Source organism: Chenopodium album, chromosome 6 (genome assembly GCF_948465745.1).
Source record: "Chenopodium album chromosome 6, dcCheAlbu1.1, whole genome shotgun sequence".
Taxonomy (NCBI): domain Eukaryota; kingdom Viridiplantae; phylum Streptophyta; class Magnoliopsida; order Caryophyllales; family Amaranthaceae; genus Chenopodium; species Chenopodium album.
Genome location: NC_137839.1, coordinates 22,980,954 through 23,125,132, shown reverse-complemented (window position 1 = coordinate 23,125,132; position 144,179 = coordinate 22,980,954). Strand labels below are relative to the sequence as shown.

General features: G+C 36.8%; 1 protein-coding gene and 1 non-coding gene across 4 annotated transcripts; both read left to right on the top strand.

Annotated features, from left to right (window-relative positions):
* The first annotated feature begins 51,032 nt into the window (after nt 1–51,032).
* LOC145634751 (nudix hydrolase 3-like) lies at nt 51,033–134,987 on the top strand. Of its 3 annotated transcripts, none has more exons than XR_014113527.1 (22): nt 51,033–51,277; nt 52,311–52,490; nt 52,715–52,792; nt 57,541–57,637; nt 59,320–59,453; nt 59,945–60,026; nt 61,517–61,603; nt 63,841–63,947; nt 67,636–67,807; nt 68,858–69,093; nt 69,188–69,269; nt 69,791–69,856; nt 72,505–72,582; nt 75,927–76,022; nt 76,373–76,479; nt 76,611–76,779; nt 79,224–79,307; nt 80,973–81,067; nt 81,142–81,232; nt 81,326–81,472; nt 81,916–82,120; nt 134,916–134,987. XR_014113527.1 is itself a non-coding variant. In XM_081686137.1 (21 exons), the coding sequence occupies exons 1-21, from the start codon at nt 51,195–51,197 to the stop codon at nt 81,976–81,978; spliced, it is 2,334 nt and encodes a 777-aa protein (XP_081542263.1). In that variant the 5' UTR covers nt 51,033–51,194; the 3' UTR covers nt 81,979–82,378. The 3 variants fall into 3 exon arrangements, 1 of the variants encoding a protein (XP_081542263.1); XR_014113528.1 differs by lacking the exon at nt 134,916–134,987 and adding an exon at nt 85,155–85,177; XM_081686137.1 differs by lacking the exon at nt 134,916–134,987 and having other exon boundaries at nt 81,916–82,378.
* On the top strand, nt 107,942–108,048 carry LOC145637597 (small nucleolar RNA R71). Its single transcript, XR_014114364.1, has one exon. It is a non-coding gene; the product is annotated as a small nucleolar RNA R71 (small nucleolar RNA).
* Nucleotides 134,988–144,179: the final 9,192 nt, after the last annotated feature.

The window sequence follows — 144,179 nt, the reverse complement described above, 5'->3', positions numbered from 1 at the left end:
ATATGCAATTGTGTATTAGACTTTGCAAGTTTTATTTTTCATATATTTTTTTGTTTTGAATTTTGCAAGTTTATTTTCATTTTTTCTTCTTTTTTTTGCTTTTTTTTTTTATATTTGCTTTTTGAATGTTATACAATTACACATCTTCCAATCCCAGGGTTGAGTGAATGTGGGTTGAAAAAATGAAGGTCAAACGTTAGACGAGGCTCAAAGTGGTTGATGAAGAAATGAATATGTGATTGAATGGTTAACAGGGAATGACAGGGTTGCAAAGGTGCCTGAAATCATTGGTGTACCTTGTGTTTAGTAAGACAATTTTTTTTTTTTTTTTTTTTTTTTTTTTTTTTTTTTTTGCTAATCACATGATCGCATGTAAGAAAGAGATGCTCGTTTATGAAGAAGGTAAGAAATGTGACACATAGACACATGGATAAGGAGAACCTATGCTAGACTTTTTAGGGGAAAGGTTTGAAATGGAAGAAAAAAAAGCATGAAATCTTGTATGGAAACTTGTCTTGTGCTTCGTCTTCATGGCTGCTTATGAATTACTTGTTACCGCCAAGAGGGACAAGAAGTTTGTTATTGCTGATGCTTTGATTGGAAGAAAAGAAGGAAGGAATGACGTTCCCCTTATTCTTCCAACTCTTAACTAGTGATTTTAAACTCAAGTATTGTGTAAGGATGAACTCACTTAATGCATTCACTCTAATACTCAGATTGGAAAGGAAGAGTGTAAGAAACAATTTTGAAATCTGATGGGAAAAACTCCACTCATTCCTATTACGACGGAGAACGACGCATGCATGGTCCTAATATACGATCATAAACAATATAGTGCATTACTCAAAAACAAAGTGTGTGCAATGACTCAACATGTGTGATTAGGTGAGTTTATTAAGACTCGTGGTATGATCGCATGGCTAGACATGAGGACGTTGTGAAAAACAAAGGACCCAATGAGCAAATAGCACGGAAGACTAAAAGACAAGCTAACTTGATTAATTTTGTCCAATTTTAATGTTTATGCTATTTACTAGGTGAAAACGGTCCATTGGAAATCGTTAGTCATAAATAAGATCAACCACAATCAAAGACAAAGAACACATGTTAAGGTTAGCACAAAAATCGATCACAAGAAACTAGGAAGATGACTAGGAATCTAGAAGAGTTAAGACTCATGGGTATAAAAAATAAATAAATAAAAATCTATAATACTATGTTATTTGAGTTGACACAGATTAAAGGACTTGGCTAATAATATCTTGACACGAAAAGATATAAAAAAAATTTTAAAAATAAAACAAAAGAAAGTTGACGCTAAAAAGACACCTAAACCGGACAGGCTGTAGTATATCGGTTATAAATTTTTATCTGTGACTCTGATTGAGACGAAACCAACGCCAAATGAAATATAAAACCTGGGGCTACAGATCCATAGGTATCACGACACGTAACTCTTTCTAGAACTCCAGCTACGACCAAAACAAGTTGACTCTTGTGCAGTATACGGGAATTAAAATCCGGGTGACTCAAAAATTTTAAAAAAAAATCTATGGCTCGACTCTAACAATAAAAAAAGGGGTTTGATAAGAGAAAAAAATAATTAAAATAATTTCAATAAAAAAATGCACACATAAGCATATAGTCATGCATGATGCAATGAAGTTCGCAACCTAAAGTCAAGTTCTATGTTCGACTATGGTCAAACTTTTGGGTGTCAAAGGGTACTATGGTTAAGAGTTTGGACGCGTTAGCAAGGAAGCCTCCCTTGAGAGTGTATGCCAACGGGCGACTCCGCGATTTCGTGGTGAAATCGAACTCGACTCCATGGTTTGGGTGGATTTAAAAACTCGGATGAACCCTTATTGCCATGAGCGTTTTCGGGTTGATAGAGCTTAAATCCCCCGGGCTAGCCACATACGTAGAACACGTACTATTGTGGCAAAATAGGAGACCTAAAATGCATATGCATATGTGACAATGCCAATTAAATCGCATGAATACAATTCAAGAATCTTTCAAGTCTCATCCACTCATCTTAATTAAATACCGATCACTCAAATCGATAAATAACCAATAATCCTCCCCAGTGGAGTCGCCAAAATGTAGGCGTTGTTCGAAGTGAGCCTACATAAAAGCATGTCTGAATATGCTTGGCACTCATAGGAAGTGGGAATTGACATTATGATTAGGGACAACGATTAGGGACAAAGAAAAGTAGGGAGCCGCCAACAAGTTTTTAAGGAACTTTTAAACCGTTCACGGATCATAAAAGGCAACCACGATAAAGGGACAACGATAGGAAACAACGAATGACCCGTGAAGGTTACACCCCATTCATAATCCATGAGATTACTAACTTCATATGGTTTGGAACCACGAAAGGAGGATCGGGGATGATGGTACGAAATGAGTCATGGAGTCACATTCGCCCGTATTGGCCTCTACACGATTCTTATAGTGAAAAATGATTCCTGCGATCTCAAAGGCATACAAACAAAATATTCAATTTGCTCCAACTATTATTAAGCTAAATTGGTTTAATATTAATGCACACATAATTCTAAAATATTAGTGATCACTTGATTAAACAACAAGATTAAAAATTAAAGGAACCTAAACCGGTTGTCCAAATTATCTTATTAGGCGTTAATTTCAATTACATATTCCCTTTAAACATGCAATATGGTGATCATAATAACAATAGAATAAATATTAATATTGGAAGCAATTCAACAATAATAGCGTTAGTCAAATCAAATATAAAATTAACCTAATCATGATACTAGCAATATTAAAATAAAATAAGAGTAATTAAATTAATTAATTACTCACATTTCGCGCGTTCCTTTAAATTGTTACATCGTGAATAAACTGTTAGTAACTTCAATAAAAATATAACTCAAATGGAAATTAAATTAAATAAATGTAGATTTGATTTGGTCCAAACCCTCAATTAATTATACCTTTCACGCCTTGGTTTAAGTATATAACTTTGGATATTGTATGAACTCCTTGGAGTGCTTAAAGGAAGGAATAGTGAAAGAATGGGGAGGTTAGTGTTTAGGCTAAAGAGGGAGAAGAGAATTATTTTGTGATCAAGCTTGTTGATCATTGGAAAAGGGGAGATCTGACCTCTATTTATAGAGAAAAAAAAGAAGGGTCGAAGAATTAAGATAAGATCCAAATTATATCGGAATAAAACTCGATAGACTGCAGTTTTTACGATTTTTGTTTTTATCATATCTTTTGATCCAGAAATTGTAATAAGATGAATAAGATATAGTCGGAAAGCTCTTGAAGTCTAATTTCTAACCCAATTAAAATCAGATTAAAATATTTTATTTACAAAAAGATATGGCTGAAATAGTGAGACGGTGTCAGTTTTGGATAGAGTTTGACATTTTATTCATATCTTTTTCGTTATAGCTCAGAATTGATATTATAATATATCATAGGAAATATAATTTCAAGGGATATTCAACCATATAAAATTTTGATAAAAAATATGAGGCACAAAAATAATATCTTTCTATCTTTGAACGTCTTTCAATTCGGATAGAAATAGGATTATAAAAAAGAAAAGTTTTATTCAATTTCAAACTCTTTAATCTTATAATTTCAAAACGGATAATTAGGATCTTTTAGAAACTTATAGAAGCTTCTAAATAATCCTAATTGGTTTAGGAATGAGATTAAATAATTTGGACCCTCCACGTGATCATTGGGTCGTAGGTAAGGTGGGCTTAGGTTCGGTTTGGGCTCAGTTTAATATTTTGGTTGTAACTTATTCGTTATAACTCGGATTTGGGCTTATAATATATTGTTGGAAAGCTATTTTCAAGCCCCATCCAATTATTTAATCATTGGACCCAGATTTTGGACCAAAATAAAATTAATGAAACGTTTTATAAAAAGGACACGAAATGAATGATTTTAAAGGATACGAAATGAATTATTTTAGGTTTAAAGGCACGAAAAGAGGAAAATAAGTGAAGGTTTGGGGAAATGGGCTAGGAATTGGGTTGGTTTATGAAAATATGGATTTTAATATGGATTTAAGCGCTCCAAAGATTAAATACTAAACCCGACCAATAATGGCGCTGAAAGGTTGTTCATCATCGAGTTTGGTTTTGGGGAGACGTTTTTAGGTGTCTAAACACCCCCTCCTTCTATCTCTTCCCCTAGGATAGTTAGTGATCAAGTCCCTGAGGACATATCCCTCTTTGATGTAATGATCTCATAATTTAATAATATGTCTTCTTCTCCTTACTCCTTGTGTTCTTCTTTAATCCAAGATGATGAGCATTGCTTAACTAACAATGAAAATTTCAAAGAACTTATTAAAGCAATGGAGACACTTGAAAAGAAAACACCGATAATTGAAGAAACTGAGACGGTTGATATCTCAAATGATTCAACCAATAAAAGAGAAGTTAAAATCGGACTAACACTTAATGAACAAGAAAGAACCGATTTAATTAACTTGCTTAAAGAATTCATCAATGTATTCGCTTAGTCATATGAAGACATGCTTGGCATTAATAGAGAAATAGCTCAACATACTATACCATTAATTCCAGGAATGAAACCTGTAAAACAAAAGTTACGTCGAATGAAACCCAACGTAGCTTTTAAAATAAAAGAAGAAGTTCAAAAACAAATAACCACAGGTTTCATCAAGGTATCCAAATACCCCAAATGGGTCGCCAACGTCGTCCCAGTTCCGAAAAAGGATGGAAGGGTAAGAATGTATGTCGACTATCGAGATCTAAATAAGGCATGATAAGTGTATAATATACCATATTTTTAGTCCCTAATATTAGTCTTATAATCGTTTTCTTTTATTTATTTTAAGAAATTAGTCAATTTAATATTTATAGTTCTTATTTTATGTTAGTATTTTATTTTATAGCAATTATTATAATAATTGATACTTAATAATACTTTGTTTGTTTTTAATAGGAAAGAAAGTGGAGTATGAAGTGGATTTGGCTAATGTAGAGCATCAAAGGAGGCCCAAATTGTGTGGTTATCTAATTCATATTCACGTGCTCTTTCATCATCAAATAAAAGAAGCAAAACAAAAAGAAAAAAAAATAAGGAAATTTCGTCAACAACTACCAATTATAGCCTCTGTTTTGAAAACAACTACCTTTTAAATTTTTTTTTAAAACAACTACCACAAAATTTTAAAAGTTTGAATAGTACTACCACATTAGTATTTCCGGCTAGAATCTCCGGTGATAGGGGCCCACTTTTCACCTTTCCCTCCAATACGAGTTTCTCTCTCCTCTCTATATAACTGTTTATATAGGTGAAAAGTGGGCCCCTATCACCGGAGATTCTAGCCGGAAATACTAATGTGGTAGTGCTAATTTAACTTTTAAATTTTTTGTGGTAGTTGTTTTAAATTTTTTTTTTAAAAGGTAGTTATTTTCAAAATAGAGGCTATAATTGGTAGTTGTTGACAAAATTTCCAAAAAATAATAAGAAGATAAGAAGGAGTTAGGCGTGAAGTCAGTAGAAGACCCAAATCACAATTAAAAGATAATCATCCAAATCCCATTAATCTCGCAATTCTATCTAAATCCTCCGATGAGTAATGCGATGAAGATATCATATTCACAAGATAGAGTTTAGGCCAAGAAAAATTTGCAAATTCAGTTCATGCAATTGGTTATAAATTCATCTCGTATTTTTCCAATTAAAACACATAACTTAGCCAACAATTATACAAAGAGCGAGATCGTTCGAGTGAGTTTGTAATTGGGCAATTGGTGAAGAGAAGATAGCCATTGGAGGGCAGCTTAGTCTCGCATCCAAGGTAGTACGAGAACGAAGGTGAATCGCGGGGTCGAAGCCGGGTTTACTCGGGTGTTCTTGGGAGTATATTTCATAAGTCTTCTTCTTAACTTAATTGTTCCATATTACTGATTTATTTGATGTTCTTTCCTAATTTGATGAGATACTTTTATTGATTTATTGGTATTATAATTGAATCTTGATAGTACTATATTTTTTTATTTAATGGGTATTTGAAATTTGCTTGTTCTTGATTAATAAATTTGCAATTCGATATTGATTGTTATCTTTCATGTTGTTAGTTGTAAATTATTGCTATCTATATGGTTCGGCTTAGTTTGAATCGTATAGGAGAGTAGTTTCTAATTTTAAATCGAGTCTGCGATTACGGTTTGGTTTAAATTAGAAAGCAATTTCAATCTAATTAATCTGACATTTAAGTGGTTAGATTAGTTAGGACTAATGAGGTCTCCTAGATATTAATGCTGCCAAGACTAATTCATGCAAATTGCAACATATTTGTGTTAATTAGATTGGTTTAGAGTCGATTTTGGCTTTGTTCGCAACTGGTTTCAAATAAGGGAGATAGGGAGTCTTTGCACTAAAGTCTCTACAGTTAGTCTAGCAATTAAGTTGATTAATCGTGCAAGGCTGGTTAGTTATAATTTCTAATAAGTTAATTCGAGTAAAGTTATGAATAGGGTTGGTTAAGTCTGTAGTCAATTGTATATAGTAGTTTAGATCCTATTTTTCATAGTAGTATTAGTTGACTATTATCATTTAAACCCCCCCAATCTCATGTACATAGTGTGAAAAATACTCTTTTATGTATATAGTTTACGTTTCGAGTTTATTTTAAGTTTATAGAGTTAATCAATCTCCTCGTGGGTTCGACCCTTACTTACCCTTTTTACTAGTTGTTAATATTTTTGAGGTTTAAGTTAAGGTAAATTATTAATTAATTTTATACGGGAAACGACACGTATCAAGGCAAGTCCAAAGGATGACTTCCCTTTACCACACATCGATATTCTGGTGGATAACACAGCAAATCATGCACTTATCTCGTTTATGGATGGATACGCGGGCAATAATCAGATTCTCATGGCGAAAAAAAACATGGAGAAAAAACCTTCATAACACCATGGGGTACTTATTGCTACACGGTAATGCCGTTCGGGTTGAAAAACGCGGGTGCTACTTACCAACGAGCAGCGACTGCCTTGCTCCATGACATGATGCATAAAGAAGTTGAAGTATAAGTGGACGATATGATTGTAAAATCAAAAGATCGCGCAGGCCATCAAATAGCCTTAAGAAAAATCTTCGAAAGGCTAAGAAGATACAACATGAGGTTGAATCCATCTAAGTGTGCTTTTGGAGTCACCTCAGGCAAGCTTTTGGGTTATGTCATAAGCTCTAGAGGAATAGAGATAGACCCAACCAAGATCAAGGCAATCATGTCAATGCCACCACCTAAAACCGAGAAGCAAATTCGAGGATTTATTGGTCGTTTGCAATACATAAGCAAGTTCATATCAAAATTGACAACAATATGTGAACTTATCTTCAAAAAGCTTAAAAAGAATGTACCAGTGATATGGGATGAAGAGTGTCAAAAAGTCTTTGAAAAGATCAAAGCCTATCTCGTAAATCCTCCCGTATTAGCACCAGCACTTTCGGGAATACCTCTTAGGCTGTACTTAACAGTCACCAAAGAGACAATGGGAGCCATGCTAGCGCAAGAAGTAGAAGGAAAAGAAAATGCGATCTACTATCTAAGCAAAAAGATGCTCGAGTATGAAACACGCTATACACCACTTGAGAAATTGTGCCTCGCATTGGTGTGGGCCACAACCAAGTTAAGACATTACATGCTCGTGCATACAGTCTTTGTAGTTTCCCGATTAGATCCACTCAAGTATTTATTCGAGAAATCTACACTCAATGGACGCATATTAAGATGGATAGTCAACTTAGCCCAGTTCGATTTAAGGTTCATGCCACAAAAAGCTATCAAAGTATCTGTGGTGTCGGATTTTCTAGCAGACTTTCCAATAGAAGACTCGACGCCAATACACGACAATGAATTTCCAGACGAAGACTTGATGGTCACTGAAGATGATACTTGGACCTTGTACTTCGACGGAGCCTCAAACCAAAAGGGATGTGGCGTTGGAGTATTACTAGTATTACCTAAAGAAGAGCATGTTCCAATCTCCATAAAGCTTGATTTCGACGTTACCAACAATGCTGCTGAATATGAAGCGTGTGTGGTGACAGGGTAAAGTCATATCCCCTAATAAAAAATAATTACCTAAATCTCTAACTAAAGTAGATAGGGAAGTAGGGTCGAACTCCATAGGGAAACAGGTCTTTTTAATTCTAATTAATTATTATAATCTAAATTATCTAAGTAACCAATATTTTTATGAATAAAATCTAAACTACGAAGAATAAGGTCGAAAGAAATAAAGTAGGGAGAAAATCAAATATTAAAAGGCCTAGGGCATGGGTTCACTAATAAACAATATTCCAGGGCAAATCATAATAAGCAATCATCAAGCATTGGTTAATCAGATTATAAAGGGCTTTTGCTACGTATTATAATCACAGAGTTAATTTACCGGTATTAAATCTCATCTGTCGAATCTCGACTTAACCATTTATAAATTAATCCGCCTATTGAAACTAAGCCTAAACATCAATTCTCATCTGTCGAATCTCGAATTAATATTGCTAAACTCATACAATTAAATCTGGCCAAACCTAATTGCATAGCATTTAATCAATCAATAGGAAACCAACCAAGCATTGATAATTAACAAACACAAAATTACCCCTTCATATCATTTATTAGATCCCCATAAACCCTAGAAATTAAACTACTCGCAAATCATCATGATTAAACTAATCAAGAAAATAAATAAAAGCATAATCAAGAAAACAAATAAAATAGCTGAAATTAAAAGGGAAGAAATTGTTACCAAAAATAAATCTGGAATTAAAGGAAGAATTAAGAAAAAAAGTTTAGAGAGAATTTAAGAGAGAGAAAAATACTAAGTAGAGAGAGAAAGTCTAAGAAAGAAGGTAATCTAATAATTCCGTACAAAATCGTATTTAAACGTTTTCTAAAACAAGAATTAAAACTAAACTTAATCAGGTCTTCCAGAAACACGCGCCCGATCGGGCTAAGGGCCGCCCGATCGGGCGCGCCTTTTTCTTCGCGTTCTTACCCAGCAGCATCGCCCGATCGTGCTAGATGCTCGCACGATCGGGCGCGCCTCAGCACTCTCAGCTTACTAATCTTGCCGCGCCCGATCGGGCTAGAGGTTGCCCGATCGGGTCTTTGCTCCTCTTGAGGCTTGGACTTCGATTGGGCTAGATTTCTCGGCCCAATCTGGGTTTCCTCTCGGGTCTCGAATACTTGGTCCAAATGCCTCGGGATCCCAAAAGTGGTCGCGTCCTTCTAGCTTCCGTAGTCGATCCATAAAGCCCGGGAAAATGCTCCAAGAGTGCAATTTCCTGTAAAATACAACTAGAACTACGAAAACACTAGAACACACAAATTAGTAATAAAAGTGGTCCGAAAAAGCCAAAAACACTACTAATAACAACCAAGGGACGGGGGTAAAACACTATATAAAATGGACATATCAAACTCCCCCAAGCCAAACCTTTGCTTGTCCCTAAGAAAAGAGCTCATCAATGAACATATAAAACATACTTCACCCCAAACATCAAATCAAAAACCAACGATTCAAGGCAAATCTAATAAACATGCTTCAACATCAATCAATCTTATTCATCTAATCACCCTTCCTCCCCAACAATTGTCAAGTAGAGCAAACCACAAGAGCATATAGAATTCAAGACTAGTGCTCACACACTCAACTCTCATTTATGTGGCGAGTAAAGGATGTACTCGATCGCTCTCCAACCAACCCCTTTAATGTGAACAATGCCCTCCCAACTCACACTCTCGTGTGTATAAAATAACAATGAACGCTCATCCTACTAGTCGACTCGAAATATGCCAAGTCATAACTTGCGTTGATAAGCAAGACTTTCACATTTACATAACTTCTATGCACAAGGTCGGAAGGTCTTTTAAGCTTGTAATGTAAGGCTAGGGTAAAGGTAGGATATATTTGGGATCATGTGAGAGAAAAGCTATGCATTAAGGGAGCCAAAACCTAATAAACCCATGATCAAAATAATGATGATCATACATCTCCATACACATAACCAACTCCAACAAAAACCACCAAATACAACTATAATCATCATAAACAATCCCAACACTTACAACAATCACTCATAAAAATATGATAATGTAGAACTTTGAGTGAAAAACAAACTTTGAACTCATTCTTTTTTTTCTTTTTTTTTTCAAACTTGAAATTTTTACCTTTTTTTTTTCTTTAGAACAACCTTCAAATAGAACATTTGAGCATTAATTTTTTCTTTTGCTCTTTTTTTTTTCTTTTTAACTCATAATGGAAATTTCAACTTTGAAACACAATATCAATATTTTCCAATCAAAAATCAAAGAACAACAACTCTTCTTTTATTCCCACATTGTGCAAATGATATGCACACCACAACTCCCTCACCTCACCAACTAATAGCTCCCCCAAGCCAAGCTTGGGACTAGTAACCAATGGGGCTCAATTAGGCTTGTAATGTGGCTAAATAATCAATAAAAGGGCACAAGCAACAACATGGGTAACAAGAAGGGAACAAATGTATCTAAATACTCTGAAGGCTACCTAAAAGAATGAACGGCTTCGTCCTCCTCATGTGCATAATAATAAGTCATGAAACACTACTCATAGTTGCAAATCAATACTCAAATTCATTGACATACCAGGAATTATGGAACTATCACACATTTCCTAACCAAATCAACTAGTCGAGCACTATATTCACAAGTAGTTGGGAGAAATTGACTCATGTTTAGGAATCCAAGCAATTAAACTTCAAATCATGACCAACAAATCCACAATGCTCATTATCAATAACCAAGAATCAAAACAAATTTTTCTCAAGTACGGGGCACAGGGAAGTATGATTCATAATTCATTGGAACGTATTTTTGAATTTTTTTTATTTTTCAATTTTTTTTTTTTTTTTTTTGTATTTTTCGTATATATAAGAAAGCAATAAAAACTACACTAGGAAAGCAATAAAAACTATACTAGAAAGCAAATAAAAAGAGAAAAGGAAGAGAATTACCAAGTGAAAGAACACCCCCCCAAGCCAAATCAAGCAATGCCCTCATTGACTTGGGAGAGTAGCCTACTCCTCATCCTTATCCATCCTCGAATAGCCCCCGTCGTGGCTAGAACCGGCTCCTCCATGGCTAGAGCCACCACCTCCATACCCCGAACCACCTGCAAAGTAGTTAGGGTCCACATTCCCCCCAAGCCCGCCAAAAGGTACATCGGTCCCATAACCATGGACCGATGAGTAGTCAACGTAGGTACCAAAGGCACTTGGGTTTGTATATCCACCCTGCGGATATTGGAACCAATCAGGGACAAGTGAATCAGAAGGAATAGCCCCCCGACGGGTGTAGTCATCATACATGGGGTATAAACCCCTCCCTAGGTTCCTCTCCACATTACCTACCCTTCTATCTAGAGACCCTACTCTAGCATCCAAATCCCGAACCAAACCCTCAACTCTCCCTTGCCCCGTCTCAATCCTATCTAATTGGCTCCTAAAAGCTGAGAAGTCATAAGGGGTGTTAGGGTCTATGTTGTAGTTGGTAGAGGAAGTGGGGATATCGTATGTAAAGGGTTGAGGTGGTAGATAATGTGGTGAATGGTGAGGAGGTAAGAGGTCAATGGGAGAGTGATGAGGTTGAGGTGAAGGGTGAGGTGGTTGCACCTCACCTTGACCGTTAAGCTCAAAAGTGTAAGAAGGCTTCCCCTTCTCAAATTTGGTCAAGGTGGGGTGGGGTAAAGTGAAAGCATTATCCCTCCTACCCGATTCCCGTTGAATCACCCACCAAGTATCCCCTCCCATGACATTAACCCAATTAAGGCTACCTAGATAGGGTAGGTCCATAATAGTTGGGCTGGCTACCTTACCGTCATTGTTAGGGACAAAGCTAAGGTGTTTGACCGCTATATATGTAACTAGGCCGCCAAAGTAAATGGGTACCCTAGACCTACCCGCCTCGGCTGCATTGGCCACCCGTTGGAAGTGGTTGGCCATTTTATGGACTATATTGAGCTTTTCACTCCTAGGGATCATGTATGACCTTAGTAATTCAAGCTCATCCCGCCTAACATTGGCGGGTTCATGCCTTCCAAAAATGGTAAGGCCAACAAACCGTTGCCAAATCTTTGGCACGGGATGTTGTATCCAAGTACCTTTAGCATGTTGGAGGTTCAAGTTAGGATCCCCCGTAAGGGATTGATAGACAACGGCAATGTTGTCTTGGGGTGGTTCAAGAGGCCTATATGATTTCAACTCAAAAATTTTACCAAACTCTTTCAAAGTCAATCTAATATCATTATTGAATAACCGAAATTGAACATGAGAAATTAAGGCATTTGATTTTATGACATTAAAACTAGAAACGAATTCTAAGGTTAAATAATCATAAGTATCGTAATGCATGTTAAAGAAACCGCTCATGCCAATTCCTTTGAATAATTTTTCTACATGTTTATCAATTCCTAGTCTAATAAGGGTAGGGTGATGAATGAAACGAGTGGGAATTACCTGCCTCGTGATGAGGTTAAGCATCCTCTGTTTTTGCTCTTGGGTGGTGATGACCACCCTCTCCCATCCCGAAATTTGCAAGTCCGGGTCAATTCTCGCCTCTTGGTTCCTTGAGCCTTCTCCCCTCACCGTTCTTGACCTCTTGAAAGCCATTGATGGTGGAAAAAATAGGAATTGAGTGGTTTCTCTCTCTTAGGGTTTAGAAAAAGTTGAGAGAAAATGGTAGAAATTGGGTTTAGATTGTAGAGAAAGGTGAAAGGATTAGAAATATGTAAAAATTTTTGAGTTTTGATAGAAGGATTGGAGAGGATCTTGAAGAATAAGTGAGTTTGAAGGTGTAAGAATGGAGGTTTTAGAGAGAGAAAGTAAAGGAGAAAAAGATGAAGTACGAAGGAAATGAGGAATGAAAGAAGAAGAAAAATATAAGGGACGGCCAAAAAAATAGACGCGCCCGATCGGGCAAGCCTTGCCCGATCGGGCGGATAATTTGAATTCCAGAATTGGAGTTGCGCGCCCGATCGGGCGAGTTCCGCCCGATCGGGCGCGAACACAAACGAAAAATTCGCCCTATAGTTTGCCCGATCGGGCGAGCTTCGCTCGACATATCTTTTCCTTCACTCGATATGCGCCCGATCAGGCAACCTCGCCCGATTTTGGCGAAATTTGCTCGAGTTTGTGACTAAACTTGCGCGCCCGATCGGGCAAAGAAAAGGCTCGATTCCAGCTCTCTTCTTGCGCCCGATCGGGCAGCCACGCCCGATCGGGCGAGAGAAGGCATGAATTTTAACCTCCCTTTCGCGCCCGATCGGGCGAGCTTCGCCCGATCAGGCCCGTACCCAGTCGTTTCCTTTGCTTTTCTTCGTCTTCAAATTCTTCTAAGTCTTTTGACCTCTTAAACCTATACTTGTACAAAAACACTTATAAACGGTAAAATTTCACTCTCCTCGCCTCTCTAAAGTAAAAAAAAAAATAAAATAAAATAAAACTAGTCTAGAAAGCAAGAAATACGGGTTGCCTCCCGCAAAGCGCTGGTTTATCTAGGTCTCGCACGACCCTCTTACCACAGTGAAACTCAGAGTGAATCGGAACTACTTAGGTGGAGTATATCAACCGCACCGATTGTAGCCCCCTCATGATATTGCTTGAGTCTTTGGCCATTAACCTTGAACTCGTTACCATGTTTGTCGAAAACTTCCACATAACCGAGTTTGTTGGCCCTTTTTACGATAAAAGGACCCGACCAACTTGACCTTAACTTTCCTGGGAAAAGTTTAAGTCGTGAGTTGAATAGTAACACTTTATCACCCTCTTTGAATTCTCTCGGAAGGATCATCTTGTCGTGCCACTTCTTCGTCTTCTCTTTGTAGACTCGAGCACTATCATAGGTTGTCAACCTAAACTCATCGAGTTGATTAAGTTGAAGTAGCCTCTTTTCACCCGCTAGTTTGGCATCTAGATTGAGCTCCTTAATAGCCCAATATGCCTTATATTCCAGTTCAACTGGGAGATGACATGCTTTTCCATACACGAGTCTATATGGAGTAGTACCTATAGGGGTCTTGAATGCAGTTCTGTAAGCCCAAAGAGTGTCGTCCAACTTGTCACTCCAATCTTTCCTTGATTTTGACACCACCTTCTCTAGAATGACCTTGATCTCGCGGTTGGAAACCTCGACTTGGCCACTAGTTTGGGGGTGGTAGGCTAAACCTGTCCTATGGTAGACACCATACTTTTTGAGGAGGGTGTCCAACTTCCGTTCATGAAAGTGAGATCCTCCGTCACTTATTATAGCTCTAGGTACGCCAAATCTTGGAAAGATGGTCTTCTTAAAAAGTTTGTGGACGACCTTGGAGTCATTGGTAGGAGTGGCGATGGCCTCAACCCACTTGGATACATAATCTACGGCGACAAGAATATAACGGTTCCCTTTTGAAGAAGGGAACGGTCCCATGTAATCAACACCCCAAACGTCAAAAATCTCAACTTCTAAAATTCCTGTTTGGGGCATCTCATGCCTCCGCGATATGTTTCTAGTCCTCTGGCAAGAGTCACAAGCCTGCACAAACATGTTAGCATCTTTATACATTATAGGCCAATAGAAACCTAACGCATTAATCTTGGCCACCGTTTTAGTGGGGCCATGATGTCCTCCATATGGTGAGGTGTGGCAACTGGTAAGCACACCGTGGACTTCCCATTTGGGAACACACCTGCGAAATAATCCATCTGCACACTCACGAAACAAAAAAGGATCATTCCAAAAATAATGCTTAACATCAGCAAGGAATTTCTTTCTTTGTTGGTAGGATAAGTCAAGGGGTAGAGTACCACCCACTAAATAATTGGCGAAGTCTGCATACCATGGGTGTTGCTCCACAACTGCATATAGGTTGTCATCAGGGAAAGAATCATCTATAGGTAGAGAATCCTTACCCTCATCATACCTGATACGGGACAAGTGGTCTGCCACTACGTTCTCTGCTCCCTTTTTATCTTTGATTTTGATGTTGAAATCTTGGGGCAAGAGAACCCACCGGAGTAGCCTTGGCTTTGATTCCGCCTTAGCCATCAAATATTTCAAAGCTGCATGATTAGTAAAAACAATAACTTTAGAACCAACAAGATATGATCTAAATTTTTCTAAAGCATAAATAACAGCAAGAAACTCCTTTTCCGTGGTGGCATAGTTAACTTGGGCTTCATCCAAGGTTTTGCTAGCATAATAAATAGCATGCAAAACCTTGTCCTTCCTCTGTCCGAGCACGGCTCCTAGTGCAAAGTCACTTGCATCACACATGATCTCGAAAGGAAGGTTCCAATCGGGAGCACATATGATGGGTGCCGATATCAAAGCCTGCTTAATCCTGTTAAAAGCCTCAAGACACTCGTCAGTAAAAATAAATGGGGCATCCTTGAGAAAAAGCTGTGTCAGTGGTTTAGCAATTTTAGAAAAATCTTTGATAAAGCGGCGATAAAACCCCGCATGACCCAAGAAACTTCTAACTCCCTTAACATTAACTGGGGGAGGTAATTGCTCAATCACTGATATTTTAGCCTTGTCTACTTGTATGCCCTTATCAGATACAATATGACCTAGGACTACTCCCTCAGTCACCATAAAGTGACATTTTTCCCAATTAAGGACTAGGTTGCACTCTTCACATCTTTTCAAAATTTTAGCGAGATTAATTAAACATGAATCAAATGAAGAACCATATACGCTAAAATCATCCATAAAGACCTCCATAATAGACTCTATGAAATCAGAAAAAATGATCATCATACAACGTTGAAAGGTAGCGGGTGCATTACATAAACCAAAGGGCATTCTACAATATGCAAAAGTGCCATAAGGGCATGTAAAGGTAGTCTTTTCCTGATCTTCAGGTTGAATCGGAATTTGGAAAAATCCCGAATACCCATCCAAATAGCAAAAGAATTTGTGATTGGATAACCTCTCAAGCATTTGATCTATAAAGGGAAGGGGGAAGTGATCCTTTTTAGTGGCGATATTTAATCTACAATAGTCTATGCACATACGCCACCCTGTTACAGTTCTAGTGGGAATTAATTCATTTTTTTCGTTTGTTATTACAGTCATCCCACCCTTCTTTGGCACTACCTGCACAGGACTTACCCACTTGGAGTCAGAAATAGGATAAATAATACCTGCATCAAGTAATTTCATCACCTCTTTATTGACTACTTCCTGCATGTTGGGATTTAATCTTCGTTGGGGTTGAATGCAGGGCTTGTAATTTTCCTCTAGATGTATCCTGTGCATACAAAAGTCAGGGCTAATACCCTTGAGATCATCAATACTGTACCCTATAGCCTTCTTATGGGTTTTGAGAACCCTTAGAAGTTGGGAAGATTGTAGGTCAGTGAGTGCAGTACTGATGATCACGGGGTGTAGTTCCTGTTCATCCAGAAAAAACATATTTTAAATGAGAAGGGAGAGGTTTTAGCTCAGGTTTCTTGACCTCTGCAGGTTTTGATTCCTGAACTAAATTTACTACCTTCCTCGTTTCCTTGGGGCTTAACTCTTTTAAGGAAAGAGCCTTTTCAATATCCTGTACCTCATTACCCCAAACGCTTGCATTGTCGCTAGATAAATTCCCGCAGAGAACTTCCTCTAAGGGATCCTTCGCAAGAACCTGTGGCAAGCTATCATCACAAATATCATCCATTATATCAATTATATCAATGTAGCAACAATTTTCCTCTAACATAGGCCCTTTGAAAACCTTCCCTAAATTGAAAGTAACATTATCGTCACCTACAGAAAGGGTTAGTTTACCATTTTTAACATCAATAATCGCTCCTGCAGTATGGAGGAAAGGCCTACCTAATATAATGGGTATTTGTGTGTCCTTTGCCAGTTTTTTGAAATTGTCAATATAATCGAATAATCAGATTCAAAAGATCTTTCCGTCTTACACAGTCCCTTTTTTCCAGTTTTTTAAGGAAAATAAGGGACTGGCAGCTGCTATATTTGGTCGGCCATGAAATCCATCACTATACTGAGCAGATCACGGGCATTATGCGAAGGCGTTTGGAACTGGGTTATGGACTCACAGAGGACGAACTTAAATTTTTGGGGGAAGGGGAGAGGTGAGGAGGGCCCCGTGCGAAAGACTGGGATGGGAAACAAAACGGAATGTACCGGATTTTTAGCACGTACAACCATCAAACCAGAGACCAAAGCAGGGCTTGACAAAACAGGCGAATACCACATATAATCAAGAAAAGAGTACCTATAATCATGTTTAAAACAACAAAATCAACAGGAGTGAAAAATTTACCAACTCTGATAGGGACGTCCTCTAAAATACCTAAGGGGTATTTTACCGAACGATCTGCCATTTGCAGAGATATATTAGTAATTTTTAATTCTCCCATATTTAATTTAGCGCAGACAGACGATGGCATGACACTGACACTAGCACCCAAATCACACAAAGCTTTATCAATAAAAATATTCCCAATGTGACAAGGGATAGAAAAACTACCGGGATCCTTTAATTTAGGGGGGGATTTGTTTTGCAATAAAGCGCTACATTCCTCCATGAAAGCTACAGTTTCTACTTCATCAAAGGCCCTTTTCCTAATCAGAATGTCTTTCATAAATTTAGCATAAGCAGGAACTTGAGTGATTAAATCAGTGAAAGGAACTGTTACCTGCAGGTTTTTCACAACCTCTAAAAACTTACTGAATTGTTTATCAAACTTACTCTTTAGTTGTCTATTAGGGAATGGAAGTTTGATAACCGGGCTCTGCACATCTCCTCCCTTATCCTGCGATTTACCCTGCACAGAAACATTAGTAGGGTTAGTATCTATTTGTAGCCCTACAGGGCTAGCAGGATTAGCATTTGGTATAGAGGAATCTAGATCAGGAACTGGTCTATCTTCCTTTGGCATAGGAGGTCCATCATAATGTGAACCACTCCTTAGAGTGATTGCATTAGCATGATCTGTAGGATGGATAGGTTGTGATGGTAGAGCTCCCTGCTGACAGGATTGTAGGGTAGATGAAAGTTGTGCAATTTGACTGTCAATGATTTTATTATGGGCTAGGATAGAATCAATTTGCGCATCCCTACTCTCCATATGCTTTTGCATGTTGGCAAGCATTGCTCTAATTTTTGTCAAGGCAGGGTCGGAAGATGATGAGGGTGACGCTTGGCTTTTCTGGCCGGAATTAGGATGATAATATTTTTGCTGTGGTGGGGTTTGCTGTTGTGGTTGTTGTGGAGGTGGAGGATTTTGTACATTGGTGCTCCGGTATGAAAGATAAGGATGATTTTTATAACCGGCATTGTAGGAATTGGAATAAGGGCTATTTTGCCTATAGGTTTGAAAGGCATTAACTTGTTCCATAGAGCTCCTACAATCTTGCTCCCAATGACCTACAATTCCACAATTTTAACAAAAAGCTTCATGGTTAGCAACAGCAGAAACATTGGTTTAGACACTTTCCAAAAGGTCTATTCCGTGGCTACTAGGATTGAAGATGATCTTGCTAAAGAAAAATCAAATAAGCCTCATCATCATCAACCCAAAAATAACTACAAGAAGGGGAATGATGGATCATCATCCTTTATTGATGTATTTGCGACCTCCACGCAATACCACAACACAAATCAATATAATGATCCTAGGAAAAGATGGACCAAAAAAAGAAAATTTACTCCATTTCCTGTAAGCTATAAAGAATTGTTAGAAAAATTAAATGGAAAAGGCTTACTTGCACCAACAGGACCAACACCACCTACTCCACCAGAAAGAAGGTTTCCTAATTGGGATGGTAATGCTTATTGTGCTTATCATAGAGGCAATGGACATGACCAACACCACCAACTCCACCAGAAATAAGATTTGGTAGACGATGGGAGAATTCCCACGCCTAAACCAAACAATAATGCGTCCCCCTTGGGGGTGTTTCACATTAATGAGGACCATATGGGAAGCGATATGTTCAATCCATTGAACTACATCACACCTACAGGAAAACCACTACCCACAATACTCATAGGGGCAACTAATGAAGTATGTGGGCTATGGGACGACGACGTTCAAGACTTATATATCTCTAAGTATGCCGCCGTCCCACCTCCATCTTGTTTACAAAATGAAACAAATGGAGCGCTTGATTGGGACCATTTCTTGGGGAAGTCACAAGACTTATCAAATCTCTCCTTAGATGAAAAATGGCATCAAGCTCAACTCATGGAACATCTTGAAATGGAGGCACGCTCAAAGCCTCTAGAAGAAAGTTGGTTCATAAGTCCTACAACTAATCCAAACGAGATAGATCATTTAACTCATTCTGGACGAATTTACCAGGCACCACCACCAAATGGATCTTCGACCACGCAAAATCAAGGTCAAGTACAAAATAAACCTCCTCTTGAGGTGGAAGATCCCTTGGTCAAACAACTTCGCCAATCCAAGGCGAATGTTAGCATTTGGGAACTCCTAAGTACTTCTAAAGAACATAGGAATTCCCTTATGAACGCTCTAACGGCTTTGTCTGTAAGCACGGACACAACCCCTCAAGATCTCGTTAGCTTGCTTACTAGCGAGAAATCTGACAAGTCAATCATTTTCACTAATGATGATTTTCCTTCAAAAGACACTACTCACAACAATGCATTATACTTAACTGTGGGGTGCAAGGGATATAACATCCCTCTAACTTTGGTAGACAGTGGGTCAGCTGTAAACGTATGCCCATTGCGAACTGCAAAATATTTAGGCCTTAATCCAGAAAAAGTTTTTCAATCAACAACAGAAAGCATTAGGGCCTATGATAACTCGAGAAGATCGGTTTGTGGAATTGTTAAGCTACCAATTACCACAGGCCCAATACAAAAGATGGTTGAATTCAATGTTATGGACATAAAATCTACATTCAACCTTCTACTTGGACGTCCTTGGATACATGAGCTTGGTGTAATACCATCCTCACTTCATCAAATGATTAGGTTGAACTATCAAGGGCTACCTATGACTATACATGCTTCTCCACTAAAAATAGCAATAAACGATCAATCACTCCTAGAAATAAACCATGACAATGATGAAGAGGACATGTGGGGATTCGCCGCGGAGCCAATCTGCACAATAGAAATGGAAGAAGACTTGGAAGAACCTTTCAAGCTTGATCCATATTCCACCTAGATAGTAAACAACATCTTATTTAAGAGTAGTTACTTTCCTGGGATGCCTTTGGGAATAGGAATGAAGAAATCTTTCTTACTTCCTATCCCAAAGAAAAGCTTCTCCTTTGGATTGGAATACAAACCAACTAAAGAAGAATTGAAGTCTCACGATGCAAAAACAAAGGCACAAAGAGATGAAAACAACAAGGGGATAGTCACTTTACTCCCATCCTATCAACAAACCCTTAATGGAAAATTCATTAGGGAGGGAGAAGACTACCCATGCTATGACTTTCTAGAACCATTGGTTTTGGAAGGAATCAAGAAGCCTGGATTCGAAATATTTCACGATTGCTACTTCTTGGATGACGATTTTAGTATCGTTAAATCAAAGTACCCAACTCCTGGGTGCTATGATAGGCAAGCATTCAACTTGCTATTTGGACTAGAGCAAAATCATGTCGCTACAATGACCAATCAAAATGCCATCCAGGATGAAACTTTTGACCCAACTTCATTGATCACCCCTTCTAATGAAACCTTGGAGCATGGATGGAGGAAATCTTTCAAATGGACCAATCACAAAGGCGATAGGCTGGAAATCGTCACAGGCGAAGGGAAGATGTTTGAAGAATCGGACGACGAATCTATATAGACTCTAGGGAAGCTGAAAATTTAGGCCTTGTGGCCATTACTGAGTCTTTATTTTCTAGTTCTAAGGATGAAGATCCCAAAAAGGATTCTTCTCTTAATGTACTTTCTTTTAATTCTAATAATATGAGCTCTATTTCCGAGTATATGCCTTCTTTTGAATCTTTTGAATGCTATAATAATCAATCTAATGAAGATGATAACATTAATAAGTTGGTTGACCTAATGAATGAACGAGAACAATAGAACCCTATCATTGAAGAAAATGAAACAATCAATATAGGAACTAATGAAAACAAAAGAGAAGTCAAAATTGGCTTAACTCTAAATCCGAAAGAGCGATCGACCCTCATATCGACGCTCAAAGAATTCGAAGACGTGTTTGCTTGGTCATACAAGGACATGCCTGGAATAGATAAGGAAATCGTGGAACATACCATTCCCTTGAACCCTACCTCTAAAAAACTTCGACGAATGAAACCTGACGTCGCACTAAAAATAAAAGAAGAAGTACAAAAACAATTGGACGCAGGTTTCATTCGCGTATGCAATTACCCAGAATGGGTAGCGAACATCGTCCCAGTCCCTAAAAAGGATGGATGAGTTCGCATGTGTGTCTACTTTAGGGACCTTAATAAGGTTAGCCCTAAAGACGATTTTCCTCTACCACATATTGATATATTGGTAGATAACACGGCTGAACATGCGATGTTATCCTTTATGGATGGATACGCAGGTTACAACCAAATTTTAATGGAAAAAGAAGACGAAGAAAAGACATGTTTTATTACCCCTTGGGGGACGTATTGCTATACAGTCATACCATTTGGTTTAAAAAATGCAGGAGCTACGTACCAAAGAACGGCTACGACTCTCTTGCATGATATGATGCATAAAGAAATAGAAGTGTATGTGGATGATATGATCGTGAATTCCAAAGATAGAATGGGACATATAAAAGCTTTATGCAAATTTTTCACTCGCATAAAAGATTATAACATGCGATTAAATCCACAAAAATGCCCCTTCGGGGTAACTTCTGGCAAGTTACTCGGATAAGTAGTAAGCATCTGCAGTATTGAGATTGATCCCTCTAAAATAAAGGCAATTGTTGACATGCCTCCCCCTCAAACAGAAAAAGAAATTAGGGGTTCCTTGGCAAATTGCAATACATTAGTCGATTTATTCACAAATTGACTATGTCTTGTGAGCCAATATTCAAAAAATTGAAAAAAGAAGAAAAACATGAATGGGACGATCAATGCCAAAAGGCCTTTGAGAAAATCAAAGATTATCTCAAAAGTCCACCAATTTTAGCACCACCAATACCCAAACTACCTCTTAGGCTATACATAACAGTTACAGACACGGCCATAGGAGCCATGTTAGCACAAGAGGTAGAAAAAGTCAAGCGTGCAATATATTACATAAGTAAAAAATTCATCCAATATGAAACAAAATATAGCAATCTAGAAAAGACGAGTCTAGCATTAGTGTGGGCAACTAAAAAATTACGACATTATATGCTACCACACACCACTCATGTGATTTCTCAACAAAATCCGATAAAGTATTTGTTTGAACAACCACCTATTCAAGGAAGAATATCCAAATCGTTGGTGATGTTGGCTGAATTTGAGTTAAAATATATTCCAAAAAAATCAATGAAAGGAAAAGTAATTTCCGACTTTATGGCTCAACATCCAATTCAAACAAGTCATGCAAAAACTACTCATCTTCCGGATGAAGAGATTCTCATGACACAAGATGACAAATGGGTAATGTACTTTGACGGTGCATCCAACCAAAAAGGATGTGGCGTAGGAGTGTTACTCATAAGTCCAGAGGGAGCACATACTCCAATCTCTGTAAAATTAGACATTGAGGTTACTAATAATGCCGCGGAATGTGAAGCGTGCATTATTGGATTAGAAGCAGCAGCTAGCACAGGTGTGAAAAAATTAGAGGTATATGGAGATTCCAGTTTGATTATAAATCACATACTGAAAAAATGAAAAATAAAGAACTCCACAATGATATTATACCAAGCACACCTAGAGCAACTCATCGAGCATTTTGAACATATTGACTTCAAATATCACCCTAGGGATGATAATCAATTTGCCGATGCGCTAGCAAAATTAGCCTTAATGATCAACATTCCAGATCACTTAAATATGATGCCATTATGCGTTGATAGAAGAGAAGAACCATCATATTGCAACGCAATAGAGGAAATAAATGACATCGAAGGAAGCAATCCTTGGTATGATCATATCCTCCAATATATTACTCATGGCACATATCCCAAAAATACTTCATCGAAAGACTAACGAGCCTTACGAACACTTGCGGCTCAATACAGTCTATTAAATGGTCAATTATGGAAAAAAGGACCTAATGGTCAAAGTTTGTTGTGTATAGACCAACCCGAAATCACACGCCTTATGGAGAATACTCACAAAGGTATTTGTGGACCTCACATGAATGGTAAAATGCTCGCAAAAAAAATTTCACGACAAGGGTATTATTGGTCCACTATGGAACATGATTGCATACAATATGTCAAGAAATGTCCAGAGTGCCAAATGTTTGTTAATTTACAACACCTTCCACCATCTGAACTATATAATCTCACTTCCCCTTGGCCCTTTTCAACTTGGGGAATTAACATAATTGGAAAGGTCTCTCCAACAGGAGCAGGAGGGCACGAGTACGTATCAGTAGCCATCGACTACTTCACTAAATGGATTGAGGCTGCTTCTTACGTTAATATCACTTCTAAACATGTCGCAAAGTTTCTCGAACGAAACATATTTTGTAGATATGGAGTTCCATACGAACTAATTAGTGATCAGGGATCACAATTCAAAGCTGAAGTTGAGACCCTCTTAACTCGTTATAAAGTAAAACATCATCGCTCATCCCCATACAGACCTCAAATGAATGGAGCAGTAGAATCGGCAAATAAAAATATAATAGTCATCATTATGAAAATGGCAGAAAATTATAAAGACTGGCGGAATAAACTACACTTTGCACTATGGGGTTATATATAGTCTATATGAACATCAATAGGGGTAACTCCATACTCCTTAGTTTTCGGAATGGACGCAGTTCAACCAGTCGAACTGGAAATACCATCCCTACGCATCGTACTCGAAAGTAAGCTGCCGGAAGCTGAATGGGTAAGAGCGAGGTATGAAGAGCTCTTATTGCTCGATGAACGACAATTAAGAGCTTTGCATCATGTATAAGTCTACCAAAGGTGCATTGCGCGTCATTTTATTAAAAGGGTAAAACCTAGAAACATAAAAGAAGGTGACTTTGTACTAAAGGAGGTTAGGGGTCCACCTACTGATCCAAGAGGAAAATTTAAACCTAATTGGATCGGTCCCTACCGCGTGATTGAAATCCTATCAGGAGGAGCCGTCAGATTAATGGACATTGGAGGAGATGAAATTCGCCAATTAATAAACATTGATCGACTTAAAAAATATTACATATGAAATCCGGATTACTCGTTCATTCATACAACCAACTTTAAATTAGCATTCAACTAAAAGATTCTAAGTGTTATGCATTTTATCGAGCAACACGATAAAATACATAACACTTGGGGGGTAATTCAAGAATAATAAATCATTCTAAGTGTTCAGATTTTCTTCGAACTTCACGAAAAAGAACTTCACACTTGGGGGGGTAAATAGCACAAAAATTAAAAAATAAAAAAAAAATTTTGAAACACTCGTAGTACAGGTGTTGCGCGCAACTAGAATAGTTGCGCGGGGATACCATGCACAACTGATTAAGTTGCACGCGACATGCCCGCGCAACCTCGATGTTGCGCGCGCCACCTGACAGTCAAATTACGAACCCGAACTTTTTTGTTTGAACGAAGTTGTAACTTCTACTTACAATGAAAGAAGGGCGTTTCATAAACATAAACATACACTCGGAAAATTAAAAAAAAATAAACTTTGATTTAATTCTCTATTAAACAAAGTTTGATTAATTTTTTCATTTAACTTTTACCTAAGGAGTTAAAGAAAAAAATAATATATATATATATAAATATATATATATATATATATATATATATATATATATATATATATATATATATATATATATATATATAGAAAAAAGAACTACGCAGTGACCTGATTTCGTGATGCGAATACGTAGGCAATCTATAAGATTCGGTCATATCAAAATATTGAAATATAAAGCTCATTTTATTTCATTCAAAAAAATAAATAGAAAGAACATTGTTGAACTAAATTGTAAAGAAAAAAAAGAGGCATAGTAGTGATTACACTTTATTCAAAAAAAAAACATAATAAAATTATGTAACATTCTAAGGCTTCACTATATCCTCGATTGTCACGGATAATGGAGGAGTAGTTTCCATCGCAGTATTTTCAGAAACCTTAGAACTCTCCCCTACATTCTTCTTCTTGACCCATACATTGTTCTTCAATTTGGGAATAGGAGCCTTTTCAACCCTTTTTCCTTTTTCTGAAGCTTTTGTTAGAGTCCTTTTTCGGGTTTGTTTCCAAGGTTCCTTGATTATCACGCCTTTTTGTGAGGGTTTGGAAGGATCTTTCCTTTTGGATTCCTTTGAACACGCCTTAGGAGATGAGAAGTCCAATTTTCTTCTCACTCCTTTGTTTTGACCACTAGGAGGAGTAGTGGTGGTCAAATGCATTAGAGGCTTAGGTGGATTGCGAGTGGTGGCAATTTGATATTGAGAACGGGCTTTGTTTAACTCGGCCTTGTCCACCGCATTCATCCAAGCCTTATAAAAGGAAGATAATACAATGCTCGCAGTAGGATTTTGTACTGCCCATCTTGGAAGACTCGACCAATACTCTATCCAACGAAAAATTCGCTCGGGTCTAAAAGACACATCCTTGGGTGTGTCATAATCTTGAGGGGGTATAATATGTTTCATCCCATATTGTCTCATTACCCTGCAAGGAAAGATGTAAGTAGCACTAGATAGGCCTAAAAGTCTAATGTAAGGGAAATTGTGACTACTCCCAACCATACTATTTATGTTCCACCAAGGAATCACGAAGCGTATGTTAGGAACCCCGTGACAAAAGAACGACGTCCACTTCTCTTCATTCTTATGCTTGTAAAGGATTCGACGTCCAGGGAATGTTCGCACTCCGTTGGCCTCAATGTTTTGTGGCTATCGACTATTCGCAAATGCTCCATGAGCCAAATCTAAAAAAAAAGGTAAAAAAAATCAGTTTGCGATTTTACACGAGCAGGTAGAGCGCGCATCTTGAGAAGTTACGCACGCCATCCACGCGCAGCATAGGAGATTGCGCTGGCAGTGCCAGCGCAACTCCTTAACATGCGCTCAAAATACAGGAAAAAAAAAACTTACGTGTAAAAGGAGTGGACTCCCCGTGAAGCCATTTTCGTTAGGATCTCCTCTAAGGCGATTAAAGCATAGAATGGTTTCCGCCAAAGCCAAAGGAGCGGGTGAATGACATCCCACTATTTGCTCAACTACAGACACCATGGAATAGTCTCCATATTCTTTGCCTATCCTAAGTAAACAGTTGACAACAAGACAATAACATAAAGCACGAATTTTAAAGCGTTTTTTAGCCATGTTGTCACGAGGGGCGACGAAATGTTCAATAAAGTCAATTAAATTGACGCCTTCATCAGTTCCAATATTAGTCATGTCATTGTCAGTCAAGCCGAAAAATCTTTGGAATACAGGTTTGGGATCTGACAATGGAGGCGAATAAGTCACGGGGAGAGTATTTGTAGGGAAGCCTAGCAAGGCCTCAAACTCACAAGGAAGGGGAATAATTTCGTCCCCTTTAATTAAGAAAAGATGGTGGTTGGAATCCCAATGGTTAACCGCGGCATGAAGGAAGTCAAAATTAATCACTAATTGCATATAGTTAAATAGAGGATCTAGGTGATAAATTTTGAAAGCTAGTTTTTCCTTGTTTGAAAGGGAGGTGACCCATTGCTTCAATCATTGTTCAAAGGTTTTTACCATTGTTCAATATTAAAAAAAAAATAAAAATAAAAAAAAAAAAAAAAAAAAAAAAAAAGAGAGAGAGAAGAAGATGAAAATAAGAATTTAGAGAGATTATTTCTTTTAGTTCTTATAAAATTACTAAGCGAATGAATGCGAGATGATCAGAAACCTATACGAAGCCATACTTAAATAGACCCAAGAGGGGCAAATTTTTGGCAATTTTCGCCCAAAGGAAAGTTAAGAAACAGGTGGCGTGCGCAACTCATGAAGTTGCGCGCGACATCGGCGCGCAACTAAATCACATGCGCGCAACAGCCGCGCGCAACTCCTTCAGATGCGCGCGACAGCCGCGCGCAACTCCTTCAGATGCGCGCGTCTCCTCTGTCGCGACATGTGGTTTAGGATTATTTCCGTATTTTAACTTACATAATAACGGAATCTTAACGAAATCTTAAGACTAATAATATGCTTGCCTTTTGCTAACTCTTGTGTTCTTTATTTCCTTTTCTTTTTTTTTTATTTTATTTTTGTTTTTTCTTGTTTTTCTTTTCTTTTTTCCTTTTTCTCTCTTTATTTCCTTTTCCTTTCTTTCTTTTGTTACTTTCGAGGGGGGTAAGTCGGGAACCCTTTCCCTCCCTCGGAAAATTTTTTTTGTACACATGGAAACAAAAAAATAATAATATGACATATACAAAAAAAAAAAAAAATGTGTGTCATATGTACAACAAAAACAAGAAATCTATGTACAATGTTTCCTAAAAAATAACAATAATAAAATGTGTACAAATGGGCTCAGGGTGCTCTGCGACTGCTAGACGGCTGCTGTACATCGTGTAAAATCCCAAACCGAAGATTAATACATGTAATGTAATAACTTCGTCAAGAAAATATATAAATAAAACTTACCGCAATCATCCGATGATCACGGCATGACAAAGTCACGAGGGCTCTCCGATAAGCAGCTCGGAAAGCACGTAAGGTCCTCACCATGCCGTTCACAGTCTTCCGCAAAACCTGTTCCAAAAAAAAATACAAGGACAGTTAATAGATAAATGTATATGAAACAAAAATAGAAGTATTTTAAGTACATATACAAAAGGACATACCGACTCAACCGTCTCAAAACAAACGGTATCCCCTCATCATCCTCCGCTGCTGGAAGGATCTCACGAATTACCGATCCAACGACATCGGTATCTTCGCTGAAGGAGGCACCCAACTACCTTGTCAGGACCTACTAAAATCTCCTCAGCATTGACGAATGGAGGCGAGTCCATGCTATGATAAACGAGGTTTCTCTATTAGTTTACTTTCTAAACTAAGCTAATAAACGTGTTCTAGATCCATTTCGGCAGCATAACAGCTATCGATAGGATGAAACACGAAAATCGAATGCCACCCATGCTTGGGGGCTACGATCCTGCAATTAAACTCACTAAATGGGGGCTTTCAAACACCCACAAAAGCCATCCTATACCAGTTTCAACTAAGTATTCAAGAGATTATATTTCAAAATCTCAAGGAATCAATTATTTTCAGGCGAATAATAGTAACAACAAAACGCAATTATCGTCTACCAAACAATCTTGAAGTTCGAATATGGCAAAAACAAACTAAGTATATACTTCGCGCCATTTTTCAATTTCAAAATTTACAAAATATGAATTATGAAATTAATGTTAGTTCTAATACTATAATCTACTTCATAATCAACAAGTATAACCAAAATGAGCAAGAAAAAAAAACAAATTCAAGCAAAAAAAGGGCAAGAACGAACTTAAGCGAAGAAATGCTCATACAAGGTTCAATACTTAACCATTTTTTCATGAAATTTGTTGCAAAACACTCCTTAAGCAAGCATGAAAACATGGAACAAACAATTTCAAGAATAATGGACGAAATCGAAAAATCCCAAATTCGAAAATTGGGGTTTAACGATTCGAAAATCGTTCGAATTCAGCCAAAAAAGAGCAAAAAATGGCAAAAGACTTACATTGGATTATGGAAAAAATGAATTAAGAACGAAATTTGCTTCCTTTAGCTTCGAAAATCACGAAAATCCGAGCTCTATAAAGAGAGAAAGGGCCGAAAATGGAGGAAGGAAAGAGAGAGAAAGCGAAATGAAAAATCGCTTCTGCAATTTTCTTTTTGCTGAACTGAATGTCGCGCGCAACTTCATAAGTTGCGCGTGACACATGAGCGCAACTCAGAAAGATGCGTGTGCGTGGCCATCGCGACCTACTGAGTTGCGCGCGGATACTGGTCACTAAAATGACCGGTATCCGGATTTTGATCCGTTTGATCAATTTTCAACGGTTTTTGCTCGTTATTAGACGTAATAGCGCGCGAATTATCAAAATCCTTTTTAAATTGCTTTGCATTTGTAGTTTATTTTCATCTTTGATAGATTTTTGCATCATTTTTGCATGCACCGCGTGCTTTGTGCCTTCCCCAAGCATACATTTTGAACGTTTTTCGTAAGCGTGCCTTAAGACATTCCGTGGTGGTGCTTTACGTAAAAGCACCAATAGACAGGTTTGTCATTTTAATGTACTGACAATATAAGTGTCCGGGTTTTCTTATTTTTCACGTACGAAGCAAAAGGAAGGCGTTTTCATGCACCGTAAAAATGCAAATGGCGTAGCGTACAGCGTAAAATTGTACGGCGTAGGTGTTGCGTAAAATTGCACCACAGCCCAAGCTTTGCGAGATCTACCTCTTGGAACTAAAAGGTAGACTATTTACTATAGGCGTTAGCTCACGAGTCAACAGGCGCGCCGAACCTTCAGGAACGGGCACTTCGTGAAGGGAAGCAAATACGGCAGTTAGTGAGCTTACTAACTTATCGGACAGTTAGGGTGTTCGTCCACCCCCTGTATAAAGAGCGACGGAATAATGTCGCACCCATGTAGTCACATGCCCCCTGTCCTGAGACACGTGTACTCATCTTGTGGACAAAACTACTAAGAGAGTTCCTGACTTTCTTCTCTCTCACTGGATTTGGATATATGCCTCCAGTCCTGAGACATGTATTTCTATCTTGTGGACATCCGGCTCGAATATCGGACCCGGCTCGAATACCGGAGCCCCTTTTCGATTCGCATATCGAAAACCCCTTTTCATTCTTTTTACTTTGTTAAAGTCAGGCTAAAGTTTCAATGATGTATCGAGGGACTTTAGACCAACAATGACATGATTGGGAGGAAATCATCCCCTTTTATTCTTTTAAAACCGATCTCTTCTCATGACTTGACATCACCCAGAACACCTTTACTTGTAAAAGCGTTCAACAATTGCAAAGGATCAATCTAGATTCTTTAGCGCATTAAGACTAGGGGAAACTTTTTCTAGCCTTAATAGCTATTTGTTTCAAACACTTAGCGAACCAAGGACTGTTTCGACATCCTTAAACCTTAATGAAAGATTCTCTAACCTTGGAGAACTTTGCAGAATGAGTCTCGGATTTTTCCTTGACTACTTTGATCATCGTCTATTCTAGACTCGATCAAACTGGGGGCTAACTGGAGACATCTACTTTTAGCCTCCTGTCCTGACAGGAAGTGCAATGACGATAAATAAAACCATCTTCGTGTTGGATCAAAGTAAAGAATGCTTATGGATAACTGGTTAAGCCACAAAACACAAAAGACTAGCCCAGATAAAAGAACAAAGGCCAACACAAGGTCCAAAGTAACTAAACCCGATCATAATAAGGTTTAAGCCCGTGCTTAAAAGCCAATAATGACGGATTTAGGAGCGTCTAGGTTAAAATAAAAGTTGCCGCGAAAAATATCGCGCGCATCTCACAAAGTCGCGCTCAGCAATCGCGCGCAACTTATTAAGTTGCGCGCGGCAAGCCGCGCAACTTTCAGAGATGCGCTCGCGTAAGATTCAGAATATTAAAATATAAGAAAATCGAATCTTACCATAGGGTTGCGCGCAAGACAAATAGTTACGCACGTATACCGCACGCAACCTACTCAGTTGCGCGCGACACCTGCTGTGGCAGAATGCTCGAAACCCTAAACCTAATCATTCCCTATAAATAAGACCCTAATCCGAGGCTTCAACACAGAAAAATTAACCTAAACTCTAGCAGAATACTTGTGAACTTGTGCATCCAAACCCTCTTGTCCTAAACACTCAACCTTTTCGATATTTTGTTACTACTGTGGAGGTTCCCCAAATCCATAAGTGTTCTAAACGGAGATCTAGCAAAGAGAAGTGGTGAATTCCCGAGCACTTAGTTAAATCACCATTATTTTTATTGTTTAAAAGAACTATAATTAATTAATTAGTGTTGTTTGATCGCCTTAAAATAATAAATTAATTGATTTCACATAGTATTCTTTCGTTAATCAAGATTAGAATTGAATAAAATAATTGTTGGTTGATCACCTAAGTCAAGGCAAATATTGTTTATTTTATTGTTCTTTTCACGAATTTGATTAAATAAGAATAACGACCTTATGATGTAATTCCTATGTGAATTAATGTGTGTAAATAAAATCAATTAACATAGTTTTTAGGTATCACGTTGCATATATTGTTTGGCAATGAAATTGTGCAAAGGAAGAGCTAGTAGAGGCCGCACTAGGGCTAGGATCGCGATTCCCCTCTAAAGGGAACATTATCTTAGTACCCTCGCTCCCTAACTCATTTCTGGTTTTCTAGACTAATTTGGGCATGGGTAAACTTATGATTCATGCTAAATATCCCTTGAACTCTACTTGGGAGAAAGGCATGAACGAGGTTTATGGGTTTTTCCTAAAACTCATTGGCGACTCCTACTTGTTTCTTACAAAAAAGCATATATGCTAGAATCATCTCTAATTCAAAGGTCTCCCAAACAGTCCGGAATTCAAATCCTAATACACCCTAACAAGTGTAAAGTCCTAGGCTTTAAAGGGTCATGGGCATCTAAGGAGAAGGATCCCCTACTGCCTCTCCCTAGACTACCGGCGCAGCATGCGCACCCTTAGATGAAGAGCCTGAGCCCTCTACTGCCTCGGTGCAGGCAGCCTCAGAACGACCGCCTCGACCGCCAGAACCAGTGCGGTGACGTCTCAAGCTAGACCTCGCCGGCTCCCTCTGCACCTCAGGTCTCGTACGGGTACGAGAAGGATTGGGCCGACCCTGCAAAAGAAACTAAAATCAGAAACACGCAAAATAGAAGCAGTGATGCAAAAACATAAGAAGGGAAGCTACCTCCTGAACGGCGTCGTCTCGACGACATGTAGCCACGTTCCTCATCCGAACGAGCTGACTCCGGAAGGCATCTATGCACCGTGCCATCGCCATGACCACCTCGCGTGAGAACTGTCAAGAAAATAAAGTTAGTAAATATGTATAACATATATGGACAAAAGTTGCGAATAACTAAGGTTACCCGAGTCTGATGGCGAGGGATCGACCGCTCCACAAAGCGCTCACCCTCAGGAGCTGGAGGAATTATCTCCTCAATCGGCCTGTATGTCCCTTGATAATGAATAGACATACGGGGTGGCACGAACTCAGTAGATTCAGCCTGACAAAAACAAATCGAAGTCAGTAAAGCATTACTTGGGGGCTACTTAACGAAAAGTAAAAGTTGAACATCATACCGCCACCTCCTCAGCCAGTAGATGGACTGAAGCTAACAACGGCAGTAGCTCCTCCTCATAGCACCGCCCAGGGATCGTATAAGATCGCCAAGGGGTACCAGCTCTCTTTGACATGCTCACCAACCTCACGGCGTTGAACATGTGATGCGGTGGAGGAGCGAGAACGACAAAGGTGTCCGAAGAATGCTGAATAGAAACCCTCTCTCCAAGATACACGATCGCTCCATATGTCCCTAAGAAATAGCAATGCTCAGCAGTATACTGCGCGGCTAGTCCAGGGACAACCAAGCCGACCCACGGCCGGTACAACACGTCAGGCCCTTGCAAAGAATGTTAATCTATCGAAGGAAGTGCAAAGTATCCAAATATACAAAGAATCATACCGAGATAATCCAATCTCGAACGTAAGCAGTGGACATCCCAGCACGGCAGCTTCCCCAGGAAGCACTCATTGGAAACCCGCGCGGCGATGGTCTCGCCGGCGCAACCGAGGGAAAGTACTGGTAGAACTAGATCTACAAAAGGCAAAAATCATCATCAAGTGCTAATCAAAGCTTAGAGCTAAACTTTATGGGAGATAAAGTATACCTCTACGACCCTCCAAAAGCCGGATAGAGCAACGTTCCCCGTGAAGGACCGGTGTCGACACGAGTCTCATAACGCTCGGATGAAGTCAGCATAGGCCAAGATGGCCAATCATAAGTCCCGATCCGGTGTAGACCACGGACTGCAGGCAGGTAGTAAAGCAGCACTCTAATACCCTTGTTAGGGGAGAACATCCCTGACAGCAAGATAAGTACGAAGATGCGCACCCGCTGCTCTCGGGTGGTCGCATCGTCATCAAAAGTCGCTGCAAGAGTTGCAATACTGTGGTAATACTGTGGTAATTATTGTGACAAATTGGACAAGAATTGCTAGCAAAAACGTCAAGAACAAGCCACATTGTCTTCCCGACCTTAAGAGGTCCAACAATGGTAATTTGTTCGTTTCTTCACCAAATTGAGTCAAACAAGTCTCAAATTACTCCCAAGGCAATATATACATAATCAAGCAATTTCATGGAATAAAATTTGACAAACAAAGAGAATTAAGCAATTTAAATCTCGATTTTTCAAGAAATTCGTGAACAAATACATGCGAAATTCAATAAAATCGGGTGAGTTTGGAAAAAACTTACATAGATCGGGAAAATGGATGGAATAAGCTTTGATTTGCAACAAATTTGAGCGAATTCGGTTGAGAAACGAGCAAGAACGAGCCAAATGAAATTTTGAGCGAATTCTCGAGCAAAACACGAGCAACAGCAGCGGAAATGAAGAAGAGAAGGGTATTATGGAAAACCCGACACTAGCGCCAAGCGACAGACCTTAGCGCCGGTCGATAAGGCTTAGCGCCTGGCGCTACAGCTAAATATGCGGCGCTAGAGTTATTTAAGTGGCGCTAGACTATCCAGCCACTCAGTGCGGTTATTACAACCTCTTGCAATAAATTTTGGGTTCCTTGGTATGCCAGTTAGCCCCTCTAAGCAATTTGACATGATTTTAGTAATCGGTTTGATTACAATTACATGAAGTGATCGACCTGATGAATGATCGTCTCACTTAGCTTAAAGCGCCTAAGCATTGGCTCATCGCAAAGCACCGACATGCTGGTTCATTCAGCAAAATACACCGACATATAGGTTCAAAAGCAACAGAAGCGCCGACGTATAGGCATAGCGGAAGCAAAGTTCAAGCAAGCTTTTAAAGATCGACAAGTGTGGGTCTTCGGTAATTTTCCTTGGAATATTATCGCAACAAATGAAGATAACTTCAAGCGAGGATATCTTCGGCAGCATTCCTTAGCTTGCGGAGAGTTTTCACAAACAACTGAAGGTGATTTCAAGCGAATTTGTCTTCGATCGTGTTCCCTGGCTTGGTGAAGATGGTCACAAAGTGCTAGAAGGTCGTTTCAAGCGAAGCAATCTTCGATGGGGTTCTCTAGCTTGAAGAAGTATATCATAGCGGAATTGGAGGCAGTTACAAGCGTAGCAGTCTTCAAGCGGCATTCTCTAGCTTGCAGGAGGTCGTCAAAAATACAGAAATACAGCAATACGGCAATAAATTGGTTACTGAAAAGACGTGTGCTCGATGGTGCAAGTTACGGGTTTCTTAACTCTTTTATCTGTTTAACTAACGCTAGTTTGTAGGTATCGGCGTTACAAGAATGTTTTAAAATCGCAGAACGTTCTGAATAATTCTCCGTCCCTATCGATACTTTGACTTTTGTTTTTCGAAACTTGCGTTTCTCCAAACTCAGTCAAAGTGGGGGCTTCTATAGACACCCATTTGTGTCTCCCCAAAACCAAACCCGGTGATGAGTAATTTTCACGTCGAATCGTAATCGAATGAAGTGAAAGTGTGGAAAGTTTAGTGTTGCGGATAGTTTTAATTTCTTTTCTTTTCTCTCTGTTTTTGAAAACCTATTTTAAGAAAACAGCCAATCCAATTTGGTTGGTCCATTATATGGGTCCAATAAGGATGTAGTTGGATGGGGATTGCAAAAATATTTCCAACGATATATTATAAGCCCAATTACGATGAATAATGAGGAAGTTATGGCTAAATTACTAAACTGAGCCCGGTTTGAGCCCTATATGCGGCCCAGTGATCTAGAGGAGGGCCTAATATGGATTTATCATTCCTAAGGCAATTAGGAATGGTTTTAGTCTTCTAGATTCTTCAAGAAGGTTCTTTTCATTCCTAATTCAATTAGCATTGATAAATTGACTTTTGTTGACTTTTTGGAATTTTAATCAGAATAAAAGAGCATTTTTGAGGAAAATACGATTTTATCCTCCTGTACGGTTAAATTTTATCTAAATTTAGAAAATGCGTAAAAAAAAAACCTGGTTAGCGCCTGGCGCTAGCGTTAGCGTCCGACGCTAATGTCAGCGTCTGGCGCTAACTTCGTTTTTTCACGTCAGAATTCTGGTTTATTTTCTATCTTTTTGGCTGATTTTCTCTATAAATAGCCTCCTAAAAACTCCGTTTTCAATCATCAATTCTAATCAATTCTCATCAAAGATCATCAACTCTCTAATTCTTTTCTCTCTCAAAGGTAAAGCTTTCTTTTTCTCTCTTTTCTAAATCAATTTTCATACAAAATTCCGCATTCACAAGACATAGACACACCTAGCATTATTCGAAGTTGCCTTCTCCCTAGACGTGAAAGGTTTTAATTTCTGAGGGTTTGGTCCCAGATCTCTATTATTTAATTTAATTGTTGTTTATATTTTCCTTGAAGTTACTAACGCGTGTATTTTGTTATTAGAAAGAGGTACGAGGCATCCAAGTAAGTGCTTTAATTGATTCATTGATATTATGATGTAGAAATCATGTTTAGGATGTTATTTTGATTCCTAGTATCATGTTATGATGCTTTTCTTAATTTGATGTTTAGGGTGACAACAATAAATTCCTAGTATCATGTTTAGGGTAAAAAATATAATATCAATTATGATTTTTATGATGCCTTTTATTGTCTTTCGTAATATTTATGATTGTTAGTATCATGTTAGGGTTAAAGCTATGATTTTTATTGCTTAGTGACATGCTAAGGTTTGTTATTAATCTTGTTAGTATCATGTCTAGGATCTTCCTATTATTATACTTTAACATGATTATTTTAATTATTTTTATTATAATTGTTATTATGATTATTATTATGTTGCTTGATTTTTATTATTATTGCTTGATCACGCCTTTTATGCATGTTTAAAAGGAATTTGTACTTGTAATCACGCTTAATAAAATAATTATTAATCTTGTTTAGAGTTAAATTTAATTATGATTCAAGTGATCGCCAATAATATTTTTATTTGTGCATTAATATTCAACCAACATAGATAAACAGGTTTAGGGTTAATCCTATTGATTGCATGTTAGTCAGAAAGCGCACATGAATACGATCAGAATAAAGTAGAGACCTATTATTAGGGCGGGTTCAATCTCTTTTAGGTTGGATTTATACCTTCATCCCCTAACTACCAATCATGGTTCAAGATCTATTGGAGTTGGCGATCTCTTGAATCGTTAAGGGGTGTAACCTTCACCTCGTGAACGGTTTACAAGTTCCTAAAACTTGTTGGCGACTCTTTGCTCTATCTTCTTTCCCTTTGGACGCCACCGTACTTTAGTGTATGATCACAGTGGGGTTCAAGCTAGGGATAATGCTTGAAATATTCCCTACACTCGCGCTCCTTAATTGAAGAGTTAGAACAATACAAACATCAACATTACTCGGAACAGGGGGCCTGCAAACAGGGGACCTCTTAACAGGGGACCTTTCCTTTGGCGCATTCCTCAAAGTAGGTATGCTTATGTTGTTGCGAGCTTTCAGCATCTTCTCCATATTCTCAAACATAGGCTTCATCATTTCCAAAACCTAGCGTAAACAAAAAAAACAATGAGTTTTATATAACCATAGCCACAAAATATAGCAACACTCCTAATCCTTTACCTCATTTGCAAGCCTAATTTCTAACGGTTGGAATGAGTCCCTTCCAACCAAAGGAAGTTGTTCCCATAAGCAACATCAAAAGTCTACAAGTTGCAATATGAACAATTAATACATTAGTTCATCAGAATAAAAAGAAACCAAAATATTGTATCACACATAATACACATTTACCTTCAGTTTCCCATTGTATAGTGACGAGAGCAAATCAGCATGAATAGCAGCAGTGAGTTTCTTCTAAGTCCACACCTCTGATCTTGACATATGCCTTCAACTCAAAGGAGGCAATGCAAGGTGTTCCAAGTAAAAGATTTGAAGGAGTAGAATACACAACAACATTCACATAAAAATAAGCGATTAAAATTGCAAAAGGAAGAACACCTCAATATGCATAGAAAAATAATACGGATTAGCTTTCAAAAAGGTTCAATAAGACATCAGACCTAAAGGAATAAAACAAATCCACCACCACTAGCTGAATACCCTTTGTTGTGAAGCCTCTTCCTAAAATCTCTGACACAAGTCATCAACCAACTGTGTGCAGATGAACACCAATAATCAAAATCCGTTGCAGCAGCCCCTTGGAAAACAGCGGGCAATAATGCAGTTGCCATGCTTTGATCATTCGTAATGGGACATTGATATGTCCATTTTATATAGTGTTTTACCCCCGTTCCTTGGTCATAATTGCTAGTATTTTTGGCTCTTTAGAGCCACTTTTATTACTAATTGGTGTTTCTAATGTTTTTGTAGTTTTGGTTGACTTTTGTAGGGATTTGCACTTTTAGAGCATTTTCTAGGGATATTATGAAGTGACTACGAGCATTAGAGGAGCACGACCACTTTTTATAGCCCAGGGCCGGTTAGAGTCATCGAACCGGTGATTAAGGGCTTAGCATTTGAGATTCCGAGGCATTTGGACCGAGTATTCAAGACCAGGAGAGGAAATCCGGATTGGGCCGAAGAATCGGAGCCCAATCAAATTCCAAACTTGCCTAAGTGTCCAGGCCCGACCAAAATAAGCTCCCGCCTGGAGGGGTGCCTGACCGGACGGGGTTTATGAAGAAAAAGAGTTTGCGCCCGAGTTTGCGCCCGGCCGTGCGCGAGAGACGCTTATAATGGAAAAAAAGGCGGGCCCGATCGGGCGCGAGATTTCTGAAGAGTTTTATTTAGCAGAGATTCTTAGTTTTAATTAGGAGTAATTATTTTTGTATAAATACGATTTAATGCTTTTTGTTTTGTTAACTTCTTCTCTTAGACTTTCTCTCTCTACTTAGTCTTAGATTATTTTCTCTCTCTACAACTTTGTTCTCTATTTTGATCTTAATTCAACTCCTTAATTCTGATTACTTTGGTAATGATTTCTTCTACTTTAATCTCAGTTATTTATTTTATTTCTTTCATCATGTATTGTTTAATTGCTTTGATTAGTTTAGTTTTAATTATGTCTGAGTAGTTTTCTTTCTAGCGTTTATGGGGATCCATAAATAATATGAAGGGGTAATTTATTGTTGTTGATTATCAATGCTTGATTAATTTCCTATTGATTGATTTAATGCTCTGCAACTAGATTAGCGCTGGTCTTTTATGTATGAGTTACGCAATATTAATTCGAGATTCGAGAGATGAGAATTGATATTTAGGCTTAGTTTCAATCGGCAGATTAATTTATAAATGGTTAAGTCGAGATTCGAGAGATGAGATTTAATACCGGTAGATTAATTTTGTGATTGTAATACGTAGCGAAAGCCCTTTATGATCTGATTAATTGATGCATTGATGATTGATTATTATGTTTTACCCTAGAATGTTATTTATTGGTGAACCTATGCCCTAGGCCTTTATTCATTGATTTCTCTTTACTCTCAATCTCCGTAGTTTAGTTTCCTTCCCATATTATTAATTTGTTACTTAATAATTTAGATTGCTTTAATTGATCAGGAATAGAAAGACCAGTTTCCCTATGGATTCAACCCTACTTCCCTATCTGCATTATTTAGAGGATTTAGGAATTACTTTTGATTGGGTGATACGACTTTAGCCTGTCAGACATATCAGCAGTCCCAACATCATTAGCAAGAAGGCCTTTATAGACTCATCCTTCTCATGGTATGTTATAATCGGCATCAAAGGCAGCTCATTGACTGCCTGCTAAATCTTAATATGACAGACATCGTCTTTTATAATCTCCCATAATGCTAGCTCAACAATACGATCAACCTTGCTTGCATAGCTGCATTCTAAATTTTAACAAGCACGTGGTTTGGACCCCGAGGAAGCCCAAATATGCACCTCCACTATTGAGGGCATAACGGTAGTTCCCTTTTATCTCCTCTAGTTAGCACATTCTTCTCATGATCAATCCTTGCCATAAGCTAGTAACAAAACCCGCCATCGATCTTTATTAAAGGCAGCTTCAACAACCCTCCAAACCCATTTTCCTCCAACAACTTTATTTTGTTCTCATCTATTTTCATCGCCTTCATAACATCAAAAAATGCACCTACACGACAGTTGAAATTCGTTGGCTGAAATAAAATAACAAAATATACCTTAAGTCAACAAATACACATGAAGAAAATACAATCCACAAAAGACCTTTAATCGACAAACTATACCTTCCAACTGTAATTCCTCAACTATGTGGCTTCATCACACCTCTTTTTTTTTTCCCCTCAACCAAAGTTAGCCCCAATTGTCCAACAACAAACTATAGTTAAAAAAAATAAATAAATAAATAAAAAAAAAAAAAAAACCTCAATATCATTTACCATTCTGCATACGGAAACTCATTAAACAAAGTCTAATGAAAGATAAAGAACAAACTCCTTGAAATTAAATTGTTTCTTTACCGGTTTCAAAAAAAAAAATTGTTTCTTTACCTCTACATTATCTTCTTGTTCAATTACTACCAGTCGTTGTGCTCTTCTCATAATCCTCGGCCGTGTCTGTGGGGATCTGCTCAGTTTTGGCGGGGGAACAACTTTACACTTCTTATTAGTGTGGTGAGTAACAAGGTACTCTGACTCCACCTCATAATCACCAGCATTTATATCAGCTTCGACATAGTCTTTTTCTTCATCCACCACATAGTCAACATCATTAGAATCGTCCGCTCTACTGATCAGTCCGTCAAAGTTATAATATTATCCATGCATCCTCAACAACCGGAGCTTTCATTTTATTTTTAATTGTTGTTGGCCTGTTTGCTAGATGAAGCAGCTGGAGCATTCCAAGTTCTCATTATCTATTTAAGGCTACATTGCAAACAGTACAACACAAAAACAATCAATAAATTCATTATGCAAATCATTATCAGAGAACAAATGTGCTCAAACTCTTTAAAAGGTATTTTAAAATCATTATGAACATAACCCCCCCCCCCCCAATTACTTCTGCATCCTATTGAGGAGTCATTGAACTGCTCCGATACCATGACTACATTAGAACAACACACGCAAAAAAAAATATCAATAATTTATTGGACACACAACCAACACCACCTAACAAGTTCACATATACCCAAACTGTCAAATTCTCAAACAAATAAACACCCATACATCTAAATGGCTTCATATCAAATACCACCAACCAATTCGATGGTATCAGCTTATTAATGGTATCAATAAGAAGGTACCAACAAGCAACATTATGGTATTAGATCAGCAATATAATGGTTGAACAACAGTCTCTAATACCACTATTGAAGTTGAAATATTATGGTATCAGCTAATGCTCACAGATTCTATTTCTACAACAACTTAAGATAGATGAGAAAACATCATCAATATACAACCAACAACATTCAAAACAATTATACACATAAAAACCCCTCTTCAAATTGCAGTCAAAATTCCCCATCAAATAATTACACTTATTTGACATAGAATTTAAGCACTTCACATATTTAACAAATAATTACCCAAAAATAAATTGAATTTAACATATAATTAACCAATTTAAACCAAGATAATAAGACGGAATTCACGAAACAACAAAATTAATTCAAGAAAACAGTAATTTTAACCAATCATGCTCGAAAGAGGGCATCATAGCAAATCAAGTATTAAGTCAAAACACAAGCACAAGTTGTGAGGAAATCTTAGATTACTTAGGAACTTAATTAGAACAAGCATACACTGTTCACCAAACACCCTTCTACTATCATATACTATTATAATACTTCAATGCAAACACATGATATACAGAATTCAGAGACAAACAATAAATTTGGAAAATGCAAAGGATAGTAGGCGAAATTTGAAAATAATTGCCTAGTATAAACCCTTAATTTGACAAATAGTTGAGTGATTAAAACCCTAAAAGTTGGGAATTCGAGATTCAACAAATAAATTTGAGATATTTTCGAGATTCAACAAATGATAAAACACACACAAATTTTGTTAAAAAATTAAAACAATACACTGAAACTTACATCCTCGTCAGTCACTAGCGGCACCTTCCTTCCAACGTTGCCGACCAAAATCCGGCAAACACCACCAGTAGTTGAGTCGCAACTGTTACGAGTCTCAATTACAAGTTAAGGATGCGAAATTGTCTTCAAATATATTCAAACTTTCTCTCTCTTAGGGTTTTAATTTGCTTTGATCTCTCTATGTTATCAAATGGCTCTCTCTCTCCTTAAATACCAACTTCAACCCCTTTCAATTTTTTTTTGAATTTGCATAAGGTACAAAACGTGGGACCAATGTCTTTTCACCTTCTCTCTACATAATGTTTTAATCAATAAGTGTATTTCCTTTTTTACCCCTTAATTAGACTCAACTTAGTAAAGGATGAGAAATTCTCGTTTTGATGAGGAGTGATGACACTTTTGTAGGCGTAGTTTGTAATTATGAAAAAAGATCAATGATCTGAATGCACAAGGACATCCACTTGAAAATTATAAAATTTTGTATAGATTTGACAAATCAATGGATTCTGAAATATAAACATATGGAAGGTCATCACATGTAATAAATAGATAGATTCTTAAAAGTCCTCAAATTGACCCTGAAAGTATTAATACTTGTTGACTTGAATGAACAATACAAGAGGGGGGGTGAATTGTATTGAGGAGGAACTGGGGTAATTTTTGCGGAATTCTAAAAGAAACTTAAACAAAAACTTTAAAGTGCAAGAGAGATTTTACGTGGAAAACTTCTTGGCCCTAATCAAGAAGAAAAACCACGACCACAAGGGATTTTAAACTCAATTCTTAATAATAATAGGGCAAACAACCTATTACAAATTAAGACTCTAAACTCAAGTTCCTCTACGAACTTAAGTTCCCCCTCAACTGATCCCTTAATCAGTTGAGCTCTCAAATCTCTCTCTTTCTCCTTGCTTCGCTCAAAGCAATCTACACACTCTAGAGTTTACCCAAACTCTTCCACAATACAACTCGAATTAAAACTCTAAGATGCTGAGTACAAGGACACTCAAGGACTTAAGTGGATTTTTGACTCTTTTAGAAAAGCTAAGAATTGTAATGCTCAAGTGTCTTTTTCAAAACAGAAAACTAATCCTATTTATACTAGAGGAGATCAGTTGAAAAACTCCCACGTCTGCCTTGACTCCCACTTTACCACAACTCCCATGAAACTAGGAAATGCAGTTCGTGGAGGCTTGGGCAACAAGCTGAAGTATACTTGAGGAAGTAGTTTACTGTTTCCTTAATTTTCTCAACCTCCTTGACCAAGTAAAAGATCCGTTTAAAAAGAGTTTTCAAAGGAGATTTTACCAAGTCAGATTTTTCAAAATATTTGGATAGAATTTAAACAAGAAAATCTTTAAGAAAATAGAATAGTTTTAAAAGATAATTTTCCGAAAATAAAATAGAATCTTTTTAAACAAGGAAAATAAAATCTTTATAAACTGAAATTAAATCCACTTAAAATCCTATCAATAATCAAAGTACTTAACAAATATACAAGAAGCCTAAAATAAATAATAAAGATACAATAGACTTCTTGGAACTCAGTGAAGCTTCGACTCTGGAGCTTCAGTTCCTCACTCAAGGAACTTCAGTTCCTCACTCAAGGAACTAGGTTTCTGATTGTCTTCTATGCTCGTCCATAGCTCAATCTTAAGACTTGTTCCATGCTCCATTCTGACTCTAGAACTTCGTTGCCAATAGGAACCTGTCAAACACATCAAAGCTAATAGACAAAGGTTAAAGCCCTTATGGGTTTGCTTAGGTTCCTTGAGTCATCATCAAAACTTAAGATCAACAATACTCTAGAAAAGTATTCAAATAGAGTCATCAAATAAATGTAGTAAGAAGCATTAAAACTAGCGGTATCTATCTATCTATAGATGACTATCTATAATTAATACTAAAATAATTACCGCTAACATCACCACTGGACATGTGTCACCTTCTTACAAAAAATTTTCCCTCCTAAACTATTTGTGACATATATCATTCTCTCTTATTTTTTCGTTTTATTTTTTTCCATTTCAAAATAAAGCTAATGTTTGAAAAATATGGATTAATTATACATTTTTCGAAAATCTTTTATGACTAAATGGCGAATTACACAATTTATTAGTGATAGTAGAGTTTGGATTATTTTTTCCTCTTTATTAATTCTTCAAATTTCTATAATGAATAAAAAAGGAATGCTAACATTTTCAAAAAATTATTATACTATGAAGTTAATTAGAATATTTTCTAGCTTAATCAATCTAACTAAATGGATCGATCACGATTTATTATGTTTTGCTTAAAATATTTATATTGCACACACACACACACACACATATATATATAAATATAAAAAAACACACACACGTATTAAAGTAATCACCAGAATTATATTCTAAAGTACACATGTTGCTTCTATAACAAAAAATTTCCCTTCAAAAACTTTTTTTTAGCTGTTGGAAAAAAAATATTAAAAAGAGATCTAGAGCCTTACTCCCTTAACAAACCACCAGCAAAATAGAACAAAAACATGAAATTTTAATAATTTTTATTTTAAAATCTTAGACTATTGAATATTCCCTCGGTACCTCCGTCCATTTATTTGACTCTCATTTCTCTTTATTATGTGAGTAATAAATATTATAAATGAGACTCTAATAAAAGGACAGAGGGAGTAGTTATTAAGATAAACGAGATAAAATTATAAAAAAAAAAATTAAAAAGTTGAAGATGTAGAGCTATAGATTCATAATAATAAAGATTGCGATTAGTATATTTAGATCCACTATTTTTTTTCTTAATTAAGATTAAGACATCTGATATATAAAGAAAAAAAATCAATAATATATTAATATCTCCTATCATATTTTCATCCATTAATCTTTAAAATGATTTCTTTTTTCCCCAAAAAAAATGTTAGTAATTTTTTTTTAAAAAAAAACGTTAGTAATTCATTAAAATATATTAAAAGGCGTTCCTAAAAACGTTGATGTGCCACGTAGTGTAATACCCCGTATTTTTTATGTATTTTTATAAAGTATTTAAGTATTAATAAAATGTATTGTCAAGGGCTCAAGTATTTTAATTAAATATTTTACAGGGTTAAAGTATTTTAAATATAAAGTTTTATAAAAGTAAAATATGTTTTGCGCCAAACGTTTATTAATTATTGGGCAATGTAAATTATTCCTACATACTCTTATTGGAATAACTCATTCAAAACCTATAACTTAAGCCCTATCTCATAACTTAAGCCTTATCCCATAACTCAAGCCCACATTTTTATAAGCCCAAATTTAACCCTACACTCTCTACTCTATAAATACCCCATGAATCCCCAAAAAATTTCCCACACAAAAAGGTTAGTCTTATTTTCTCTCTCCTTTGTTTTATTAATTTGTGTAATTATAATTATTGATTTATGGGTTTTTATTTTATTGTTTGAAATTAATTTAATTAGTATCAAATTGTATTTTGATGATTGAACTTTATAATTTTCAGATTTTGTAAATATTATAACCTAGGGTTTTTAATTATTGAAAATCATGATTTTAGGGTTTTTATGAATAATTGATTTAGGGCTTTTATAGTAAAAATGTTTTGAAATTTTGGTGATTATAACTACTTATTAGTTTAACTTAATTCCATATTATTTTGAACACGTAAATTTATGTTTTAATTATTAGATTTCCGTTCGTTAATATTAATCCCGTTTTAATCCCGATCAGGTTTTAAACTCCTTCGATTTTGATAAAAAAAAGTAGTGTTTGATTTTTACGATTTTTACGATAAAAAAAAGTAGTGTTTGATTAAAAAAAAAAAAAGTAGTGTTTGATAAAAAAAAACCCTCTCGTGGCCAAATTCAGCCTCTAAATACGATTTTTGAGCAGTTTTTGATTTTTAACGAAGTTTTTTTTTATGCTTTAAATTTTATCTTTGAGTTTAAAAGGGGTAAGAGATAATTTAATGTTTCTATGGATAATTTAAGTATAAAGATGTATTTTGATGAAGTTGTAAAGGATTTTTTATTAGTTTAAAATGTTGGAATTTTATTTAAAGTAGTATAATTGTGATTTTTAATAAAAGGGTGTGATTATCCATTAAAAAGGAGTTTAATTAGGGGTTTTTAAATAATTTTCAGATTATTATAAGTTATTTAAAGTGAGTTTAAGTTGCTGGAAATTGTGTATACTAGGGTAATTAATATAGTATTATTGTCCCTTTATGTAGGAGACTTGGTTCGAGAATTGTTGTAGAGTACTCGGTTATTTTAAGAGCTTATTTGAGGTACGTACGCGTACTTAGCATATTTTGATGATGTAGAATCATGTTAGGTTTGATTTCAATCAATTACAAGTAGTATCATGCTAAGGTTTATGTATGGAATTGTGAATTTATGGTGTTTGTGATTAAATTGTGAAGCATGAACTATTTGTGTTGGTTATGGATTGGAAAATTATATTTTGGGCATGTTGTGTTTGAACCACATTTTTATTTATGGCATGTTTGAAGGCATGATTAATTAAACTACATGTTTAATTATGTTTGGAATATTGAAAAGGAATTTTATTATGGTTCAAATAATTTTTATTGATGCTTTAAGCATGAGGAAGGAGCTATATAAGTGTCTATGTACACAAGGAGTAAATTGTATGTTGGTGCCTTTGTGCACTTAAGGTGTTTTTAACACCGAGGGATAGGATTTTTGGCGCATTATGCGTTTAAGGTGTCTTTGACAATGAGGTAGAATTAAAAAGGGTTCAACAATAAATAATATGTGGTCACTAATTATTCAAGAATTAAATTGGTATGTTTGTTTGATTGAATAATTATTGTTGATTGACTTATTATGCTTTGAGAGTCATCACCAAGTCTAATAATATGTAAATAACGTAAAGTGAAAGAGATTACGCACCAAAACTCTTGGAACGTATATACCTTGAGTATGAACAATGGGGGGAGTTATGGGGTTTTATATTTAACCATAACTTCTAATGAAGTACAGGACGCATTATTTACTATTATGCGCAGGAATTCCGCCACCTTTGAGTGGTTTTGTCGCTGGCACGGTTAGCTCCCGTGTCAGTTAACCTCAAATTTATTTGGGGGAGGTTAGGAGGTGGAAACTCGTTCGATGCGTAATCAACGCAAAATGAATTAATTAGTGTCTAGTCATTGTGTCTTGTTGATTGGTGTGTATGCTTGTGAACAGGTGCAATGAGGTAAGTGTGTGTTGATAGGTGAAAGCATGTTAGTGTGGCTAATTTACGCTTATGTACTCAGCTTTGCTGATTGTGTGTGTTTGTGTATTTGGCCATGTCTTTACCTTGGCCCTATGATGACCCATTTCTAATGGAGAGTAGTGGAAACAAGTAGAGATAAACTTTTCAGGTATTGAAGCATGATCATGATGGGGCATAAGAGAAGAGTGAATCTTACTAGTTTTCATTAGGTTACAAGGTGTTTTATGCTTTATTTATTTATGACTTATTTTATGTGGACTAACACAAAGGTTTGGTTTTGGAACGGTTTTTGAATAAGGGCCTTTAATGGTTCCAAGTTGTAGTTTGATTTTATTTGACTTTGGTTTTGACTTTACTTTCGTTGGTTGACTTTTCAAGTTGACTTGTTTTGAACGGTTTTGAAGTTAGTCTTCCATTGTGTGTCTTTGATGGTTGCCTTAGCCGTTTTCACGGTGGCGGTAATATCTTAGATATTCCTATTTAAAATTTTTAACCGGGGCAAAACATGTATTTTGAAAGAAAGGAATTTCTAGGGTGTTACACGTAGTCCCTATTTTGTTGTGCCACGCCATCTTCCCAACATCTCATGATGCCACATCACCTAAGCAACTAACATTAGTTAGTATAAAACATAAGGATAAGGAGGTTCAAACCCTCAACCTCCTATAATACATATAACTTTTTAACCATCTATGTCAATATCAACTATGGTATTTATATGGAAAAAAATTCATATCAGTGAAAACCACAAGGTTTAACTTAAAAAAAAAAAAAAAAAAAAAAAAAAAAAAAAAAAAAAAAAAACTATTTTAAAAAAAAATAACTCAATTTTGGTTTGACAATGACAATGACAATTGAAGTTTTGAAGAGCCTTTTAAAAAAATTATCAATTATCAATCTACCTATACTATATACTAAAGTAATCATCAAAATGTCCCAAGATTACACGTGTCAACTTCTCATAAAATATTTTCCCGCTAAAAACTTAGGGAGTATTTTTTTTTTTTTTTTTTTTTTTTTTTTTTGTGTGTATGTTCTAAAAATACTTGAAGTTATTCTTATCTCATTATTTAAGCTCCCATATTCAATTTTGAATCTTTGACTGAACAAAAGACGAAAGAACAATTTCCCATAATATTGTTGAAATAAAAATCAATTCCCATAATACATTGATTTATAAATAAATTCCCTACATAGTGTCCACGTAGGATTGTTTTTTTTTTTTTTTTTTTTTTTTTTGCTTTTGGTTCAACTTAAAACCGCCAATTGTAATAGTGGTTGTAGTTTAAAAGCCGCTATCATTAGCAATTTTAAAAAAGAGACCGCCTCTAACAATAACAGGTCTCTTTGCGTCCTTGGTTAATTCACAAGGCTTAGTGTGCAGGAAGATTATTTCAAAGAGACCGCCTTTCAATAAGACAGGTCCCTTTGCGTCCTTGTTAATTCTTAGTCTACAGCAAGAAAAAAGAGTACTGACAATAACACTTATAAGTTTAAAGAGACCGCCTTTAAATAAAAACATGTCTCTTTGACTTTATTTTAAAAAAATTGCAAAACCGCTAATACCGTTAGCGGTTTTAAGTTGAACTGAAAACCAATCCTACGTGGACACTAATTTGGGAATTTGTTTTTAAAACTAAGCATCAATGGTTGGTTCGTACACCCGGGTGTATCATGTGCATGGTACACCTGGATTAAAACAGAAAGAACATAGCTTATAAATGTAAAGAACATTATTAAATTATAAAAGAACACATCATTGAAATATAAAGAACATGGTAAGTATGAAAAACTAATTTTAAAAAAATGTAATAGATAGTTACTAATTGATTTTTACCACGCATTCTATGTTAAATCATTTCAAAATATTGAGTTTTCCAGAATTTCTTTATCTAAGATTATATTCTACCAAAAATTATTCAAGATTTCATTTTCAAATTTCAAAAATTCAAAATTTAAAATTTAAAACTTCATTTTCAATGTACTTTATTTCAATTTTTTAAAAAAAAATATATACAAAAATTAATCATATTTTTCACCGTACCAAAAAAAACATAAAGGATAAAACAAGAGAGCACAATGATAAAAAAAAAAAAAAAGAAGACATAATACCCGAAATAATACGAGGTTTAAAGCAAATGCATTTTAAGAAGAACATACTATCTAAGTTAAAGAACATTATTTGTATTAATGAAACCCATCAAAGAACATTTTTAATCTACATAAATTAAAGTACAATGTTTATAATGTAAAGAACGTATAGTTCATATAAAAAGATCATATTGATCAGATTCAATGAACATATTACATTTCAATAATAAAAGAATATGTATCAAGAAATGATAAAAGAACATTTATCATAATACAAAGATCATCATCTTCAACCTCAGAAAATAGCACGAAAACAGTGTTTTTTTTTTTTTAAAAAAAAAAAAAAAAAAAAAAAAACTTTTTCTCTCATCAATGAATTAATCAATTACATCATTAAGAGATTACATTGGAACGATAAAATCAACTCTATTATAACATTGAATCACTTAGAATTCTCTATATAAATTCAATTTCTCTCTCTTAACAAAATAAATGAACTTCTATTCATCAAAAGTATTCTATTAATATACAAAATATAAATAATAAATCAATTCATGAATCAAGGAATATAAATAACAAATCAATACCTTAAATCAAAGAGGGAATCGTTTTGATATATATATATATTTTTTTTACTCATGTACTTTAATTTGTATGCAATGTTCTTTCTGCGATTTTTAATAACCTTGTATTATAACCGAGTGTACCATGCTCATGGTACATCTGGGTGTATGGTGAATGGGAATTCATTTCTATTTCAACAATATTAAGGGAAATCGTTCCGAAAGGTGTGTTAATTTTGATATTTATTAAATCATGTATCATACATCTTTAAAAAAAAATCATCAAACAAAATTAATTTTCTATATTATACATAATGATAATTCAATTACTGTGTATATTAAATGAAAAATTCGAGCATGGCTCGGGCATTAACTAGTAACTATATACTAACAAACACACTAGCAATGACACGTGTCATCTCCTGGTGTGTCCTTAGTTTTTTTTTTTGAAAAAAATTCAATTTCAAAAATAAATCTTTTTACATATATTTATAAGGTAATAATTACATACAAAGTATAATTGAAGATTTGATGTATCTTTCTAAAATAAATATATTGACAACTATAAACTTAAGCAAAAAATATGGAAAATAATATTCTTAATATCATTTGTTATGGACTATTTTTTTTAAGAAAGATATAAATTATGTACAACATACGTTTATTACAACAAGATTATATAATTTTTTTCTTGATTTTTTTTTAATTATGTAATAGAAGCTACAAGCTTAAACAATGAAATGCGAATATCAAATCAACAAATGATACTGTTGTTATTTCCTTGAATAATTTATAATTAGAATTTCAATAAATTAGCACTCCATGAAAACTTCAATAATACTTGCTCACATGTCGCTAATTAGTAGTGTTATTTTTTCTTGCCATTTTTGTTGTTTTTTAGGATTCAATTGATATGAATGTATGTAACATACGAAAGCATATAATTTTAATTTTAAATATAGTTATTGAAAATTACCGTGCATGACACGGGACCTAACTAGTACGTCTACAATAGTAGCAACCCGGAACAACGTCCGGGGTCACTTACTAGTTACTCACTCTGTGTTTTTTTTAAGTGTTACAGTTTGACAAGCACATAGTTTTAGGTAATTTAATTGACTTAAATAAAATAAGAGGTAAATGAGGTAGTTGGAGTATTAAAAAATTATAAAAGAAAGATAGTAGGGTTAATAATTTATTAAAAAGTACTCCCTTCGTTTTTAAATACTTCTCCATTTCTATTTTTTGCACTATTCATTTATCATATTTTGACTAATGTTTGTGATCTATACATAAGAAAAAATATAGTCGTATGGCTACTTGTTGGAATCATCTCAATGAATAGATTATTAATTTCAATTGTTAGAAGTTATACCTATTGATAATTAAAGAGATTAATGATCAAAGATTAGCATCGACATGCGTGTCCAAGAGAAATGGAGCAAATATTTTAAAAACGGAGGGAGTAATGAATGTGAGAGGAAAAATATAATGAAAACGTAATAGTGGATTTGGGTGGGGATCATGAGACGAGAGATATAATATTTTAATGTAACTTTTTACTAAAAAAAAGAAGTGTAACACTTAAAAAAACACGGCCGAAAATGAGAGGTGTAACACTTAAAAAAAACACGGGGGGAGTAATGAAAATTAAAACACGAGGTCACGAGTAGTACTGTAGCTTTTATCTCTCCCTTATAAAGAAACGAGAGAACATATTCGTGTTTTCCTTAAAAAAACAAAAAAGAAAAAAAAAAAGAGAACATATTCGTGTGATTGATTGATTGATTGAATCAGTAACAGTTGGCTGTTTGGGAATTTCTTTCTTCGAAAAGCACGTTATACTTTTTTACTCTCACTGACCACTTTCTGAAACTCATCACCAGAAGCCATGGATGAACCTCCTGCTCAACCCCAAGAGTATCTCGATGTTCTCACCAAAACTGGCCAAAACACCAGAGTTCGCAAACTCAGGTTTATTTTTCTCGAATTCGATTGACGCCTATTTAATTTCCAATCATTCGTTTCTAATTCAATTTTACTGAATTCTTGTGGTGCTGCATTTTCATTATCACATTATTTATATTGTATTCTTGGCTTTGATTAATAATATTCTATCCAAATTGTTTTAGAATTTGATTTCAGGAAGGTTTTGCAATGAAATATATTGGTGATATGGTAGTTTTATAATCAGGAACTAATCGAAGGTTTTGGGTATCACCGCCAAGACTTTACCAACTAAACGAACTCGTAATCAGCATCCATGATCAACAAAATGACAAAAACTAAAATAGTTTGAAAATAGTGTACTCCATAATGAATTTTAGTGTTGGCTCATTATGTTTAGTTACTTTGGCAATGGCATTACTGTAAACAATTATACCGTCTTCTTTACTAATGTAAACTAATTTAAATCACTGACATTGCCATTTCTCTTTTGCTGTGTGCTTGTATCTAAACATCCGAGACTACAGGTCTATTCTGTTTACCTCACTTTCACCTTAATTTCACTTATTTCAGGTCTAATAAGTTTAGATTCATTTGAGTTTAGATAAGTTTAGTTCAGGTTAAAATAAGCCTTGATAAGGCTTGCCCAAGTTCAAATTACAAATAAAATAAGTTTTAATAAGGTTTAATAAGTTCAGATAAGTTTATATAAGTAAAAATCTGGCGAATAGAACACACCCTACCTGTGTTTGTATATAGCTTGTTATATATGTGTATATATTTTGTGTGTGTTTTTGTTCCAGTAAGTCATTCGTTTGTACTGAATGATTCACTGTCATAATGCTGCTTGGTTCTAATGGTTTTGTTCTATGATGTGATGACTTGGGTTTAGATCATCTTAGATTATGTTTGCTGAAGTTTTCTTAGCATTTTTATTGCTGAAGAGAACATACCCGCCTTAATGTTACTTTTCTGAGAACGATTGACCCCTATTAATGAACAATGTATTAATCTGTTGGTGGATGTTGCCTCGATGGTTAATTTTTTATTACTTGTGTAGGGGGGATGTTCATAGAGATGGGGATTATCATCGAGCTGTTCACGTGTGGATTTATTCTGAAAGCACAAATGAGCTGCTGCTTCAGAAACGTGCTGACTGTAAAGATTCATGGCCGGGCCAGTGGGATATCTCCAGCGCAGGTCATATATCTGCTGGTGACTCTTCCCTCATAACAGCAAGGTAAAATATGTCAACTGATTTCTACAGTTTCGATAAATAGTGATTTCCATTTCATTTTAAATTTTAGATTCAAAGTGTCAGTCATGTAATTTGTCTTTATTGGTATTTTGACTGGCCACTTCTGTTAGTTATCATATCTTATTTAAATTTCTAGTTGTAAATGGATAATTTGGTGGCCATCTCATTACAATTCATGTGTTAACATTTACTCAAAATTCTTGCAGGAGGGAACTTCAGGAAGAGCTAGGTGTCAATCTTCCAGAGGATGCATTTGAATTGTTATTCGTTTTTCTTCAAGAGTGGTTTGTACTCAACCTTTCTTCTAGTCATGTTGATGGTGATTGCTTTTGTGTCATTGCGGCTATTAAATGAAATTGATATACTTAAAACATGATGTCTAATGGCAGTTTGCAGTGTCTATAGGGTGGTATATGTGGTGGAAAGTTGCTATTCCTTCATTTTTATAGGCTAATGCTCTCCACATTCGAGAAATGGTTTATGAATTTTTGAATGTTTGAGTAAATATATTTGATTGGGTTAGCCGTTTACGTTTGGATGAGTTATCATAAAATTAGCTGTAGCTGCCTAGGAGATAAATTTATCTTATTCAGATCTATTTATTATTTAAAATAAAACTGCTAAAGTTTACCAAACATATTTGTCCACAGTAAATATTGAACCTCTCAATAGTGAGAACTAATTCACAACCATTGTATGTTGCAAGATCCACTGGTTCACATATATGTAATAGTAATTGCATGTGTCTTTACTCTACAAGTTGCATTCTTTTCCCCTTAAACTTATCTTTCCCTCTTCTATATGATTTAATTGAATAATACAACCTCGATCCTTGAATTTTCATCTACTCACAGTTTTAGAGAACTTTTTTGTAACTATTAATGCCCAATAGACTAATAGTTCTATTACAGCCTAAAGGTTTGTAACTTCAAACTTTAGGGTTCATTACTTAACACCAAAAGTTTTGATACTATAAATAAGTGAATGTCCAATTTTTAAGGAATCGGCTCATTAATGATATTTGTGGTACTACCCATAAACTTCTTAACTATGATTTGTGTTGAGTATAGATTCCTTAATGAACCTCTTTCATAGCATTAAGTTTTTCTGCGGTGTGACATAAATGATGCATATCGGAAAGATACATTGAAGAGCCATTTAAATTAATACCTCTGTTAACGGTTATGTGCAACTTTGAGCATTGACACGGACTCCAATGCAAAAATCATAATTGTGATTAATGAATTAAAAGGGTATGTAATTAAGGTTAAGAGAGAGAAAGAAGATCTAACACCAAGACCAACCAACCACCCACCATCACCACACACATCGTCTTCACCACCTACACCCATACGAAAACCCACCATCTCCACAAAAACCACCCCATAAAACCCACCTATACAAAACCCACCACCCCCACGAAACCAAGGTACCACCTCGACGAAACCAAGCCACCAGCCCCACGAAACTCTCCTCCACGAAACCCAAGCACCACCACGATGAAATCCCACCCCCACAAAGCCCACGTAATCTATCCCACCATCCTCACGAAAACCCCCACAAATCGACGGAAACCACCGTGAAATTACCACCAATTCGACAAACCCAACGCGAATTGAATTTCTTGAAAGTTGAAGAAAGAGAAGGAAGATCTCGAATCCAATGAAACCCATTACTAATTTTTTGAAAGTTGAAGAGAGAGAAAAAAGATCTAAAAAAGATGAAGAGATATAATGAGATTGAAAGAGGAGAGAGAAAATTTGGGGAAAGATGAAGAAAAATGAAGATGAATGACGATGGGTTCTTGTTACTTCAACTGAAGATGAAGAGTAGATAATCGGAATGGGTTGATTGGATGGGGTGAATTAAATGGGTGATAATTATTGAGTAATTAAATCTGATTATAGTTTGTAAATTGTGTTTTAATTTTTTAAATGAGGGTAAAATGGTCTTTTGAGCATTGTTTTTTCTACTAAAAAAGAAAGAAATTTTTTTTGTTGCACATAATGTTTAGTGGCAAAAAATAGTAAAAGTTGCACTTAACCATTAAAGACGGTAATATATCTTTTTGTTAATATAATTTATCTTTCGGCTTTTTCACGAAATACCATTGAGTTTTAATAATTTATTAAATACCACCAACTTTTTCAAAATCACCGAATACCATTCAGTTTATACACATTATCACAAAATGCCTATTTTCTTAACAGGCGTGCCGTTTGTGTAATTTTACAAATTCACCATATACCACTCTGAAATAATTTGTTTCACCATATACACACTAATAAAACTTATTTCACCGTATACCCAAATCTAATAATGACTAGTTTAGCCTTTGCCATTTCTAACGGCTAGTTTATGAATAAAAACAGCTTATTTTATGTTCACAAGAAAAACTTATTTAAATGCTATAAATACAATGATTAAAAACATAATTACTCCTACTTTAATTGCACTATGTATTAGTTTTTTGTTGTTGTACTAGTCTTCTCTTTAGTTGCTTCAACTCTTCCATCAACATAGTGTGGTTGTGCTTTACACCCTATATGAAGCTGCTTTTATACATAAACTAGCCCTTAGAAATGGCAACGACTAGGTTTTTTTTTTTTTTTGGTTAAAAAATAAAAAATAGTCGTTATTAGATTTTGGTATATGGTAAAATAAGTTTTATTACTCTGTATATGGTTAGATTAAATTTGTCAGGATGGTTTAACGGCAGGCTAACATCTGTTAAGAAAATAGACATTTTGTGATAATATGTATAAATTGAATGGTATTTGGTGAATATGAAAAAAGTTGGTGGTATTTGGTGAATTTTGCTAAAACTCAGTGGTATTTCATGAAAAAATTGTTTATCCTTTTGGTGGTTCTTATAGATAATATTAAGTTGTTACCCCATCCTTGGGACGTTGGGTGAACAAGTAGTTTAAGAAAATTACTAGAGTGTCAATTTAAAACATTTGTTTATTATATGAAGGATTCTCCTTTTGTATTTTTATATTGTAAGAAATCAAAAAGTGGAAAGGTAAGGGTAGTGAAGAGAGAGAATTTAGGATTTAATTGAGTTATGGGGTTTGTGGTCTCAAAGAGAGTATAGAAAAATATTTTTTTGTTTGTGGTCCCATTCCATTTTTAATAACGTGTCAAATATTTTGGGACTGGTCAAGTATTATGGGACGGAGGGAGTATTTATTTTAATTTTGATAGATAGAGATTAGTTTATCTTTTATTTTCTGAATGTTTTATAGTTTATTTTGCTTATATAAAGGGATTTAGGTTGTAACATTTTCGGCAGACATTTGAGTTTTGTTTATTATATGAAAATGTGAGCTTAGCTTGTGTTTATGGCTTGTTAAACCTTGTCGTTATGCTAAACTTTGATTCTTAAACCAAGCCTTCAAGTATAAACTTTGAGAGTTTTATCCTTGTTTCATTAAAATTCATTAACTCGTATTTCCTCGAGAAAAGCGAATTCATAAAACCATAATCGTATAATAAACATATCAAAATCCAAGAAAGGTTTAAAGATAAGTATTTTATTCAAGAGACTCAAAATAGTTGCGTAAATACGCATCAATAAACTTAGGTCCATCGGTGATCGGCGCAAAGAATTAATCTTACTTATGAACCTCTATAATAGTATGGATAAAATGCATTCACATTCACCGTTAAACCTCCTTTTTTCCATTGAAGGGATTAATACGTAGGTTCACTACTAAAGTTTTTCTCTTTAGCACATACATATAAGCATTAAGTTCATGATGAACCTCTTTGATGAGAGAAAATCAAAGATCATCAATGGTGTTAGGTATAGAGAAAACTAAGGGTTTTCAATAGCATTGTTGAAAAGAAGGAGAAGGAGATACAATGATAAGTGTAGTAGTGTGATCGCTGGCAGTGATGGATTGTCAAGATTAATTTAAATCAATAATTAATAAAAGAGGTTCTCACCATAAGCGTGGTTCATGTAAACCAAAATCTCTATGTTTCCTGGAATAATATTGCAATGTTTTTTTATTGTCAAAACTCAAAAAATTTTGTTTGAAAGGTTTTGTAATACCATATTCCTTGTGGACATCAGTTTGGAGGTTTAAGGCTATGAGTAAAGTATTTTTATTACCCCTTTGTGCAAACCGGAAGATAGATAAATGTACTCAAAAGAAGTATAGGGTTTACTAGTTCATGCAATATTCTGGAACATGATGAAGACTCGGTCAACCTCATCTTACTTTTTCATCTTTGGGTGCTTTCTTTGCAGCTCTCCAGTTTCAGTTGATCTACTTGTCACTACTGATACTAGTTCAATGAATCAATGGCACACCAAATTCTTCTCTTAAAACACCATGTCATTTATCTCTCTGCTTTCTTATCTAAGTTAGGAATGACTTTTATATGAATTCATAAATCATTATAAATAACTGGTTCAAAGTGTGAATTTATTTATTCAGTTTTATTTTTATTATATTTTCCATGTTAAAAATGGGAGGGGAGCTTAATTGATGGTTTGGACATTCTGTCATTAATCTGTTATTCTGTAATTTGCTCACTTGCTTGTATAAATAAGAGAGAGAGAGAGAGAGAGAGGGGGGGGGGGGGGGGGTTGTCTCAGAAGATTAGGCTTGTGAAGGATGTATTATGGAGAGAAGCCTTTCTATGGCTGTACTTCTCCTCAATAACAGGAATGTAGGATTTTTGATCAAGGATGCTTTGAAAATCTTCTCCTAATTGGTTGTTACATGCACGATGCACCATCCATCTTTGCAGCTTTTCGAGTGTTTCTATTGTTATGTTAAGGACTGAATTAGTAAACTTAGTTTTAGTTTGATTAAATTGTTATTCCCCTTGATGGTGTCTTTATGTGGATCCATTGTATTCCCTTTCTTGCTGTAGTTCTATCCTCCTCTTTTGTTTTAACAGAAGAGAATTGTCGAGCAGTTTGATCCTATACATGATGTGTTGATTTGCTCAATTTTTCACATCTGAAGGCTATTGGTTTATTTATTTGTTTACCAAGTTTGCTTTTTTAATGCAGCATCATAAATGATGGAAATTATATCAATAATGAGTATAATGATGTTTATTTGGCGACCACCATAGCTCCTATCCCTTTGGAGGCATTTTCTCTTCAGGTAAAGTTGCACTAGGCATTCATAATGTGTCACCTTGCTTAAATATGACTTTTTTTTTTTTTTTTTTTTTTTTAAAAGTTAAAAATTTATGAGGAAGAAAATAGGGGTTACATTGATTGAGAAAAAAGATGAGGGAGAATCGCTTAAGGTGGTTTGGCCATGTCAGAAGAAGACCAAGTAAGGCTCTGGTAAGGAGGTTTGAAGAGTTGCAAAGTGTTGGGATAGCGAGGGGTAGGGGAAGACCTAAAAAAACTTGGAAGAGGGTGATTAAGAGTGATATGAGTGCTTTGGGATCAAGGAAAATATGGTGTTGGATAGGCGGTGTGAAGGGAGAAAATTCACATAAATGACGTGTCATGATTATATATATAATTTTGTTTATTTTATCTTAGTATTTTACCCAATTCGTGTTTTATGAATTTTATTGATTTCCTTTGCTAATGTTTTCTCAAACCTTTATGTTTTTTAGTCACACGTTTTTACCACTTATGTAAAACTTTCTTAAATTTTATTCTTGGTTTCTCTTTTAGAATTCTCTTAAGTTTTACTTGGATGTTCTTTATTTTTCTCACTTACACCTTTTCAAACTCTTTTTACTGATTATCTTGTTAAGTTCCTTTTTCTATATTGGATAGTTCCTTATGATGATTCATGTTAGCCAACCCTAAATCATTTTAGGACTGAGGCTATTTTGTATTCTGTAAAAGTATTAGTCCTTTTCTCTTGAGCTGACCTTTTCAAATAATAGTCAATGTTCTTGAATTTTGACTAATAATAATATTAAGCTATCTATACATTAAATGTGCAATGATATTCGTTTAATCTGTCTTTATAAGAAATTATTGGACACCTTTTTTTTTTATAAATTTACGAACGTTTAAAAACAATTGCAAAGATCACAAAGTCAATATTAGAACACCATTCTACGATGAAGGGGTATTTAGTGGGACTATATATTACTTTACATGATCGGTTTTTGGTGTTCAACTTTTTACCATAGACTTTTGTTTCTAGGAAAGTTTGAATAAGGTTAGTAGATACTAGGGAAAGGTGAATAAGGTAAAAGAAATGGAGTGAAAAGATAGGCATGTGTAAGAAAAAGCAGATGAAGTAAGAAAGAGAGTGGAAATGTGTAAATTTAATGGAGTTAAGGAGGGTAAGATGGTAAAAGATAAAACAAAGTGGAAATGGGTAAAAAAAATCCTCAGAATCGAAAGCGGGTAAAAAAAAAAAAAAAAAAAACCAAAGTGTTTAATTATACTTCTCACCAGTGTTTCGAGGAGAGATGAAGAAATGGTGAAAAAAGAGAGGAAAAGGAAAGAGAAAAGAACACAATTCTGATAAATATGGTCAATGACTGGATTTTGATGGGTGGTACCTCGTTGCCACCAAAATATGATAAAAAAGTATTCTTAAGGCTGTTTCTGACAAATTTTGTATTATATATCTTGCCTTTAAAGCTCAATACTCACTACAGAATCATTTTAAAATAGTGTACTTGTTATTAATACCAGTAAACTATAAAGTTTATAAGATTTAATATCAGGAATGATTACTTGAGAAAACGGTTTCCAAGTGATCACTCACTGATACATTTATAGGAATGCTACTACTAACTTTGTTTAATTTATTGTCAGCTACATGATGCTTTGTAACTGATATTGGCTAACAACTTTTCTCAGGAATCAGAAGTATCAGCTGTCAAATACATTTCTTGTGATGAATACAAAAGTTTGCTGGCGAAGGATGATCCTGACTATGTCCCTTATGATGTAAATGGTCAATATGGGGAGCTCTTTAACTATATTGCACTAAGGTATTTGACTTTCTTTCTGCTTAACCTGCTTATTACATGCTTCATATTACTTAACAATTCAAAGTGTGTAATTTTTCTCTTGTTTGGATTATTCTCATCGATCGTGCTTTATATATATTTTGCTGCTAGGAAATTTTCCTTCTAGAAATTAAGTGCAAGATGTGGTGCTGAGATTTTTTATTCACCCTCACCACCATTGAAATTTCTCTTGTTCACTGGCACAACCAAAAAGTTTGATTTAGTTGCTTGTCTATTATCACTAGCTTTTAGATATCATTCACTAGAAAGAAAGGAACCATTATAGGAGTTCAATAATAACAATGCTTGTCTCTGCTTTTCATGGTCTTTTATGATTTCCTTTTTCTTGCTATGGCTATGTGCCTATGTGCAGATGATTCCATTAAAGCAAGTAAATACTAAATAGTATGAGCATTTTGATATTATATTCTTCTTGATATGATTGTCAATTCTAATTTTATCCGACCCTGAAGGTACAAAGAGAATGTGGAAGAACGGAGTTCAGCTCTTCAAAGGCAACTCAATCGTTATGCGCCTATTCCCCTTAGTGCAGAGGTTGTTTATTTTCTTGATAATCTGATTGCATATTTAGTCATGAAATTATCGTGATGGTTTCACTCTTTGGTTCCCTAAATATGAGCTTTATATGCACAATTATGCTACTCCCTCTGAAGTTTGAGTCGCTTTTAATTTTGAGCATAGTTTCGATCCACTTCTACTAAATTCCAAATTTGGATAACCCCGTGTACAACCTTACCCCTCTTACCCCACTCTATTTACATCTTACTCTCGCTTACTTTATTCTTCTTTTTCTTACACCACCCACCTTTTTACCCCTTTTCTCTTACTTTATTCACTTTTTTCTTACACCAACTTACTTTTCCCATAAATTCCTAGTAGCAAGAGTATAGTAAGAAAGTCGAACTTTCAGAAATGGAGGCATTACAAATAATTGTCTTGAAAAATTACAATGGAGAGTAGTGTATCTTGTGTTTGTAAGGGTTCATCTCTATGTAACTCATGGGTGATTTTCTATTTATATGGCTTCTCAGCTTATTAATTAGTAACTGTTTGTACTCCTTTCTAGTTTCTATTTGGCCCCGGATCACCCATGACGGGTTGCACGCACACTCCACTCCACATTAGTATGATATTGTCCGCTTTGGCCTAGCCCTCACAGATTTGTTTTTGGCCACCTTCCCAAAAGGCCTCATACTAATGGAGTGTGCACTAACTTATAAGGAGCTTTTCACTTCCTTATTCCTTCAATGTGGGACTTGAGATGAACAACCCCAACAGTTTCTTCTTTAATCTGTCATGAATTCTTCATTGTCTTTAAAATTTATGTTTAAAAAAGATAGGGTTTTTCTAAGCTATGCCCCCAAGTTCTTCGGTTTCTAAGCTGCACCCATGCATTTTCAAAGTTATAAGTTGTGCCCTCCACCTCACGATATTATATCAACAATACCCTTTGACAACCATATTCGTTAACGAAAGTTAAGTTATTTTATCAACAAGGGTGTCGTGGCGTTATTAATTTGACACGTGTCCCGTTCTAATTGGTTTAACAGTTTAATAAAATTTAAAAAAATCAGAAAATAAAATAAATAAAAAAAGGTTATTGTTAACGTCAAAGGTTATTGTTAATAAAAATTAGTGAGGTTGAGGGCACGGCTTAGACGTTTGAAAAGACATGGGCGCAACTTAGAAACCGAAGAAGTTTGGGGGCATAACTTAGAAAAACCCAAAAAGATATGATTGCTTACGTATTGATGCTCTTGATTCATACCATATCTGGTGGGGATTTTCTTGGATAATTTCTCATTCAGGAATTCAGCATGGATATGGTTTGGTGAGGTTCACGTTGTTCCTGAATGATGTCTGTAATTATCAATTTTTCTCTGTATAAATTAGAGAAATATGTATATAGCACAACTTGATAGAATTTTCTGTGTTCATATTTGATATTTTTGTTGTGTCAAACTTTGAGATACCATGGTGAGGCCTAGGGCTGACCAACTTTTTTTTTTTTTTTGTTGATGCAGCTTGGTGGGATTAGTGACTCTGATAAAGAAGCTCTTGTGTTGGTTCTTAAAGCTGCAATGATAATGGATGATATATTTCACCAGCAGGTTCTATTTTTTTAAACATATGCTTGTACAAGTTTCTTAGATGACTTTGTTTGTGTGGAATGCTTGTTTTTCCGCCTTTCCGGTGACCTTTTAAAGCATATATTCCTCAAATATACTTTTCTTGGCTTGTTTGGAAGTGGCTGTGAAGTATTCAACTAATTCAAATGTTTGCAAGAGTGTGAGATACGGAGAGAAATGAAGTTTTTGCATGTATATTAATCCTTGTTTTACCAATTTCAGTAATTGTGAGGGCTGTGGGGGGAATTGAAGGATTTCCTTTCTTGTCTTGAATTTTTCATTGCCGTATACCGGCAATGGCTAAAATATAAATTAGTAGGGCAATCTTATTCTTAACATCTTGTGAAATTTTGACAGTGACATATCATCAACTAGTGACTGTTATTTGTAGTATTTGCTTAAGGTAAGGTTATCTTGTGAGCTATCCAATACCATTAACAGTGCCTTGTCAATATTCTAAGAAGGAAAATTGAGGTTCTCCAGTTGCTGGTTATGCTGATAAGTTTTGATGAAATTCTTGGAAGGGCACACTTCATCAATTATCTTATGCACTTCAAGGTCAAAGTTAGCTACAATAAGTGTTAGTTTTGAAAGTGATGAAACCTTTCTGCCACAACATTCCTTTGTTTCTAATGGCTTACCATATTTCATTCCAAAGAAATAATATTAAGAGAGAGGAGTTATATTTGTAAAACTAAAAATTATGACCCAAAAAGCAGTTTAGTTATTTCGGCTGATTTGAATATGAATCCCATTAATCCGAATCTGATCCAATCTGATTTAAAAACAATAATCCAATCCAAATTTATTCAGCTTGGATTGAATTGGATTTTGTTGTTTATTTAAATAGTGGAGACACCTATCTACAAGAGCATATAATTCTTGATATATAGCATATGATAGAAGTTAATGGAAAAGAGGATTCTGTTAATCACTGCCGGAGTTAAATTCTATGATTTATGCAACCGACCCAATCCTATTGGAAATTTAGGATTAAGGTTTCGACTGTGATTAAAAATTGTCGGGGAATTTTTTCCTGAAAAGGATTTAGATTGAAATTACTTCTCACCCCACTATCTTTATATGACCATATACTATTGACTCTTCTTTCTGGAAGAAGAGTAGGTGTTAGGAAAGATTTGATAAAGTAATAGCGATTAAGTAAAATGGAGGGTGAGTGTAATAAAAGGTGGATTAAGTAAGAGAGAATGATGGAAAGGTGTAAATGTTGTGGGGTAAGGAGAGCTAGATGGTAAACATTTGCCAAAAATAAAATAAAGTAGAAGTGGGTGTACTAAAAAAAAAAATAAAAAAAAAAAAGAAGAAGAAGAAGAAGAAAAACAGGCAGTTTTATAGTTTTCTTATAGGAAGCTGGAGTGTTGTGTTTTAAAATCAAAAGAGTCCATCTCTGAAACTGTTGAGTCAATGATTTTGAGCCACCTTTTACTTCTGAAAATAATCTGTAGACTTTATGAATGTCTTAGGTTGGTCTTATAATTTTGGGATGATTACGAATGAGAAGCTTTTGAAGGATTTACTATGAATTAAGTGGTTTTCTTTCTGTCACTGTAGGCTATCTGTAATTAAATTGTTAACAATGATGTCTTGCTTCCTAATTTCCTATCATTTTTGGTGATCTAAATAAAATTTGAATGTTCCTAAAAAAAAAAAAAAAAAAAAAAAAGGAAAAAAAAAGAATGAACTATTGTTTTAGCCTTGTTTTGTATTCTTCTTTAGTTTATGTCTTTTTCCTTGTCTAGCCTCATCTTCTTTTGAATAATGAACAACAGGAAAAGAAAATTTACTAATTGCTCACTTTACTTCACCTTTTCAGCAGAGTGGAGTGCGTGTAATTCCTCATAACTAGAAGAGTTGAACCATATATCTGCCAGATTGCTAAACAGTGAACCACATTGTGAATTGTATCCCCTGTCTTAGCTTTCTTAATCATGAGCGGTTTATTTCTCACCAATGTGTTGGACTTTATGCCTTTAAGTATTGATTTTAGCATGACAGTTCAGAAGTGCTTGATTTATCTTATGTATTTCCATTAGTTTATACTAAAGCAAAAAACTTGGACATGGAAAATCTGGCAGTAGCTGTTTTTTTTTTACTTTTTTTTCCTCTCCCTTTTTCTTTTAAAAAATGCAAATGTTTCATTATTTCTACTATACTTTATCTGTGCTGAGAGGTTTGTGTCCTTTGTTTTTATTTTACAGGTTTGTGCTAGCAATCCGACGTTGAGGGATTGGTTGAAGGAGCATGCTGATACCTCTCCCTTAAATAAGTTGAAATGGAAGTACTTTGGTATTAATAAAAGTCCATGGTAAGCACCAGTGTTTATGATATTGCTGTAGAAGGAACTAACTTCAAATTATATATCTCAAACAGTGCTGAAAATGATTTAAGTTGCAAGTAGGAATGGCAATGTGTCAGAATACTTGGTGCAATTTTCTATCTTCGGATTTTAGTCCTTATCTGACTTCAATCCGAGTTCAATCCTACGACCTTCGAATCCGTGCCAAATATTTAAATTTCATTTTCTAGTATTAACATTAACTCAATTATCGGATTCTAGGCCATCAAACACAGATCTTTCCTTCAGTCTGAAAAAGTAAGGGGGATCAATGATCCAAAAGTTGAACACTTAAGATGAATTTTACATTTGCGTTTATATTAATAGATTATGTAAATTTTATAACGAAGGAGTATACGTTAAAATTGACAATTTCTAATACGATTAAAGTTTAAAGGTTCTTATTCATCTAAATTTTACAATACAATTGTTAAGCTGAGTGGGAGATCTCTTGAAGTGCGAAGGTGGGTGACGACTGATAAGTGTATAGTGTGTTTTAGGTTTCCTTTGTTTTTACTTCCTCCTTTTTATATTAGTTGACAAGTTTGTTTTTGGGCACTATTCATATAACTTACTTTGACTTCCTTGTGTGGTTTATACTTAGAAAAAAACATAGTTATGAGGGCTATTGATAAATTTCCAAATGTATATTTTCAAATATAAAATTTATATAAGATGTTAATTTTGATGTTTAAAAATATTGATAATTGAAATCATCCGTTGGCATGCCTGAAGAAAAGTATTATGTAAAACAAGTATTAGTTTGTATATATGATAAAAAATTAAAAATTGCAAGACATCTTATATGTTAGTCTCTACATTGCCTTTGACTCTGACTAGATTTTGATTTGGATCTAGCATTTAATTATCGGATCTAGACTTAGACTTTCTAATTTTGGATTTGGAACAGATTTTTTTTGGTCGGGATCTTATCGGATTTGGGCCAAATTATGTTTAATTTCCACCCCTAGTCTTAGTTTTTAAGGGCGCAAAAAGTCCTTGGAGCCTAGACGCAAGGCGAAGGCACACACCTTTTGTAGGTGAGGCGCACTTTATTCATATAGAAAAGATAAATAAGTGAAAATGAATTTATTAGAAAAGGTGAAAGGGCCATGTGAATGATGTGATCAATAACAAGGGTTCTTCAAATCGAATTATAGGATATGGAATTTCTCTCCACTAGAATTGAAGAAAACCTGCCCATAACAAAGTCTTATGGTATACTTTAGGAAATATAATCTTACACAATAGCTATTGATGCTTTAAAACATAAAGCACAAAATAAGGTGCAAAGGCGCAAGAAGTAGCCTAGAAAAAATAGCAAAGACGCGCGCCTTTTGTAGGTCTTTGAGCCTCAAAGAGCTAAGGCACCAACTCTTGAGCCTCACTGTGCCTTGGGCCTAGGCGCGCTTTTTAAAATTAAGACCTTAGTTTCAAGTAAAGTGCCCTCCTAAATATATATATATATATATATATATATATATATATATATATATATATATATATATATATATATATATATATATATATATATATATATATATATATATATATTTATTTATTTATTTATTTATTTATATATTTATATTTATTTATTTATATATATATATTTATTTATTTATATATATATATATTATAAAAGTTTACCCTACCCGGTTCACCGGAGCTTAACTCCAATTACATCTGGATCCGACCCGAGTTGTACACTTGACTTATGGTGGTTGATTCTCCCAACAAGAGTTTTCTGCGTTCGGTGAGGCTCGAACTCGAGACCTCCCTAAAACAACATCAAGCTGCTTATCTCTTGAGCCAACTCTTATTGGTGCCCTACCATATACATTTCTAAAAATTGTTGTTTATGTAGTCTAGTATAAAATATCTGTTAATGTATTTCATGGGTGCAAAAATAGTGCTGAGAAAGAAAGATTTGAATAAATTCCATTGGATTGCGAAAACGCTTATGACAAGGTATTGTGTTGAATGCATTCTTAATAAATATACTGACCTAATTAAAGATATCTATTGAGAAGTGATAACAAATGTTAGACTTGTAGTCGAGTAACAAAGGATTTCCCAATCACCATTGGACTCCCTCAAGGATCGACGTTAAGTTCTTTTCTCTGTGCTGTATTTTTTGGATGAAGTTAGAATGTCTATCTAGGATGAGGTACCATGCTATTTGCAAATAGCCGAGACTATAATCGGGGTGCATGTTAAAATGGAGCAATGGAGATGGTCCCACGGGTTTAGACGTTAGATTGAGTTAGAATAAAACAAGGTTCATGGAATATCGATTTACCACTGCAAGGGAGTCTAGCAGGGATGTAGCTACTTAACTATGGGCTGTAGGGAGTTGTCCAAGAGCAAGTGTTTTAGGTATTTTGGATTGATTTTACATAATAATGGAGATATTGAGCTAGATGTTTAGATTATTAAATCTGGATGGACCAAATGGAGAGCTGCAACTGGGGTATATTGTGAATTGTCATACCCATGGTGTTAAGGTAAAGTACTATGCTGTCATATGTGTTTGATTGTTGGGTTCCAGAAAAGGCGCTCAAAACATGGAAGTTGTGAGATGGATGTGTTGGAATACCGTAAGGCATAAATTAGGAATGCAGATATTCTGGAGAAAGCTGAAGTTGATTCAAATATAATAAGGGACAACCAGTTATGCTGGTTTGGGCATGTGAAACAAAGACTTGAAGAAGCACACATAAAAGAAGTAGAAAGGTGGGATCATGAGTGTCTTTAAAAAGGTCAAGATTCTAAGATGAATCTAGTAAGGAGTTGAGAAGGATATGGAGAAATTGGATTTATATGAGCGCATAGGACTTGAAAGAAGGGAATGGAGGGAAAGGATCATGGTTTATGATCATCGGGTATGAAATATTGATTCATGTATCCGGCTCCATCGTTGGGTTTAAGGCTTTTATGTTATTGACTACAGATTCGCTTAAATATTTAGTGACTTGGTAATTCTCTTATAAATTCAACTAATCTACTAAAGTTGTTTCTAAACACATTAACAAGTGACTTTGCTAGCGCATTATGGGCTGAGATAGCCAAGGCTTCCCCATATTATACACTAGAGGAGATAAAAAGAAACTGGGTTTATTTTTCAAGCTATGTAGTATAAAGTGCTTCTTTGTAGGACACTGAGCTGTGGGCACCTTGTCCTCTTATTGTATCCCCTTTAAATTTTTATTTTTTAGTTTTTTTTTGTGCTGTGTTAATTAGTAATTTTGTTCTGCAGGAAAGTTAAAACATGCTGACCATTAAAATAGTTTGGATCAAATTATCCAACTATAAACAACTGTTAAGTAATCCATATTAGTTCTTCAATTTTTAAAGTTTGACTCAGCTACTGTAACCAAGGAGAGTAGGAAAAAGGACCACATATGCACCTTTTTAGGTGAGGATAGAATGAGGGGCAAATAACGTATGAGGATAAAGTGAGCAGATGTTGAGAAAGAAATTAGGAAAACAAAGGGAGTAACTCAAAATAAATATTTAGTAACTCATAAAGTGAGCATTTAAACAATCCTATGATATTTGGGTCTTTTTACTGTTATTCCCGTTACCTTATGACTAATGTGCTACTTGAAAGGGAATCTGTCTGTTTCTAGTGACTGATCACTGTATTGTTTGATTACAGGTCGTGCCTAGATGAAAACCAGGCATTTCTAAGTACGGCTGATTCTGCAATTATAATGTATTCTCATGCCACAAAACCGGTGTCTGGCTGGAAGGGACTTGAGTATAAAGCTGCATTTCCTCTAGCAAAGCCACCTGGTGCAAATTTTTATCCTTCAGATATGGACAAACTGGTACATGATCATTTATCTTTTGATCAACTTTTTTTAATGCATAAATATGATGCAATGACCTTTTCCTTCTTTGAGGCCTTGCATAATGGAAAAGGGGATGGATGTGGAGAATATGCTTTTTTTTAGTTCATAGAAAGAGTTGCAATTTAAAAAGCTAAACAACAGTCAATACTTTCTTTTTTTACCTTCATATTTTAGTGCTGGGAATACCATTCTGTCTTTTACTTTCCAAGGGAGATCCTTATCCCATTTCTGTATCTAGGTTGTGTTGTTATGATGTGGGTATGGCAGTATGGAGTCCAATAATGATAAATCGACATGGTAGCTGAGCAAGCTGACTCAACACACATTCTTCTTATTAAGTTATTAGTTCTGGAATTAACAATAGTGACTAGCAACAGAAAAACATAAGGTAAGCCTAATTAACACCGTTTATCAAAATGAACCTTTTTCAGATACCTTTCATCTTTACCATGCAAAGCAATTGTTCCCCGTTTCACAACTTAGTAAGCTTGAGCATGTAAATTGACATACTACACATTTTGTTTATTAAATTTGTTAGTTAGATTAGTGTTGAGTAACTTGAGTCTATGTAAACATAATATCCATGCAAAGTCCTTGACCTTCTTATCTAACTTTTTTTACTAAATAAAGTTTTTACCTTTTACTACCAAATAAAGGTGGCCAAAGCCGAAAGAATAAGAGTTTTGTGAGTGGAATTTATGTAGATGATTGAGAAAGAGATGCCAGTAAAAGGGTTCAAGGAACCTACTAATTTTTAAGTCCTGGTAATTGGATAAATCTGGTAAAGTTGTCTTCCCTTTCTGAGTAATCAACTTGTTTCTTTCTTGTAATAGTTGTAATTACATTTTCCCTTCGTAATTTTTTTAAAGAGGTAACAGTATCTAGGTTTGGTTGTTTCAGATGCTCTATTTTTATGTTCCTCTCTGTTTGATTTAAATTATAAAAGCTATTTTGATCATAAGCTTTGGTTAAATTGCTTGTCATTTTCCATGCAAAAGAATTCATGTCAACATACTTTCTCCCCAGGAATTTGAATTATGGAAAAATAGTCTTTCTGAGGATGAAAGACAAGAAGCGATGGGCTTTTTTAATGTCATAAAAAGACACAGCGGAGTCAGTTCAGATACCCCATCTGATGGGGGCAATGCTGATCAATCTATCCATGATCTTTACTGTGTCCCATTTTCTCAAGAGTATAGGTCTTATCTCACAAAAGCTTCAGAATTGCTGCATAAAGCAGCGGAACTAACTAGCTTTTCTAAGTGAAGTCTTGTTCCTCTATGCTTTCGGATTTTCATTGCTTAAATTTATTTCCTTATTTATTTGCATTTTTTGATTTGTGTTGCTTGATTGTAGCCTGAAGAAGCTGCTGCACAGTAAGGCTGACGCATTCCTTTCGAATGATTATTATGATTCTGACATAGCCTGGATGGAATTGGTCTGTGATTTTTATCCTTTAATATCAAATTTGTTGTACAAAATATCTTTAAAAGTTTGGTTCACACTGGTTTAATCTAGCGATTTCCTTGGGAAAACATAATGAAAATATTATACAGAAACTAATACTTTCCTTTTTGGATGCTAAAATTTATTTCCCGTTAATCTTTATGATAAAAGTAAATTGAAAGTGAAAACTATATTTATGATGTAATAATCTCGTAGCTCCTTTTGGTTTGGGAGCCTTTTTGTGTCTGTTAGTAATGACTAATAAGCAGACTATTTCCCTTAAAAAAAAAAAAAAGCGGACTATTTTGTAGTGTCTGTCAGTTGCTGAGCAAACCTCTGGTTGTGAAAGTGGTTTCTAATGTTAACCATGTCTCAAAATATTGAATGCAAAACTTATCTCTCAACATATTATAATGTATAGATCATGTGTTTTAATGTTGAAATAAGCTATGCAAATTTTAGAATGTTGCATTTCCAACTTTTTATATTAATTTCTTTGCCCCAATTTTGTAGGATTCAAAACTGGATGTAACCATAGGACCATATGAAACTTATGAAGATGCACTTTTTGGATACAAGGTATGTTATATTGCATGGTAATGTTCTTCTGGGAGATTCTGACCAAAACTTGGGTAGCGTATCTTGAAATGATTCTGGTAGTGAAACTTTCATATGTAACGCTTTGTTTTCATGCTAGTTTCAGTATAAAACTGGTTGATATGGTGAAAAATTGCTTCTCGCTAAAGAAGGCTTAAGAGCTATAAGATATGGATGTACCTTTAGTGTTCTTGAATTTATGATTGTGATCTGTCCTCTGTTTTGTCTTGATGAAAAAACTTCATTCAGTAAATGCTAGGCTAGTTTACTAGGCTTCATTGCTCAGCTTGGTCTGAGATGTTGATGCATCATGATTTTTAGTGACTCTTGTATCATGCTTTAGAATTCTTATACATTAACTAACTCAAGCATTGATCTTCTTCCATTATACTGTTGGACTTTATTTGTTCAAAATATTGTTATCGAACTCACTCCCCAATCCCCACCCCGCAAATCTCGTTTTTTTGGTTTGCAAATACTAGATTACTGTCCATTTGCATTCAAAATCAGCATGCAATCTGGTACGGCCAAATTTCTATACCAAATATTTTGTCAACTCCTGTCCATTGTTGGCATATATTTGTTAGGTGAAATGAAGTAGTTAAGAACGCTGTAGATCTAGGGTTTAAATGGTAAATCCTAGACATGTGAAGTTGTGAACTGATAGTGTAATTTTCTAAAGGGGTATTTCATTTGTTACATTTGTACTTTGGGCTTTTCCATTTGGTACCCAATTTCTTTCTGGATTTCACATGGTACTACTATACTTTTAATTTATACTCAACCGTAACATTCTGTTAAATTGTTTTGTATTAATCGATTTTGGTGCCATAATTAAGGTTTCAAGAGGGCGTTTAAGCCCTTAAGGTTCAAATTAGAGAAAAAAAAAGCCTCGATTTACGTGCGAGAAAATTGTCTCAATTTGCATTTTTCAATTTGTTTGCACAAAAAAAAAAAAAAAAAAAAAAAAAAAAAAGGGAAAAGTTTTGGAGGTCATTATGAGTTTATGATCTTTATGGATCAAGTTTCGAAGTTGAAATTAGTTTAAAAAAAAAAGACCACAAATGCCCTAAATCAATGTTTTATTTAATGGGATGTTATGGTGGAGAATAATTTAAAATAACAATGGTATCATGTGGAATATAAATAAAATTGGGTACTAAATGGAAAAGCCAAAGTACAATGATACAATATGGAAAATCCTTTTTCTATATAAAGATGTTATTTGTTGAGGCTCTTATTTGGGAGGGCAAGGTAAGCACTTGGTATTACCAATGAATGTTGTCATGTGGGAGTTGGAACTTTTGAAGTTGGATGTACTACTTCACAGCTCACTCTATTTTACGTTCCCTTTTTCTACTTCTTTAGACTCCTTGATACTTTATGTGAAAAATGTAGGTATAAGTTTGATCGATCTCATTTATTTAATGGGAAAATGATACTATTTCTGCAGCAAAGCTTGACACTTTGCATATATTTTATTTTATTATTATTTTTTAATCTTACTTGGTGTACTGTACATTTAATCAACATGGAATAAGTTTGTCTTCTAAAAAGTCATATCACTATGAGTTACTCCCTCCATCCCATAATACTTGACATAGTTACCATTTTCGTTCGTCCCAAAATACTTGACACATTACTAAATATGGAATAGGACCACTAATAAAAATAATTTCCTGTACTCTTTTTGGGACCACAATCCCCAAAACCCAGTTAAATTCTACATTTTTCTCTCTTCACTACACCCACCTCCCCAACTTTTTATTTTTCTTACAATATAAAAATACAAAAGAGAATCCTTTATATAATAAACAAAAGTTTTAAATGGATCCACTTGTAGTTTTCTTAAACTCCGTGTCCACCCCAACATCCCAAGTATTACAGGACGGAGGGAGTATAAATTAAGAAAAATTATCTTTTAGCATGACGGATTTTACATCCAGGTAATAGTGGTTCAAACTTCAATTTTTTTTTCCTGATTAGCTTTTAGAGGACTCAAATTTCCAGTTAGCTTTTTAGATTTCTGTTGAAGTCTTTTCTTTCTTTTGCTGCAAAGTTATGCCTATAAATCTGAAAACAATGGTCTCTAGGGAATCATCTTGTGCCATGCTTGAATTCTGCAGCAAGATGATATTACAAGTGCAAAATTTTGAAGTTTATGTTGCTCAGCATTGTCATTTGAGCTCTTTATGTAGAATACTCCACCCTCCAAATGGGTTTGGACATGTAGTCATTGCAATTTGGGCAGAATGAAGACAGTACTTTCCTTCTTAGCCATACATAATCCAAGTATTTATGTATTACATTAATTACAAAATAATTTATTATAAAAAAAAATTATCGGTGTTGCTGTTCGCCTGTACCTACAATGTATATATGGACACTAGTAACCTTGTTCCCATTTCTTATAGTGAATAATTTTTTTCTTGTTTTTCGATCCATACACATTTCTGACTCTCGTATCCAAGTCAGAGCATCAAGTTGAAGTAAATGCCCATAGTCCTCTTCTGCCATTTATTCTAATGTTCACTAATTTAGTTAATTCTTTTCTTGGTAAAGTTCATTTGATTTAAGTTATCATTCATCCTAGAAGGCTAGTTTGCTGATGACTTTTCTTAATGTTGCAGGCTACATTTGAAGCATTTATTGGAGTTCGAGATGATGATGCTACAGCTAAACTAAAACTTTTTGGTGATAATTTATTGGTATGTTGATTTATTCTAGGATGATTGCTGCCTTTAATATAGAAGAGTTTAACTAATTTGTTTATAATACACATTAAAGCCTATTACATCCTCCATTTCCCTAAATCACACGTGCTGGCCACTAAATCAATCAATCAAAACCTTAATCTCACAAGTGCGGTCGGCCACTAAATGCATAGGAAAATTTTGTGAATTTATGTTGAAATTGCATTGAAAATGTGTGTAAGCATTTAATCTTACATTGATTCTCCTTGTTATCAATTGATATATAAGTATAGTATGACTTATATTTTGAAACATATGTTTGTCTAAATTACCTTATAAAATAAACAGAGGCAGTCGAATTGTTTCTAAAATACCTTTTTGTTTCAAAACCTTTTGTTTTAGAATCACCTTCAAGCTGAAAATTAACTTGATTTGACACTCATATGATCGATGATCAATGTTGAGTTTAGCCCAAATGCACGGTGTTGTTGTTATGGACTGACTAGACTCACACAACAACAATCACAAAGATGGCAGCAGGCAAGAAACTGATTTCATTAATAAGGGTTAATACTCAAACAGTCAAACACAAGGTAACTTGATAGCTTTAGGCTATCAATCTCTAGCCAAAGATGACTTTAGGTTATCACTCTCTAGCCAAAGATAACTTTAGGTTATCACTCTCTAAACAACTTGAGGTTGTCAATCTCAATTCACTAGTTCAATATTCAAAAGACATGCCTTCCTACTCCTACCCTTTTCTTTATATATACATATGAATTAGGAAATTTTGACTTTTGCTACCTGTTAAACACATCAACTGCACTTTTGCTACCTATGAAAACTTTTATTTTATTTTACTACCTAACATATGCCCTTTTTTTATATTTTTCTACCTGTTAACAGAATCAGTTAGGGTTCCGTTAAGTTTATTTTTTATTTATAAAAAAATAATAATAAATTAAAAATTTAAAAACTTTAAAATTAAAAAAAAAAAAAAAAAACCCAGCCACCCCTCCCCTCAATTGCCACCCCTTCCCTCCCCCCCTGCCGGTGGCCGGCGCCCAGAGCTTTGGCCGACGCCTGCGCGAACCCATCCCCCTCCCTTTCCCCACCCTACGCAGCCCCCCTTCCCTTTCCATGACGTTCTCGCTGCCCCGGCCCCCTCCCCGAACCAAAACCACCCCTCTTTCCCCTTCCCCCCACCGGAATCCGCCCCCCAGCCCCGTTCCTCCAACCGAAATCGACCCCCCTCCCCTTCGCCTACCGTTTTCGGCCTTCCCTAACCCTAAACCAGCACCCCAAAGCGAATTTAGGGTTTCGTTTTGGGTGGTTTTGGTTTGGGGTGGGGGTCGATTGGCTGGAGTTCGCTGCTTCAATGGTGGCTGGAGTTCTCTGCGTCAATGGTGGCTGGAGTTCGCTGCGTCAATGGTGGCTGGAGTTCGCTGCGTCAATGGTGGCTGGAGTTCGCTGCGTCTGTTGCAATTGGTGTTGCGGGGTGGCTGGTGGTCAGGTGCGTGGTGGTTGGTAAGGCAGAAGACGGGGAGGGGGTCGGGGCAGCGAGAACGTCGGGGAAAGGGAAGGGGGGCTGCGTAGGGTGGGGGAAAGGGAGGGGGGTGGGCACCGGCCGCCGGCAGGGAAGGGGTGGCAGGGGTGGCTGGTTTTTTATTTATTTATTTATTTTTGTGGCTGACGGGGAGGCATTTAGGGAGGGAGTGGTGGCCGGAAGGTGGTAATGAGTGTGGCTTGATCTCACTAACGGAATTAATAACGGATTCCGTTAACTGCTAGCAAAATTTAAAGAACGGAATTTGATAGGTAGTAAAATAAAATTAAAGTTTTCATAGGTAGCAAAAGTGAAGTTGATGTGTTTGACAGGTAGCAAAAGTCAAAATTTCCTATGAATTACAAGTAATATCTTAATAATTTTTGTCTTGTTGCCTCCTGCTTTTTCATTCCCAGCTTCTTATGCTTGTGTTGCCTCCATAGTGGAACATTATGGTCTTTGTTCTCTAGTGCTGAAGTAGTTTTTTTTCTCTTGCTTGTCTGCTGCTCTGTTTCACTATGTTTGCTCTGATGTTCTGCTGGTTGTGGCTTGCGGTTTCTCTGGTGTACACCAGCGGTGGTTGTTGGGTCATCACAGTTGTTAGAAGAGAATTATCAAATATGTGTTGATTCTAAGGCCAATTTATTTGCCAAATTATTGTAAACTCTTGCAGAAAAATTAATAATTGGATGAATATTTCTAAGTACTTAAAACAATTCGTATTGATCAATAGTATGCATTTGAAACAATTCGTGCTGATTAACCCTATGCATTTGAAAACAATTCGTATTTAATTAATATCCTAGGTAATAAAACACTATTTTAGAATTTGCAGTAACTTTAAAATAAAGATAAGTAGCTGAATAAAGTTCAGACCTTTCAATAAATATAAGTCATTGTCAAAGACATTAATCCATTGCTCACTATACTTGGATGAGTAGTAGTGCATGCAAGTGCTGTGTGCAATGATGAGCGCTGTGTGCTGCGAGAAGTGAATCAAAGTCAGCACACCAAGATAGCGACAAGTGAATGTGCAGGAAAACAAACCTGTGCCTGCTGGCTGGTAACTTGTGCGGAGCCTTCGATGAGTGCTGTGGCAGGTGGAAATTTAGTTCCCCACACAAATGTTTTGGGCTTGTGCCAAAGCTACTCAGCGCTTATTCTGGTGTGGGCGTGTGAATGCTTGCAGGCAGCCTTTTGCTGCCATGGGATTGACAGATGACCTTGCCTTGAGGATGTATTGACTACCTAGCTTGTGCTATGATCTGCATACCCTTCTAATTATATCCAAGCACTAGTCAAGTAAGATCTGCACATTAAATTTTTCTGACTTGTACTTCAACATGAATAAATCGATTATAACTGGACCAACTCCTTCAAAAACTCTAAAGTATTTAAATGACTTTGAAATAGTAAGAAAAACACAAAACAGAGCATAATAGAGCTCAATAATGATAACCTATGCAAATAAGACCGTGAATGCCGCTGACAGGCTAATTGTGTGTGCACGCGCACGTGCATGCATGCATGTGAGATTAATCATTATCTGGAATGGTGTTGTACATCAACAGGAAGCAACTTGTAAATTTTGTTGTAAATCATTAACTGGAAAGGTGTTGTTAATCAATTAGTAACTTGTAAATTTTGTTACATATTGATAGAGGTCAGTGAATTTTTGACAATTTAATAATGGTGCTATCAAGTTGTTTAATCATTTAGCCCTGGCCTACTCATACTTATTGTGAGAAATGATTTAAATCAGTTGTTTTTTTTTTTTTTTTTTGTTAACTTACTTTTTTGTTTACTTTGTTAGGTTTTGGAGCAAAATCTTCCAATGAAAGACACATTCAAATCCAAAGATGTCACAGCCGCTCCAATTCGTGTCATCCAGCTTCTTTACAATGCTGGGGTATGTTCTTCAACCATGAATACATACATCTATGATTGGCTTAATCTGTTGATTATGTATACCCATTTCATCGCTTCCATGCGGTTTTTATGCTATTACAAGTTATTGCATACTCTCCTAATTGTTGTAACAAATGTTCCAAATTTTAGTATTATATATGCACTCTTGCTTGTACTTTGCATTAAACAAGGTTTTAGATGAAGTAGTGCAAGAGGAGTAAGATGCATCTACGGAATAATGTAGATGCAAAGTAAAAGCTATAAGATGTATTGAGAGGGTGCTGTTTCTGCTATAATATTTGATTATCTTGATTGGAGAAGAAGCGCTTTAAGATGTTAGTGTTACTTCAGGATGTGAAGGGACCTCAAACTGTTGCATTTAACTTACCAAATGATGAACGCATTGTGAAAGATCGTGGTTCTTCCATGGTGATGCTTAAAAATGTCTCAGAGGCAAAGTAAGTCAAGTTTTCTTTTCCTTGACTGCAGTGTTTATTTATTTATTTATTTCTATCACTGTTTGCATGCTATTTTTACTTATTGTTATTGTTATGCTTTCTAAATATCTACCATGACATGACTGGACCAGGTTCAAGCATATTCTTTTTCCAATAGCCGAGGGATGCATATCAAAGGAGCAGCAAGAGCTTGTTGACTTTGATTCATTCTTCACTCACACAATATGTCATGAATGCTGTCATGGAATTGGTCCTCATAGCATAGTGCTTCCAGATGGTCGGAAATCAACAGTGAGATTGGTTAGTCTACCGAGGCCTTCCATTTTTAATAACTATTGTTTGTTTGAATTGAACACTCTTATTTCAAGAATCAATCAGTAAGAACTTAGATGACTAAAAATGGTTGAAGAGCTATTTGCAAAATGATCATGTTTTACTACACTGGCTTAGTAAAGTGAGATAAATAATTACTTTTGAGTAAGCACTATTTATTTGGTGAACTAAAATTGTTGAACTAGGACTAGAAGTTAAAAATGATTAGGGAACAAAAATATTAACCATTTTCATTGCATCCACATCATAGCTTTCAACCTTAGCTTTAAGCACAAAAATGATGATTTTAGTACTCATCTTTGGTATATGGACTTAAAACACCTTTGAGGATAAAAATCATTTGCTAGTTGCTTCTTTGAGTTACAAGTCCTTTTTTCCCCTCTCCACTGTTGGAGCCTAACTCTTGCTTAATATTATTTAAAATTTTTGGTTTACACTCATAAACATGTTTTAACCATGGCCTTAAATGATTCGGTGTATAAAAGGTTTTCGCCCAATATGAGAATAAAAATTTATCTTTGTGATGTTATGTCGTTACTGTAATTACTCACTTTATAGGACAATGCTATAGTATGCTCATTAGGGCAGTCTCAATCATAATTAGAGTACTATTTATTTAGTTGATATGTTACTATCGTTATGGCTGTTCTTGTTCTCTAGGAAAAGGCCGAAAAGTATTAAGGAGACTAGGATTAAGCCAATCAAACCGATGTCTTCTCATAGTGATTTATTTTTTGTTTTAGTTTAATTAAACCATACACCTATAATCTAGTCTTGGGACAAAGAGATTGAAATTGATTGCGTGAGGTAAATTGATCAAAAGGGGAAACAAAGATGAGATAAATACTATTGATGGAATTCAATAACTTTTTTGTAATACGATGTATATTTCTTCTGCTCTATTGTGGCACTACTCATACTCTCTCCTATTACATCATATTCTGATTTACCCGAAAATAAAATTATAGACAGATAGGATCTTATTGGATCTGTCTCAATTTGTACTCTATGAAAACTAAATTCTTTTTTTTTTAAACACTAAGAAAGATATTGCATTGGCAAGTGTGAAATTCTTAGTGTTGCAAGTAATATGGAGCAGAGTAAGTATTATAATTTTTTTCAGCTTCATTCAACAATTAGGTACAAAGTTATAACACATGGAGATTAGGTTAACATGGACAAATGGGTTTTTCATTTGTTTGCTTGTATTATCAACTATGTTTCTATTATTTTATGGTCCCTACGAAAAGTGTGAGATAAAGGCCCCTTACGTAACTAACTTTTTTTTTTAATTTTATTATTTGGATATATATTAATAAAAGACAATGAAAAAAATAGCTTATTTTATCTACCATAATGCGTCTTAATACACAATAGTAGACTGTAGTTTTGCAAAATACTATAATATTTCTCTATTCTTTGAAGTTTATAACAACTGATTTCTTCGAGCTTTTGGTGTGGCAAATAATCAAATCAGCACCAATATTTTCTAGCTATCCTTCTCAATTGACATTGTAGCTAAACTATTTGACCTTGTCTGTGACATTGATGGCCTCAAGTAGGATTTTATGAACTTTAGTTTTCAGTCAATGCTACAATCACGGGCACTGTTAATGGAATCCTATAGGTTATTGATACATTTAGATGACAATTTGCAAGTTTGAAAAATGTAAGAATATTAATGGCATACAGTGATTTCGTTGCCATGGTATTGATTTGCCATATTTGAAGTGTTTGAAGGCAGTAGACATTGGAATCACTGCTTCCACTGGCTGAAAACTTGAAGCCTTTCAAATTTGGGAACCGAAGAAGGAGGTGAGAGGTTGTTATTCTTGTTAATTGCTCGGTGGTTTCCGCCTGTGAGCAACTTAATTAATGAAAGGAAATAAGGAATCAAACAAAATTATGAATTGTATGACTTATGGAGTTTTAGTTTACTTGTACTACATTCTGGCTGTAGACTAGTGGAGGATAAGTGGAGAACTATAAGTCTATAACCTAGTAGAAGACTGATTTTATTTAGTTATTTTAATATCGGCTCCCTTTCAGTTGGGGCCCTTGGTGGTTACACTCCTTGTTTATGCTCAGGGCAGAACCTGAGTGTAATTAATTTAACTTTTGACAGGTTGATGTTCTTACTAATTTTGTCAATTTGTCTTTTTGCATTTGTTATTTTAAATGATAGGTGATTTAATTTTGTACTCTTATTGCTGATGCATTTGGTAGAGGCAATGTAATATTCTCATATGAGCTTTAAAATGAATTACCTTTTCCCTTCCCTGTTCAAAATCTTGATGCTCCTATATTCATATTGCTATTATCTTTCAAAACAGTTTGACATTATGGAGGCTGTTAATTATTGCTTGCTTGTAACTTCTTGAGAGAATGTTAACAATTTACTTGTAAAACAGGAGCTTCAAGAACTGCACTCTGCATTAGAAGAAGCAAAAGCAGACATAGTAGGCCTTTGGGCACTAAATTTTTTCATCAGTCAGGTTAGTGATTATGAATGCCTCTTTCGTTGTTTTGAAAATTGTGAGGCTTCTTGATGCTACTTAACTTTCTTACCGCTCTTCATTTTGTAAAATTACTTTTCACCCTAGTTCTCTCTAGTGATCCACATCTTTTTGAGAAATCTTGACATCATTTTTAATTTTGAAGAATTTGAACCTTCTCTAAAAGAATACAAAATATAAGTTAGTTTACGATACCAATTCATCATAAATTGTTACTAGTTTACATTGACGCAAACATTATCATGTAACAATTTTGATAACAAGACACCACTTGAATCAAACTTTAACAAATTTATCACACTTTTTTAATTATGGTAAATATTGTCGAGTTTGTTATAATAGATCAAAAGGAGTACTAGTTTCAAGTCAATTGAAACACAAGATATCATAATTGACATACACGTGTTTAAGAACTCTTATAGTCAACTTAGCATCTATGAAGTTCATATCTTTTTTTGTTCGATCCCCCGCAACAACAATCGGGAAGTGACTGGAGCTGTTCACCAAGAACTGTGCCCCGAATCCGGATTAGCCCAAAGGGTCAACCAGGTGGACAGGGGCGAAGCCAGGACTTTCAAGTCCCGGGGGCCGGACTTATTAGACAAAAGATTGATGAATTAAAGTGTACTAATATTTTATTGTCACAAAAAACATTAGTTAAATCGTACTCGATGATTTTTAGCAAAATCATCAATCAAAGATTAAACACTTAAATATACGACAATCTCTTTTTCTATGTATACAACCAAAACATCTCTAAGAAAATCATCTTCCTTTTTACTCCCTAGTTGAACTTTGACGATATTCATTGTAGAAAAGACCCTCTTCTTGTTGAATATTAACTTTTTGTAAAAAAAAATTTGCCTATGAAGTGGAACCCTCCTCTTGTTGATTATTAACTTTTTTTGTAAAAAAAAATCTAGTGTTTTTGATTTCATGATTTAATCTATATCAATACAAAAACTACAATTCTCAAATTAAGTAGAATATAACTTAAAATTGGTCCTAAAGGTCTATTCAATAAATTAAAAATTACCCAAAATTATTAAGTAAATAAACATATTAAGCAAGTAAACAATTAATCACCCCCTTCAAAAAAAGTAAACAACTAATCACTTTCTAAAAAAAAAGTAAACAATTAATCACAATCATGTAAATAGCACAAAGAAATTTAATAATTGAATGACATAACATAATTTTAAAAAATTAATCAAAAAGAAGAATTTTAAAAAATACCTGATTTGGTTAAACCCAACCTACTAGATGGGATTCGAACCCAACCCACTTGGAAAAATAAAACATTACCCAACCAACAAGACAAGGTATATTTATTGTTATAATTGTGTCTTGAATATTATACAGTATATACTAATTATAAGGGGGGCCATAAACTATAATATATGGGCAGCAAATCTGGGCCGGGGAGGCCGGGCCTCCACCAGCCCCCCCTTTCCCTTCGCCCTTGCGGGTGGAACACCAAAAAGTTCATATCTTTTTTATATTATGGTATAGTTAGTGCCTGCAGAATGCATCGTCTTTAGTATTGTCAATCCCAAATTATTCCTGTTCAAAGTTCTCTCTCAAATTTATTGTATACTCCATATTAGTTTGTCAATCTCAATGTATTCTTCTGCCTTTTGATAGAATCTACTTCCGTCAAGTTTGTGCAAATCAATGTATGTTTCCTTTCTTGCGGGATGCTTTCGCTCCGTGCGCTTTGGGTTAGATGAAGCCCATGGGTAAGCAAATTACTGCGTTGTTTTCAATTCCACTTTTCTTCTATATTCTTAGTTTATGTTGGCCTTGTTTTCAGTAAGGGACAAGCGTTGCAGTTTAATTGGTTATTTGAGAAAGAAGCATTTATTCTGCATCCTGATGGGAGGTTTAGCGTTGATTTTGACAAGGTTTGATGCTCAAATTATATATGCTTAGCGTTAGTCATTCGTTGAATAAATCTGATATTTTATTTGGTTTTTTGTCTTTGTTTTTATTTTAAGGTTGAAGATGCTGTTGAGAGCTTGTGTAGACAGATATTAACCATACAAGCTACTGGTGACAAAATTGCTGCCAGTTCACTTCTTGAGAAGTACTGCAAAATAACCAATCCATTGCGACTTGCATTAGACAAGTTAGAAAGTGCAGAGGTATGAACTTTCAAAACTTAGTGTAAGGGCAAATGGGGACTCATATCCTATCAGTGGATAGGCTGATTACTGATTCTTAAGAACCATCACTTTTTGTTCTAGCAAACATCTTTTGTTGCAGTGTCTCTGATAGACCATGATTTTGTTTTCGTTTTCTAAGTCTGATGTTGGTTGTCCATTCAAAAATACCGTCGGCATCAATAATATATAAATGGAGTTTATTCAAATGTTTTAAATAGTGGATACCAGTATTTTTGTAAGATGGGAAAGTATTAACTTGTTAGAGCTGCTACTCTGTATTTTAAAAATAGTTGTCCACAGATCTCTTAACCTCTTAACCCGCTTTTGAAGATATCTTGTTTTCTTTCCCCTCCTTTAAGCTTCTATTACTAACCTTTCTACCCTCCTTTTATCACTAACACTTGATCTTGGATGCGTTACAGGTACCAGTTGACATAACTCCAACATTTACCACCGCAAACCAATTATTGCATGGAAGGCCCTGAAACCTGCTAGAAATTTGTTGAATATATGCTCCAATACTTGAAGTCTCATGCTTTACAATTGTGGTAAACTGTTGCTGCTACATTTTCTCTCTGGTACCAGATTACTGCAACGCTTGAAGTCTTGATATGCCTCACAATTGTGGTAAAATGTTGCTGCTTCGTTTTCTCTCCAATACCAGATTATACAGAGTGTTTTTATTTTATGAACTCAAGCTTGGATATTGGTTTTGGTTTGGTTGCTTTGCCTGCATATTTATCCCTAAGCTAACAATAATGCTATGGCTTTATCCCTAGTCATTTGATAAGGACCTTAAATTATCCTATGACAGTGTTGATGTAAAAAAATAATTATCCAATAGAAGTTGCAATAAAAAGTTGGCTTGCTTTGTTTTACAAGTTACATGGTCAGTTTAATGTGTAAATTTCAAGATTTAAGAAACTCTTCCTTTATGATCGATAAGACGATAAGGTGAAAAACTACAATCCCAATTCAAAGGACAAAAATGATTTAGTATTCATAATTTCGAGAGTACAATGATAACCAGCGCAATACAATACATTTAAATATAAGAAGCAACAATTGAACTAAGAGATTTGTAGAGCTGCAGTCGAGATTAGTATAGTCGCACTCCATGGCTACTTGTTCAAAGAGACGGCTTTACTGAATATTAGCGTCAACATCAAGTGAATTGTTACTATATTAGTGTACTTTTTAGAATCCAACACTGATTTAATAAAAAAATTTCTCTCTCTAAAAGTGCAACTTTATCCCTCCACCGCCAAACTTATTCTTATCCCACCCACCCACCGCCAGCCCACCAAACCCACCGTTCATAGCTCGCCGGCGACTGGCTTCCCTGCCCATTTCCTCTGCTGTCGCCGGTGAGCTACCATTCCCCACACCTTGGTTTTGCCGTGCTCTGTTTGGGTTAAATTGGGCAGGATTAAGTATCTACGCTAGGCAGCCAGGTGCTCGTATAGGTTTGTTGTTCTCGGGGGAGTCCTTCGGTGGTGGTCTTCTTTTTGGTGAGTTGGACAGTGGTTGGTTTTGCTTCAATTCCTTAGTGTGTTTTGCTTCTTTCTCAGTGTATAAGTTAATAAGGTATACATACTTTGTGTTGTTGTTTGGTTGTTTAAGTTGGGTTTCTTTGACCTTGAGGAGCCTTATTGTGGTTGGGCCTTGTGAATTTGGTGTGTGTTGGTTTCATTAGGTGTGGAGTGCGATTGCAGTGTAAACGCCTAGTATCTAGATGGATTTTGGATTGGTTAAATCAAAGTTGTTGTCCTTTCACTTAAATGATAAGGATAGCCATGATTCGATTGCTAATGTTCTTATGGGAATTGGAAGTCCTGATGGAGTTCTTCCGTTATGTCAATCTCTAAAAGAAACGGGTAATAATTATTTCCGTCAACAAGACTTTGAAAATGCTTATTTGCAATATCATATGGCTGTTAAAGTCCTCTATTTTGTTGTGCCCCTTTCTAGTGACGGGAATTCCTTGTACTTGGACCTTGCCTTTTCCTTAAATTTGAATATGGCTGCCTGTGCTCTTCGAAGTAACCACTTCTCTCAAGCTACACAACTTTGTTCTCTAGTGCTTGAGTTTGATGGCAATAATATTAAAGGTTTATTTCGGCGAGCTGTTGCTGCATCAAAGTTGGGATGTTTATCTCAGGCCTATGATGACTTGTCACTTGCTTCTCGGTTAGATCCTTCTAATCGGGAAATTTCGCGAGAACTGGATCGTGTTAGAATTTTGGTTCTATCGAAAATTTCAGGGGATTGTGGTAGAGGTACTAAAAATTGTGGTATGAGTTCACTCCCGAGCCAAGAGCCTAAGTGTGAAGTTAAGGCTATTTCTTCCGTGTGCAAACCCAATCTGCTACACTCGGGGGCTAAGGTGAAAAGGAGTTTGGATGTTGGTGATGTTGCTTCCTCTAAGAAGAATAAGGAAAATTCTTCTTGTGCTTCTTTGGACGGCTCTCTTTCGGTTCCCATGGAGATTGACCCTTTACACGGCATGGCGCAACCGACTCAAAATGTGGGGTGTTTAGGTGAATCCCCAACTTGTCCGTCTACTGGATCCTTTCCGTTAGCGTCACATAATAATGATTTAGATGAATCGGTTATGGATGAGAAGCGTCATCACAAGTTTGTTAATTCTCGGAATCGTAAGTCTTGTATGATGATTCCGACGGAAACTTTGGGGAATATTGCTTCGGGCAGAGAGCTTCGGTTTTATAATTCTGCTTGTTTTTCTTTTATTTCTATCCGAGTTGTTCGGGTATCAAAACCTATCTTGGCGGAGGCCCTCCAAGGTCACGAATCTTGGGAAGCAGAGGCCCCTTTTCAATGCAAGGAATCTCCTTCCTTGAGTCATCAAGATGTTTCCCCAAATACCTTGATGACAGATGATCTAGCTCCTATACAACAAGATCCTCCCCTCCTAGATGATCCCATAGCTTCAGAGTTTTCCTATCCGTCGGTCCAGATTAGTCACCCAGTTGGCTTGCCTCATTTGATTTTTAATCCCGCTTGGGATGGTCGGTTTTCAGTGCGGTCCCTATCATCGAATCATCCAGCTTCTTTACGTCGTTATCCATCTCTAGGCTTACGGAAATCAAGTAGCAGAATGCGTGTTTCTAACCGTTTCTTATTTTGCAGGATTAAGGTAGGTTGCAAACGTAAGCGAGATTCGTCAACTACAGACGACTCTTACAGTGTCCTGCGAAAGAAGATGTTTTATGATGTAGCTTTTTGTTTATTTGGTTTTCCTGTCACTTAGTTCGCGGTTTTAGTTGTTTTTTTATTGTAAGAATTTTTTCGTTATATGGATCTTTTGTCAACTGTACCATTCAAAGAGACAATGCGATGTCATATTCATGCCAGGAAATACCATTGTAACATGCACTACATTTGGAGTAAGTTAAACAACAAAATTTGTTTTGAATTAATTTATACTTTGTTTGTTTTTACAGAAAATATTTGAGCTTACCTTTTTCAATCTAACCTTTCTTGTCAATCGACCACTAGCCAAGTAGTCTATGTCAAAATAATATAACCAAAATTGTAGGATGAAGTTAACATTCAATCACCAAACTGTAAGATGCTTAGCAAGCAAATTGAGATATTATCGATTATCATACTGATCAGGTTACTGATTCTGTTATGACAGAATGTGAGGCTGCACAAGTAAAGGAAGCTCGAGGAAAGTTGAAGCAATAAATGAGCTGAACACTAAGCCTGCAGCTAAGCTTAGTTTCTAGAAGTTTCTAGTTTCTTCTAGATTTTGGTGTAACATAATTCTGTTATTAGATTCCTTATCTCAAAATAGTTTGTTACAAGATATTTTTAGATATTTTGTATAAATACTTGTAATAGAATACAACTTGTAATACAGTTCATATTTTCTCTCAATGAATGAAATAAAAATCTGATTTTGCTCTCTATATATTTTTCATCATATTCAAAATGTCTTCATGGTATCAGAGCAGAGATCTTGAGATCCTGCTAAATTTTTCCGCAAATTTTCATTCAATCATACATTGTATACTAAGAACATTACCGTTTCATTAATTTTTCCAGATTTTTGATCTGATCTTTCATCAGATTTTCATATTTCTTTCGATTAATTTGGTACATTTTTGTTGATAATCTCGAGTTTTCTGAGTTCAATTTGCTAAGTAAATGGCTGGACAAGAAAATCATTCAAGTATTCAGAATCCAACTCAAGATCCTAGATCAGTTTACTACATTCATCCTTGAAAATCTAACTGTTTCACTTGTTTTAGAGAAGTTTAATGGAGAAAACTATCAAGATTGGAAGAGAGGAATGGTATTAGCTCTTTCTATGAAGAACAAGATGGCTTTCATTGATGGTATCTTGCCAAAACCAGGTGAATCAGATCCTTTGTTTAATGCATGGAGTAGGTGCAACAACATGATTATTTCATATATTTTGAGATCTCTGGATAATACTTTGGCGAAGAGTGTGATCTTCTTTTCTACTGCATCTGAGATCTGGAAGGATCTTGAGGATAGATATTCTGTTGTTTCTGGGCAAAAGATTTATTCACTACAGCAAACCTTGAGTCAGTTAAAACAAGGTTCAGATTCAATTGCTGTATTTTTCACCAAGATTAAGGGAATTTGGGACCAAATTAGTGCAGCAAATCCTATTCCTACTTGTAATTGCACCAGATGCATCTGCAACTTAACTCAGAAATTTCTGAAGTTTCAACAAGATGAGAGGTTGATCCAGTTTCTTATGAAGCTTGACACTAAGCATGCTGGAGTGAGAACAAATATCTTGATGATGAATCCATTGCCTAATATGTCAATTGCTTATAATTTGTTGATTCAGGATGAGAGATAGAAGCAAATCACTGAAGCTCCTGTTAAGCAGTCCAGTATGGCTTTTGCAGTAACAGAAGAAAGAAGAGGAGGTTACATCAGGTCTTCCGTTTGACCACCTTTGTTTTGTGATCACTGCAAGTTGAATAATCACACAGTTGATAAGTGCTAGAAGCTGCATGGTTATCCTGCTAAGCCAGGGTATAACAAGTATAAAGGGAAGAAAGTTGTTGCTGTAGCTTTTGGTGAAGAATCAGATGAAGAAAACTGCAACAATTATTTCACAAAAGAACAGTATGAGAAGCTGGTGAGTCTGTTGCAGCAGGGCAAACAAGAGAGTTCCAAGCAGTTCAGTGGAATGGCTAATATGGCAGGTAATTGCTTAATTACTTGTCTAAATTCAAAATGGATTATCGATAGTGGAGCAACGGATCACATATGATAAAATTTGAGTTTATTTGATTCATATGAAGTGTTTAACAAATATCCAAGCTCAATAACTGTTGCTAATGGAAAAAAGGTAGAGGTAAAGCATATAGGAACAGTTACATTTGAGAATGGAATTGTGCTTAAAGATGTTCTGCATGTTCCTGAGTTGCATTTTAATCTGATTTCTACACATAGAATCTGTAGAGACATGGATTGTGATATTATCTTTACACATGACAAGTGTTTAATCCAGGATCACTCCAAGAAAAATTCTCTGGTTCTTGGTAATATGGATTCAGGGTTGTATGCAGTCTCAAAAGGAGAATTGAAGAAGGATGAGAGTACTTGACCGGGTAAAGTCGTATCCCCTAATAAAAAAGTAATTCCTAAATCCTCTAACTAATGTAGATAGGGAAGTAGGGTCGAATCCACAGAGAAACGGATCTTTCTATTTCTAATTAACTAATATAATCTAGATTATGAGGTAACCAATATTTATATTTGAATAATAAACTAAACTACGGAGATTAAGAATAAGGAGAAAATAATATATAAAAGGATCTAGGGCATAGGTTCACCAACAAATAATATTCCAGGGTAGAATATAATAATCATTCATCAATGCTTACATTAATCAGATTATAAAGGGCTTTCGCTACGTATTATAATCACACAATTAATTTACCAGTATTAAATCTCATCTTTCGAATCTTGACCTAACCATTTATAAATTAACCTGCCTATTGAAACTAGACCTAAACATCAATTCTCATCTGTCGAATCTCGAATCAATATTGTCAAACTCATGCATAAAAGATCAGGCCTAATCTAGTCATAGAGCATTAAATCAATCAATAGGAAATTAATCTAGCATTGATAATCAACAACAAAAAATTACCCCTTCATATTATTTATGGATCCCCATAAACCCTAGAAAGAAAACTACTCACACATAATAGAAACTAAACTAATTAAAGCAATAAAGCAAGACATGATTAAAGGAATGAAATAAACAACTAAGATTAAGAGAAGAGAAATCGTTACCAAAATAAATATGGAATTAAGAGTAGATTAAGAACAAAGGTTTAAGAGAAAGAAAATCTAAGAAAACAATTAAGAGAGTCAAGAAAGAGTAAGAGAGAGAGAGAAAGAGAGAGAGAGAGAGAGATCCTAAAATCGTATTACGGAGGAGTATTTATACTCCGTACAAATCCTAAACTATAACAAACTTAAACGACAAAATTAACTCCTAATATTTACACGCGCCCGATCGGGCGCGCCTTTTTGCTCTTCAGGTAAACTCTCGCGCCCGGCCGGGCGCGTCACCGGGAGCCGACCTTTGCTTCTCCCGCCCGGCTAGGCGCGCCTCCGGGCGCCAGCCTCTTGGGCCACTAACTGGACTACGATTGGGCTCCAAATTTTTGGGCCAATCTAGGTTTCCTCTTCCGGTCTTGAATACTCGGTCCAAATGCCCCGGTATCACCTATACCGAGCCCTTAATTAGCGGTTCGATGGCTCTAACCGGCCCTGGGCTATAAAATCTGGTTGTGCTTCTCCAATGTTCGTGATTGCTCCAAAATATCTCGGGAAAATACTCCAAAAGTGTAAATCCCTTCAAAAGTCAACCAAATTTACGAAAACACTAGAAAACACCAATTAGTAATAAAAGCGGCTCTAAAGAGCCAAAAACACTACTAATTATGACCAAGAGACGTGGGTAAAATACTATATAAAATAGACACATCAAACTCCCCCAAGCCAAACCTTTGCTTGTCCCTAAGCAAAGATCTCATCAATGAATCAATAAATATGCTTCACCCCAAAAGTAAAAATCAAGCACAAGCGATCCAGGGTAAATCAAATAAACATGCTTCAAAATCAACCAATCAAATCCATCTAACTACCAATCTTCCCTAACAATTGTCAAATAGAGCAAACCACAAGAGCATATAGAATTCAAGACTAGTGCTCACACACTCAACTCCCATTTATGTGGCAAGTAAAAGATGTACTCGATCGTTCTCCAACCAACCCTTTATGTGAACAATGCCCTCCCAACTCACACTCTCGTGTGTATAAAACAATGAACGCTCAACCTACTAGTCGACTCGGAATACGTCAAATCATAACTTGCATTGATAAACAACACTTTCACATTCATACAATTCTATGCACAAAGGTCGGAAGGTCTTTAAAGCTTGTAATGTTAGGCTAGGGTAAAGGGTAGGAATCATTTGGGAACAAGTGAGAGAAAAGCTATGCTTAAGGGAGCAAATCCTAGTCAAGCCCATGATCAAAATAAATAATGATCAACATCTCCTACATAACCAACTCCAACATCAACCAAACATACTCCAATCATAATAAACAATCCCAACACTTACAATTTCACTCATAAAAATATAATAATGACGAAGTGGAGTGAATAAACAAACTTTATTTCCAAACTTGAATTTTTCATTGAAGCTCAAATTTTTATTTTCTTTTGATCAACCTCCAACTAGAATATTTGAACATTGAACACTTTTTCTTTCTTTTTGTTTTTTTTTTTCTTTTGAAGTTCACTTATTTTTTCACCTTTTTTTTCATAACATCATGCTTTATTTTTTCAAGAAAATATAACTTTCAAACTCATCAAAAATAAATATGGTAAAAAACAAAACAACTTCTCAAAAACCCACCCAGATTGTGCAAATAATAAGCACACTACAAACTCCATCACCTCACTCACTAATAGCTCCCCCAAGGGAAGCTTGGGACTAGTAACCAATGGAGCAAAATAGGCTTGCAATGTGGCTAACAAACAACAAAAAGTCAAGGCAACAACATGGGTAGCAAGAAGGGAACAAATGTATCTACAATCATCTGGAGGCTACCTAAAAGAACAAATGCCTTCGTCCTCCTCAATGTGCATAATAATGAATCATATAAACATTACTTATAGTTGCAAATCAATACTCAAATTCATTGACATACAAGGAACTAACACACATTCCTAACCAAATCAACTAGTCAAGCAGTTGGACAAAATTGACGCATGTTAAGATTTCAAGGTAATCAAACATCAAATGATGATCAACTCATCCACAATGCTTATCATCAAATACCAAGAATCAAAACAATTTTCTCAAGTAAGGGGCACAAGGAAGCACGATTTACAATTCATTGGAACGTATTTTGGATTTTTTTTTTAATTTTTTTTATATTTTTCATATATAAGAAAGCAATAAAACTAACCTAGAAAGCAATAAATCTAACCTAAGAAAACACACCAAAAATAAAAGAAAAGAGAAAAAGAAATATACCAAATCCAAAATCTCCCCCAAGCCAGAATCAGACAATGTCCTCACTGGCTCGGAAACTAGCCCAGCATAGCTAATCCTGATCATCCTCATCCATGGAGCTGAAGCCTGCACCTCCACTGCCACCTGCACCACCTGCACCAGAAGAGCTACCACCAAAATAATCAACATGAAAACTCCCTCCCGCCGGTCCCCCGAAAGGAATGTCCTGGCCGTACCCATGGAAGGAAGAATAGTCAGTGTAAATGCCATGGGCAGTGGGATCCCTATCGTATCCTTGGGGTGGAGGCTGAAACCAGTCAGGGTGAATAGCGTCGTCGAGAATATTGCCCCGACGAGCATAATCATCGTACATAGGGTAGAGAGCTCTACCCTGGTTCCTCTCTAGGTACCCTAACCTCTGGTCTATGGAGCCTACCATCCTAAGGCCTGACCTATACTCTGAAGGTCCCAAACTGGGTCAGAGTCAACATGAGGGACGGAGTGAGACATGCGAGGTGGAGAAAACACCACCTCGGGCTGAGGCTGAGGCTGGGTGGTGGAACTGGTGGTGGTGGTGCTTGCCCCCTAGCGTTGGCAACTAAAAGGTCATATGTGTAGGACGGTTGCCCTGGGGGAAAGGCGGTCAAGTCAGGACTAGGTAGGGGAAAGATGGGCAAAGGCTGCTCAGTCCCAGTCCTAATACACCAGTGGGGTGTCTGCTCACCATCCGATCGTACCCAACCCAACTCCTCTAGGTACCTAGTGGTCATGTAGGTGTCAGGTCCACAGTTGGTCATCTGGTGGGGTCTAGCCTCTACAAAACCGACCTTCTTAATAGCTATCCTAGTGATAAGGCCACCTAGACGGATGGGGGTAGTAGCGGTGTTACTAGCCGTAGCATGCCTAGCTAAGTGATGGATGATATACCTAGCTATGTTAAGCTTCCCGAATCCGAACACATAATGGCCAATAACAGCAAGTTCATTGGTCTGACAGTTATGGGGCTCGTTCCTACCTAAAAAGCTAACACCAGCAAATCTTTGCCATACTTTAGGAACGGGGTGATGGATTGGTTTAGCACTAGCATGTTGGGCGTTAGGCGCCGACAAACTAGTCAAAGCACTATAAATATCATCCATTTTGTATTCAGCATGCCATTGGTGAGGCAAATCAGAATTTAATTCAAATAATTTACAAAATTCTACATAAGTTAAACTAATATTCCTATTGTTCAACCTAAAAATTAAATTCGGCCCATTTCTACTACTTACAACTTGTAAAGAAGACAAGAATTCACAAGTTAGTTCTCGGTATGTAGGATAGTGCATATCAACAAATTTTCTCATGCCAATGTCATTTAAAAATCGTTTTACAAAATCATACAAACCAAATGATTCTAAAGTAGGGCGGTGTAACCACCGAGAAGGAATTACCTCACGCCCGATTAAGTGTTCTAGCCGCTCCTTTTGCTCTCAGCTAGCAATACGGATCGTCGGCCAGTACGGGAGTTGCAAATCCGGGTCGTATTCCTCCCTCGAACTGGAGCTCCTACCGAAAATAGACCGAGCCCTCTTTGAAGCCATGGTAGAAATGGGTATGAAAACTTATTTGAATAAAATCTGAAAATTTTTATATGGAAATGTAGAGGATGAAGAGGGGATTAATAATATGTAAAAAGTTTTGAATTTGGGTGAGAATTGGAGAAGAAATCTTAGAGAGAAGGTAGAGAGAATTTAAGTTTTAGAGAGAGAAAGTTATGGAGGAGGTGAGTGAAAGGAGAAAGAGACGAAGAAAAAAAAAGAAGAAAGGAGTCGGGTGCGTCGTGCCCGGTCGGACGGCAGCTGGCCCGGTCGGGCGATCTGAGTTTTAAAATCAGTTCTGCTCTCGCGCCCGGTCGAGCGGCATTCGCCCAATCGGGCGATCTAAATGCCCGATTTGCCTTGATTCTCGCGGCCGGTCGGGCGCCCTTTGCCCGGTCGGGCGATCTAACGCTCGAATTTTCACCTCTTCTCGTGCCCGGTCGGGCAAGAGTCGCCCGATCGGGCAGAAAAATATGTCCGTATATGACGAGTTTCGCGCCCGGTCGGGCCCATCGCCCGATCGGGTGAAATTACTTGAGTTTGAAGCCTTGCTCTCGCGCCCGATCGGGCAAGCTTCGCCCGGTCGGGCCCGAGGCTAAATTGTCGAATTTTTATTTTCTTCTTTTCTCCATAATTTTGCTAACTCTGTTCCTTCAATCCTGTATAAGCACTCATAAAACTCATTAAATTCCCTCATCTCTCCTCTCATAAGAAAAAAGAAAGAAAAACTAATCTAAAAAGTATTAAAAATACGGGTTGCCTCCCGCAAAGCGCTGGTTTATCTAGGTCCCGCACAACAATTAGGATCCTTGTCCTAACGCTTGATCGGGCGGTTTCTCACCAAGTCTAGCAGTGTTTCGGCTGCAACGCGGCTTCCTGACATACCCTGTGGGATGCCAATTCACTTTGTTTGGTGGATCCTCCTTGGCTTGGACTGGGAGGTCTTCAATGCTACGCACTAAATATCCTTCTTTGATCGAGCGTTGCTTCAAATTGTCATTGCATTCAACACTTGCAACTCAATCTGGCGGAATACTTACTGTAGGCTCAAATCGCACAACTTGTTTGATTGATTCCACCTTTTCGTCCTCAAAACCAAGACCAACAGTGTAGAGGGCTCTTTCATTTGCATCGACTTCCTTTTGCCATTTGTCTATCTCATCTGAAAAGGATGCAACACAAGATACCGCCTCCAAGGGATCTTTTTCAAGAGCTTGGGGCTTGTTAGAATAATTCTCAACCACATTAACACTAAAACATTTCTCCTCAGTCATGGGGCTTTTAGGGGTATTATTAAGATTGAAAACAATTTTATCGTCCCCTACTGATAGTGTTAACTTACCACTTCTCACATCTATGATTGCTCCTACAGTGTTAAGGAATGGTCTACCCAAAATAATTGGGGTTTGCATATCCTCAGCCATATCAAGAACAACAAAATCAACAGGTATAAAAAATTTACCTACTCTAACGGGGACATCCTCTAAAACACCTAAGGGGTATTTGAAAGAACGGTCGGCCATCTGTAGAGTAATATTGGTAGCTTTTAATTTATCCATATTCAACTTGGAACACACAGATAATGGCATGACACTAACGCTAGCACCCAAATCACACAATGCATTATCAATCATTAGATTGCCTATATGATAAGTGTTTTGGGTGCTTTTGTCACTCGGGAGAGTTACAACACGAAGACTGATCCGGGGCGGCCTGTACCTGCAAAACAAACGGAGACACCGGTTGGGTGGTGCTCCGCCTCCGACGAACAAGTTAGTAACTTGAAGGGAAAGAAAAAAGGTGCGGAAATCTAGGTGGGTATCTGCTCGGATTCCAAGCTCAGATGTCTCTATCACAGGGACAGTTTGTAATAAATGGTAAAACGTGTCCTCCAAAAGAGGAGAATCTCCCTATTTATAGGGTCCTCCGGATTTGCGCCCCTGATTAGGTCACTGAACCCTAATCATTGGTGGGCTGCACCGCATTGCGGCTTTCTCGGGATTTGGTCCTGAAGGCCGCCATTCCTCCTAGGTTTCTGGAGTGACACATGTCAAGCAGGGATAGGTCCACTTTAGGCCATCCTGGGGATGACACGTGTCATCCTCTAATTGGACCACATGGCGGGGTAAAATTACCCTAAACATTTTCCCCTCACAGATGTGACATGGCACGCCACGTGGCATCTTTGACACGCGTCACGCTCAGGTTGGTGGTAATTTTACCGCCAAAGAGTAACCGTTCACCTTCCGAGCAAATTACGGGAATGCCCCCACATTTACCCTTTATATATAGCCGTTTACCCTCATAATTTGGTACGTTTACAAAAATCTTCAAGAGAGACAACTTTTAGAGAGCAGAAGTCATCCGTTTGAGTCAAGCGCAAGCAAGAAAACTCGTTCTTCGTCAACCTTGCCGGACCCGTCTATCTTTAGATATCAAATCTAAAGGTACCGTCTCTGCTTCTCTCATCTATTTTTCTTGTTTCACCGCTTGTACATATTTCTTGCAATAAATGGATGCATCACCAACACACACGGCACAACCTAGGTTAGAGTCCAGCCGGTCACCAAAGACGGCCGAGTCTAGGACTAGGAGTGCCGTCTCGGGGTGTTGGGACCACCCTTTTGCTTGGATTCCGACCATTTATGTGTCTGTGCAGGACACAATGGCTCGGACTATGCAGACGGCCCCCGATCCGGACTACAGAAACGTAGGCTCAGGCGGTTAAACGCCTGAGGGAGAAGCGTCTAGTCAGAGAAACCAGACGGCTCTGGAGAGATCCCCTCCGCGTGCCCCTTCAACTCCCGCAGATTCCTTTTTGGAAGAATGCGACCAAGACGGCGATGAAGCCGTCTCAGCTCCTTTGCAACAAAATGAGGAGGAGACGGAGAGCGACAGCTCCACCTTCACTTCTAAGAGCAGTGACGACTTGCCACCGCTTGAAGACAGTAAGGAGGAGGAGAGGAAGAAGTGGAGTGAGAAGGACGACCCCTTCAAAATCCACGTCCCAGCCAAAGACAGGAGTCACATGGAGCATAACTTAAAGAGATTTAAACAAATGCACCCGTTAGGAGACGGGTACAAAATAAGAGTGCCGCCTGAGGACGGCACCATCGCCTGGGAAGACGATCAACAGAACGCCAACAACTACTTCGGCTGTTATGAGGCGGCGTTCAAGGCCGGTCTTCGCTTTCCCATTCACCGGGCGGTGAAGGCAATCCTGAGAGGCTACGGCCTCGGAGTCTGGCAACTTACCCCCAATTCTTGGGCAAACATCTTAGGGTATGTTGCCGCCTATGAACTCTAGGGGCTCCATCCCGGCTGGGAAGCTTTTGCTAAGATGCATTATCTTAGCCGAAGCCCAGGCGGCTGGAGGGCGTGGTACACTTTAACCACATATCCCCAATACATGATGACCTTAGACAAGGTCTCCAAATTTGACGGCTGGAAGCACAGGTTCTACCTGCTGTCGACTCCCAGCAGGCGGGAGAACTACGAGTTCCACCAATATAATGAGAAGCCCGATCTGATGGGCCGGAAGTGTTGTCTTCCCCGGATCCTAGATGAGGACTTCGACAAAATAATTAAGGCGGACTTTTTCGGCCTCACAGACGCGACCTTGTCAACCGGGGAGAAAATAAAAGTCCCCAAGAATTGGATCCCTAAGAGCGCCTGGTTCAGAGACGAGTGTTTCTTAGCCGCCTGCGGGCTAGGAAACATGTTTACCAAACGTATGCGCCTGAGTTCACATCCGCCTGTGGTACTTTTGTATCAGAATTGATTGATGATATATTGACCAATCTTTTTCTTTTTGCAGAAGAAGGTTTAAGCATGTTGCAGACTGAGAAGACACCCAAGCGGTCCTCTGCAACCATCCGCAAGGAGCTTGCGGAAAAACAGGCGGCCGCAGTCAGGGCCAAGGTAAAAAACGCTTGACTCTTTCTTAGGTTGACCTCAAAGTTTACTTTTTCCGGATGTTGACTTTAACTTGGTTATTTTCACAGGGAGGAGAGGTAGGGAAGACGTTTGAGAAAGATCTCAAACGGGCCAGGGAAGAATCTGCCTCCACTCCCAACAAGACCAAAAAATCTAGCTCCGCCCTAACTCCTGGCGCCTCAGCCGGGAACACTCAGATGCGGATAGGGGGGAGAAATGAGAGGATAGGCGGCAGTCTGTGCCTCGACCTCGTCAACCCCCTATCAGCAACCGGGGGGTTCACCACTACTGCAAGCGGATCCCGCTTGGCTTGCTCTGAAGGTAAGAACCCATTTGAATCCCTGCTTGAGCTGGGGTGGCCTTTGGGAGTGAAATCCCACTCCCAGCAGACGTCATCCTCAGACGGTCGGCAACAGATAGGTGCTGCCTTAATTTCACACTCATCACCTATTGATTATGGTGCAGATCAATCTCCCCGCTGGCCAGACGTCCAGAAGCATGCTAAGGCCATGCTGGAGGCGGTGAGCAGGAAGGACAAGAACGAATCCTGTCCCTTCTGGCTGAGGTAAGATACTTAACAACTTTTTCTAAGTGCTTTACTCCACCTGCAATACTAACTTGATTTGCTTTTGCAGGCTCTGCTGCGGGTAGACGGGCTCAAGCGTCCTTATTCCCGCAAATGGGAAGAGGTAAAAAGGGCCAATAAGTCCGCCACAGACGCTGATAATGTTGCTTTATACTCCACTATCGCAAACGAACTTGAAACTAAAGCAATCACAATGACACAGGCGTCGAAAATCCAGCAGCTGGAGACGGATCTGAAGACGGCCAACCAGCGGGTGAGCGACGCTGAGACGACTCAGAAGAAGGCGGAGGAGGCCCAGAAAAAGGCAGATGAGGGCCTCAAGAAGGCTGAAGAGGCGCTCAAGAAGGCCTAAGCGGACCTTGGCACACTCCAAGGTGTTTCTGAAGAGAACACTAACCTGAAAGCCAAGGTTGAGAAGCTGGAGAAGGAGGCTGCCCAAGCTCAGATAAACTTTGCAGCAACTCTGGAGGCGGAGCAAAACCGCCTGGTTGCTGAAAGCGATGCTGACAACGACGCCCACATGAAGATCGCTTGGGCTGCCTTGTACCTAGACAAGGATTATGACATCTGGGCACTGGCTCACAGGTACGCCGAGGACGTGGTGTACTTGAGAGAGAAAGGTGAGCCAGAGCCTGAGTCCTTCGACACCTAGGCCAACGCCTACACTGAACTTCCCGCGCCTGAGCTACCTGGTCTTGGAGAAGCGCATGAGATTCCCTCAGATGATGAGGAAGAGAAGGACCAGGAGGAGTCACCTGTGGGCCATAAGTGATTTTCAGCGGCAGTATGCCAACTCTTCTTTTTTATTTTTTCTTTAATCTGCGGCAGTATGCCAAAAACTTTCTTTTTCGGCCTGCGTACTGAGTATCCTTGTATTTACCGGCTGAGGAGACAAGTAATCAACAATTTCTATCTTCTCCCGGACGGGGTCCGGTTAACATTTGATCCACTACAACCGTTTGGTTGGGTGAAATTTTTATGAATGCACCGACTGAGTCGGTTTTGATCATTTTGCATTTATGTTTGGATTTCAATTTATTCATTTGTGCGTATATGCCTGATTTTTGCCTAACTTATGAAAAGCAAGCGGCGATTTTTTGCCTAACTTATTAAAAGCCGGCTGTCCTTGCCCCTGGACGGCTGTGTGGTTGGTTTCAAATTGAGTTGGTTGATTGACTTGGGAACGTCTGATGCTGCAAAGATCATGATACGTTCGTAAGTAATCAATCACAGTAGTGATTGCCCCAAACCAAATGCACAGCCGTACACCAACAGGCGTTCCAGCCACTAACCAAACGGTTTTTCTCCGTCTTAGTAGAGGTTGCATAGCCATCGCACAACTCTGTTGCCCCTATTGGGATAGAAAGTGCAACTTTGGAATAAATAACCTAAGTGAGAACTTCAGCCGGTGACCGACTGATGCCTCGGGGCATCCGGTATTCGGTTACTTGATCGTTCTTCACAGATCATTCTGGTCAGACGGCTATGAGTTGACCAATTCGGTCGTTCAATTTTTGCCTTCTGCATAGGTACGTAGAACTGACAAATAGTATGTTCTCTGCGACGATTGCACCCAGAGGGGTGTCGCTGGACGCCTTTGTCCATGTTGGGACAGGCGGTTTTATAAAATAAGCAACCATCCGGCCGTTTTAGCCTTTGGTCTTGTTTAGGACCGGTTGTATAGCCACTAAGCGTTTTTGTGCTTAGTTTTTAATCGGAGCATTGGCCGAGCGTTATTACAACATTGAATTTACACTAAGTGTCGAACTTAGTTGGTTAAACAAAAAGGCTCGTCTGGGTATTACCCAGACGGACAGGCAATTATTAAATCATACCAAGTATCAAACTTAGTTAAATAAACAAAGGATCCATCTGAGTATTACCCAGGCGGTCAAACAAATGTAACCTTTACTAAGTATCAAACTTACTTAGGTAAATGAAGAATCCGTCTGAGTATTACCCAGGCGGATAATAAAAAAACAACAAAACAATTTTGCAAACAAAGTCTGAATTCTCATTAATTGACTCACTGTTTACAAAAAATTTACACTCTCAGAAGTAGTACGTTTTCAAATTGTCTACATTCCAAGTTCTAGGCAGGCGTCTGCCGTCTGGAGTTTCCAGGCGGTAGGTGCCGTCTCTCACTTCTTCATAAATTCGGTAGGGACCTTCCCAATTTGGAGTTAGCTTTCCCAACTCATTGGCCCTACCGGTTGCCTCCATTTTCCGTAACACTAAGTCGTCAAATTTCAAGGGACGCTTGTGTACTCTCTATTTGTAAGCTCTGGTCAGTCTCAGACGGTAAATCTCATGACGCAAGGCGGCATTGCCCTTACGCTCTGGGAGTGAATCCAATGCCAGGAGCATTGCTTCCCAGTTTGCCTCTTCATCATATAGCATGACTCTGAGAGTCGGTTCGTAATGCTCAATGGAGAAGACGGCTTCAGCACCATAAACCATGAGAAATGGGGTTTCACCGGTTGCCCCCTTTGCCGTTGTCCGGATGGCCCATAGGACATGGATTAACTCTTCTGCCCCACAAGCCATCGGCTCTTTCAATTTTCTTCTTAATGTCGTCTGAGATTAGTTTGTTGAAGGCTTTAACTTGGCCGTTTGCTTAGGGTCGACCGACTGATGCAAAACAGCTTGAGATCCCTTGATCTCCCACCAAGTTTTGAGCTGAGGCGTCTCAAATTGAGGATCATTATCGAACACCATAGATATAGGTATCCCATACCGGGTGATAATGTTCTTCCAGATGAACGAAATTACGTCTGAGGTATTGATGTTCTTAACCGCCTCAGCCTCCACCAACTTGGTGAAATAATCCACAGCCACCAAGATGTAGCGCTTTCCGCCTGGAGCAGGAGTGTAAGGACCTAAAATGTCCATGCTCAATTTTGCAAACGGGATTGGGTTGTGGATGGCCGTCAGATCAGTAGCCGGACGGTGAATGAGTTTGCCAAATTTTTGGCACTTGTCACATTTCTTCACCAGCTACTTGGCGTCTGCCTCAAGAGTGGGCCAAAAATAATGTCGTTTAGCTCTGACGGCTAGGGACCTGCCGCCTATGTGGGAGGCGCAGAATCCCGAGTGCAAGTCTTTGAGAACTTCCTTCCCCTTTTCTGGGGTAACACACTTCAACAGAGGCTTCAGAAACCCCGCCTTGAAGAGTTCTCCGTTTCTCAACTCGAAGCTTGCAGCTCGCTTCTTTAGGACGACTGCCTCATGTGGAGAATAAGGAAGTGTACCATCTGAAAGATAGGCCCGGATGCCATCCATCCAGGTAGAGCTTCGGTCCAGAATTCCTACGGGATCTTCATAAATGCTTCTTTTTTCAAGAACTTCCCAGAAGACTGGCCGAGGCGTATCATGGCAGGCGGAAGATGCCAGTTTTGACAGTGCATCCGCCTGGTTGTTGTCCGACCTAGGCACTTGATTCAGACGAAATTCCTCAAGTGCCCCAGCCTCTTCTTTGACTGCCTGAAGGTATTTGATCATAGCCGGATGAGTTGCCTCATATTTTCCCTCATACTTGCTAACGACCAATTGTGAATCAGAGTTGGCGTCAATTTTCATGGTCCCTGCCGCCTTGCACATACGGATACCGACTAGCAGGGCTTCATATTCCGCGTCATTATTAGAGGCCTGGAACTTGAAACGTAGTGCATACTTATATCTGTCCCCTTTAAGAGACTTGTAGATTACAACTGCACCACAGCCGCTCTTTGTACAGCTCCCGTCTACATACACTTTCCAAACCTGATCAAGATTATCCGAAGCCACTGGACGGGTCATTTCGAAAATGAAGTCGGCAAACGCCTGACCTTTCACTGCCTTTCTTGGTTCGTAAGTGATTTCAAGACTTTGCATTTCAATAGCCCATTTCAACATTCTTTCGGATGACTCCAAGGTGGACATTGGCCGCTTGAGTGGCTGGTCGGTGTAAATCACCACCGGATGTGCCAGAAAGTAAGGCTTCAGCTTTTTGAATGCCATATACAAAGCAAGGCCAAAATTTTCAACCATGGGGTACCGGAGTTCAGCATTTTTTAGAACATGGCTAATGAAGTAAACCGGGAGCTGAACGCCGTCTCGCTCAGCAAGGAGAACGACACTGAGAGCATGATCTGAGACGGCTAAATACATGTACAACGTCTCCCTAGGAAAAGGACTGACCAGCCTAGGTAGAGAATGCAAGTGCTCTTTTAACTTCTGGAATGCCGTCTCATCATCGTCTCACCATTCAAACCTGGTCTTCTTCCAGATTGCTTGGAAAAAATAAAGACATTTTTCGCCTGATCGGCTGAGGAACCTCCCCAAGGCGGCCAGGCAACCAGTGAGTCTCTGAACTTCCTTGACAGAACGGGGTGACCTCTGTCAATCACCGCCTGTATCTTTTCGGGGTTAGCCTCTATCCCCCTTTGATCAATTAGGAATCTGAGAAACTTCTCAGACTCAACACCAAAGACGCATTTCTTTGGGTTTAACATGACCTTATGCCGCCTGAGGGTGGTGAATGTTTCTCGGAGATCAACAAGGTGATCTGCCTATTGCTTGGATTTGACTATCATGTCATCAATTTGATCAATGAAGACGGTATTAATCATTCGTTGGAAAGTGGCAGGCGCATTATTCAAGCCAAACGACATCACATTATAACATAATAACCCCAAATCAGTGACGAAGGCCGTCTTCTCTTGATCTTTTTTCCAGAGGGGTATCTGATGGAAGCCAGAATGGGCATCTATAAAGCTCATCAAGGCGTGACCGGCTGTAGAATCGACCAGACTGTCAATCTTTGGAAGCAGGTAACTGTCCTTTGGACACGCTTTGTTGAGGTCTGTGTAATCAACACACATGCGCCAGGTACCATTCGACTTCTTTACAAGCACAACATTCGCCACCCAGTCGGGGAAATTACATGGCCGAATGAACCTAGCGTCCAACAACTTTTTAACTTCGGCAGTTGCCGCCTGACTTCTTTCCTCGCCGTGTTTTCTTTTCTTTTGCCGGATGGGCATCTTTTTAGAGTCCACGGCGAGTTTGTGGACGACAAGATCCGGGCTGACGCCTGGCATCTCTTCCACTTCAAAGGCAAAAATGTCTTTGAATTCTTTCAGCAGAAGGTGCAAGTCTGCACCCAACTTAGCAAAAGCAACCATCCCAACCTTCAAAGTACGCTTTGGACGGCTGTTGTCCAGAGGTATATAAATATGTTCACCAGCCGGTTGGGGATGGAGCTCGTCTTACCGTTCACCGGTCAGTGATTGCTATTTTTTCTCTTTCTTCACCTCCACCAGCATAGGTGCCTTTCTTTTCTTCCCGGCTGCTGGTAGGGCTGGTACTGGGTCGGCATCCTTGACATTGTCAAGGTTTATTGGTTCTTGGCCGTCTAGGGCCATAGTATCTTTGACGGCTGAGAGATACCACTCCCGGGCCGTCTTCTGATCCCCGTTCAAGGAACCAACAGAGCCGTCATCGCTCTCATACTTGATGAGCATGAGAGACGGGATGATTATCGCCTTGTCTTCGTTGAGGGTTGGCCGGCCCAAAATAATGTTGTAAGCGGCCTGCTCCTCAACGACCAAGAACTTGACGACCAGGTATCGCCCTTTTCATTTCTCACCCAGCCGGATTGGTAGATCAACCCTACCGACTAGGTAAACCATTCCACCCCAAAACAAACCAAGGGGTGGGTAACCGAATGCATGCTGCTGTCATTGTATTTCAGCTTTTGCAGGCACCGGAGGCTGATGATGTCTGATGAGCTGCCGGTGTCAATAAGGATTCGTCCAACCAGCTGGTTGACTACCTTACATTCAATGACGACCGGGTCATCATGCGAACGGCGGACGCTGCCCCTGTCCTTCTCAGTGATCAGAATGTCTAGGAAGGAGGAGCTTGTAGATGCCTGCTCATCATCATATTTGTCCATCTTTCGAAGATGGTTGTTGGTGCCCCGGATGGTAGGGCCACCACATGAGAACCCGCCTGCTATTGTGTAGACCGGCTCCTTGTCGGTATCCGAGCTACTAGCAGGCTGGGGGGTAGTCTTGGAGGACTGTCCCTTTCTCTTCATCTTTGCCCCGGCTGGGGACTTAGAAATGTAGGACTTTAACATCCCCTTGTCAGCCAGACGGTCCAACGCCCGTTGAAGGCTGAAGCAGTCGTTGGTGTCATGGACAACTTCCTCATGGTATTGGCAGAATTTGTTTTTGTTCCTTGATTGAATGGAGCTTTTCATTGGATTCGGCTTCTCTAGGGACAGCCGATCCTTAATTTCCATGAGGATGGAATTGCAGTCCTTGTTAAACTCGTACTTAGGGACGTTCGGTTTAAATTCTTTCTTCTTCTTCTGGGACGGCTGGTCAGAATCACTAACCGCCCAGACTTCTTTTCTCTTCTTGCTCTCTTCTTTCTTTTTGGTCGGCTGAGCAGGCCGGCTGTCTTTCTATTTGTCAGACTTTTTGGAGTCCGACTGATTACCAAGCGTGCAGAGGTCGGTTGCTTGAATATAGCTTTTCGCCTCCCTCAGGGTCGCCTGTAAAGTGAAAGCTCCTTTTCTGACTAGGTCGAACTTAAAAGTCGAACCGTCTCTCAGACCTTTGAAAAAGTCTGTAAAAGCTACCTCATCAAACAGTCCTTGAATCTGAATTCTAATCAGATTGAACCGCCTGACATAGGAGCGCAGCCCTTCTCTCTTCCCCTGCTTAATGGTGCTCAAGTCCAAGCTAGTTTTCTTAGCAGGGATGTTCATTGAGAAGTTGGAAGCAAACAGGAAGGCAAGCTTCCTGAAACTATCAATAGACCCGGCTGGAAAATTGCCAAACCATTGTTGGGGAATGCCCTTCAATGTAGCCGGGAAGCATCGACACCAAGTGGCATCATCCAACCCTTGTAAGTACATGAGGTTGGTGTAAGCCATGAGGTGATCTTCCGGGTTGGTGGTACCATCATAGGTACCAACCAATACATTTCTTAACCTTCGACGGCTGTGCCGCCTCAGTTATCTCCTTGGTGAACGCAGAAGGTTTTTCACCCAGGCGAAGCAGACGGAGCTGCCAGTCCAGTGGCTGGACATTGTGATATGCCGCCTAAACCTCCGAAGAGAGTCGACTGCATATAGTAAGGTGGGTACTGACCGTAGACCTGAGAAGGTACATATGGTGTAGTCCCGATCATCTGAGGGCCAGAGTGGACGGTATTACCACCTGTCTGACTCTCATGCAAGGAAAGTGCATTCCCTGCAGAAGTATTGTTGAAGCTGTCTGGAAAATTCGACGTAGAAGCCGACTCAGACAACTGTTGATTTCTCTTCCGGTTGATGATTTCTCGGGCATCAAGATTTGATTTTTTACTTCCCACCAGCTGCTGAGTCCGGAGGGTATTGTTGGTATTCCTCTTAGGAAGAAGAGTTTTGGACCAATCAATGGTCTCGGCTGCCTTCTCCTTTGGATGAGGAGTGGGCTGTCGATCTCTGACTGACTTTCCCTTTTCCGGAGGAGTCTTCTTGACCGTCTGACCCCTACTTGGGCCAGCCCGGCTCTTAGTGATTGTAGACACCCATTTGTGTCTCCCCAAAACCAAACCCGGTGATGAGTACCTTTCACGCCGAATCACAATCGAATGAAGTGAAAGTGTAGAAGGTCTAGTGTTGCGGATATTTTTAATTTCTTTTCTCTTCTCTCTGTTTTTGAAAACTTATCTTAAGAAAACAGCCAATCCAGTTTGGTTGGTCCATGATAGGGGTCCAATAGTAGTGTATTTGGATGGGGATTGTAAAGACCTTTCCAACGATATATTATAAGCCCAATTCCGATGAATATTCAGGAAGTTATGGCCAATTTACTAAACTGGGCCCGGTTTGAGCCTTATATGCGGCCCAATGATCTAGAGGGGGGCCTAATATGATTTATCCTTCCTAATGCAATTAGGAATGGTTTTAGTTTTCTAGATTCTTCTAGAAGGTTCTTTTCATTCCTAATTCAATTAGCATTGATAAATTGACTTTTGTTGACTTTTCAGAGTTTTAATTAAAATCAAATAGCATTTTTGAGGAAAATATACGATTTTATCATCCTGTACGACAAAACTCATATGATTTGAGAAAGCGCATCAAAAACAGGCCTGGCGCCTGACTCTAGGCATTGGCGCCAAGAGCTAGGCCTGGCGCCTGGCACCAGCCTTGGCGCTTGGCGCTAGTGTTGGTGCCTGGCGCCAGCTCTGTTTCAGTTGCGCCAATACTCTGCTTTGTTAATTTTATCTTTTTGGATGATTTTCTCTATAAACAACGACGTAAAAACTCCGTTTTCATTCACCTACAATCAGTTTTCATTCGCAATCATTAATTCTTTAATTCTCTCTTAATCCTTCATTCATCTCTTTTTCTCCCTTTTTCTAAACTAGTCTTTTCAAATACAAAATTAAGCATTCATTAGATCTAGAAACTCCTAGCCAGATTCAAAGTTGCTTTTGCCCTAGACGTGAAAGGTTTAATTTCTGAGGGTTTGGTCCCAAATCTCTCTTTCAATTATTTAATTTAATTGTTTTGATTATTTTTTTCCTTGAAGTTACTAACATGTGTATTTTGTCATTAGAAAGAGTTACGAAGCATCAAAGTAAGTAATCTAATGGTTTTAATTGATATTATGATGTAGAAATCATGTTTAGATTGTTATTATGATATTCCTAGTATCATGTCTAAGGTAACTTTAATATTAAATATGATTGTTGCGATGCTTCCTATGTTCTTCCTAATATTTATGATTGTTAGTATCATGTTAGGGTTAAAGATTTGATTTTTATTGCTTAGTGACATGCTAGAGTTTGTTATTAATCTTGTTAGTATCTTGCCTAGGATCTTGCTATTATTATTATTATGCTTTAATATTAACATGAACATGATTATGATTATAATTGTTATAATTTATGATGATTATGAATATTATTATTATTATTATTATTATTATTATTATTATTATTATTATTATTATTATTATTATTATTATTATTATTATTATTATTATTATTATTATTATTATTATTATTATTATTATTATTATTATTATTATTATTATGATTATTATTATTATGATTATTTTATTTATGATTATTATTATGACTATTATAATGATTGATTATGATTATTTATTATGTTGCTTGATACATTATTTATTTTTATTGCTTGATCACATCTTTTATGCATGTTTAAAGGGAATTGGTACTTGTAATCACGCTTAATAAGATAATTTATAATCTTGTTTAGGGTTAATATGATTATAATTTTAAGTGATCGCCAATAATAGATGTATTTGTGCATTAATATTCAACCAACATAGATAAACAGGTTTAGGGTTAATCCTATTGATTGCATGTTAGTCAGAAAGCGCACATGAGTACGATCAGAATAAAGTAGAGGCCTATTATTAGGGCAGGTTCAATCTCTTTTAGGTTGGATTTGTACCTTCATCCCCGAACCCTTATTTGGTTCTAGACCTTATGGAGTTGACGATCTCTTGGACCGTTAAGGGGTGTAACCTTCACCTCGTGAACGGTTTACAAGTTCCTAAAAAACTTGTTGGCGACTCTTTTGCTCTATCTTCTTCCCTTTTGGACGCCACCGTACTTTAGTGTATGATCACATTAGGGTTCAAGCTAGGGGTTAACGCTTGAAATTATTCCCCACAGTGATCAGTTCTTTAATTTCACCCTTGAAACTTGTCATGAATCTCATGAGTTTGTCTCGCGTGACAGGTGCTGATCCAGCTGCCGTATGGGTTTCCCCTTCCGGCGGTCCAGGGGGTCGATTTGCACCCGCCTGGGAGGCACCCCGCTCCAGAGTCTCTCTGGGTCGGATGCGCTTGGTTATTAGAGAGCCATCATCGGCTGTATAGGTTTCGACCTGAGGATCTTCATCCTCCTGGTTTGTAAAGACTTCCGGGTCATCGCCCAGAAGGTTAGGAGGTGGTACATACTCTTGAACCATCTTCGAGGTACTCTCCCCACAGACGGCGCCAAATGTTTTGGGTGTTTTTGTCCCTCGGGAGAGTTACAACACGAAGACTGATCCGGGGCGGCCTGTATCTACAAAACAAACGGAGACACCGGTTGGGTGGTGCTCCGCCTCCGACGAACAAGTTAGTAACTTGAAGGGAGAGAAAAAAGGTGCGGAAATCTAGGTGGGTATCTGCTCGGATTCCAAGCTCAGATGTCTCTATCATAGGGACATTTTGTAATAAATGGTAAAACGTGTCCTCCAAAAGAGGAGAATCTCCCTATTTATAAGGTCCTCGGGATTTGCGCCTCTGATTAGGTCACTGAACCCTAATCATTGGTGGGCTGCGCCGCATTGCGGCTTTCTCGGGATTTGGGCCTGAAGGCCGCCATTCCTCCTAGGTTTCTGGAGTGACACGTGTCAAGCAGGGATAGGTCCCCTTTGGGCCATCCTGGGGATGACACGTGTCATCTTCTGATTGGACCACGTGGCGGGGTAAAATTACCCTAAACAATAAGGGATAGAAAAACTACCCGGATCTTTTAATTTAGGTGGAGACTTATTTGAAGTACGACACTACACTCTGTAGTGAAAGCTACTGTCTCTACCTCACTAATAGACCTTTTCCTTGTCAATATTTCTTTCATAAATTTTGCATATGAAGGAATTTGTGTGATTAATTCAGTTAAGGGAACTGTTACCTTTAAATCTTTTACCATCTCTAGAAACTTACCAAACTGCTTATCCAAATTTGTCTTCAAGTGACGATTGGGGAATGGAAGTTTGATAATTGGCTTTGGAGCATTGTTGCTCTTGTCTGGAGTATCCACCTTCTCTGGAGTCGTACCCTGCAATGTAGAATTAGATATGTTAGTACTATCCTTTAGCCCTGCAGGGCTATTAACTACATTTTTTGGTTTAACGGAATCAAGATTAGCATTATTTAATAAATCAGGTTCATCAACTCTGGGCATAAAGGGCCCTTCATAATTTGAACCACTCCTTAGAGTAATTGCATAGGCTTGATCTGTAGGCCTGATTGGCTGTGCCGACAGAGCTCCCTGTTAGCGGGCTTGTAGAGTAGCGGAAAGTTGCGCAATTTGATTATCTACAATTTTATTGTGCGCTAGAATTGAATCAATTGTCGCATCTCTACTCTCCATGCGCTTCTGCATATTAACCAACATCGCTCTAATTTCCACCAGAGAAGGGTCGGAAGATGATGAGGGTTGTTGTGGTTGGTTCTTCTGGCCAGCATTGGGATGGTAATATTTCTGCTGCTGTTGTTGTGGCGCATGTGGTTCTTGTGGTGGTGGATTTTGAACATTAGTACTCCGGTAGGAAAGGTACGGATGATTCTGATACCCAGGATTGTAGGTGTTGGAGTATGGGTTATTCTGCCTATAAGCTTGAAAGGCATTAACTTACTCCACGGAACTCCTGCAATCTTGTTCCCAATGACCTATAATACCACAATTTTCACAGAAAGCCTCATTAGAATTATTATTAATTGCAAAAACATTAGCTACATTAGCAGTGCTAAGATTATCTAATTTTTGGCAGATAAAGGTCAATTGAGCTTGCAAAAAGGATACAGAGTCAACACTATGCTTCCCCTTGTTACAAAAACCTCTAGGATTCCCATATTGGGAATTATGTATCGCCATATCTTCAATAACCTGACCTGCATCATCAACATCAAGATTCATAAATCTCCCACTAGCTGCAGAATCTAAAATTATTCTGGAAGAATTTCCAATGCCATTGTAAAAGGCTTGGATTAACTGCCATTGTGCTAAATTATGGTGGGGGCATTCTCTTTGTAGGTCCTTGAACCTCTCCCAAGCCTCATATAAAGATTCATTGGCTTCTTGGGCAAAGTTCTGAATCGCACTCCGTAGTACGGCTGTTCTCTCTGCAGGATAATACTTATTATAAAAATTCAAAACCAGAGTTTCCCAGTCAGTTATACCAAGTGCAGTTCTATTTAAGCCATTAAACCACAATTTAGCTTTTCCAGTTAAAGAAAAGGGAAAAATAATCTCCCTGATTTGTTCTTGAGTGACCCCGGCTTGCCTGATGGTATTGCAATATTGACAATAGTCGGCAATGTGAAGATTTGGGTCTTCACCCTTAGCTCCACTGAATTACTTCCTCTTTATCATCGTTATAAATTGGGGTTTAATTTCAAATTGTACCCCATCAAGAGCCGGAGTAGGAGTGAGATGTGGAAAATCTGTAAGCTTTGGTGGTGAGTAATCACTAAGCTTCTTTGGAGCCGTCATCTCTTATTCTAGATCTGATGATACCTTTGAATCGCTAGAACCAGTTGGAGGGTCTCGATGATTATTATTATCACCAGAATCCGCCAGGATTTGCTTGTAGAGATTTTTCTGTCTATGGAAGGAACGTTCGATCTCAGGATCGAATGGGATGTACCCTGATCTAGAACACCTGGGCATAAACAAAAAACTAGAAGCAAATGTGAGATTTTCCTCAAAGAACTAACGTTCTCTAAGACCAAAAGAAAATAACCTAGACTACAAAAATAATCAAAAATAAAAATAAAAACCGTTTCCCCGGCAACGGCGCCAAATTTTGACAGGGTGTAGACACCCATTTGTGTCTCCCCAAAACCAAACCCAGTGATGAGTACCTTTCACGTCGAATCATAATCGAATGAAGTGAAAGTGTGGAAAGTCTAGTGTTGCGGAAAGTTTTATTTTCTTTTTTCTTCTCTCTGTTTTTGAAAACTTATTTTTAAGAAAACAGCCAATCCAGTTTGGTTGGTCCATGATATGGGTCCAATAGTAGTGTAGTTGGATGGGCCTTGCAAAGACCTTTCCAACGATATATTATAAGCCCAATTCCGATGAATATTGAGGAAGTTATGGCCAATTTACTAAACTGGGCCCGGTTTGAGCTTTATATGCGGCCCAATGATCTTGGGGAGGGCCTAATATGATTTATCATTCCTAATGGAATTAGGAATGGTTTTAGTCTTCTAGATTCTTCTAGAAGGTTCTTTTCATTCCTAATTCAATTAGCATTGATAAATTGACTTTTGTTGACTTTTCAGAGTTTTAATCAAAATCAAATAGCATTTTCGAAGAAATTATATTATTTTATCCTCCAGTACGGTAAACTTATCGGATTTTCGAAAACGCGTTAAAATTAAGCTTGGCGTCTGACCCCAGGCCTTGGCGCCTAGAACAAGGCCTGGCGCCTGGCGCTAGCCATTGGCGCCTGGCGCTAGTGTTGGTGCCTGGCGCCAGCTAGCCAGGGTTAGCGCCAGCTCTGTTTCCTGAGCGTCAGACTATGTTTTGTTAATTTATCTTTTTTGGCGGGTTTTTTTTATAAATATCGAATCAAAAACCCCGTTTTCATTCATCAGCAATCATTCATTCATCAAGATTCACCAATTCTCACCATTCATCAACAATCATTCATTCTTTAGCATTCTCTCTCTCATCCATCTCTTTCATTCTTTCTAAACTTTGTGTTTTAATACAAAATTCCACATTCGCAAGATCTAGAAACACCTAGCCATATTCGAAGTTGCCTTCGCCCTAGACGTGAAAGGTTTAATTTCTGAGGGTTTGGTCCCAAATCTCTATTTCAATTATTTAATTTAATTGTTTGATTATTATTTTCCTTGAAGTTACTAACGTGTGTATTTTGTTATTAGAAAGAGGTACGAGGCATCAAAGTAAGTACTTTATTGGTTTTAATTGATATTATGATGTAGAAATCATGTTTACATTATTGTTATGATATTCCTAGTATCATGTCTAGGGTAATTTTAATATTAAATATGATTCCTACGATGCTTCCTATTCTCTTCCTAATGTTTATGATTGTTAGTATCATGTTAGGGCTAAAGATTTGATTTTTATTGCTTAGTGACATGCTAGGGTTTGTTATTAATCTTGTTAGTATCATGCCTAGGATCTTGCTATTATTATGCTTTAATGTTGACAAGGGAATAAACGCGTCGTCAATTGTCTATCCCTCGATCAAATACAATTTATACAACCTAAACAAACCTAATACGAGTATAAGGCAAGCATAGGGGTCGAACCACAGAGAACGGATAAACACCACCAAATGTTATCGACAATTAAGCTAGTCCGGCATAGGAGATAAATAAACTAAAGTCTAAAGATGCTAAAACAAGAAATAAAACATTAAGGCACCAAGGGAAATGGGTAGGTGAAGTTGACGCTTGATCATGCAATAACAAAGTAGCATATCTATGGTAAACTAAACATGCATGAATATCGAAGTAAAGGGTCCAATCTAGCCGCCTTCCGGGGTCAATTGGCTTCTCCTAACATAGCCTCTATGTTTTCACATTAGAACCATATACTAGGAGGTACTATTAAATAACAATTGATAGTAATGAATCTCAACTAAGTCAACTTCCGTTACTTGTTAGTAAAGACTCATCTTTGATCAACTAACAATGTGCACTTGCAAGAAAGACTAAAGAATATCAAGCATGCAAAGACTTTAATCACCATTAACATAACCCCAACATTAAAAGCATGAACAATTAGAAACTACACCATCCCCACACCCTTGGCTAGGTGACTACTCACAAATCATGTTGAAAACAATATCAATCATCAAATCAATAAGCATCAACATGATTAATAAGCAAAGAAGAAAAGTATAAGCAAATAAGCTAAATAAAAAACAAAGGTAAAGAGAAAGAGTAAGAGATTGCTCATTAATTGAAGATGAAGGTCTACAAAGGATTGAACAAGCTCCTTTTTCAAAATCCAAGTTCACTAATGAATAAAACCACACTTTCTCTCTCTACCAATGAAGACTAATCCTAACCTAACCTAAAAACTAATTAGAGAGTAGAATAGATAGTTATTCAATATATGTTCTAATTACCCCCAAAATTGGGTATTTATACTAACTTAATAAAACTAGGAAAAATAGAAAAAGAGAAGGAAATAAAAAGAAAAATAAAATAGAAAAGAAATAAAAGAGAAAAGAAATAAGAAAAGGAAAAGCAAAAGAAAAGAAATAAAAATAAAACAAAAGGAAAAATAAACCCACAAATCAGACCCTCTTCTTTCTTCCTCCTTCGCATTCTATGGCTGCTACTATCATCATCATCGAACAACTATCATCAACGGCTCAAAATCATCACCGACATCTTCATTAACCAGCAATCAATCAAGGTCGTTCAATTTTCATTAGCACTCGCATGAGAAGCTCGTGAAGTGGTTCGGTCAAACCACGGGTTGGTGCGGCCGAACTACGGGGTTGGTTCGGTCGAACCATGGGTGTGTTAGACCACTCCTCTTCGAATAACAAAACCTCCAAAGTCTCTGACTCGTACTTCGACCGAACCCTTATTGGTTTGCTCGAACTTAATTAATTCGCTAATTGCTCTGATTTTTGCTCTATTTCATGCGCGAATTTGGTGAGTAATTGTGGTGGACTGGTGGCAGCAGGGGGTTCTGGTTGTTGGGTGCGAAGGGTGGACGGAGGAGGTTAATTAGTGGGCTGATTTGGTTGGTGGTTGCGGCTGCTTGTTTGTGTGGTGAAGGTTGCGCGGAGTTGAGTGAGGGAGCAGGGAATTGGCGACTGGTGGCTGCTCTGGTTGTAGGTGGTGCTGGTGGTTGATGGTGGTTTAGGTGCGTGGTAGAGCTGTGGGTTTTCGTGGCTGCGCGGATTGGTGGTGGAAAGTATTGTGGTTGCTGTTGTTGGTGGTTGTGGGGTTGTGTGTTGGTGTTGCAATTGCGGGGTATTGAAGGTGGCATGGGTGGTGAGTGGATGTTGAGTGGCTGGTGAGGCTGCTAGTTTGTGTTGTGAAGGGGGCAGCAGTGGTGGTCATTGGTGGTGGTGCGGCTATTGAGTTGGAGTGGAATTGGTGGGTGCTGGTGGTTACAGCAGGGGTTGATGTTGGTTCATGGTGCGAAGGGTTGCTGTGGTTGTGTATTGGGTTGCAGGCTGTAAATTGGTGGTTGAAGGTTGGACTGGTGGTGAGTGGTGTTGTTGGTGGTAAGGCTGGAATGAATGGTGGGCTGCTGTGTGCGTGAGGGAGCAGGGGAGATGGAGGTGTTGTTGTGGTGGAGGATAAGGGGGTGTGGTGATGGTTAAGATTGGGCAGCAGCTTTGGGGCTTGAAAGCTTCTTGGATTGACACCTTTGACCCGAGCCTCCGACCTCCGAGCACGATCCTACACAACCAAATAAAAACAAGGGAGAATCGGGACAAAGATAAAATAAAATAAAATGAAAATAAACAAAGGACGAAATAAAACAAAACCACGACAAATAGAATAAAATAAATAAAATAGAAATAAATAAAATGAAATAGGAAATAGACTAAAACTAATAAAATAAAGAAACTAAACCAAAACACTCCAAAATTACCAAAATAAACTACAAACTTTATTAAAGAGAAAACAAGAGAATAAAAAGAAAATAAGGGAAAGTAAACACGGAAAAGACTCTAAAACTACTCCTTAGGAGTGACATAAATGTCACTCATCAAATTCCCCCAAGCTAAACCTTTGCTCGTCCTCGAGCAAAGCTAAGGCAAAAGAGAATAATATGGAATTGTTTAAAGCAAAAGAAACAAAAAATAGAAACAAAGAGAAAGAATGTACACTAACGTATGCACGTTCCAAGATGTCAATGGTTGATTGAAACATAACACATGCTAAGCATAGAGAACTACTAAGGACTCAATCCACCCTAGCCCCAACCAATCGGGCCACGTTCTCTCCACTAGCTTCAAATCAACCCTTAAGCTAGCTTCTCAAGATTCCACGAAGGAACCGGAAAAAGATAAAGAAATGAAAAATTTTGAGAAGGTAATCCCGACGTCTCAACTATGCATACTCTTTCCATAGGTTTGAAGTCTATCTCCCTCCACCGTTCTTTTGACCTAACCCACTAGAGTCTAAGGGTCTTTTATTGGTTGTAACGTAAGGCTAAGGGTTATGGCGGGGTAAAAATTTAAAATTTTGTGATAATTCCTAAGTGAAGCAAAAAGTGCGTCCGACACTCAAAAATAACTCAAGAATTCACTAAATATCAAGCAAAAATACCACTAATGCCATTCCCCCAAGCTTATTCAACACAAACACACAATATTCCCCCCCAAGCTTGAACAAAGCATTGTCCTCAATGCTTAAACTAGGGAAGAAAATGAAACTAACGAAAATATTTTTGATGTTTTGTTTCTTTTCCAATTTTTTTTTTTTTTTTTTACTTTATTCATTGTCCTTGCCTTTTTTTTTTAACTTTGGACGACTTTTTCTTGAAACTTCACTTGATTTTCATAAATTTGCATCATTCTTTACAAGCTCAACTCTAACCAAATCTCAAAGTGCTTCTTGTTTATGATCAACAACTCAAAACTCAAACCTCACATGTCAATGCTTCACTAACTAAAAGGGTTGGTAAACATAGGCCATTAGGTTTGTAACATGGTTTAAACAAAAGCGGGAAACATAAGCTCAAATTGGTTAGCAAGTTGGTTTATGCAAAATACAAAATCAAATTTGTAACAAAACAAAAAGAAGATAAAGAAAAGAAAAAAAAAATGAGAAAGAAGTGCCCTTTTCCTCCCCTAGAGTGCTTCAGTCACGATCTTGGGAGCTATAAGTCAAAACAAGGATCAAGACATGCATAGCTAAGGGTCCAAATGCGCCACACAACAAAGTGATGAAGGTTAGATCAATATTACCGCACACGGGATTATAACTAAGCAAATACCAACTAAGGGTGCCAAATCCACTATAGAGAGCAACACCATCTTACCACATACCCGTGAACTAGGGCTTCATGGATTCCTAAAAGTTCTTAACCCGGCTAACTTAGCATGTAATATCCTAGAGTCAACCAATGACACTCTCAAATCGTGCACACATTAACCACTTAGGAAGAAAGGCATTCAAGAGTAAACAAATCCATAAGATATAATGTCCAATTAAGAACAAACAAAACACAATTTTGCTAAACTTGCCTTGAAGTAAACAAAAATCTTTTTGGATTTTCCAAAAGAATGAAAAAAACGGAAATGCATATACTCACGTGCATGGCATATATGAATCAACATCCCACCAAACATGATAGAATACCCTCCCCCAAGCTTGAATGAAACCAAGCTCTCAAATCATAAACAATGAAACCAAGGAGGGGAAAACAAGGAAAAATTAATCCAACATTACCAACACATGATCTTCAAGTCACAATAAGTAAGAGAGAGGGGGAAAAGAAGGATATTACCGGATATGGGATAAATGCAAAATCACACAAAAAACCCGAAATAACCTCGTATGAGCCATAATATCTACAAATAAGGCTTGAATTCCACATGATAGGTAAGTTGAGGCACATTTCCTTGATTCTTGATCATCACCAATGCGCAAGAGTATGTCAAGTTGTGTACCTAACAAGGAACACAAACACGTCCATGTGAGAAAATCTAATCTAAAAACAAAAGAAAATGAAAGCAATAAAACACGGGTTACTTCCCGCAAAGGCTTGTTTAACGTCCAAGCGAGACCGCTCTAAGAAATAATAATTCAACGCACGCAAGAGCTTGTCAAATGCACTACTACACATTTCATGGGGGTGTAAATAGGCAAATGACGGAATAAGAACGTGCAACAAAATCATTGCACGCAAGTGAAGAGGGAGATGCCAAAAGAAAGAATAAGAAGAATCGAAAGGAAACTCAAGAAAGTAAGAAGTAGAAGAAGGAAAAGAATAATGGAAAGAAAAGGAAAAAGGCAAATCCTCATCACATAATTTTTGGTTGACAAAATTCCTCTCTTCCTCAATAATGATGGAATGAGGGACATGAAAATCATCCATAGAGGGCGGCTTCCCAATAGGCTGTTTGAGATAGGAAGGGAGAGAAGTAGGGTAAGGAAGGATGTGGTCGAACCTTAGAGAAAAAGGGGTATGAGAAACGGGAAAAGGGGTAGCTACTCCCTCACCACAAGGTCTCACATCGCCAATGAGGGCATGAAAATCAATCATAGCATCCTCAAATGATGGGCACTCACGATCTACACCTCCCTCAAGCTCAAAAACTCCAAGGGATTCAACCTTATCCTCCTTTTCACCACAATAGACAACCTTTCCTTCAACTATCTCAAAACCCAAGGTCCCAAAATCGTGCATGAATGGAGGTAGATTCATCTCAAAATCATCTAAGTCCCAAGAAGCGTTCTCGATGAAATCATCCAATAATCTATAAGTCCTCATATGACTCTCGAAAAATATGTGGGACATTACCTCAAAAGAGTCTATATACTCATAGATTGAAGGGTCACAAACATACACTTGAGACTCATCAAGATGGGAAGAAGGATTAGGATTTTCAAAATCAACACTCTTTTCATTTTCAACTCCTTCACCATCACTCGAATTCTCTCTAATGGGATCCTCACTCATATGGGGAAGAGAAGAATAAGGAAGGGCATTTTCTTGAGAGTTGGCTAGTTGGAGAATTTGGCTCTCAAGCATCTTCATTCTAGCTTCCGTCTCCCTATTCTCAACTTCCCTCATCTCGTTATACTTCTCCATCATCTCCATTATCTTCATTATCTTCTCTTCCTTCAAATTTTCCATAGAATTACCCTCATAAAAGGACTCATTAGAAGCATAAGGGAAATCATTTGAAACCATGTAAGAACAAGAAGATGAGGAGGGAGGATCATTCACATTATAAACATGAGCATCATCATATTGGGGAGAGGGGGTATAATCAAGCAAATGAGATTCATCATCAACAATAGGAGATAGAGAGTTGAAATCACTTGTACTAGGTTCACAAATAGGATCACAAGACAAATCATGGGGATGCATGCCACTAATAAAACTATTATCACATTGAGAATCAAAATTAGCAACATTACATGCCCTATTGCGTACTTCCTTAGCAAACCGTACAAAAAATCTCCAAGCACTATGAACCGATAATGCTTGAAATTCGCCATTAAACCTACTTTCAACTTCATATCTCGTTTGTTCATTCATGCCATAGTAACAAATCTCACAAGCTTCTAGACCTTATGGAGTTGACGATCTCTTGGATCGTTAAGGGGTGTAACCTTCATCCTGTGAACGGTTTACAAGTTCCTTAAAAACTTGTTGGCGACTCTTTTGCTCTATCTTCTTCCCTTTTGGACGCCACCGTACTTTAGTGTATGATCACAGTGGGGTTCAAGCTAGTGGGATTAAGGCTTGAATTATTTCCTAAAGTTTTTTGGCGACACCACTGGGGAGGATTTCTATTTTAATTCCTGAATTAGTTTCGGCAATGATTTAGAATGAGTGGATGAGACTCAAAAAGTTCTAAGTATTTCATGTGCGTAATTTTGATTAACATTATTGTCATATGCATAAAAAAGATCTCATTGGAAAGGCCATCCGTAATGAGTTAAAAACATAGGATTTTACACGTAGGAAATTTGAGGAATGTCTTTCACAACTAGGACTGAAATAACACCGCGCGAAACTGGAAAATTTTATCGAGCACAGAAAGCTGCTGAGGCATGTGGGAAGTAGCGTCATGGGCCAGAGCATTAGCGCCAGCATTTTAGTCGTAGCGCCAGACGCCAGCATTGGCGCCAGGCGCTACAGTTAAAAGCCGGCACCAGTCTCTGATTGCGGGCGCCAATTTCCCCCAATACCGAGCCAGAAATATGCGTTCTAATTTCGACCGGTTTTTCGTATTGTTTGCTCGATCCTACTTCCTGATTGAATTTTTTCTCACTTTTCTGAAACCCATATGTGTTCTACATATGGACATAACCCTCTGGGAATTCATGCTCCATCTACCCGATTTAACGCTCCGTGCAACAAAGGGTACATCCGAGATGTTGAATTCACCAAACCATGGAAGCGAGTTTTTTCTAAACTCGCGGTGTCCCATCCACTCGCGCCAACCCTTCACGGTTAGGCTTCTGCGCGATGCATCCGGACAATTAACCATGGACCCTCTTTGACTAAACCATATCCCGAACTTTAGAGAACTAGAGCCATGGTTAGGTTGCAAACACATTGCATCATATTCTGCCTACTTGACTAATTGTGCATTATTTGTTGTGCATATATATTCTATGTTTCTCTAGACCGTGTGTTGACTTGTGTTGAGACTCAATAAATTAATGGCTTAAAGAACTTTGCCTAATTAATTAATTAATTCGAGTCAATAAAGTCTAATATTTTAATCAGAATTGACCTAGTACGACTTTAGGCATACCCCAGTTGACTAATAACACCGAAAACAGTCCCAGACCGAAGCTCCACTATTGGCGCCAAGGTCTGAGCTGTAGCGCCACACTATGGTGTGTAGCGCCTGACGACAGCTATGTTGTCTGGCGCCAAGCTCCACAGTGTGACGCCAGTTTTATCGCTTGGCCGACAGTTCGGATTATTTGTCGAGTCATCACCTAGGGTCTAATTAATCAGTCTTCTGTTTAATTCGGTTAATTTTGTTGTCAATAATATTTAATTGAATCAATGATCGAGTTTAGGCACTAAGTCCCATGGTCTTACACAAGAGTCCAAGCATGTCACTTACACTCAACGCACACACCAATACACATACTTTGACCATGATTAAGAGAGTCTTGTGTGCGCGTTTTTCCGTCATTTTTTTAGGGGGGTAAGTCGGATATTAATCCTCCAATATAAAAATAATAATACTTAGTTCCCTAAAAATATGTACATTATTTTTGCCAAAAATATGCACCCTTTCTTCTTTTTTTCTCTTTTTCCCTTAAAATAAACCATAAAGTCAAGTTGATTCGAGTCAAGTAATTAAAACGCAAAATGGTTTAATTTACAGCGCGTGGTCAAGAAAGGAAGGACGATTAATCAAAGATAACCTCTTTGTACAAGTCCAACTTTTCGACAAACCTATAGCTCACAAGAGGAAAGCTAGGGTTATAATGACAACTCAAGAAGAAGTCAATGATCTTAAGAACCAACTGGCTACTGTGACTGAGACATTGAAGCTTCTCGCACTTAGGATCGACGATCCCGTGAAGCAACAACAAATGGACCTCATGCAAGAGAGCTTACATCACAAGGGGTCTCGGTGGACAAAGATCTTCTTCCGCAGAAGTTCAACGCCAACGACATCCCAAAATTCAGAGCAATTGACAACCCTTACTTCCATCTAAGAGCTTTTGAAACTATAATGAGTATTAAGGTTGTCGATAAGAAGGTTTTTCCCTCTCTATTCCCACTATCTCTTGAAACCGTTTGCCAACAATGGTACTTCTCCCTTGACAAAGAGAAAACCTCTACCTAGGAATCGATAGTAAACGCTTTCATTGATAGGTACAAGTGCAATATTCAAGTTGAAACCGATCATAGACAACTTGAGATGCTAAGACAAAAAGAGAATGAAGGCTTTACTTCTTTCTTTAATAAATGGAGGGAAACTTCCGCCAAGATGATTGAGGTCCCTACCGAAAATGAGTCTGTGAGGATGTTTATCAAGAATCTCCAAGAAAAGTATTCGAAGCTTTTAAAATATCAACACAACTTGAATACTTTCAAAGCCGTTTATGACATAGGTATCGAGATCGAAGACGACCTCGCAAAACAAAAAGCTACTAACAATAGTAATCACGGTGGCTGGAAAGGAAAGAAGAACGACAATCCTTCTTCTTCCGAAAACGCCCACTCTAGTAATAATGTTAGTACCTTTGATCATAATGGTGTCTTAGCCGTGGACAATCAAGGATCTAAAAGGAAACCCAGGCGAGAGTTCACACCCATTGGAATAACCTACGATGCTGCTTTCGATCGTCTCTATAATCGAGGATTAATCAAACCTATTGGCCCTACCGAGGATCCAACACCAGAAAATCAATCTTCGAGATGGAATCCAAACTCCTATTGTAAGTACCATCGAGGGCGCGGTCATACTACTGATGAATGCTACATGTTTCAAAACCTCATTCAAGATCTCATAGAGGCAAACAAGGTCCCATTGCCTCTAGCTAGCAAGAAGACTGGGTGATGATGAAGCGAATGACACAAGACAAGAGGCAAGCTGCAATGACAAGATTTCATGGCCTCTTTTTCTATTTCTTTTTCATTTTTTTTCCTTTCCCCAATAAGTCTAGCATAGGCACCTTTTCTTTTCTCCTTAGATTAATTTTATAGATTATTTTCTTTCTTTTCCTTTAATAAAATGAGCATTTATTTCCTTGCATATGATCATCGCATTACATTGCAAAAAAAAAAAAAAAAAAAAAAAAAAAAAAAAAAAAAAATCCATGTCGAATTAAGCACAAGGTATACCAATGATTTAAGGCACCCCTTGTAGCCACATCATATTACATTTCACCCTTCAAATTTAAAATCCTTTCTTCATAAACCACTTTGAGCCTCGTCTAACGATAGACTTTTCTTTTTTTCAACCTACATCCACCTAACCTTGGGATGGGATGGTGTGTAACTTATGCAATTCTAAAAAGCTTGAGTGATTTCAAAAGATCAAAATAAATAGCAAAAATAAGCATAACCAAAAAATAAATAAAAGTGTACCAAAGGGCAAGTGTTCCAATGTCTTTGATATGAAAATATCTTCGATAAGAACACGTCTCAGATTGCGTCTCTTATCGAGTGCTCGGTACCGTGCCTGAGAAACATGAATGCCAAGTGAGTGATAGACCGCATGATCGAGATTGCCCACACTTATTAAAATAAAAAAAATGCTAAAGCAAAAGAAAGAGCTAAAAAAAGAATAGAAATTCAAGCATGAAAATACAAAGATTCAAAAGCAAAGTTGCACACCCTGGGGGCTTATCTAGGGTCTTGAGACTTTATCCCCTTATTCTTCTATAACCTTTAGCCTAACCACGTTACAACCCTTAAAAGACCTTTTTGAGGTATACACACACTTGTGCAAGGTTTGGCTAGAGCTACGTTCGGCCTGATTCCTAACTGATACGTAGGCAACCTCACATCGAGGTGCGGCCGTAATAAACATGCATTCATATTCACTTTCACACACTCACACCATGATCATATCAAGGGATTCCCTATGCTCATCCTTTAGAGCTAGACTTGGGGGCTTGATCCCTACATCATTAGCTTACCTAGCCTAAGAGTCACCACCATTTGACTCTTTTAAATAATATTTTCTCCACACACTTAGCTCTTGCGGCCTAGCTTTAGTGTCAATTTCACACACCGCACAGATACATGAACAAACATACTCCCCTTAGGAACCCTTTGTCATGAAACCTTAACATTGAAGCATGCCTTGTCGCATCACTAATCACTCATAATCATCATTGCATCACGAAGTATGAAGTGCTTAGCCTCCGTGCCTAAGTTACTCAAATACTTTCATCATTGAGTCAACAGTTGAGATAGCCTAGGATGGGTTAATCCTTGCACAACATTTGACTAAGCTCATTCAACATGCATCTTCAAACTTTCGATTTTTTTTCGCGTCTTTCTTTTTCGGGAGAAAGTCAGTACCCTCCACAAATATGACGAAAAATGTTTGTTTTTTGCATTTTCGAGTCGCACGATCACATTACAATGCACACACGAGTCATGTACAAATTGAGTCATGTCATGTCATATCACTTTGATTTGAGTCACACGTGTCATTTCACTTTGAGTCGAGTCAACGTCGAGTCAGTCGATCACATCGAGTCAAGTTTATACCTTGAGTCATTTCAAGTCAATGAGTCAAGCAACATTAAGCCTTAGGTCACCCCTAAGATGGTTAAAGAAATTGGCAAAGTTCTATAGTAAAAAATAAATACAGGTGCAGCAGAATAGGGAGGACCCTACTCCAATTCCCGGTGCCAAAAATATCTCAACAACGACAGAGATCGAAGCCTCTCAGAAAAGTGATTTCGACCTCATGCAGCAATTTCGGGTTCCTTGGTACGCCAGTTAGCCCCTATAAGCAATTTGACATGATTAGTAGTCATTTTGATTACAATTGCAATAAGTGATCGACCTGATGAAAGATCGTCTCACTTAGCTTAAGCGCCTAAAACACTGGCTCATTACAATCGGTTCAAAAGAAACACTCAAACGACAATATTTCCAAATATGGATTGTCGCGCATTCTTCTTAAACGACAATTTTTCCAAGATTGGATTGTCATCTCTGGAAAAGTTTCCAAGCGTGGATTGTCGTGCTCCTTCTTTATTTGGCAAGTTTTTCCAAGTTCGAATTGTCATACATTCGTCGGCTCATTGGCAAGTTTTCCGAGATTGGATTGTCATGCACCCAGTTCCCTACGGCAAAATTTCCCAAAGGATTGTTGTAGGTCTCTATTAATCATAAATTTCGGCAAAGGTTACTCAACGTGGATTGTCATTCATTTCAATAAGTTGCAAATTTTCCCGAAGTGGATTGTCGGTCGACTCTTTTTTGCAAATGCTCAAATACGCGGATTTTCAATAGTGGCAATATTTTCCCAAAAGGATTGTCGCATAGCGTTGGCAAATTTCCAAGGTGGATTGCTTTCAAGAGTTATATTCCAAGATGTGGATTGTCGATCGTAGCAAAGTTCTTATGAAAGATTGTTACGAAGCATTGGCAACTTTTTCCTAAAATTGGATTTTGGCAAATTTTCCGAGATACGGATTGTCGCTTCATCGTGGCAACATTTCCAAGGATGGATTGTTACGTGGCATTGACAACTTTCCCTAAATCGGATTGTCATACATCATACAAGAGTTGTGTTGGCAACTATTCCCAAATAAAAGAGGATTATCGACATACTGGCAGCAAAGCCCCGACGTACTGGCATGACAACATTAAGGATTAAAAAGCAGTGATCTTTTCGAAGACTATCACAGTGGAAATTGGAACATATCAAAAAGAAGCTCTTTGTTCAGAGACAAGTGAACATCGAAACAGCAAGGTGGCGTTCCCTAGATTGTGGAGAGTTGTCACAAACAACTGAGGATTGTTTCAAGAGAAATAATCTTCGATGGTATTCCCTTGGACCTGGAATACTATCATAGCGGAGGAGGATCGTTTCAGGCGAAGAAATCTTCTAATTTGGAAGTTGTTACAGGCGTAGCGGTTTTCAAGTGGGATGACATTCTCTAGCTTGCAGAAGGTCATCAAAACAATCAGTTACTTTCAGAGACGTGTGCTCGACGGTTCAAGATACGCGTTTCTTAACTCTTTTATCTGTTTAACTAACGCTAGTTTTACAGGTATCGGCATTGCAAGAATGATTTAGGGTCGCACAACGTTCTGAATCATTCTTCGTCCTTATCGATACTTTGACTTTCTCTAGCTTGTAGAAGGTCATCAAAACAACAGTAAAGCGGCAGCAAATCGGTTACTTTCAGAGACGTGTGCTCGACGGTGCAAGATACGTGTTTCTTAACTCTTTTATCTGTTTAACTAACGCTAGTTTTGCAGATATCGGCGTTACAAGAGTGATTTAGGATCGCAGAACGTTCTGAATCATTCTCCGTCCCTATCGATACTTTGACTTTTGTTTTCGAAACTTGCGTTTCTCCAAACTCAGTCAAAGTGGGGGCTTCTGTAGACACCCATTTGTGTCTCCCCAAAACCAAACCCAGTGATGAGTACCTTTCACGTCGAATCATAATCGAATGAAGTGAAAGTGTGGAAAGTCTAGTGTTGCGGGAAGTTTTATTTTCTTTTTTCTTCTCTCTGTTTTTGAAAACTTATTTTTAAGAAAACATCCAATCCAGTTTGGTTGGTCCATGATATGGGTCCAATAGTGGTGTAGTTGGATGGGCCTTGCAAAGACTTTTCCAACGATATATTATAAGCCCAATTCCGATGAATATTGACGAAGTTATGGCCAATTTACTAAACTGGGCCCGGTTTGAGCTTTATATGCGGCCCAATGATCTTGGGGAGGGCCTAATATGATTTATCATTCCTAATGCAATTAGGAATGGTTTTAGTCTTCTAGATTCTTCTAGAAGGTTCTTTTCATTCCTAATTCAATTAGCATTGATAAATTGACTTTTGTTGACTTTTCAGAGTTTTAATCAAAATCAAATAGCATTTTCGAAGAAATTATATTATTTTATCCTCCAGTACGGTAAACTTATCGGATTTTCAAAAACGCGTTAAAATTAAGCTTGGCGTCTGACCCCAGGCCTTGGCGCCTGGAACCAGGCCTGGCGCCTGGCGCTAGTGTTGGTGCCTGGCGCCAGATAGCCAGGGTTGGCGCCAGCTCTGTTTCCTGAGCGTCAGACTCTGCTTTGTTAATTTATCTTTTTTGGCTGATTTTTCTCTATAAATATCGTATCAAAAACCCCGTTTTCATTCATCAACAATCATTCATTCATCAAGATTCACCAATTCTCACCATTCTTCAATAATCATTCATTCTTTAGCATTCTCTCTCTCATCCATGTCTTTCATTCTTTCTAAACTTTGTGTTTTAATACAAAATTCCGCATTCGCAAGATCTAGAAACACCTAGCCATATTCGAAGTTGTCTTCGCCCTAGACGTGAAAGGTTTAATTTCTGAGGGTTTGGTCCCAAATCTCTATTTCAATTATTTAATTTAATTGTTTGATTATTATTTTCCTTGAAGTTACTAACGTGTGTATTTTGTTATTAGAAAGAGGTACAAGGCATCAAAGTAAGTACTTTATTGGTTTTAATTGATATTATGATGTAGAAATCATGTTTACATTATTGTTATGATATTCCTAGTATCATGTCTAGGGTAATTTTAATATTAAATATGATTCCTACGATGCTTCCTATTCTCTTCCTAATGTTTATGATTGTTAGTATCATGTTAGGGCTAAAGATTTGATTTTTATTGCTTAGTGACATGCTAGGGTTTGTTATTAATCTTGTTAGTATCATGCTTAGGATCTTCCTATTATTATGCTTTAATGTTGATATGATTATTATGATTTATGATTAAGATTTTATGATTATAATTGTTATAATTTATGATTATTATTATTATTATTATTATTATTATTATTATTATTATTATTATTATTTTGATGATTATAATTTTATTGTCATGATTATAATTATTATTGATTATTATTATTGTTGCTTGATATGTATATTTATTGCTTGATCACGCCTTTTATGCATGCTTAAAGGGAATTTGTACTTGTAATCACGCTTAATAAGATAATTAATAATCTTGTTTAGGGTTAATTTTGATTATAATTCAAGTGATCGCCAATAATAGATTTATTTGTGCATTAAATTCAACCAACATAGATAAACAGGATTAGGGTTAATCCTATTGCTTGCATGTTAGTCAGAAAGCGCACATGAATACGAGCAGAATAAAGTAGAGGCCTATTATTAGGGCAGGTTCAATCTCTTTTAGGTTGGATTTCTACCATCATCCCCGAACCCTTATTTAGTTCTAGACCTTATGGAGTTGACGATCTCTTGGATCGTTAAGGGGTGTAACCTTCATCCTGTGAACGGTTTACAAGTTCCTAAAAAACTTGTTGGCGACTCTTTTGCTCTATCTTCTTCCCTTTTGGACGCCACCGTACTTTAGTGTATGATCACAGTGGGGTTCAAGCTAGTGGGATTAAGGCTTGAATTATTCCCTACACAGGGTAAAGTCGTATCCCCTAATCAAAAGTAATTCCTAAATCCTCTAACTAATGTACATAGGGAAGTAGGGTCGAATCCACAGAGAAACGGATCTTTCTATTTCTAATTAACTAATATAATCTAGATTATGAGGTGACTAATATTTATATTTGAAATAATAAACTAAACTACGGAGATCAAGAATAAGGAGAAAATAATATATAAAAGGATCTAGGGCATAGGTTCACCAATAAATAATATTCCAGGGTAGAATATAATAATCATTCATCAATGCTTACATTAATCAGATTATAAAGGGCTTTCGCTACGTATTATAATCACACAATTAATGTACCGGTATTAAACCTCATCTTTCGAATCTTGACCTAACCATTTATAAATTAACCTGCCTATTGAAACTAGACCTAAACATCAATTCTCATCTATCGAATCTCGAATCAATATTGTCAAATTCATGCATAAAAGATCAGGCCTAATCTAGTCACATAGCATTAAATCAATCAATAAGAAATTAATCTAGCATTGATAATCAACAACAATAAATTACTTCTTCATATTATTTATGGATCCCTATAAACCCTAGAAAGAAAACTACTCACACATATTAGAAACTAAACTAATCAAAGCAATAAAGCAAGACATGATTACAGGAATGAAATAAACAACTAAGATTAAGAGAAGAGAAATCATTACCAAAATAAATCTGGAATTAAGAATAGATTAAAAACAAAGGTTTAAGAGAAAGAAAATCTAAGAAAAAAATTAAGAGAGTCAAGAAAGAGTAAGAGAAAGAGAGAGAGAGTGAGAGAGAGATCCTAAAATCGTATTACGGAGGAGTATTTATACTCCGTGCAAATCCTAAACTAAAACAAACTTAAACGACAAAATTAACTTCTAATATTTACACCCGCCCGATCGGGCAAGGCACCGCCCGATCGGGCGCGCCTTTTTTCTCTTCAGGTAAACTCTCGCGCCCGGCCAGGCGCGTCACAAGGCACCGACCTTTGCTTCTCCCGCCCGGCCGGGCGCTCCTCCGGGCGCCAGCCTCTTTGGTCGGGCGGCTCTCTTGGGCCACTAACTGGACTATGATTGGGCTCCAATTCTTCGGGCCAATCTGGGTTTCCTCTTCCGGTCTTGAATACTCGGTCCAAATGCCCCGATATCACCTATACCGAGCCCTTAATCACCAGTTCGATGGCTCTAACCGGCCTTGGGCTATAAAATCTGGTCGTGCTTCTCCAATGTTCGTGATTGCTCCAAAATATCTCGAGAAAATACTTCAAAAGTGTAAATCCCTGCAAAAGTCAACCTAATCTACGAAAACACTAGAAAACACCAATTAGTAATAAAAGCGGCTCTAAAGAGCCAAAAACACTACTAATTATGACCAAGGGACGGGGGTAAAATACTATATAAAATAGACACATCAGTAGTATTTCTTCAATAAATCTGGCTATTCCAGATGAGGCTAAGCTTTTACATTTGAGATTAGGACACTTACCTTTTAGTAAGTTGAGTCATGTAGATTCAAAATTTTCTAATAAGGCTTGTACTGACAGCATTTGTCAAATCTATCCAAAGGCTAGACAAGTTAGAAAATCTTTTCCTAAGGAGAGTACTAAGAGTGTAAAGTGTTTTGATATTTTACATGTAGACACTTGGGGTCCATATAAACTCCAAACACATGATAAATGTTCTTACTTCTTGACTGTTGTTGATGATATGTCAAGACATACCTGGACATTTCTTATGAAGAATAAATCTGACTGTGTTGATATTTTGGAGTTTTAATTATATTAAGACTCAGTTTGGTATTGTTGTGAAGAGTTTTAGAATTGATAATGCAAAAGAGTTGTTTGAAGGGAGAATGTTATCAGTTTATGAGAAGTTTGGGATTTTTCATCAGAGAAGTTGAGTAGACACTCCTCAGCAAAATGGGGTAGTTGAGAGGAAACATAGACACTTATTAGAGACAGCTAAAGCTTTATTCTTTCAGTCTAAAGTTCCAGCAAAATATTGGGGTGAGTGTTTGCTTTCTGCAACTCACTTGATTAACAGGATGCCTTTGTCATGCCTTAGCTATGTCTCACCTTATGAAAAGGTTTATGGTTTTCCAGCTAACATTGACCATCTAAGGGTGTTTGGATGCCTGTGTTATGCTGCTACTTTGAAGAGTAACAGGACCAAGTTTGACCCTAGATCAGCCCCTTATGTATTGCTTGGTTATCTAACTAGACAGAAAGCATATAAGTTGTTGAATTTAGAAACAAACAAAATTTTTGTGTCTAGGGATGTCATCTTCCATGAGAGACATTTTCCTTTCCATATTACCTCTCCCACTCATAAACCAGATCTCATTTTTCTTCCAGCTGAAACTGCTTTCACTTTTGATATTGAGCCTAATATCCCAGAAATATTTGTCTTGTTCCCAGATTAGCATATCCCTTCTCAAATAGAAACCCCTCAAAACATCCAAACACAACCTATACCTACCACCCAAACACATTCCCCAAATCACTACTACAAAAAAGGGCTTAGAGAACGGTTAAAATGGGCTTTATAGAACGTCTTAGGAGCGTTCTTCTGCTAAGCGATGTGTAAAGTATAGAGAACGGGTCAAATAGGCGTTCTATGTACTGACAAATAGAGAACGGTTGTTAGTCACAACCGTTCTCTTTTCCCTTCTTAAATCGTAAAATAATGTAGGAAAACAAAACGGTTAGGCTACTTAACCGTTCTATATAATATTACAAAAGAGAACAGTCAAGTTAGATAATTGTTCTCTATTTTTCTTTTATTTTAAAAAAATAATAATATCCAATTTATATTGTTGCCAGATTTTTATACATGGAAGGAACTTTTGTTAAAATACTACTATACAATACAATGTAAAATACATACATAGTATTAGTAAATATACAATAAATTTATCTAATTAATAAAATACGGAGTATCATTACCAAGTATATCAAATAGAACTACAACTTTTACCCTCTCATCACAACTACCCTGAAAATTAAAAACCAATAAGCTGATGTACAAAAACTTGTATACTCAAACTTTTTTACTTATAACTTCAACAAATCTTTGTTACTCCGTACATTAAGCTCCTTCCGCTTCAAACAATTACTCCATATCACTTATGAACTCTTTGACTTCAAAATATCTGCAAATGCAAACAAAAGTGTTACTTCGTATATTAGATTAATATATCAACAATAAAAACACATTCCATATTCAATAAATTAAAGTTAGAAAATAATCAATTGAAAAAAAAAACACAAGAAGAGCAAGATACAAAGTTCAAACAATGTAATGTAAAACTTATATCCATGATATCATAATCCTAAGTCTTATCAAATAAAAGAAAAAGAATGAACTCGATCATCCTAAATTTATACTAACAAAAGCATATCCGTCCCCTAAAATCAACTAAAAATATATAAGTGGAACTTATTTGAACTCCAATCAGATAATCAGAAATCAAATAAAGTTAAACAAGTTATTTGATCTAAAAATATATAACCAAAATTATGGGAGCAATTGATTAAAAAAATAGATCTAGTATAAAAAAGAGGGAGAATTCGGACTAATTGAGTAATTGATACAGAGTATCATATATATCATAAAATACGCATCTTTAATTTCATAGGAGTTGCGGATTACATAGGAGAAGATATGACGGAGGAAATTATAAGAAAAAAAAATTCAGATCTTAACTTGTTTAATGGCCTGGTAATTGAATCTAATAATTGGAGTTACTATAACATGAATCAAATCGATAATGGCAATGCATCTCCATTTCGAAATCAATACATTGGGATACAATTAAATATACAACCATTAGTATACTTCATTCTAAAAAAAAAAAAAACTAACAGATACAAAAATTCTTCAGTTTAAAAATGTAAAAAAAAAAAAATACACCAATTGTTCAAAGAATTGACAAGATAGATCTAGGAAATGAACAAGAAGAACATACCATTTCCATCAATGATAAGAAATTCAGGAACAACACAAATTTCTGAAGATCGAACTTTAGACCACCGATTTTAATCACCATTAGTATTTTTTGGGTTTGTGAATATGATATAGGAAGTTGCAAACTTAATCTTTAGGAGTTAATGGCGGCTATAAAACAATGGGTGAAGACGTTGAGTTAGGTTTAAAGAAGAAAGGTTGTACGTGATTTATGAAAGAGCACAAGGCCCACCAACTTGAATTACATTGGAAAGTAGTACACAACGGTTATATAGTAAGGCGTTCTATACTCTTTCCTTTATAGAACGCCTGAACATGAAAGGCATTCTATATAGTTCTATGAAACGGTTATCCAACCTAACCGTTCTCTATCTTGCGTTTTCTATTCCACTTTTTGTAGTAGTGAATATTCCACCAGTTACAGCACCTAATCCACAAACACAAATCTAAACACAAACCCAAACACAAATCCAGCCTGACAGACAGTCTTCTAGACCTTCAAAAAAGCCAGCCTGGATGATTGACTATGTTTGTACAGTTGAGTATGCTCCCTCTCATTGGTGCAATGTCATAACATATGATGAGTTCCCTATACCCCTGAAGGCTTTTATTGCTCAAGTTTCTGGCATCACAAAACCAGCTACCTATTTTGAGGCAGCACAACACCCAGAATGGGTTCAGGCAATGAATAGAGAGTTAGAAGCTGTGTCTGCAAACAATACTTGGGTAGTTACAACTTTACCTAAAGATAAAAAGGATATAGGGTGCAAATGGGTTTTTAAAGTGAAGCTTAAAAAGGATGGAACACTAGAGAGATATAAAGCTAGGCTTGTGGCTAAAGGTTTTACATAAAAGTATGGTGTGGTTATGATGAGACTTTCTCACCAGTTGTGAAGATGGCTACCATAAGGTGTTTTCTAGCTGTTGCTGCTGGAAACCAATGGCCATTGTTTCAGTTAGACATAAACAATGCCTCTTTACATGGTTCACTTGATGAAGAAGTTTATATGAAGATGCCACAAGGGATTCCATATCCAGAGAATAAGGTGTGCAAACTTGTGAAATATATGTATGGGTTAAAGCAAGCAAGTAGACAGTGGTTTGCTAGGTTAACTTCAGAACTGCAGAAGAAGGGGTTTATTCAGAACAAGAATGATTATTCATTGTTCATTCTTAAGGAGGGAGGCCATATATGCATTGCTGCTGTTTTTGTTGATGACATAATCTTAACTGGGTCAAATCAAGATGTTTTGATTGATTTAAAGTCTCATTTACATGACACTTTCAGTATAAAAGATTTAGGAGAACTGCGCTACTTCCTGGGAATTGAGGTTTCAAGATTGTTTATTGGCATCATTCTGAGTCAGAGAAAATTCACTAAAGAGTTACTGGAGATTTGTGAAATGGATGTTTCAAGATAAGCAAAGACTCCTCTTCCTATTAGTGTGAAACTTTCAGCAACTGAAGGAGATATGTACCAAGATCCAGAACACTATAGAAGTCTAGTTGGTAAACTGAATTTTCTCACACACGCTAGGCCTGATATATCTTTTTTGCAGTCCAGATTCTCAGCCAGTTTATGCAATGTCCAAGGTTGGCACATGTTAAGGCTTTGCGGCATCTTTTGAGGTATGTGGCTGGAACAATTGGTCAAGGCTTATTTTTACAAGCTGCTAAACAAGTCACTCTTCAAGCTTATTCAGACTCAGATTGGGGAGCTTGTGTAGACATTAGAAGGTCTATTATTGGTTATCTGATGATGCTTGGAAACAGTCTCATTTCATGGAAATCTAAGAAACAATCAACTGTTTCTAAATCCTCAGCTGAAGCTGAGTACAGGGAAATGGTGTAACACCCCGTCCTTTCGGAACTGGAAGCGTTAGCGGAATTACGCTTGAATGGGAGGCTACTTAACTTCGATTAGAAAAGTCAAGCTTAACCTAGGTCTAAAAGTCAAATTTAACTTATTCACACATCCAAATTAAGTTGTTTAAGCTAAGCGCAAACTATGTGAACAAAAGAAAATAGCAAACAAACTTTAACATGGACAAATCAATTACATTCAAAAGCCAAGGGTAGAACAACCCTTATCGACCAAACTAGACTAAATTCAAAATAATTAAACAGTAAACTAACAACAAAGGCATACAAGCCTAAAAGTTAGGTTCTAAACTCTCAATCCCCATCCCATCGTCACAGATATCAAATAAACAAATGAAACTTGCAAATTATAACAACGTTCCACAATCAGTGGGGAGCAACTAGCAGTTCTCCCTCAAATCAGAAATAGAAGATCTTAGACTTAAATTAACAGAAAGAAACCATAACCACAATCAACTTGAAAACTCAAATGAAATCACTTAAAACCATTAAATCATACAAACAATGAAATATTTCAAAATAAACTTAAAACAGAAATATCAATATTAAATCACTCAATTTCAATCATAATAATATATAGACTTCAAATAAGTGATAATTTATTAGTTTAAACATTTCAAAACCAAAACCTTCAAAACAGTAGAACTGGCATGGAGGGAACGCTAGTGGCCTCGCAATCCACTTCCTAAGGTTTGTCAGGATGAACCCCCGGTCATCTCACAGAGACCGTGTCTAAGATTGGCCAACTCCCGGTTATGGGTAGATGCCTATAAGGTCTTACACACCCCCAGACAACAACAATTAACCCAGGTTGAGCTACCTAAGACTCGCAATCCAGGTAGTTAGCATGTTCATTAACCATCGGGAAGCAACTCGGCCTCACACCCGACTATGGCCCCACACACAATTCAAAAATCACTTAAAATAGATAATACATTATATTTCACTCAGAATTCTGCAGAGAAGCCAAAAATGGTCTTACACTCAATTCAAACTGCATAAGAAAATCATATTTCTTAAATTCAATTGAAACTCCCTTTCAAAACACACTTCAACTTAATAAAACACAAAAGGTATCGTCTGAGTTTGGGAATATAATTAATTATCGAAATTCAACAATTAAGTGCATTCACAAATCTTGGCGAAGTGATGCTAAAGACAGTGTTATCCTTCTCTAAAGCATTACGACGTCCACAATACAATTACAACCCACACATATTCAAACACACATAGAAATATTTCACTTTAGGGGTTTATAATACCCAAAAATTCAATCATCACCTATTTAAAAAATATAATTTCAAATAAATTGAAATACTTACGATAAAAAAAATTACATAAAATCATTTCATTAAACCAATTATCCAAACTATCATTTCATAAAACAACCAAAACGGGACAGCAACATACAAGTCTAATAATCATCATAAAAACCCAACCAAACATGCTTCAAATGCGAAATAAAAATTAGGGCATATACATACACTCATTAGGCATCATATAAAACCATTCTGGACTTAAAATTCAAGAGAGAACATGCCAAAATAAAATCATATTTACAGCAGCCCCTACACTAATGTACAGCAGTACCAATTATACCAATTCACCCAAAAACCCACCTTAAACATGAAACTAAGCTTAGCCCATTTTAGTACACACTCTAAAAACACAATCGGCCATATTAAACATGCATTTGTGCTTAGAAATCAAGGAATACACAATTGAAAATCACCATCCTTCACACGCCTAGCAGATTAGGGGCAGCAGCTATGTTGCACTAATTTAGGCACTTTAAACTATCTTAAATTATATAAAATCATGCTATATCAATTTAGGGAATATCCTAACATGATGCTAATTCAAATTAGGCAATAAAATCAATCAAGATAATTAATTTAAGACCTAAGAAGACATATTAAACATGCTGCGTGCCAGCAGTCCAAGATTTTAGAATATACATGCTCATTAAAAGATATAATTTTGCCTATAAACATGGAATTTCGCTATGATATAAACTCCTAAATAATCCTAACATGACAACCAATTGGTCACAAATATATGATATATACATGCTCATAAACTCAATCTAACATCACGTTCTTAATTCACGTTGGCAGCACAACTTGTCTCACAAAATCAGTCATTTGGAGGCCTTAAACACCTCCGAATTTTACCCATAATATATCAAATTGATCGTAAAACAATCCTCTACAGTAATATGAAATATAGTCATTGAAATTAAGGCTTAACCATGACCAGAAAGAACTACAGAAACAGCAGTCTCACACACACACATCAGTCACGTACATCATACTTGTAAGCCCCAAGATCATGTTATAACTTGATTAAAACACATCAAAAACATCATAAAACAATTAGGGATTGATAGTAAATCAAACTAGGCATGAAATTCATGTGTTAAACACATAAAATAAGGCCAAATCCATTCCGAAACCAAACATACTCACTACATACGAAAATTGAAACCATTCGTAACCCTAACATGATTTCTACCCATCAATTCAACCCTAAAACCTAGCATTTCTAATCTAAGGGAATAAAGGCTAGTTACCTTGATATATAGGCCACCAAAACCCAAAGAAAAGGACAGCAACACCGCACACAAACAGCAGCAACCACACGCACAACACCCACCCAAACAGTCTTGTTCCCTTGCCTCGTTTTTGCTTGTTCTAGAGGAGAGATAGAGCACGATTTTGGCAACGATTATGGCAGAAAGTTAAGCTTTGATTTCCCCTTGATTCCCACCTTGAATTCCACGAAAAAGATGGGGAGAAGAGGAGTGATTTGCTGCATCTTTTGGTGGAGAAAAAAAACTGATGTATTTTTGCCTTCTCTGTACGTGAAATGAGAAGAGGAAGAGAAAGGGTTTGGGTAGCAAATTAATAGGTTTTATTAGAATTAATGAAATTGAATATGGGGGGTTACATAGGTGGAATATGGGAAGCTTCTAAACCCTCAAAGATGCTGTGTAAAACAGCCTAGAATGGGCTCAAATGAGGCTCACAAAAAGGCCACACAAAGCTAGGATTCAAGGCTTCTCTTTTGGGCTTGACTGAATAATTAATTTACGCGTTAGAATGGGATAAGGAAGCTAATAAACAAGCATATCTTAATCTATTTAGTCATGGAAGTTGTAAGGCGAAACCCAACTAATAAACAAGGTCTAGTTGGCCCGAAACTAGACTAGGAAAGGAATGTAACGGGAGGCATTTTAAAACGTGTTCAAAAACGATAATATAGATTATATTATTGATATCTCAATAATAATAATGAAAATAACAATTTAAATCACAATACAAGAAACATTTATATATAGTTCATATGTACCAAAGAGCGATATAAAAGACGAAATGCGAAACCAATAATATTATTCATTTATAATGACCTAAATAATTAAAGGACATTATAATGAGTTTTATAAATATAGAATAAATAATAGTTTATAAACAATGTCAATTCGATAAACGAGTTGACAGAATCACCCAATACCACTTTACATATCGATATTGATACAATTGAACGTAAAACGTCTTAAAAACCCTAAAATCATTTTTATACATATAGAATTGACACTGTAGTCAAGGAATCACCCATGATGACCTATATCAATTTTAATAGGTTAAACATCTGAATTGACACTTAAACTTAAGGAATCACCCTTTAAAGCTAATCTCAATTCAGACAAGTCAAATACAGTTTGAAATGATTAAAACTCAAATATACCACATAATACCTTTCAAATATTTTGTCAAAATATTATAATTAGGGTCTTAAAAGCTTGGGATGACCCTTAAATCAAATAACGATTTTAATAATTAAATTATTAGCATTTTAATTTAGAAAAATAGAGTTTCAAACTAGAATTTAGGTTTAATAAGTTGAAATGCACACAAAATAGTGGTTCAAAAATACGGAGCGTTACAAATGGATGCTGCAGCCTCAGAGATTGTTTGGCTAGTGAGACTGTTGATTGATCTGGGAGTTACTAATCTCACACCAGTCAAGTTGAACTGTGATAATCAGTTAGCAATTCATTTGGCTAAGAATCCTGTTATGCATGAAAGGACAAAGCATATTGAAATTGATTGCCATTTTACCAGAGACAAGGTGTTGGAAGGATTGATTGGATTGTCTTATGTTCCTTCTGAAGGTCAGTTAGCTGACATTTTGACAAAGATTCTTCCTACTGATCAACTGTCCAAGCTATTGTCCAAGCTAGGCATGTCTCATTCACCCACACCTAGCTTGAGGTGGGGGGGTATTGATGATCATACTGATCAGGTTACTGATTCTGTTATGACAGAATGTGAGGCTGCACAAGTAAAGGAAGCTCGAGGAAAGCTGAAGCAATAAATGAGCTAAAGACTAAGCCTGCTGCTAAGCTTAGTTTCTAGAAGTTTCTAGTTTCTTCTAGATTTTGGTGTAACAGAATTCTGTTATTAGATTCCTTATGTCAGAATAGTTTGTTACAAGATATTTTCAGGTATTTTGTATAAATACTTGTTGTAGAATACAACTTGTAATACAGTTCATATTTTCTCTCAATGAATGAAATAGAAATATGATTTTGCTCTCTGTTTTTCATCATATTCAAAATCTCTTCAGATATGCAAAACTGGTATGGAATGAAAATTGCTCATACTATGTAGTACTCTCTTCGTTTCCTTTTGTTCTTTATATTTAGAATTATGTGCAGTTATTTAGGAAAGTTAATAAAGCAAATACATTCAATCATTTTTGTCAACATAATTCATTGAGAGATGGTAAAGGAAACTAATACTACCAAAAAATAATGAAAAAAAAAGTTGAAGATGAGACAAGAGAGAGAAAGTAATAATGAACATTGAAATAGTACCCATCCAATATAAATTTAGAAAAAGTACGCTATCTTATGTAAAATTGAGGGAAACATGAGATAATAAAAAATAAAGCAAGGGTAAAGTAGTCTAAATTTTACGTCTTAAAATAGAAAAATCTTAAATGTAAAGAATAGAGTTAAGGTAACATTTGGTGACCAAGTTTTCACCAATTTCACCTTTTGGTGATCAAGTTTTTTTGCTTGCAATTTGGTGATTGAGTCAACTTAACTCACCTGAATTTTATTTAACTCACCTTTATCCACACTAAAACTTAATCACCCTCAACATAAACTTAATCACCTGTCTAAATAACTTTGAAATTATTTGTCAAATCTGTTTTTTTTTTTTTCCCAAAACTAGTCGCTTGGAATTAATTAACAAAAATAAGTTTTTTTATTTCCTAACCAAAACAAAAGTTAAAAAAAAAACAACTCATATAAACACACAACAGCACCAGCTACACACACCCCTTAATTACCCACACCAATTCACAGCAGCCCATCCACCCAAATGCAACCAACATCTTACCGCCACTAACCAACTTTGCTCACCATAGCAGCCCAATACCGCCATCTCAAGCGTCCCTAAATCACCAATTCATACAACTGCAGCCACCAGCAGCTCCTGCGGCGACCTGCACCTTTCCAAACACATGCAAACACCAGCAACGACCAACGATCAAAGTAGCAACACCATAAGTCACCCACAAAGTAATACGTGAACCCCTAATTCGCCATTTTGGCTCACAAGCATTGGCAATTCGCAATTAATGCTCCACTCGAGGTCAAATAAGTTAGAACTTTTAGAGCAGTCGCTCTGTATGTAACCCCCCCGATTTACTAACCAATAATAAATAAGAATTAAAGGAAAAATAAACAACCTTTAAATAAAATTGCGGAAGCATACACCTAAAACGGAGGTATTACCGCCACACTCAACAACCTGTCAAGTGTTAAGGCTTACAAAATCCCAATAATTACAACTCAATAAACTAGGTGAGCTATTTATACAACTTTATAAAATTGTTATAGCATACTAATCGAAACACTTGAGCTCCTTTAGCTACAACCACTTGATCAACCTGTTTAGACAAACTTGACTGCTCACCATTAAGGACAAATTCCAAAATAGATCGTCGCAGGGCCACCATAAGGAAAAGACATGGCCGCAAACACAAGTAGCAAAACAAAATAACACACACGTCAGCAAAAGCTGAGTAATCACCACAAATCAGAATATAGAGTATAATATAATAATTAACATTACTAGATCAATTAAACAATGTAGTTCGAAAATACATTACACATTGTTCTCTGAAAATAACCTTTAACAACTCAACCTCAAATAATAGTACAAACCTTTACTCAATATATCCCATAAGTGTGCCATGCTCATTGTTCTATACCTAGCCTTGGACATGGGTAATTCGAATAACAAACCAACAAGTATAAAAACTTGAATACTCCCAATAACCAGAAAACACCTTGAACCAGACCACATACGGGCCAATTCCCACTGTAGGGGACCATAGAAAAAAACAAATAGTAAGATTGTACCTCATTCTTAACTCATGATTATCATCCTCTTACCAACATGCCAAGGACTAAGGTATATAACGCCAAGCCTCAAACCAAGAACAAAATAATAATTCTCAACCTTTTAATCTCGTAGATCGATCAAATAACCATTCACAAACAATCTCAACAATGACACATGTTCCCAAACAATATAACAATTCGATTAATAAATATCTCAACTCTTAGGGCAATAAAACTAGTTCTCAAAATTAATCAAATCTCAACCCAAAAACAATACTCTGCATTAGCAACCCTAAAACCTTGATAAAACAATACTCCCTATAACAACAACATTAATAACCATAGCATAAATAACACAATCAATTAATACGACACTCAAATCATATAATAATACAAAATATAATCAATACAACACAATAATCAGTGATTAAATAAACAACTCCAATGATCAAGATTTTCTATGATTACATATAATAATAATACGATTAAATTAAACAAACATCTCAAAAGAAGTTTGTGTGATTACACATAATAATTAATACAATCAAATTAATCAAACATCTCCAAATTGATAAAGTGTGATTACCTTTCAACAAGTTACAACCAAACCACAATATTCAAGGCAAGGTATATGGAGCGTCGCTGCAATCTGCGAGCTTTGACTATACAAATCAAATGGAGTTGTGAAAGATAAACTTTCATAAAGAATCAAGTTTGGGGTTGGATGATGGAGTTCACGCACAAAAGGGCTACGTACGTCAAACTCTTTTTTTTTTTTTTTTCTTTAATAAAATATCTTTTGAGAATTAAAGAATATTAATAGGGTTTACAATAGTTTATACACGTTTTGAATTGTATAGTGCTATTTAAACAAGATATAGTTTTAAAACTTTAAGAAATTTAAATAAAATTATTAGATTAAAAAAGTTATATAATAAATAAAAATAAATTTTTTTTATAAAATATATTATATAAAATCATAAAATATTCGGGTATTACAGTATTACGAAGTGGATGCTCTCAATTTGTTCAATTTTTAGAATCGAAGAATGAAGCTCGGAGCGGGTGCTCCAATGGGCTGCGCGACCGCTCCATCGTGGGCTTGTCTTTCTTAATTATCACATGATTTGCACGTGAATGGAGGTGCTCATTAATATCGGGCGGTCAAGATAGTTTGCTAATGATTGTTGATGATGATTAACGATGATCGATGATGCTGATGAATGGTGATGAAGATGGATGATTGCGATAATGAAAAGCAGAGCAGCCACGAACGAGAAAGTAGAGGAATTGGGCGTCATTGACTCATTTCAATAACTGACATATTTTGATTGAAGTAAAAATATTTGATTAAATCTACTAATTTCCCATAGGTTAACCTTAGGTGATTATGTTTTTAACCCTAAGTGACTAGGTTTTTGTCCCCCATTTAATTTTCCTCACTGGAAAAGTGTCTTCAATCACCAAATCGCAAGAAAAAAAAAAATTTGATCACCCAAAGGTGAAATTGGTGAAAAGTTGATAACCAAATGTTACCTTAACTCGTAAAGAATAAATAAGAACACCCAAAATGGAAACTTAAAAAATAAATGGGAACGGAGGGAGTACTACAGAGTAACTTGTCTTTTCATCATAGTGTGAGCCTTTGAGAGCCTTTTTTTATTTTTTATTTTTTATTTTTGAGGGAAAGCTAGCTAATACTACCTCCGTTAAATGTTATGTGCAACTTTGAGATATTATTTGTGAGATATAAAATATTCCAAAGTTGCACATAACATTTAACAGAGGTAGTATATTAATTTAGGGACAAATTGTCCAAAAGTACATACGGAGAGATATCACTAGGACAATGCCCCTCTCATACGTCTTCACCGTTATTTTGAGAGCTAATTAAAAAGTTTGAGGACGAACATTCGTTTTAGATGAGTAGATGTATGGGCCACAAACGACTACCACTACCCATTCTGACACCAGCAATTAATCCCGTTAGTCAGTAGTCAAATGAGAGTATTGCACTTTATTCTCATCTTTGGGTTATTAGGATTGATGTAGGTGGAGAGAAAAATACTTTTTTAATGGCTCAATTTATGCCCACAAAATCGAAGGGCAACTAGTAGGCTTATATAGGTTTAAGTAGGTATGGGCTATGCCACCATGGAAGTTTGTAGACTTGATTAAGAGTTGCCCGGCCCCACCCAAATTTTGAAAAAAAAAATAAAGTTTTGAAAAGCCCAAAACAACCTTTTTTAGTAAAAATTTGACCTGATTAGATTTTTGCCCGAAAAGCCCACTTTTTTTTTTGCCCAAAAATAGCAGGTTTGGGCGCAACTTTTTTGCTCCATAGTTGGGCCTGGCTACAAAACAATTTCATATAGCAATTCCATAGTTGGGCCTGGCTATAAAACAATTTCATATAGCAATTCCATAGTTGGGCCTGGCTACAAAATAACTACATGTAGATGGTTTGTAAAAAACATACAGTTATTTTGTAAAGAACATATAGCAATTTTGTAAAGAACATCCAATTTTATGGTTTTTTTTCTTAATTTTTTTTATTATTATTTTTTATATATCTAAATAATCTGTAATATTAATAAAGAACATGAAAAATTATGTCATGAACATTATTTATGTATATCCACCATAATTTTAAGACAAAATTCAAAAAATATTTCATAATAATAAGCACTGATCATTATATCACAAATAAAACTACATTGCATGCATTTACAATCAAAGAACATGGACGTATGTTCTTTTCACTCTTTGTTGGTGCAATATGTTCTTTTAAATTTTGGTATATGTTCATTACATTTTAACAGTATGTTCTTTTCACTATAGTAGTATGTTCTTTACACTTATATAATATGTTCTTTCCGCGAAATGGTTGTACGACGTACCCACACCTGTAGGAACCACACACTGCAATTTGTGGCCTTTTTTTTTTTTGTGGTGTTATAATCCAGTTTGTGACTTTTATGATCATTATTATTATATTTATTGTCTATTATATATTTAAAGGAGGGGAATTAAGGTCCTTTTAAGGGGGACACCACAGCCGACCCCTTTAGCTTATATAATAAAGATTTAAAAAAAAATCTTGCCTTATATTATTGGATGTGATTATTTTATTAGCTAATTTATTTAACTTTCCTTCTTTCTCGACTATTTATTAAAAAAATTTTAATCATCATCATCATCATCATCATCATTATTATTATTATTATATCTCAAAAACAGACAAAGTCATACAACCTATAAAAAGTTAGTGGGTAGCGGAGATACAATCTGGGTCCCCACTCCTCTAGCTATAGCAAATCCAATCCTAGTAAATATATGAGCAGCAGCACGTGCCCCAGTGTCTTGCGCCGTCGAGAATTTTCGAACCCGCTTCAGCAATGCAACAACCTCTTTCTCTAATTCCCCAAGTGAAGAAAAGGAGAATGGAATGAAACCATATCCAATTGCTTGACATCGAGCTTCATAATTAACCCGCTTCCGATGTGCCGCATCAACCACAACCCGCCCACAAATGAAGTCAGATAACCATTATTATTATTATTATTATTATTATTATTATTATTATTATTATATTTTAAAGGAGGGGTATTAATTAAGGTCTTTCTAGGGGGGACACCACATCCTCTCTTTTTGGCTTATGTAAAAAAGATTAAAAAAAAATCTTACCTTATATTTTGAACTTTATATTTTTCTGAAAACCTTATCTTGTACTACACTACTACCCTTAATTATGAAAATTCTACACTACTAGACCTAGTTACTATTTTTATGAGAATCTTTATTGCTACCTCTGTTAAAAGGGGTTAAGTGCAGAATTCTAGGCAAAACTTTTAAGAAAGTTGATTATAGAAAAGGATAGAAGATTACCACACTTACTCAAGAACCATTGTGGATATATTTTTTTTAGAAAATGGAGGGAAGACATTTGATATTTCAAGAATAAAGGAGGGGACCAATATTTTTGGTCTAAAGGGATTTCCCTTCGAAAATTTCACCAAAAATTTTAAATTTTTTAAAGTTCTTCAAGTGTTTTTCTCCTCAAGCATTTCATATGCAAAGGAGAGTATAAAGCCAACCAAGTATGTTCGTAATTCAACATTACAAACCATAGAAACTATTTACTCCTAAACCATGAAGATAAACTATTGTGTGAGGCTTACCTCACCAATAACTTCGTGAGGCGAAAAAAAAAAAGCACAACATCAATAAAAACAAGGGGTTGTTGGAGGATATGTATTGTTTATTGGAGATAATGAATAGTTTGTTGGAGGATATTACACTTTTTATAAAGTACAACATCAATAAGAGTAATCAATAAGAGTAATATTACACTTTTTATAAAGTAGGGATATAAGGATATATGTATAGTTTATTAAATAAGATGTAATATTGAATAGAGTATATATACAATTTGTTGGAAGATATGTATTATTTAATAATGAAAGGATATATATTATTTAATAGTGGATATCATTATTTGTATTATTTAATAATGAAAGGATATATATTATTTAATAGTGGATATCATTATTTCAATAGAGGATATACGTACTTTGGACGAAAGGGGATATCATTATTTCAATAAAGGGCATATCAAAATCAAAAGAATATAAAACAGGTCATCATCCATCAACACATCATTCCTCTTGCCATCATATGCAGAAACAAGGAAATAGTACCATAAACAACTATTAGAATCATGATCCAACAATAAGGATGAACAACCAACAACAACAGCCAGGATTGACCCAACAACAATAAGGATCAACAACCAACAACAACAACAAGAATCACCAACAAACAATAACAATCAGGAATAATCACGAGCCAATAACAAACAGGATCCAACATGCAATAGGACAAACAACACCCAACCTAAGGGAGTCTAAGCTTTCGAACTAAATGCACTAACAACAATATCACATCCAAAATCAATCAACCAAGGATAGAACAGGGACTTCAATCAATATATTCTTGAATTTTGACACATAAATACCAAAACTATTTTAAAATTAAGGGATAATTAATAGTTACAATGCTAGGACTGTAATATCCAAAGTACTCAAGGTGAAACTCCCTCAGATTACACAGGGTCGACATGGTCCTCATCAATTGGGTAGCTATATCTAGCCCTCTTTGTTCCTGAAGAAGGACCCTCACTCTACAATTTAAGAGGGATGTCCTTCACTTCCTCGAGATATGGGTTAGCATTATCATCGGCAAAAGGGGTTGTTTTCCCCAGATCTGAACCACCCACATCATGAACAATAACCATAGAACCCTCAACGCATTTGTACCTTGTGTATGAAGAAGAACCCTTAGCACCACCATTTTCATTGGAAACACCGATCGCAACAACTTCCTCAACTGGATCTGCTTTTTGAATAGGCTCATCATCATCAGAAAGCTCAATAATCTTCACATCCCTACCCCGCATCCTTTGTAGAGCCCGATACGCAGCAGTTCGCATAGGTTTCATAACCGCGGTACCCTTAATACTTGTACCTTGTGTATGAAGGAGAACCCTCAGATGTGGTCAAAGTAGCAGAAATTGCCTCATAAGAGAACAGATCTGAGGTGTTTTCATTACCAAGATTATTTTTAGGGGTTTTTTCTTTTGGGGGACTCATTAGAGGATGATTTCAGAGAGAAAAGGGAAGATCTTAGGGGGGGGGGAGAGAGAGTATGTGTGTGTGTTAGAGAGAGAGAGAGAGAGAGAGAGAGAGAGAGAGAGAGATATTGGAATACGGATGAAAGAGAAGTGAGAGGGGGACTCTGGTTTTTTAGGGTTTGAAATCTGTAGAAAAATCTTGTTTTAGAGAAGCTCCTTGGCGTAAATGCAGGTGGTTGGGGAAGAGCATTCAGTGAATGCAGTTGGGAAAATGAACAATCAGATTTGAAAAGAAATACTATTGGGGAAGTGATTCAGATTTTTTTGGTTGGAATGATTATGCTGATTTGTTAGATGACTATTCAATGGCTACACAAAAATTGTAGCCACGCTATTAATTTTCAATCTAGACCCTTTATCGTTCAGGAGGAGATCTCATCCATTCATTTATTTAACCCTATTTATAAAATAAAATTTTCAATTTTTTTTTTTTATAAAAACTACTTTATTCAAAAAAAAAAAAAAAAAGTTTCACCATTAATGTCGTACTTAATTAACGCCTTGACTTACTCCATATACGTTCCAATTTTCGGAAGCGATTTCCAACGAATCTTTCTTTCCATAGGAGATTGGTTACTTTCCATACACAATATAATATCATTGGGAGTTAATCAAATACAAATGCGGAATAATTATACTCGGTTGATTTATATTACAATTTATGGAAGAAAGGTACAAAAAAGATGATTAATGGTGAAATTTGACGAATGAAGTTTTGATTTTTATTATATAAGGCCTTTGATTATTTAGAAGATGATTAATGGTGAAATTTGACGGATGAAGTTTTGATTTTTATTACATAAGGCCTTTGATTATTTAGAGAGAGAGAGAGAGTGTGTGTGTGTTGATGATGATGATTAGGAAGTGTAGAAAGGGAAAAGATAAAGCAAATAATTTTTAATTTAATGACAAATAAATTTTTTTGTTAAGTCCACTCAATGAATGATATTGATTTAAAATAAGCAAATGTACGGTCATGATTTAAGATTATAATGGCTTCAAAATTTATGTAGCCATTGTAAAATTGTTCTTGTTAGATTAGGCCTAATTGTTAATGATTTTTAAGTAAGGATATTTTGGTGTTTTTGCTTAAAAAACTTATCATTTATGGAAAAAATTGTTGCGATTAACGCTTAGCACCCATTTATATATAATACATGTTGCGATTAATATTTAAGTGTTTAACAGATGGAGTATATTAGCCGGGGGGGGGGGGGGGAATGAAAAGTTGGTCCAACTTTTGAATTGAACTCCTCTAATGGTCCCTAAAAAACTTTTTAAAAATAATAATAAAGAAATTACAATATTCTATACAGTAATGTGAGTTTCCTAAATTTTAATCACAATTTAGAATCTTTTAATAAAAATTTTAAAAAATGTATTAAAGAAAATTTAACATATTAGGAGGATGAAACGAAATCAAATAAACTAGTAATGGTAGAGTAATATAATATTAACCTCTATGCAATCAAGAATTT

Bases quoted from the DNA above. Each gene is read 5' to 3' on its own strand.
- LOC145634751 (XM_081686137.1), top strand. From the start codon at position 51,195: ATGGATGAACCTCCTGCTCAACCCCAAGAGTATCTCGATGTTCTCACC. The intron at 67,808-68,857 runs GTACATGATCAT...CTTTCTCCCCAG, and splicing joins CTTCAGATATGGACAAACTG to GAATTTGAATTATGGAAAAA. The intron at 81,068-81,141 runs GTAAGCAAATTA...CCTTGTTTTCAG, and splicing joins GGGTTAGATGAAGCCCATGG to TAAGGGACAAGCGTTGCAGT.